The following is a 144179-nucleotide window of genomic DNA, read 5'->3' on the forward strand; positions in this document are numbered from 1 at the left end:
GTTTGTGTTTAAATTTGTATCTTATTTATACCCAGATTGATTTATTAGCTTTGGTACAAAAAATTGTTAAAATTTGATAAATTATTTGTATTGTTAAAAAATTAATATTATTTATTTTGTTTGTTGTTCATATTTGTATTTTATGTTAGTTGTTTTTATATATAATAGTGACCTTTTAGCGTAGTAAAATAAATAGTCTTTTAACGTAGTAAAATATAGAGCCTTTTACTGTAGTAAAATATAGAGCCTGTTAGTGTTGTAAAATATAGAGCCTTTTAGCGTAGTAAAATGTAGAGCCTTTTAACGCAGAGTCTATGTAGTTTAAGTATGTAGTAACTGCAAACTCTATCCAATTACACTTTATAAAATTAATTATTTAATTATAACAATAAACTTACAAAAGTAACAAATTCCTATATGTTGTAAAATTAACTCAAATATCGAGCCTGGAACCCATACATAATTATTCTGTCCAATTGTAAACATAATTAATTATTTAATTTATTAAGCTAGCACACACAATTCTAAAAATGTTAAAATTGACACGCATAATAATTAAGGATAACTCGGTGCTACCGAGCCTCAAAAAATGAGCCTGGAACCCATACATAATTATTAAGTCCAATTGTAAACATAATTAATTATTTAATTTATTAAGCTAACAGACACAATTCTAAAAATGTTGAAATTGACACGCATAATAATTAAGGATAACTCGGTGCTACCGGGCCTCAAAAAATGAGCCTGGAACCCATACATAATTATTCAGTCCAATTGTAAACATAATTAATTATTTAATTTATTAAGCTAACAGACACAATTCTAAAAATGTTGAAATTGACACGCATAATAATTAAGGATAACTCGGTGCTACCGGGCCTCAAAAAATGAGCCTGGAACCCATACATAATTAATCAGTTCAATTTTAAACATAATTAATTATTTAATTTATTAAGCTAACACACACAATTAATTTTGTTTAAATTATAGTAGACGACATGGACTTTCCTCCGCCTGCGCATCCCGGACCTGCCGAGGATCAGCTACTAGTGTTGCAGGGCGACCATAGGTCCTCATTTGTATGGGAGGGACAGCTATCGATGCAGCCTCTCCGCCCCAGGAGACCTGACGATTTATGAGAGTTCATCGGGGAGCATCCTTTCCATGCCCGCGTAGTCGCGCGCCTACAGGCTACGGGCTTCTATATGATTTTTGAGCTTGGATGGATGCAGCTTGATTGGTCTCTCATCACGGCCTTGGCAGAGCGGTGGCGACCGGAGACACACACTTTTCACTTGCCCACTGGAGAGGCCGCCATCATGCTGGAGGATGTTCAGGTTTTGTACGGGTTGCGCGTAGATGGACGGGCCGTAGCACTGCCCCAATACATTAGATCCATGATGCGTGCACAATTTTTGGATATGATGATGCATTTTACTGGTTATAGACCTCAGGGTGACACTGGGGGTAGTCGCGTTGCTTTGTCAGCCATCAGAGATCATATGGCGTTTTTGCACCCAGACATTACCGGCGAGACGGAGGATCTCCATATTGAGAGGTACACGCGGTTGGCGCTGCTCCTACTTTTCGGGTGTATCTTGTTCCCGAACACTTCGGGGAGTAAAGTGAGTATGCGCTTTCTCCATCATCTTCAGGAGTTGGATGGTTTACCCCAGTACAGTTGGGGTGCTGTTGTTCTCGCATACCTGTATAAGAGCATGTGTCGGGCGAGCATGGGTCCAGCGGTGGACATATGTGGTTTTCTGCCCCGCCTACAGGTGACAACATTTTCGAATACTCTGTTCATTTCTCCGAATTCTATATGGTCGAATTTTACATCAACCTTTTATCTTGGGTTTGGGCCTGGCAGCGGATCATGCCGTTGCAGCCACCTCTACCAGCACTTGCGCCTGGTGAGGCTTATCCGTTGCTCCTTCTAGCTTCTAGGTGGATTCTCCTGCGTGGGAACTGTGAGCACGTGATTTTTGTCTTACGCGACAATCGCTCCAAAAGAAATAAAAAATAATAACAAATGGTCCTGCTGTACAATCTTTGGATTTTATGTGACACTTTGTTAATTGTTTATGATGTTTGCCCATTGCTATTCTATTAAAATAAAATACAAAAAATGTGTGTGTCAGGCATAATTTGAACCGTAATTCGGTTGTTAAATAGAAAATCATAAAATACGCATTTTTATCCTGAATTTGTTGTTTTGTTTAATCTTACCTACTTTTAACATTTTTTATATGTGTGTGATAAAAACATTAAACGTTAATTAATGGTTTTAATTTTATTTAATTAGGTTGTGTGTTTTTAGAAAATTAGAAATAAAGAAAAAAGGCTAAAATTTGTTGAAGTTGGGCTGATCCCCATTTCAAATTTAGGGGCCAAATGAGCAGCCCAAGTTACCAGTCCGAACAGCCCACCCCCAGGCCACAAAACGACGTAGTTTGACACCAAAACTACGTCGTTTCAATACCAATCCATCTCAACCATTCAAACCAAACTGATCCAACGGCCAAGATCCCACACCCCGTACCCACTAATAGACCCGACCCGTCTCACCCGGACCGACCCAACCCCTTTTAGTCTAAAACGACACCGTTCCCCTTTAACTGAAGGATCCTGGCCCTCCATATCGCCTCATCCAACGGTTGAAATCCGTTCATCCATTCCATATATAAGTTCCCACTCGTACCCTGCCCCCTATCCAATACCCCAGCCTTCATCGTCTTCACAAGAACCCCAAACCCTAGAGCAGCCTCTGTACACCTTCACCATGAAAGCCGGCGGCATGAATGCCGGTGGCCTTCACCTTAACACCATAGGACCATCTCACCCCCCTAAACATGGACCTGTTGACCGTTTAGTTCGAATCATCCTCCAGGTCCTCGAATCTTCATTTGAAGATTTGAGCAAAACTCGATCTACGCCGATCTGCCCTAGATTCATACCAGACAATCCCCGGACCCCCTCGTGACCAAACCATGCTTGGTTTGGTCCGAATCTAACCATGGAAGCCCAAGTTCCAAATCTACCTTCCACAAAACCTAAAAACCCCAAGCCCGGTCCGTGCCTGTTAAGCCAAGAGGTTAGGGTCTAATGAACCTTAATCGAAGTGTTTCTCATCTGAGAAACCCTTCGATTAAAGTCCATTCAACCTTAAAAAGGGTCTGTTCAAACACAAGCTGATTTTCTGTTCCTTCTTTCAAAGTTTTTAAGGTAAGTTTGTTTTCTCTTTGTTATTCAGTACGTGTGTGGTTTAGAGGTCTGTGCATATTTTGTGTAATTTGTCTCTGAATTTCTTTTATCAACTGTCAATTGCCCCCTTTTGCCCGGACTCCTGTATTCAGTCAAGTCTTTCTTCATAATGTGTGTGTAAACTGTATGTTCAATTGAATTCGTAATTGGTCATTCAATTAGCTTCCAAGGTCATTTCTGTATTAACATTGCAATCTGAACCCCTTGTGTGATACTATTTAAATGTCTGATTTTGGCTACGATTGTACATGTTATGATTAATATAGTCGGTTCGACATATGTCGTCAATTAGTTTTAACTGCCTGAACAATAACAAATCGATTTGCTTCTGGACACATTTGCTTGAATCAATAAGGAACTGAGTTTGTTCACTTATAGTTGTTATTTTGAATCAGAAATGTAAAAGGATTGTTTTGTTTAATTACAGCTCTGAATTGGAGGACATGTGCACTTGTGCACAGCATGTGCACTTATGCACCACATGTGCATTGCGCACAACCTGTGTCCTGCATAAAGGCTTTTATTAAGTTTAAAGTAATTTGACAGCACATGCTGTCAGATTACATTCTGCTGCCCATATTCTGCTTTAAGTTTCAGAAATAATAAACCTTACTCAAAAGTAAGTTTGCCAGGGAATGTCATGGGGTTTGTTTTTATTTAAATGGTAAGTGGAAACTGAAAAGAAAGATAGCACATGGGAGGGGTGTTCTGATTGTCTAACAGGCTGTTAAAGGGCTGATTTTAGGTTGATAAAAGGGAACTGCCATCAGTTTAAAAAGGGAACAGATTTTGGATATATAGACACACACAGACAGACAGAGGGGGGGAATATAGAAAACTTAGGTTGAACATTGAGAATTGAGTTCTGAAAACAGAAATCTGGAAAAGATTTCTTTTGATAACTCAAGTATAATTTCAAAAACTGAAGATTGACATTGGATTTTGAAAGGAGATAGGGAGAGGGATATCATAAAAATCAGAAACTGCTTTCTTCTTGCTGTTTGTTTGATTCTTAGTTTGTTCAAACTGTTCAAATCAGTTCTGTCTTCTTTCAAGTATCGGCTAAGTCTATGGTTTGGATTTGTATTGTTTGTTTCTCCTGGAATTGAGTTGCCTGGATCCCTGATTCCATACTACTGGTAATTTGCTTCATTCTGCCATTTCTCCATCGGCTCTAGTTGCCTCTTGCACTGGGATTTTGTTCTATTTGTACCTGCTGTTACTGCTGCTGTTTGGTATTGCTTCTATTGCTCTACTGACCCCTTGCTTCTTCTGTTGTATCCAACATCCAGGTACATACTAAGACTTTCCATCTGATGTAACAATGAAGGCATGAAAAATAAAAGGTATTGAAGAAGTTTAAGTATATGTTGTAATACTCCTAGAATAAGTAATGGGTTTTGTATAATTGATTAGTTTACAACGCAATAGCATGAAAGGATATGTTAACTAACGCCTGAATGAATTCTTGTCCTCTTTTTTTTTTTTTTTTTGTTTTTATGTTTTGTGGTTGTTTGTTAATACATGGTATGTATACCCCAACCTTATGAAATTTTTTTCTGTTTTATTTTTCCTTTTACCAGGTCCCGTTAGGCAGTACATAGGGTCACTTTTGAATCCCATTAGTAACAATGTCTAGTAGCTCATTCCTCTGATCTAGTCTAATTAAGTTTAGTTAAATTCAGCTCAAGAAATGTTAAGAATAAGCGTAGCATTTCGTCAATTTCATATGCATTTTTATCAGAGTAAAAGTATGTTCCATGAGATACAATGTTCTTCGCCTCGTAATTAGATAATCAATAAAAGGATAGGATTAGCTAAACATGCCATTTAATCAGCATACATTGTTCTTTCTTTCATTTTAGGGACAAACATAATAGAAATGTAGTCACTTTAGGATATCCCTTCTAAAATAGAGACGAGCCTCGCCAAATAAAAATGTAATTGCGAGGCCCTCAATAACTAACCATAATAAACATTTAGAATTCAGGACAGGCCGTTTAGTGAATCTCATGGCCTTCTCCAAAAAATAATAACGCGTTAGACTCTTTAGGCGCGGCTTAATTAAATTATATTCTTAAATTCGGGTGCACATTGATGTGACCCAAATCCAAATCTCAACGGAGTCAAAATGTGTTGACGATCACAGGTGCATTGATTGTGACGTGGTTCGAGATGCATTTTCACGACGTTGCAATTCTATAAAAAAAATAAATGACAATAATAAAAGCGGTTTAAACTTAATAAAAGCACATAAGTCATAACATGTATTTAAATCAGATATTCAGCCATTATAACAATTTAAGCGACCGTGCTAGAACCACGGGATTCGAGGGTGCCTAACACCTTCCCTCGGGTCAACAGAATTCCTTACTTAGAATTTCTGGTTCGCAGACTTCATTTGGAAAAGTCGAAAATTTCCTCGATTTGGGATTCAAGATAAACCGGTGACTTGGGACACCTAAAGCCATGATTTTTACTTCACGGACAATCACTCCAAAAGAAAACAAAAATAGTGACCAGTGACCTCGCTGTACAAATTCCATATTTTCTCATGACATGTTCTGCTAGTCATTTGTGGTTCGGCCCGTGTTGCAATTAATCTTACAAAAAATACAAATAATAAGAACGCCGTGTGTAATCAGGCCGTAGTCCGGTTTTAAGAGAAAATTCACAAAAAAATATGCAGCTTTTACTCTAGGCTGTGATTTAACCATTTTTAAAAATTCTAATATGTGTGTTTATTGTTGTAGGTGTTGCTCAATATGTGTGTAAGTTTATTTTAATTATTTGCATTGTTTTTAGGAATTTTTGGTTAATTTGTTGAAATTAAAAAGGGAAAGGAAAATCGGTTTGGACCCCAAATGAGGCCCAAAGCCAATGCAAGACCAAGCCCAACCCAGGCTGCCCCAGCAGGACCCCAAACGACATCGTATCAATACCCCTGTTAGAACCGTTGATCTGATTCAAACGGACGGTCTTGATCAGACTGCTCGTTTACCCAAACGACGCCGTTTCAGGCAAGATGATCTAAGCTGTCCAACCCCATTGATCCAACGGATCCAGGCCCTCCTTTAAACCCGTCAACATGACCCGATCCATGCCCTATACCCGGTCTCACCCACCATCACACCCAAACGACACCGTCTTTCCTAAGTGAATAGATCCTGGCCATAGATCTCACTTGATCCAACGGCCAGGATCTAAACCCTCAATACATATATAAACTCTCCATTACACCCCACGCCCCTAAACCAAACCCCCCTTCAGCCACTGTTCACCATCTTCCCTAGGACCCCTTCCTCTCAAACCCTAGCAGCCTAGGTTTTCCCCCCGTGAGCCCGGTAACCACAGTTCCGATGACCACCAAAATAACATCCCCGATGCACCCAACCACCCTGAACATGAATCCGTTAACCGTTCACCTCGAATCAACCCGTAGCTTCTCGAATCTTCAAACGAAGATTCGAGCAAAAACTAGATCTACACCGATTGACCCCAAACTCACACCACAGCCCCTCCTGACCTCCCTCACCCCCTGAGTGGCTTTGGTTCCGTTCGAATCTGACTGGAATTGAACGGTTCCCAAATCGAACCTCAAGAGCCCTAGGATTCGGATCTATGGGTTTTGTCCGAATAAGTGACAGGATCAGGGCCCAGCAGACTTTTACCAAAGTGTTCTCAGTTGAGAACGCTTCGGTTAAAGTCCATTAGACCCCAAAATCACCTGGCCCGAGTTCGAGCTTGAGTCAGTCTTAGTTTCAGGTCCCGGAGGTATTTTCCCTTTTTTCTTTTGTCATCCTAAACTCTATCTGTCGTACATGTTCTGGTTTGTTTTGGTTTCTGACTCGTCTATCCATATGTGTACATTTTGAGTTTAAAGTTGATTTGTTTGTTATTTTTTTGGTTGTTTGCTGTATATTATAGTTCGCGTAGTCGTTTAAATAAGCGTCGTCAACTAAATTCACTTGAAAGATTAGAAAATCAGGAGTTGAATTTCAGTATTGATTACTATGCCTGTTTCTTGTTGGTGTTACTTGTATCGGCATGACCAACTTGTACCCTTTAATTGGCACCCCTGTTTGATTAAATTGGAATCATTGGCTTGAATTTAGGCTGAAAATTGATTGTTAACTGTGGAAAGCTAACAGATTCACCTGAAGGCAGCATTGAGTTTAAGTTAAGTAGTCAGTAGTTAGCTGAAATCAGAGAGGTTTATATACTAATTATTAAGAGTTATGGTAATACAGCAACGTGCAAGGTTAAGGGTAGATTTGGCATAAGACAAAGTCTGATTAGGGGTTTAATTTCAGAATATGTCAAGTGGTAATTAAAATATGATTAACCTAATGACAATGGGGAACAAAACATGAGGGCATGGGTTCAAAATGAATACTTTAAATACACCCATAATCCTTGATTAGAGCAATAGGACAAAGCATGGGGGCTGATTAAGTTTACCGAGAAAGATGCCTTTAGGCATGGGGAGTTAAGGGGTATGGGCAGATTGCAACTGGCAGGATCCAGGCAGCTTGACTGCACTGGGTTGTTGGCTTATAAATAAGTTGTTGCAGAACTAAAAAGGGGGTTGGACTTTTAGTCTTCAGAAAAAAAAAAACAGAAAGAAATTTCAGAATACTGTGAATGAGTATCATTTGAAAACTGTGTAAGAGTTCAAGTTGTTCAAGCTGTCTTTGCTGATTGTTGTTGGTTGTTTGCTCAGCTTTTGTGGTTATTGATTTTCTGTTGTTACTGCATTGAACATTCTGGTTTTTCTTGGCTGCATCTTATTACTCTTTTCTGGGATTACTTGTTTGGTGCTCGACCATCTGCTGGTTCTCTTTGTTCTGGAAATTGTTGCTGGTTGTCTGTGGACTGTGGAAAACACTTGTGGTTGTTGGTTTGTTGCTGTGTTGTTGCTGTGTATCTGCTGTTGCTGTGTTTATTGCATACTGCCCAGCTGATCATTCCTTTCTTCTTTGTCCTCTATACCAGGTACACAACCAATGCACTGTCAAATGTAATTGGAAAAATTGAGCATGAATACAAATGAAAAGACCTGAAGAATGTCTTTTATACATAGATTGTTACATTAAATATTCATGTAATGTAGAATAATTTTATTTTTGTTTGGATGCTGGAAGTAGCTTGCCTGTCTAATAGACGTCAATGTAGGACAATTGAATGTAAGTCTATATATGCATGCGGTTAGGTAAAACATTCCCAATACGATAGGTTGCATCCCAGATTCGGTTTAATCATGCAACATGTCGTTTAATACATGCTAAGCATAAAATTATCCATTCCTAGCTAAGTTCGTCTCCTTTGGATGAATTGTTTCGCTATAATTAGTAATCAGCCACACCTACAGGATAAAGACACAAGTTTACGGTCTCAACCTCATGGAGGTTGAGCCTAGGTAGAAACGGACCAGGCAGATCCGCATCGGATGAACAGTGGCCAGGTCTGGCCCATCACGTATGAGCTGGATTTGGGCCCATAATGTTCGATTAGCTGCCCACGTGCATGGCCATGTTTTCTTATTCTACAAAGGCACTCGGAATTCCGTTATAAATAACCTGCAAGCATGTAATTGAGTTGGATCATTTTTACTTTGATTGTGACGTGGTCTGAGATGTATTTCCATGACATTGCAAATTCTTTTTAATAATGAATGAGACGAGCCTCGACAAACAAAAAATGCACAAGCTGCGGGGCCCTCTAAATGTATATATTAAAATACTTAGAATTCGAGGACAGGCCGTTTAGCGAATTTTACGGCCTTCCCCAAAATAACAAGACGCTAGTTGCTTTAGGCGCGCCTTTAATAATTTATTTTCCTTAACTCGGGTGCACATTTATGTGACCCAAATCCAAATCTCAACCGAGTCGAGATATGCCAAACAACTACGGGTGCATTGATGTAACGTGGTTCGAGATATGTTTCCACGACGTTGCAATTCTCGTAAAATAATAACAATAAGTAAGAAAGCGGTAAAAAGATAAAATTTTGCACATAAGTTCATATTTGTATAAAATCAGATAATCAAGCCGAATATAACAGTTGAGCGACCGTGCTAGAACCACGGAACTCGGGAATGCCTAACACCTTCTCCCGGGTTAACAGAATTCCTTATCCGGATTTCTGGTACGCAGACTGTAATATGGAGTCATTCTTTTCCTCGATTCGGGATCAAAATTGGTGACTTGGGACACCCTAAACCTCCCAAGTGGCGACTCTGAAATAAATAAACCAATCCCGTTTCGATTGTCCTTTAATTGGAAAAAATTCCCCTGCCCCCTCGAGTGCGGAAAAAGGAGGTGTGACAGCTCTGGCGACTCTGCTGGGGACATGGCCCAGAACCACTGGTTCAGGGTTAAGAATTCGAGTTTAGAATAATTGTTATTATTTGGCTTTATTTATTATCTGATTATTACATGTTTCGAGCCTAATGTGCTAAATGCTGCTTTTATCGCTTTGATATTATTTGAACTGTAAATATAAAATTGTGTTGAAACCCCTCTCTTCTCTCTCTTGAGGAGCGTACGCTGGTCGTGGCTTCTTTCTGTTAGTGTCATATGCCAAAATAGAACGAGGATTCGGAGGAGTTGCAAAATCGGATGGCCTTTTGGTTACCGGTACATAGCTCCCATCCTTGGCTCGAGTTGTCCGCTCGGGTAAGCCAGGTCTAGAACAAACACCTAGGTTTTACAGCTTAGTATAACATAACTCCATGCCGGATCCCTAGTAGGAACGCTTATTTGCATCGTGTGCATTTGACTTAGGGGACTCAGCACAGGGGCTAGGTCCGTCTAAGACAAGCAACCTAAGAATAAAGACCATCCTGCTACATCCTGTTTGCTTTATGCATTTACTTGTTTCAAGGCTTGCGTGCTGACCGGTTTCTGAATATTGGGAATGTTTGAAAAAAAAAAAGAAAAAAAAAGAAAAAAAAAGAATAACGGATAGGGAGATAATTATTTATTCTTGAAAAAACAATACCCAGAAAATGGTTAAAGCTCTGCCAGAATTTTGAAAAAAAAAAGAAAAAATGTGTGTCTTATTAATTTGTTTTAAAAAGTAAGAGTCTTTGATTCATTTCTAAGAGAAAAATAGTGTGTCTCCAAAATTCGGCTGATGCCTGAACTACGTCAGTTTGATTCTCGCAGGGTGCGAGATACGTAGGCAACCCCCATCGGGCTCAACTTGTTTTTCAAAATATAGGTACAATCCAAAGAACGAAAGTTTTTAAGGTGACATCATACTTTTCAGAAACAACCAAATTTCGTTTTTCTAGGAAAAAAGGGGTGTGTCAATTTGGTATTTGAGTCCAATGAGTCTGGATCTTTGCTTAATCACCCCAATAAACATGCAGAATGAGCATAAGTCCAAGTTTGCCGGTAACAGTTAGAAGCAAAATCCCTCTGGAAGTGCGATTATGGTGGGAGGATTTGGAAAAGTCAGAGCAAGACAAGATCAAACTGCACCTGGGAGGTTTGGTTAATTTGTTGAACGTCAGGCCTCGGTGCGACATCATAAAGGCTTTGGTTACATTTTGGGATCCGGCCCACAACGTGTTCCGTTTCTCGGATTTTGAACTCACCCCAACCTTAGAAGAAATGGCGGGTTACATGGACGTCACTGAAGGTTTGAGACACAAATACCTGATCGCTCCAAGAGCTGTGAATTCACACAAATTCATGGATCTGTTGAAGATAAGCAAGGGAGTCCCATACGCTGAACTGGATAGAGGTTTTTCTACCCTACAATTCATATACCAGAGGTACGGGAGCATAGGAGGATTTAATGATCCAGAAAGTGGTGTTTGCAGTAAGGGAAATCTGGTAAAATGGAATGAGCATAGGCGGTTCGCTTTTATGGTGGCATTTTTGGGCCTTGTGGTGTTTCCCCGAAAAGATAGAAATATCGATCTGAAAGTGGCTGGAATCGTTAAAGTCCTGATTACCAATGATAAAAACATCCTTGCTCCTATGATAGTGTCAGAAATGTACCGAGCCCTCACGGCTTGTAAGGCCGGGACAGACTTCTTCGAGGGGTGCAACTTGTTATTACAGATGTGGATGATCGAACACTTGTGTCACCATCCTCAGTATATGCGCTACATGTCTACAAATGGGGGCTGCATCGAGGGTTATAACCTAAGGGTTTCAGGTTTCCGATCACCGGGAGGGTTTGAAGAATGGATATCCTATCTCCGGGTCATCACCGCAGATCAAATAAACTGGACTTTGGGTTGGCTTTCTGTGGAAGAAATCATATACATGCCCGCCACTGGTCCTCACTTCCTCTTGATGGGACTCAGAGGTATTCAACCTTATGCCCCTTACAGGGTGATGAGGCAGTTAGGAAGATGTCAAGTACTACACCCGGATGAAGATCTCAGCACTTATGCAGTCGAGGTCAGCAGTGACGACCAATTTCCTGAAAAGACAATTCGTTGCATATGGAGTGAATGCCAGTACCTAACGGCAAATACTCGGGTAGGTGATGTGTCTAGGGGTGAAGTCTCGCCGGCCTATCTCGCTTGGCATAACAAGAAGAACATTGTGGAACGGCCAACCAAACGGCCTCACCTCCAAGATTTTGTTGAGTCATCACAAGAACAATGGGACTGGATCGCAAAAGAGGAAGGTTACCTGGTTGAAATCAGGAAGCTAAAGCGACAAGTTGAAAGGATTGTATTCGAAAACAACGTGCAAGTCGCCCAGGAGCAGGCTGAAAAAGACAAGCTAGCCCAAGAGAACCAAACCCTGAAGGCCCGCCTTCGCCAAGCCAGTAAGAATAACATCGACCGACAGAAGCGTTGCTCCGACGAAAGATTGATAGCCAGTTTGAGAAATCAGGTCATCCAGAGCCAAGAAGAATTAGACCAATCAGAGGCTTGCATAGCAAGGATGAAGGTCAAATGGGCAAAAGGTACAATGGCCCGGAGGAAGCGCCTACAGCAGGTCATGAGGGATTGTGAACTGAGCGTCAAAGCGGTAAAGGAAACGAATTCCGCTCTGCAAGAGCGGATCTTCAAGCAAACACAAGATGCCCAAGCCAACAGAAAACGCTATTACAATGGAATGACCAGGATGGAAAGGCAAATGGAGATGTTCCAGGATCAGCTCGCCACCAATGCACAAACGCTAGGATTAAAAAGCCGACAGATAAGGCAGTTGTTCGCAGAAAGGGACAACATTCGAGCAAGAATTGACGAGATCGGGCATTACATCTACCTGAAATGCTTGGCATGCGAGCAAACACCTCGGGAAACCCTCATTATCTCCATCATGGGCTGCGTCCACCGGATTATGAATGAGCTGAAGAGCTTGCAAAGAGACCTTACACCTAGGGCCGCGAAAGGGCCGAAAGATGCCTCGTGGGTCCCTAAGTTGGAAAATTAGTCTTTGATCGAGTCCTGTTCGTTTTGTTTGTTGTTTCCCCATATGTTGTTTTCTTTTCCTCAAACCAAGTTTAAAACCGTGGAGTCTGTACTGTTGCTATTTTGTTTAAAGTAATGTGTAATAGCAATTTTTGATAATGAAATTAAGTGATTCCAGAAGAATTTCTATGTGTCTTTACTTTGAGGCAGAACTACGCCTGGTCTGATTCACGCGGGGGCGTGATACGTAGGCAATCCCCATAAGATTCGACCGCTTTTAATAAAGAAAGAAAAGAAAATACATAATAAAATAAAACACAGGGTTTCCCAAAATACTTTAAAAAAGGACAAATGAGCAAGCCGGGATGACGCATGTTGTTCGAAGCAAAGCATGTAGAAACGGTTAACTGCCTAGGAGCATGGCATCCTTTATGTGTTATGATCAAATCTGTTAAACTCTAACGCTAACAAAGTTTGTTGTTGTCTGATCCAGACAAGTTAGTTGTTAAAGAACTCTGGCAACACACTCCTATCAAACCAGATCCAAAGGACCGATAGCAACAAGCATGACTACTTCAGAGAATAGTAATGAGGAAGAGAGGCCGATGAGCCAGTTGTTAAAAGAAGCGATGGAAAAGATTGAAAGGATGGGACTAGAGATGAATGCAATGCAGCTAGCCATAGCCAAAACACAAAAGAGCCCTGAAACACTGGGACACATGCCAGAATACCCTCACTCCGGCCCTTCCACAAGCCGCCCAAATCCCCTTTATCATCAAGAAAGAAGCCCTCATGATTCCCAAGCTCCACCACCCCATCAACCTCTCCCAACACCCAATATTCCCATTTTGTGGGACCAACATCAGCCCCTTTGCAAAGAACGACCAGTGAGCCATTGTTTCAGGCTCACGATACACAATACTATCCCCCGAGCCTACGTTTCATGCCCCCGAACCACAGGCTTACAATCTACATTTGGAAGTGCCGGCAGAGATTGAGAAGCCGGCTAAGGCCCCTGAACAGGATGAAGTATTGAGAAAGTTCAAAAGCCTGGAGCAGTCCTTCAGGAACTTGCACGGGCTGGGCAATCAAGTCAGCGTAGCATACAAAGATCTGTGCCCTTTCCCAGACGTCCAACTCCCGGCTGGGTTCAAGATGCCTAAGTTTGATTTATATGAAGGGCACGGTGATCCCATGGCACATTTGCGGGGATTCTGTAGCAAAATGAGAGGGGCAGGCGGCAAGGATGAGCTGCTGATAGCTTATTTCGGCCAAAGTCTGAGCGGATCTGCACTAGAATGGTATACCAGGCAGGATTCCAGCAGGTGGTACACGTGGGATGATCTGGCGCAGGCTTTTGCAGGTCATTTCCAGTACAATCTCGAGATAGTCCCTGACCGTCTCACATTATTGAGAACTGGGAAGAAACCCGGGGAAAGTTTTCGCGAGTTCGGGTTCCGCTGGAGAGAACAAGCAGCTAGAGTCGATCCTCCCATGAGAGAGGGAGAGATGGTGGACTATTTCTTGCAGACATTGGATCCAACCTACTTTGGTCACTTGGTGACAACAGTTGGAAAATCTTTCAACGAGGTGGTCAAGATAGGGGTCATGATAGAAGAGGGTCTGAGGTCTGACAAAATCTTGAACTATTCGGCACTCAAAGCCACAACCCAGGCTATTCAAAGCGGCACGGGAGGTGCGCTGAGAAGAAAGAAAGAAGAGGTTGCCACGATCGAGGCAGGCAGTTGGTCCAGGGCTGGCAGGCCGCACTACAACCAACCCAGACCTCACAGGTCAAACTACCCATACAACCCACCACAAAATTTCTATCCACCTCTAGAACCACATTGTTCCGTACACCAGGCTCAAGCATACACCCAGCCTCCGGTTCGCCCGCAATGGCGCGCGCCGGCTCTCCAGAACATATATGCACCACCACAAAACACCTATCCTCCACCAAGGGCCTATAGAAACCCTCCAGGGGCAGGTTTTCGGGGAAATCCAGATGCTAGGAATGACAGGTTGCGGAAACAGAGAACTTTCACGGAGTTGGGAGAAACCTACACCGCTTTGTTCCACAAGCTGAGGCAATTGGGTTTGGTTAGTCCTGTCCAGACTCGAGAACCAAATCCCCCACCTCAGAATTTGGATCGATCAATAAGTTGTGAATACTGCTCAGGGATGCTCGGGCATGACACCGAGAAGTGTTGGAAGTTAAGGCATGCCATACAGGATCTTATCGACACCAATAAGATCGAGGTCCAGACACCAGAAGCTCCTAACATCAACCAAAACCCACTGCCAGCGCACCACGAAACTCACATGATTGAGTTGGTGTGTGAGGGAGGAGAGTTGAGAAAACCCTCACAAACAGTGATGATGATCCAAGCCGCCCCGAAAGAAGTCTCGACCAGTGGAGGGACGAGTGTACAGTCGCAGGGAGAAGACGTCAAGCCGGTAGTGATATTGGGAAAGAGCCCGTCCGCCATAACAAGCAAACCCGAGCCAAGCAAGTTGGTAATATCAGGAATCCCGCCCACACCGGCAGTCGTGTTAAAAGGGGTATGTAGAGAACTGGTGACCATAAAGCCTGTGGTCCAGCTGCCGATGATTGACAGCAGGGCTGTGCCTTGGAAATATGAAAAGGCGGTGGTGATGTACAAAGGAAAACAGGTGGAAGAAGTCAGTTGTGAAGCGCAAGGGCTGACTCGATCAGGTCGATGTTTTGCTCCGGTGGAGCTAAGAAGAACCAACCCAGTTGCAACCAAGAAACCTGTGTCCGAAGAAGAGGCTGAAGAGTTCCTGAGGAAGATGAAAGTACAAGACTATTCTGTGGTCGAACAGCTGAGAAAAACACCGGCCCAGATCTCACTGTTGTCATTACTGATCCATTCTGAGGAGCATCGTCGGGCCCTGTTGAAGATATTGAACGAAGCTCATGTACCCAGTGAGATTTCTGTAAACCACCTGGAAACCATTGCCAGCAAGATTTTCGAGGTGAACAGGGTAACATTCTCAGATGATGACCTGCCGGTGGAAGGTACGGAGCATAATAAAGCTCTATACCTAGCTGTCAAATGTGAAGACTCTGTGGTAACTCGAGTATTGGTGGATAACGGCTCAAGCGCCAATATTTGCCCACTATCTACCTTGAACCAGTTAAAGATCGACCACGGAAGGATCCACAAGAACAATATCTGTGTCCGAGGGTTTGACGGAAACGGAACAACCACTGTGGGGGATGTTGTACTTGAACTGACCATCGGTCCAGTCTTGTTTACCATGGAATTCCAGGTATTAGACGCCACGGTATCTTACAACCTGCTGTTAGGTCGACCATGGATTCATGCAGCCAAGGCGGTGCCCTCCACACTACATCAGATGGTGAAGTTCGAGTGGGAAAGACAAGAGGTCGTGTTACACGGCGAGGATACAACGTGCACCATGGGCGGAGCCATTGTACCTTTCATAGAGACCGCTGATGACAAAGGTCCTTGGGTCTACCAGATTTTCGATACAGGGTCGGCCAACAAAATTTCTGAAGGAGAAATCATCCCGCACCCTAGGGTAGCTGCCGCAACAGTCATGATGGTCTCAGAAATGCTGGGTAATGGATTTGTGCCGGGAAAAGGCCTGGGAGTCGAGCTTCAAGGGATTGTCCAACCTGTCTCCCTTCCTAAAAATCTGGAAACTTTCGGATTGGGGTTCAAACCAACCGCAGCAGATAGGAAGCAAGCGCGAAAAATGAAGAAGAGGGTCTGGTTTCTGCCTAAACCAGTGCCACGCCTCTCAAGGTCTTTTGTCAAAGCAAGTGCCAAGGGGTCACCGGTCCCAAAGATTCTAGGACCTTTGATCGGTATAAATGAAGACCTGAATCAGAGTTTTGAGAAGCTATTCGCGGATGTCAGTATGGTGGAAGCTGGAGAAGGTTCCAGCAGAGCAGAGATACAGTTTGTGGGGCCTGAGGCCAAGACCAACAATTGGACAGTTACTCCTCTTCCTGTCCGAGGGGAGTCTTGGTAGTAGGCTTTGATTTATGTTTTGTGTGTTTTGTTTTGTCCGGATTATTCAAGGGTGTAATCCAAATTTTACTTTCGTTTTTGTAAAAGTGTGAACCCTTTTATCCCGCAAGTTTAATAAAGTTCTTTTCTTTTGTCCCATTTTAATTTTGTTTTGTTCTTTTTCTTTCTGAACAGTTCTCTTTTTACTGGTTCTAATGACATGGCATGCACAGCGGATCTTCGACCTAGTCTAATAAATCAATCTGAATCCGACTCAATGATGCAAGAGGTCGTTTGTGATGATGAATCTGAATGTGACGAAGGTGAAGCCTTCGAAGAGATAAACCGAGAACTGTGCCAATTTGAAGAGAAACCCAAGCCTAACCTAAATGACACTGAGGCTGTGAATCTAGGAGACGCTGATAACGTCCAAGAGACCAAAATTAGCATCCACATTGAGCCGAATGTCAGAGAAGAATTGATCAAAACCCTCATGGAATTCAAAGATGTTTTCGCATGGTCATATGACGATATGCCTGGATTAAGCACCAATTTAGTGGTTCACAAATTGCCCACTGACCCGGCATACCCTCCCGTCAAGCAAAAACTAAGGAAATTTAAAACAGAAATGAGTGTAAAGATCAAAGAAGAAGTGATTAAGCAGTTGCAAGCGAAGGTCATTCGGGTCACTCGATATCCCGAGTGGTTGGCCAATGTGGTACCAGTCCCAAAGAAGGATGGAAAAATCAGGGTGTGCGTCGACTACCGCAACCTCAACAAAGCAAGTCCCAAGGACAATTTTCCATTGCCCAACATCCATATCTTGATCGATAATTGCGCGGGGCGCGAGATCGGATCCTTTGTAGATTGCTATGCGGGTTATCATCAGATCCTAATGGACGAGGAAGATGCGGAAAAGATAGCGTTTATTATGCCATGGGGAACTTACTGCTATCGGGTAATGCCGTTCGGATTGAAGAACGCCGGGGCAACATACATGCGAGCAATGACTGTTGTGTTTCATGACATGATACACAAAGAAATCGAGGTGTACGTCGATGATGTGATCATCAAATCTTGGCGTCAGGAAGACCATGTAGCAGACCTAAGGAGATTTTTCCAAAGACTCCGAAGGTATGATATCAAGCTCAACCCGGCCAAATGCGCATTCGGGGTTCCATCAGGAAAGCTGCTAGGATTCATCGTCAGTCGACGGGGGATTGAGTTAGACCCATCCAAAATTGAGTCCATCCGAGATTTGCCACCGCCAAGGAACAAAACAGAGGTAATGAGTTTGCTGGGTAGACTCAATTACATCAGCAGGTTCATCGCCCAACTCACAGTAACTTGTGAGCCCATATTTCGGTTGCTGAGAAAGGATGCTGCGGTAGGTTGGACGGCAGAGTGTCAGGAGGCCTTCGACCAAATCAAAGGGTATCTGTCTAATCCACCCGTATTGGTCCCGCCGAAGCCTGGGAAGCCCTTAATTCTTTACCTAACGGTCTTGGAAAATTCATTTGGTTGTGTATTGGGGCAACATGATGACACAGGAAGGAAGGAGCAGGCCATCTACTATCTTAGCAAGAAATTCACAGTACATGAGGTCAAGTACACTCAACTCGAGAAAACATGTTGCGCCCTAACTTGGGTAGCTCAGAAGTTGAAGCACTACCTGTCTTCATATACTACTTATCTCATATCCCGTTTGGACCCATTGAAGTATATCTTTCAGAAACCTATGCCCACGGGAAGGTTAGCAAAATGGCAAATTCTGCTCACAGAGTTTGATATCGTCTATGTGACGAGGACGGCCATGAAAGCCCAGGCACTGGCAGACCATTTGGCAGAGAATCCCGTTGATGAAAAATACGAGCCCTTAAGAACGTATTTTCCTGACGAAGAGGTGATGCATACGAATGAGTTGGAATTACCTGAGGAACCGGGTTGGAAGCTTTTCTTCGATGGAGCTGCAAACGCGAAAGGGGTTGGAATAGGAGCAGTACTCATTTCTGAAACAGGACGGCATTATCCTGTTACGGCTCAACTACGCTTCTATTGCACCAACAATATGGCCGAGTATGAGGCTTGCATTCTGGGTCTGCGCTTGGCTGCTGACATGGATGTCCAAGACGTCTTGGTCTTGGGAGACTCGGACCTCTTGGTACACCAGATTCAGGGTGAATGGGAAACGCGAGATCTAAAACTCATACCATACCGACAATGCTTGCATGATCTGAGCAAGCAATTTCGATCGGTGAAATTCAAACACATCCCGAGAGTTCACAATGAGGTTGCGGATGCCTTGGCCACCTTAGCATCAATGCTGCACCACCCTGACAAAATGTATGTTGATCCTCTGCACATCCAGGTCCGTGATCAGGCACGCCTACTGCAATGCCATAGAAGAAGAAGCAGATGGCGAACCCTGGTTTCATGATATCAAGGAATACCTCAGAATGGGGATATATCCAGAACATGCCTCTGGAGACCAAAAAAGAGCCCTTCGGCATTTGTCGAATGGTTTCTTCCTCAGCGGAGGAGTATTGTACAAAAGAACCCCGGATTTGGGATTGTTGAGATGCATAGATGCCAGTCAAGCAACGACGGCTATTTCAGAGGTACATGCTGGAGTTTGTGGGCCACACATGAGCGGATATGTATTGGCAAGAAAGATACTTCGAACAGGGTGTTATTGGCTCACCATGGAACACGATTGTATCACTTTCGTGAGGAAATTCCATCAGTGCCAGATACATGGAGATTTGATTCATTCTCCGCCAACAGAGTTACATACGATGTCAGCACCCTGGCCGTTTGTGGCATGGGTCATGGATGTCATTGGGCCCATCGAGCCGGCAGCATCCAACGGTCATAGGTTCATTCTAGTGACCATTGATTACTTCACCAAATGGGTTGAGGCTAAAACCTTCAAATCGGTAACCAAAAAGGCAGTGGTGGACTTTGTTCATTCCCATATCATCTGCAGATTTGGGATCCCAAAAGTGATCATCACGGATAACGGTGCGAATCTTAATAGCAGCCTGATGAGAGAGGTATGCCAACAATTCAAGATTACACACCGCAATTCCACCCCATATCGTCCCAAGGCGAATGGAGCAGTCGAAGCAGCCAATAAGAATATCAAGAAGATACTGCGAAAGATGGTGAAAGGGTCCAGACAATGGCACGAGAGATTACCCTTTGCTTTGTTGGGTTACTGCACTACCGTCCGGACTTCCATAGGTACAACTCCTTATTTGTTGGTGTACGGAACTGAAGCCGTAATACCGGCGGAGGTCGAAATTCCGTCCCTCCGAATTGTCGCTGAAGCCGGGATTAATGATGATGAATGGGTCAAAGCTCGATTGGAACAGTTGAGCCTGATAGATGAGAAAAGATTGGCAGCAGTGTGCCATGGTCAGCTGTACCAGAAGAGAATGGCAAGAACATATAATAAGAAGGTGCGCCCCAGGAAGTTTGAAGTAGGGCAGCAGGTATTGAAGAAGATCCTCCCACATCAGGTCGAGGCAAAAGGCAAATTCGCCCCAAATTGGCAAGGGCCTTATATCGTGACCAGAGTATTGTCCAACGGTGCTTTGTGTTTGACAGATGTCGAAGGTAGATGTGTCGACATGGCTATCAATTCAGATGCAGTCAAGAGATATTATGCGTAATTTCTTTAATTATGGCAATTTTTGGTTTATTTGTTTGTATTTGGCATTTATTGGATAATGAGATGACGGAGGCAATTCTTTCTTCTATCCAAACACTTTTAACCCTTGCTTCCCCCTTTGAGCCTTAAGTTATTCTTTCATACCCCTCTTTTGGAATCACTAATGGAAAAGACATGAAAAAAAGAAAAAGAAAAGAAAAAGAAAATGAAAAGAAGGAAAAGAAAAAAAGAAGATAAAATCATAAGAAATACAAAACCGTTGGGAACTATGTTTGACCTGATTCCTCAAAGAGGATACGTAGGCGCCTCACGGCTCGGTCATAGTATGCATCATAGCGAATATAGGATGCATAATGTACATAGTATACATAATAGGCACAGTGTGCGTAACGCACATAGTGCAACATAAGTGTAAAAAAAAAAAAAAAATTCCCCAAGCAAGAAAACTGGGGCAGAGATTATGTTTTAAGTTCCAACAAAGGTTTGATTCCAAAGTTGTAGCACATCACCCATCAAATTATTTTCATTTTATAGCCTTTCGTTAGCCCCACACCAAAACCAACATCGACGTCCAAAAGACCTCCCGATCAATATCCAAGAGATGCCAAGTCAGGCAAATAAAGCCGAGAATAATACACCAATCCCCAGCAAAAAAGAGATCATAAGACTGGGATTGAATTGATGGTCAAAGGGATCTCCAGAAGAGAGGGTCGTATCGATAACACCCCGATTCTTCAATGAAGAAATAAAATGAGAGAGTCTTATCGGTGAAAACCTTCACAGGCACCGAAAGGCGACGTAAGATGAGAGATATGAAACGAGAGAGTCTTATCGGTGAAAACCTTCACAAGCACCATAAGGCGCCGGGAGATGAGAGAAAAGAGAGTGTCTCATTGGTGAAAACCCCTCGAAGGGCACTATGAGGCGACAAGACAGATCAACAAAAAGCGACCACATTCGCAACGAAATGGACAGTCATTTATCATCCCCAGCAAGTCAGACCATCGGGCAAATCGATTGATAAAATAGACTGGGTCGGGAATCTATGGTGCACGTCATGATCACGGGGACCAGTCATGTACTCTAGATAAGTTCTTCTGAGTTTCTTCTCCCACCAAATATTGGTTCAGAAAGATTTTCTCCTTTCCTAGCTTTTATTTCTCTTCCTAAAAAATTTGTCTTGAAAAGGATTTTTCAAAGCTTACTACCAGAGACCGAAGGGGAATTCATCCAATGCAGGATAACACAAACAGTCTTAAAAGCCGGTCCTAGGCAATACAATAATCGTGCCTCGCAGTTTTGGAGGAAGTAAGCTCCAAAGGGAATGGTTTCGAGAGTAAAAGCAGATTCCCACAGCATGTGCTTAAAGAGAAAGCAGAAAAGGGAACAAATTGAAAACCAGCCCCAGCAGGCTAGAGACCCCCAGCAGACAATTTTGTCCACTAACCAATTATGGGGACATAGAGCAGGAAAAAGGGAAGAGAGGAAAAATCATCCGCCGGAAAGGCACCCTCTACCACCACGATTAAAACTAACTAAATCCTTTTGTCTGCTGCAGGAAGACAAAGGATTGATAATGGCAGCAAGACACAACGCCAGGGAAATCACCAAAAACCGGGGCAGAAAATTTTCTGCCAATTGTCAAAAAATTTCTCGGAGGAACGGGGAAACAATTTCTATACATTTAAGTTCTAGGTCGCCCACCAGTATAATGCGGGAATACTTTTAAGTTCTAGGTCGCCCACCAGTATAATGCGGGAATACATTTAAGTTCTAGGTCGCCCACCAGTATAATGCGGGAATACTTTTAAGTTCTAGGTCGCCCACCAGTATAATGCGGGAATACATTTAAGTTCTAGGTCACCCACCAGTATAATGCGGGAATACATTTAAGTTCTAGGTCGCCCACCAGTATAATGCGGGAATACTTTTAAGTTCTAGGTCGCCCACCAGTATAATGCGGGAATACATTTAAGTTCTAGGTCGCCCACCAGTATAATGCGGGAATACATTTAAGTTCTAGGTCGCCCACCAGTATAATGCGGGAATACTTTTAAGTTCTAGGTCGCCCACCAGTATAATGCGGGAATACATTTAAGTTCTAGGTCGCCCACCAGTATAATGCGGGAATACTTTTAAGTTCTAGGTCGCCCACCAGTATAATGCGGGAATACTTTTAAGTTCTAGGTCGCCCACCAGTATAATGCGGGAATACATTTAAGTTCTAGGTCGCCCACCAGTATAATGCGGGAATACATTTAAGTTCTAGGTCGCCCACCAGTATAATGCGGGAATACTTTTAAGTTCTAGGTCGCCCACCAGTATAATGCGGGAATACATTTAAGTTCTAGGTCGCCCACCAGTATAATGCGGGAATACTTTTAAGTTCTAGGTCGCCCACCAGTATAATGCGGGAATACTTTTAAGTTCTAGGTCGCCCACCAGTATAATGCGGGAATACATTTAAGTTCTAGGTCGCCCACCAGTATAATGCGGGAATACTTTTAAGTTCTAGGTCGCCCACCAGTATAATGCGGGAATACATTTAAGTTCTAGGTCGCCCACCAGTATAATGCGGGAATACATTTAAGTTCTAGGTCGCCCACCAGTATAATGCGGGAATACTTTTAAGTTCTAGGTCGCCCACCAGTATAATGCAGGAATACTTTTAAGTTCTAGGTCGCCCACCAGTATAATGCGGGAATACATTTAAGTTCTAGGTCGCCCACCAGTATAATGCGGGAATACTTTTAAGTTCTAGGTCGCCCACCAGTATAATGCGGGAATACATTTAAGTTCTAGGTCGCCCACCAGTATAATGCGGGAATACATTTAAGTTCTAGGTCGCCCACCAGTATAATGCGGGAATACTTTTAAGTTTTAGGTCGCCCACCAGTATAATGCGGGAATACATTTAAGTTCTAGGTCGCCCACCAGTATAATGCGGGAATACTTTTAAGTTCTAGGTCGCCCACCAGTATAATGCGGGAATACATTTAAGTTCTAGGTCACCCACCAGTATAATGCGGGAATACATTTAAGTTCTAGGTCGCCCACCAGTATAATGCGGGAATACTTTTAAGTTCTAGGTCGCCCACCAGTATAATGCGGGAATACATTTAAGTTCTAGGTCGCCCACCAGTATAATGCGGGAATACATTTAAGTTCTAGGTCGCCCACCAGTATAATGCGGGAATACTTTTAAGTTCTAGGTCGCCCACCAGTATAATGCGGGAATACATTTAAGTTCTAGGTCGCCCACCAGTATAATGCGGGAATACATTTAAGTTCTAGGTCGCCCACCAGTATAATGCGGGAATACATTTAAGTTCTAGGTTGCCCACCAGTAAAATGCGGGAATACTTTTTAGCTCTAGATTTTGGAATCAGTAGCCCCACCTGAAGACGGAAGGTTACAACAGAGATCCCCCAAGCAGGAAACAATAAAATCCCCCAGCGCCAAGAAGCAGAAGGCTGCAAAAGCAAGCGCGCGATTCAAAAGGAAGAAGGAACGCGTCTCAGAAGAAGCAGTTTAGGAACGTTGTAGCATGCCCAATATAACAATTTTGATGAAGAAAGACATACCACTGAAGAAACCATTGAAAGATTTACAGAAGAAAGCCATGTTCCCAGCAAATCAAGCAAAGTGATGAAAACTGGCATTCAGAAAAGGCGAAGGACCAGCGTCATCTCCCAAGTTCACAAAATAAGGGCATCAGAGGAAAACGTTAGCCGACAAGAAAGCAAGGCAACAAGAACAAGTTGAAGATAGATGAGATCTCATACTCTAACTTAGCTTCTTGTTTTTCCTTTCAAGAACAATGTAACAAGGAGATCGGTTGAGCGGTAGCATCCTACAGCGGCAGGCAACAGCGCACAACAACAGCAAGCACTACAGTGACACGGTAGTCCCAGCTACCAAAGTTTCTTGAACTACATTGACCTGATTCCTGTTCAGCCCAGGATATGTAGGAAACCTCTGAAGCAAAGGTTCGGTCAAATCTTTTTCAAAAATGCTTCACACGGAGTACTCGGACGGGCAAAAATCGCTCGCTTTATCTTTGCGCGAAAACCCTTCGTGTCTTCGTGCAAAGAGGGGCAGCTGTAAGCACGTGATTTTTGCTTCACGGACAATCACTCCAAAAGAAAACAAAAATAGTGACCAGTGACCTCGCTGTACAAATTTACAATTTTCACGGGACATGTGCTGCTAGTCATTTGTGGTTCGGCCCGTGTTGCAATTAATCTTACAAAAAACACAAAAAATAAGAACGCCGTGTGTAATCAGGCCGTAGTCCGGTTTTAAGAGAAAATTCACAAAAAAATATGCAGCTTTTACTCTAGGCTGTGATTTAACCATTTTTAAAAATTCTAATATGTGTGTTTATTGTTGTAGGTGTTGCTCAATATGTGTGTAAGTTTATTTTAATTATTTGCATTGTTTTTAGGAATTTTTGGTTAATTTGTTGAAATTAAAAAGGGAAAGTAAAATCTGATTTGGGCCCCGAAACAAGGCCCAAAACCAAAGTACTGATCCAGTCCAAGACGAGCCTGCCCAAACACGGACTCAAACGACGCCGTATCGGCGTCCCTACCAAAGCCGTTGATCTGATTCAAACGAACGGTCCAGATCAGGCTGTTCAACTCGCCTCAACGACGTCGTTTCAGGCAAGATGATCTAAGCCGTCCAACCCCATTGATCCAACGGATCCAGGCCCTCCTCTAAACCCGTCAACATGACCCGATCCATGCCCTTTACCCGGTCTCACCCACCATCACGCCCAAACGACACCGTCTTTCCTAAGTGGATGGATCCTGGCCATAGATCTCACTTGATCCAACGGCCAGGATCTAAACCCTCAATACATATATAAACTCTCCATTACACCCCACGCCCCCAAACAAACCCCCCTTCAGCCACTGTTCACCATCTTCCCCAGGACCCCTTCCTCTCAAACCCTAGCAGCCTAGGTTTTCCCCCCGTGAGCCCGGTAACCACAGTTCCGATGACCACCAAAATAACATCCCCGATGCACCCAACCACCCTGAACATGAATCCGTTAACCGTTCACCTCGAATCAACCCGTAGCTTCTCGAATCTTCAAACGAAGATTCGAGCAAAAACTAGATCTATACCGATTGACCCCAAACTCACACCACAGCCCCTCCTGACCTCACTCACCCCCTGAATGGCTTTGGTTCCGTTCGAATCTGACTGGAATTGAACGGTTCCCAAATCGAACCTCAAGAGCCCTAGGATTCGGATCTATGGGTTTTGTCCGAATAAGTGACAGGATCAGGGCCTAGCAGACTTTTACCGAAGTGTTCTCAGTTGAGAACGCTTCGGTTAAAGTCCATTAGACCCCAAAATCACCTGGCCCGAGTTTGAGCTTGAGTCAGTCGTAGTTTCAGGTCCCGGAGGTATTTTCCCTTTTTTCTTTTGTCATCCTAAACTCTATCTGTCGTACATGTTCTGGTTTGTTTTGGTTTCTGACTCGTCTATCCATGTCTGTACATTTTGAGTTTAAAGTTGATTTGTTTGTTGATTTTGTTGGTTGTTTGCTGTATATTATAGTTCGCGTAGTCGTTTAAATAAGCGTCGTCAACTAAATTCACTTGAAAGATTAGAAAATCAGGAGTTGAATTTCGGTATTGATTACTATGCTTGTTTCTTGTTGGTGTTACTTGTATCGGCATGACCAACTTGTACCCTTTAATTGGCACCCCTGTTTGATTAAATTGGAATCATTGGCTTGAATTTAGGCTGAAAATTGATTGTTAACTGTGGAAAGCTAACAGATTCACCTGAAGGCAGCATTGAGTTTAAGTTAAGTAGTCAGTAGTTAGCTGAAATCAGAGAGGTTTATATACTAATTATTAAGAGTTATGGTAATACAGCAACGTGCAAGGTTAAGGGTAGATTTGGCATAAGACAAAGTCTGATTAGGGGTTTAATTTCAGAATATGTCAAGTGGTAATTAAAATATGATTAACCTAATGACAATGGGGAACAAAACATGAGGGCATGGGTTCAAAATGAATACTTTAAATACACCCATAATCCTTGATTAGAGCAATAGGACAAAGCATGGGGGCTGATTAAGTTTACCGAGAAAGATGCCTTTAGGCATGGGGAGTTAAGGAGTATGGGGAGATTGCAACTGGCAGGATCCAGGCAGCTTGACTGCACTGGGTTGTTGGCTTATAAATAAGTTGTTGCAGAACTAAAAAGGGGGCTGGACTTTTAGTCTTCAGAAAAGAAAAAAAAAACAGAAAGAGATTTCAGAATACTGTGAATGAGTATCATTTGAAAACTGTGTAAGAGTTCAAGTTGTTCAAGCTGTCTTTGCTGATTGTTGTTGGCTGTTTGCTCAGCTTTTGTGGTTATTGATTTTCTGCTGTTACTGTATTGAACATTCTGGTTTTTCTTGGCTGCATCTTATTACTCTTTTCTGGGATTACTTGTTTGGTGCTCGACCATCTGCTGGTTCTCTTTGTTCTGGAAATTGTTGCTGGTTGTCTGTGGACTGTGGAAAACACTTGTGGTTGTTGGTTTGTTGTTGTGTTGGTTTGTTGCTGTGTTGTTGCTGTGTATCTGCTGTTGCTGTGTTTATTGCATACTGCCCAGCTGATCATTCCTTTCTTCTTTGTCCTCTATACCAGGTACACAACCAATGCACTGTCAAATGTAATTGGAAAAATTGAGCATGAATACAAATGAAAAGACCTGAAGAATGTCTTTTATACATAGATTGTTACATTAAATATTCATGTAATGTAGAATAATTTTATTTTTGTTTGGATGCTGGAAGTAACTTGCCTGTCTAATAGACGTCAATGTAGGACAATTGAATGTAAGTCTATATATGCATGCGGTTAGGTAAAACATTCCCAATACGATAGGTTGCATCCCAGATTCGGTTTAATATAAAGATGTAGTTGAATGATTAATGAATAATGAGGTTGCATATGTATACTTTCTTCATCTAATAATGTTAGTTTAAATTAATCGGAGAATAATTAATCTGTTTTGATATTATGGTCAATCTCATGTTCTAGTATTATTGAATAACAGAATATAAAATGAAAGCAGTTTTTCTTTGTACAAACTCGATCGCAATTTTCCATTCGCATTAGCCGTAAACTAATAACTAATAAGTTACGTTTTTCAGCATGTAAATAATTAAGAGATTTTCTTTTATTTTAGAGACGAACTTAATAGAAAATATAGTCATTGTAGGTTTATCCTTTAAAAATAAAAATGAGACGAGCCTCGCCAAATAAAACGTATAGATTGCGGGGCCCTCACAAAATGTATGGTTTAATTAGAATTCGGAAGGACCGTTTAGCGAATTTCACGGTCTTCCCCAAAATAATAACGCGATAGTCTCTTTAGGCGCGTGTTTAATATTTTACTTTCTTAAGCCTGGGTGTGCATTTCATGTGACCCGAATCCAAATCCCAAAACATCAAATAAAACGTGTTCCGGATTGTGGGTGCATTTCATGTAACGCAGTCCAAAGACGTGTTTTAAGCGATGTTCATATTTCTTTTAAAAACAATAATAATAAAGCGGTTAAAAGATAAAATTTGCACATAAGTTCATATTTGTATAAAATCAGATAATCAAGCCGAATATAACAGTTGAGCGACCGTGCTAGAACCACGGAACTCGGGAATGCCTAACACCTTCTCCCGGGTTAACAGAATTCCTTATCCGGATTTCTGGTACGCAGACTGTAATATGGAGTCATTCTTTTCCTCGATTCGGGATCAAAATTGGTGACTTGGGACACCCTAAACCTCCCAAGTGGCGACTCTGAAATAAATAAACCAATCCCGTTTCGATTGTCCTTTAATTGGAAAAACTCCCTTGCCCCCCTCGGGTGCGGAAAAAGGAGGTGTGACAACACCAAAAGCCAAACCTTTCCCAAGTGGCGACTCTGAATTAAATAAATAATCTCATTTCGAATATTGTCACTTAAATTGGAAAAACTCTACCCGCGCATTTTAGCCTTCGGGACGGGCGCGCAAAAAGGAGGTGTGACAGCTCTGGCGACTCTGCTGGGGACTTAACCCAGAACCATTGGTTCAGGGTTCAAGAATTCGAGCTTATAATAATTGTTATATTTGGCTTTATTATCTGATCTTTATTACATGTTTTTGCATAACGTGCTAAATGTTGTTTTTACCGCTTTGATATTATCTGAACTGTATATAAACTGTGCCGAAACCCTTCTCTTCTTACCTCCGGGGAGAAGCTCGCTGGTCGAGACTCCCTATTCTGTTAGTGTCAATACCTGAAATAAGAAAGAGGTCGGACAAGTTACAAAGCCGGACGATCTCGCGGGTCCCCGGTACGTAGCCCCCTCCTCGACTCGAGTTGTCCGCTCGGGTACACAGTCTAGAACAAATACCCAGGTTGTGAACCTAGTATAACGAAACTTCATGCCGGATCCCTAGTAGGAACGCTTATTTGCATCATGTTGCATTTGACTTAGGGGACTCAACACAGGGGTTGGGTCCGTCTAGGACTAGCAACCTGAAATGAAAAGACCATCCTGCTGCATCCTATTTGTTTTGCGCATTTATTTGCTTCAGTTCCGCATGCCGACCGGTTTCTAAAAATAAAAGAAAAAAAAAGAAGCGTAGGGAGATATTTACTTCTTTTGGAAAAACCAATGTCCGAGTAGTGTCGAAACCTCGCCGGAATTTCTTCTAAAAAAAAAAGAAGATTTGTCTTCTAGTTTGATTTTTTTTTAAAAAAAAAATATAATATAAAATTTTTCTGTTTATTCATTTTCAAAATCAAAAAAAAAGAAGGTATTTATTTAAAAGTAAAAAGAAAAAAAAAAGACGGAAAATTCATAATTCAAAAAAAAATGTTGTTTCTTTCGTAGTATCCCTTGTATAAATTCAGGCTAATAGTCCAAATATTTCCTAAAAAAAAATATTTTTTCTTTAGCTTTATCTCTTTTCAAAAGAAAAAAAAAATAATAAAAATATATATTCTTGTTTTCTAGGTTTATTTTTCTATTCATGATGTCCCGAACTACGCCGGTTTGATTCTCACCGGATGTGAGATACGTAGGCAACCCTCGTCGGGTTCAACCCCATTTTTGCTAAAATAGCCAAAATCAATAAATAAATAAAAAAAAGAAAAAAAAGGGAAAAAGATGTGTCAAATTTTAAATGAGTCATAAATAAATTAGGTGATGCTGTTTTGTCATAAATAGCCGAATGTTCCCGAAAAGGGACGCCGGAAGGCTGACTTTGCATAAACAGCCACCTTTGGGTCTTGTTTAGCATTTTTGTCCAGTTGACCCACACAGCCTTAAAATCTTCGTCCCCGAAGTGTTTAAAGGCCGTGTTCAAAACTTGATCCCCTCTGTAAAATATTTTGAGTCAGTCATTTTTGTTAAAATCACCTTAATAAATGTGCAGGATGAGCACGATGCAAAATGAACATTTTTCAATAATGACCAAAATCCCTATCAAGTTACGGCTATGGTGGAATGATCTAGGTGTTGAAGGACAAAATGAGGTCAAGAAATATCTGAAAGGTCTCGTGGGTTTGTTGGAAATCCAGCCTCGGGGAGATATCATAAGAGCTTTGGTTACCTACTGGGACCCGGCGCACAATGTTTTCCATTTCTCTGATTTTGAACTCACCCCGACTTTGGAAGAAATGGCCGGGTACATCGGGAATGCTGAACTTCCGTTGAGGCAAAAATACTTGGTCGCCCCAAGAGTTGTCACGGTACATCGGTTCCTAGATTCATTGAAGATACCCAGAACGGTCCACAACCCGGATCTGGCAGCCGGATTTTGTACTCCATGCTTCATATATGATAGGTACGGTCATGAGGGGGATTCAATAATCCAATCAACAAACTGTGCAGCAAAGGTGTTCGTCAGAAGTGGGACAAACACAGACGGGTAGCTTTCATGATGATGTTCCTGGGCCTTCTAGTATTTCCAAGGAAAGACGGAAACATTGATTTGAAGATATCCGGGGTCGTCAGCACTTTACTCACACAAAATGACAGTACTCTCGCACCTATGGTGGTATCTGACATCTTTCGAGCTCTTACAGCTTGTAAAGCTGGGGGAAATTTCTTCGAAGGTTGTAACTTGCTCCTACAAATATGGATGACCGAGCACCTCTGCCATCATTCCGAGATTTTGAGCCATGGTTCCCCGGAAAAGACTTGCATAGAAGAATTTTACACGAGAACCAAAGAGATCAGTTTGCCCAAAGGAGTCCTGGAATGGACCTCGTTCTTTCAAGCTCTTACTGCCAGCCAAATACAATGGACGCTAGGATGGTTGCCTGTTGATGAGATCCTATATATGTCGGCAGCTAAAACTCATCTCTTACTGATGGGGCTTAAGAGCATTCAACCTTACGCACCCTGCCGAGTTTTGAGACAGTTCGGAAGATGCCAGACAGTACCTCATGAGGAAGATCTTAGCACTCAAGCAGTTGAGATAAGTCCTAACGGACAATTCCCAGAAGCAAAGATTCGCCAAATCTGGAGTGAGTGTCAATATTTGAAATCAGATACTTGCGTGCGGGATCGAGCCAAAGGAGAGACGGCGCCAGGTTACCTTGCATGGTATAGAAGGGAACTTGAGCATGAAAGGCCGGCTAAGAGACCCCACCTCCGAAATTTCACCGAATCATCGCAAAGGCAGTGGGATTGGTTAGAGAAGGAAAGAGGCTATTGCGCCGAAATCAGCAGGTTAAAGCAACAAGTGGAAAGCTTGAAATATGAGCACAACGTGCAAGTTTCTACCGATCTGGGAGAGCGGAACAGGTTAATTCAGGAAAACGAAATGCTTAGAGCCCAGATCAAACGGATAAGGGTGGATGCGGGTAAACAACCAAGGCGTCGATCAGACGAGCAGCTGATAAAAAGGCTAAAAAGTGAAATCAGGGAATGGCAAGATGGTTTGGAGAAATCTGAAAATGTCATAGCCGAGCTCAGGGCACAGTGGGATACAAGAGCAGGTAAGCATCGCCGATACTTGAATCAATTGGAAGGCGACCACGAGAAAACTGTTGCTAAAATGAAGAGAGAGATGGCTACACTTGAGATCAAAGCAGCTAATCAGGCCAAGGATCTCCAAATTAAGAGCAGATACTGGTACGACTTGTTGGCCCGAATGAAGTTAGAAGTACGGCAACTGAAGAATCAGCATATTCAGGATGCTCAGGTATTCAAGATGTGCAGCGATCAGATAAAATGCCTACTTATAGAGAAGAAGCAAATCAGAAATAGGATCAAGGCCATTGCCCATGCCATTACCAGACGATGTCTACGATGTGAGAACATGACCAGCGTTACCGTCCTCTCGGCAGTGATGAGTTATGTCAAGCAGACCATGCATGAGCTGGAACAACTCGAGAGGGATCTCACACCTAGGACCGCGGCGAGGCCGAACGATGCCCCGCGGACACCAATTCTCAAAACCATAATGTACTCATAAGTCAAGTCTATATCTTAGCATCTTCTACCTGTTTTTCCGTAAGAGTGATTTTAGTCTGTTTTGAGTCTAGGTTTATTTTCAAAGTTTGTTTTTCCTTTTGCAAAATATAGCTTGTAATAGACCATTTTAAAAATAAAGGTGTGCTGCTTTCTACGCTCATTTGTGTGTTTCGAACTACGTATTGATCTGATTCACGTAGGCAATCCTCATCGGATCCGGTCGCATTTTTACCGCAAAATAAAAACATAAAAGAAAAAAAAGAAAAAAATAAGAAAAGGGAAGCCTAAAAAAGGAATGCCGGAATGACGCATGCTTTCGTCGCAACCATGTAGAATTCACTTAACTGTATAGGTGCATCATGCTCAACGTGAGGTTGCCTATCTGTTATCTTGTTTCAAATTAACCGTGCGTTTGTCGTTGAGTACTCCAGGGTTTTTGAAAAGACGGTTGGTTTGGTGAAAGTCTGGCCTCGCACTCATACTTCACGAGGTCAAGAAGAAGTGTTCAACTACCTGTTGTTAGGACCAGAAGCAGTACTCACACTTACTTCACCAGGTCAAAAGGAAGTGTGGAAATGTCTTCAGAAATTCCATTGCAAACAATCCCTGTTTCCGAGGAGAGCTCGATCTCAGCCGTCCTCACACCTGAATCCGCAACTGCGGAGGAAAATAGAATCCTACGGCTCCGCATGTTGGAAATGCTGGACGACTGGAATAATGGGAAAGAGCCGCCAAGTGTCGTCCCCGGGTTCCCTGAATTATTCTCCAGGTCAAGTGGGACTTCTAATGTCCCCATAAATTATCCTGCTACCCCATTCGGGTACCCAGCCACCTCAGCCTTCTCTGCTGGATCGCCTTCTGAGCCTCATCCCCGAATGTCAGCCACCGATGCAAGCATGAACATCTTTACTGCATCACCTTGCCCGATTACGGCACAGCCTGCCACGTACAAGCCAAGCTTTGACTCATCCTCTTTTACATTCCAAGCACCATCGTTCTCAATAGAACCAACTAGGGTCGCTACCAGCACTAATCCTCTACCGCCTCAGTGCGAGCTTGCACCCGGGCAGGATCAGAACCCCAGAATTGCAGAACAAAATGAGATTGCCAAGAGAATGAGAATCCTTGAACAAAGTTTGAAGAATATGCAAGGATTGAGCGGACATAAGAGCGTCTCTTACGCCGACCTATGCATGTTCCCTCACGTGCACCTACCAGCGGGTTTCAAGACCCCAAAGTTCGAGAAATACGATGGGCACATTGACCCCATTGCACATCTTAAGAAATACTGCAACCAATTGCGGGGAGCCGGCGGAAAAAAAGAACTGCTAATGGCATATTTTGGGGAAAGTCTAGTAGGGATAGCCTCGGAATGGTATATGGACCAGGAAATGTCCCGATGTCATATATGGGATGATCTCGCCATAGATTTTGTGAAACAATTCCAGTATAACATCGACATTGCGCCAGACCGAAATTCTTTGTCGAATTTGTAGAAGAAACCGTCAGAAAGCTTCAGAGAATATGCTATTAAGTGGCGTGAACAGGCGTCAAGAGTGAAGCCTTCCATGGATGAAGTGGAAATGGTCACTACCTTTCTCCAGGCTCAAGAGTCTGACTATTTCCAAAACATGATGTTAGCCATGGGTAAGCCATTCGCGGAAGCAATCAAGATTGGAGAGATGGTGGAAAATGGTCTGAAAACAGGTAGGATTCTGAGTCAAGCAGCCATAAGGGCGACCTCCCAGGCTATCCAAAGCGGGTCCGGAGGAATGACAAGAGGGAAGAAGAAAGAAGAAATGACTATGGCAGCCTCGGAAGCAAGGGAGTATCGTCATCCCAGGCCCCGTTTTCCGGAAAGAACCCCACAACACTACTACCCCCACTCAAATTTGGCATATGCTCATCAACCTTATATGGTCATGAATGCCCAGCCTTATGCCCATCCACCACAACAAGCCAACCGAGGCCCAGCTCCACCTCCCAGAAATCAGCCTCCTTACCGCAACCACTATAACCCACAACCCCCGCAGAATAACTTCCGCCCTCAAGAGACACCCCGAAGGCGGACTTTCACGCCCATCGGTGAACTATACTCAACTTTGTTCCCGAAGCTAGTCCAGTTGGGTTTCTTGCAACCAATCCCTCAAACAAGGCAAAACCCGACGTCACCTTCTTACAAAGCTGGAGTCAGATGCGCCTATCATTCAGGGGCCGAGGGACATGATACAAATGACTGCTGGTCGTTGAAAAGAGTGGTCGAAAATTTGATAGAGCAAGGGAAAATAGTGCTAAGGGACGAGGAGATCCCGAATGTAACTAACAATCCATTACCTGCTCACAATAATGGGCCGCTGATCGGAATGATTTGTGAAGACAAAGAGTTCGACCCTGCTCTGAAAGCCATAATTGCCATTGTCGACACGGGGAAGAGGCCCGAAACAGACCAGAAACCAGAAAAGGGGGAGGAGGCCAAAGCTATAAAGAAAGAGCCTGAAAAGAAGGTGGAGAAGAAAGTGGTACCGGTAAAGGATGGAGTTCTTTACATACCACGAGGTCGAGCTGAGAAGACGCAGAACTTCGGAATCAAAAAGACAAAACCTATGTACGTGCCGAAAGGGGCCTATGTGGTCCGGGGGACGATTCAACCACCTCGGCTGAATGAGCCAGTGGTTATCGGACGCGTGCCACAAAAGCCAATGACCAACCCGTCCACAGTGCCGTGGAATTATCAAAAGACTTTGGTAATGTACAAAGGTAAAGAGGTCATGGGAGAACTTCCAGAAAATACTTTCATTGGAAGGTATTCAAATACCCAAGAACTGAACAACGCCACACAAAGGCGCTTCCCGCCAAAGAAGCCCGTAAGTGTTGAAGAAGCGGAAGTGTTCTTCCAACAAATGAAAATGCCGGATTACGAAGTGATAGATCAACTGCGCAAGTACCCCGAGCAAGTGTCCATGCTGTCATTGTTAATGAGGTCGACCGAGCATCAAAAGATCTTACTAAAGACCCTGAATGAAGCATATGTGCCAATTGAAACCTCGGTAGAACAATTAGAGCGGATGACAGAAAGATTCTTCGCCGTCAACCAAATCTCTTTCAGCAAGAACAATCTACCCCCGGAAGGAGCGGCACACAACAAGGCTTTGCATCTAACAGTTAAATGCGAAGACTATTATGTCAAGCGGGTAATGTTGGATGGGGGCTCAGGCGTTGACATTTGCCCGCTCTCCACGCTACAAAGAATGGAAATTGGGACCGGAAGAATCCGACCCAACAATGTCTGCGTAAGGGCTTTCGACGGCATCAAGAGAGATACCATGGGAGAAATAGACCTGTTGTTGGTCATAGGACCAGTCGAATTTCAAGTAACCTTCCAGGTGCTCGACATGGATACATCCTACAATTTTCTCCTTGGCAGACCTTGGATCCATGCGGCAGGAGCCGTGCCTTCCACTCTTCACCAGATGGTGAAGTTCGAGTACGAAGACCGAGAGATCGTGGTCCATGGGGAAGATGAGCATGCTCTTTATCGGGACCCATCCATCCCATATCTGGAACCGAGAGAAGGGAGCGAACATACGGTCTATCAAGCTTTTGAGATTGTACTGGCAGAGTAGCACGAGGAGGGAATACCCTGCCCCCAGCCTTTTTTGTCTAACGCCTCGGTTATGGTGGCCAAAGAGATGATCCGGCACGGATTTAGGCCAGGGAAGGGGCTTGGACGAACCCTTCAGGGAATAACAGAACCCATTACCTTGCCAGTCACCAAGAAACCTTTTGGACTAGGTTTCAAACCTACTCCAGCAGACGAAGAGTGGGCAAAGAAAAGGAAAAATGAGGGTTGGAAGTTACCTCGACCACTGCCGGATTTATATGCAACTTTCATCAGGCCAAGGTACGCCGAAGAAGAAGATGATGAGGTCTTCACAGCTGAGGAAATCGAGGAGATATGTGGGGCGATAAGAGAGATGCTCTACGAGATCCACATGGTTCAACCAGGTGAAGGCACAAACACTGCTGAGATGATGTACGTGGGGCTGAATGCCAAACTTCAAAACTGGGAGGCCACGCCATTCCCGACTAGACGGAAGTCCGGGTAGACCTGTCCTGCCACCTTTCCTGTGTCACAAGTTATCTCCAGGACATAACTTGAACGTTTTCTTCCTTTCCATTGTTGTTTTGAATTCCTAAGTTGTAAACATTGTTGTCTTCCAACTTTCCAAAGAAAATAAAAAAATCATCATTGCTTTCCCATTCTTTCTTTTGTTCTGATTTTTGTCATTTTTCCTTTTATCTTTCTTTTCAGTTATAATAATGCGGCTTTAAATATGACATGCTTGCGGACTTCACGCCCAGATCACAACGAGCTATTTAACTGCGAATTAATGAACCCAGAACCAGAATATGATGCGAAAGAAGCTTTTAGGGAAATAAACCGAGAGTTGGAATATTTTGAGAATAAACCTAAGCCAAATCTGAATGACACCGAACCGGTCAATTTAGGAACTCCTGAAGAAATCCAGGAGACCAAAATAAGCATTCACACGGACAAGAAAATGTGAGAGGCGATAATTCAACTTCTTTTTGAATTTAAAGACGTGTTTGCTTGGTCATATGATGACATGCCGGGTCTAGGTGTTGATCTAGTGGTTCATAAATTGCCGATTCATCCCAATTGTCCTCCAGTTCAACAAAAGCAACGAAAGTTCAAAACTGAGGTCAACGACAAGATTAAAGAAGAGATCACTAAACAACTGAAAACGAGAGTGATTCGGGTAGTCCAATATACAACATGGTTGGCGAATGTGGTTCCGGTACCGAAAAAGGACGGGAAGACTCGGGTATGCGTAGATTACCGAGATTTGAATAGAGCAAGTCCCAAAGATAATTTCCCACTGCCCAACATCCACATCCTTGTTGATAATTGCGCCAAACACGAGATACAGTCTTTCGTAGATTGTTACGTTGGGTATCATCAGGTACTGATGGATGAAGAGGATGCCGAGAAAACTGCCTTCACCACGCCTTGGGGCACCTACTGTTATCGGGTCATGCCATTTGGTTTGAAGAATGCTGGGGCTACTTACATGAGGGCCATGACTGCCATTTTTCATGACATGATGCATCAGGAAATAGAGGTGTACGTGGACGACGTGATAGTCAAGTCCAGGACGCAGGATAATCACATCCAAGACTTGAGGAAATTCTTCGAGAGACTAAGGAAGTATGACTTGAAGCTAAACCCAGCCAAGTGTGCTTTCGGAGTTCCGTCGGGCAAACTTTTGGGCTTCATCGTAAGCAGGAGAGGTATCGAGCTAGATCCAACTAAGATAAAATCCATCAGAGATCTGCCTCCCCTGAGAACAAAGAAAGACGTGATGAGTCTGTTGGGCAGGTTGAACTACATCAGTCGGTTTATTGCCCAGCTGACAAGCACGTGTGAGCCCATATTCAAGCTGTTAAGGAAAGATGCGGCGATTAAATGGACAACTGAGTGTCAAGAAGCCTTTGATAAAGTCAAAGAATACCTTTCGAATCCCCCAGTCTTGGTCCCTCCAGAACCAGGGAGGCCACTTTTCTTGTATCTAACAGTCTTGGAGAACTCTTTCGGTTGCGTCCTCGGGCAACACGACATAACCGGAAAGAAGGAGCAAGCAATCTACTACTTGAGCAAGAAATTCACCGGCTACGAGGCCAAATACACTCTGCTGGAAAGGACATGTTGCGCTCTGACGTGGGTTGCTCAAAAGCTGAGACATTATCTCCAAGCCCACACTACTTTCCTCATAAGCAGGCTGGATCCTTTGAAGTATATATTTCAGAAACCGATGCCTACTGGGAGACTGGCCAAGTGGCAAATCCTGCTTACCGAATTCGACATAGTCTATGTCACTCGCACGGCAATGAAAGCCCAGGCGCTAGCAGATCATTTGGCCGAAAATCCGGTCGATGAGGAATACCAGCCATTGAGTACCTACTTTCCAGATGAAGAAGTAAACGCCGTAGAGGTGCTCTCGGAGGACGCTCATGTTTGGAAGATGTTCTTTGATGGGGCCGTGAATGCCAAAGGTGTAGGGATTGGGGCAATTTTGATCTCGCCTTCTGGTCAGCATTATCCCGCCACAGCTAGACTTTGTTTCTTTTGCACGAATAATACGACTGAGTATGAAGCCTGCATCATGGGCATGCATATGGCAATCGATCAGGATGTCGAAGACTTACTGATTATGGGAGATTCTGACTTGATTATCCGGCAAGCCCAAGGCGAATGGGAAACTCGGGATGTCAAACTTATCCCTTACCGACAGCATGTGGAGGACCTCAGCAAGCTCTTTACATCAATAGAGTTCAGGTATATCCCGAGGTGTCACAATGAACTGGCAGACGCACTCGCTACTCTAGCTTCAATGCTACCCTACTCGGGCAACGCCCACGTCGATCCTTTGGAAATCCAAATCAGGGAAAGACACGGTTACTGCAATGTAATCGAGGCGGGATCAAATACGCAGCCTTGGTACCATGACATCAAGAGGTTCTTGAAAACGCAAGAATACCCCGAGCATGCTACTGGAGATCAAAAGAGGACCGTTAGGCAACATGCAAGTGGTTTCTTTCTGAGCGGTGAATTGTTGTACAAGAGAACCCCGGACCTCAACCTATTAAGATGTGTCGACGCCGAGGAGGCGAGGAAGATCATGCACAAAGTACACGCAGGTGTGTGTGGACCTCACATGAACGGGTATGTCTTAGCGAAGAAAATCCTTCGAGCAGGTTATTACTGGATAACCATGGAAAAGGATTGCTTTAGCTTCGTTCGGAAGTGTCATCAGTGTCAGGTGCACGGTGATCTGATTCATGCTCCTCCCACAGAACTGCATCCCATGTCTGCGCCTTGGCCATTTGTCGCCTGGGGCATGGACGTCATTGGACCAATCGAACCAAAGGCTTCGAATGGACACAGGTTTATACTGGTTGCCATAGACTACTTCACAAAATGGGTAGAGGCTGTCACTCTCAAGTCGGTCACTAAAAAAGCTGTAGTGGATTTTGTACACTCAAATCTTATCTGTCGTTTCGGTATTCCTGCGACTATCATTACAGATAACGCAGCAAACTTGAACAGTCACTTGATGGGAGATGTATGCGAGCAATTCAAAATAACGCATAGGAATTCTACTCCTTATCGGCCGAAGGCCAATGGCGCTGTAGAAGCGGCGAACAAAAACATCAAGAAGATTTTGAGGAAAACGATCCAGAATTCCCGACAGTGGCATGAGCAGTTACCATTTGCATTATTGGGGTATCGCACTACGGTACGCACGTCAGTAGGAGCAACTTCTTATCTTTTGGTATATGGGACCGAGGTTGTGATACCAGCGGAAGTAGAAATCCCTTCGCTTCGAACCATTGTTGAAGCAGAAATCGAGGACAGCGAATGGGTTAAGACTCGATTGGAGCAGTTGACTTTGATTGATGAGAAACGAATGGCCGCGGTTTGTCACGGACAGTTGTACCAACGAAGAATGGCCCGTGCTTACAACAAGAAAGTCAGACCTAGGAACTTCGAAGTAGGTCAACTGGTACTGAGGCGCATTCTGCCCCATCACCAGGAAGCATAAGGGAAATTTGCTCCAAACTGGAAGGGCCCATACATCATCAGGAAGATATTTCCAAGAATAGCATTGTACCTAGGTGACATTGAAGGAAATGATCCCGAAACAGCAGTGAATGCGGACGCAGTAAAAAGATACTATGTCTGAGTGACGCCCCAGCGATCCCGACACATTTGAAATGCTGAAAGTTTTATTCCCACTATCAACTCTCTCTACAAGCCTTTGAGCCTGTTACAAAAAAAAAAAAAGCAAAACAAAACAAAAACAAACAAAATAACAATTGATTGAGCCTGAACTACGCTTGACTTGATTCCGAAAGGATACGTAGGCAGCCTCTCCCTGAGGTTCAGTCACACCAACAATAAAATCCCATTCGCCTTGAAATTGAAACCGGGGCACGTCGAGCAGTTTAGAAGTTAGTATCATCCACCTCTCTTTACCAAGCACAAGCCTTCAAATCAATTACCAAAGATAGTGGGGAACCAATAAGCGTCACAAATGGAGACCGGCACACTCTGAATTGAGAGAGATAAAATGAGAGAGTCTCGTCGGTGAAAACCTTCGGGCACCACGAGGCGACGGGAGTAGAGAAACAAAAATGAGAGAGCTTGTTTAGTAAAAACTCACAAAGAGTGCTATCAAGCGATGACAGGAAGAGAAATGAGAGAGGTCAGCCAGCGAAAACCCGAAAAGGGCGCTGTTGGCCGAAAAGAATGACTCCACCCCAAAGAGGTCTCGGCAAAGTTCCACCGGTTTGGAATCACAGATCCGTTCTGGTTCAGGGAAATGCAAGTTCATGGAAGGTCAGGCGTCCAGTCCAAAGAGCATGTCATGTCATTTAAAGCCAGCGTTATCTTCCTCAGATAAGTCTTTCTCGTCCCGAAAGGGACACTCCCTTCCTGAAATTTGTTTTCTCCTTTCTTTGTTTCTCTTCGAATCCCTTTTTATGTTTTAACCCCAAGTTCAGGATACACCAGAGAGGGCAGGTGGCAGGTTTGTTTTCACGGAATTCCGTTTCATGAAGGAAAACACCCCGTTTCGTTGGTACGTCTGTCCAAACTTGATAAATCATGATGTTTGATGGCGTTCGCAGTAAAGAGGAAAAAGAGAAATTTCCCCCAGCAAGTCCGCCTTCGGATGAATCCCCACAGAGTCTCTCCTTGTACAATCCACCACAAAGTCTCCCCAATATATATTAAAAAAAAAAAAATCCCCGTTGGAATTTCCCCAACACATCCCCAGCGAGTCCCTTTGTAAAAATTCCCCAACAAGCTTACCCCAACCAAGCCTAGAAAGCCCACTTCGAAACAATTACCCAGCATGCCCCATTGTACAAAAATCCACACAAAGAATCCACTTTGTAAATATTCCCCCACAGAGCTTCCTTTTGTACAAATCCCCACAGAATACCTCCAATAAAATCCCCGTTGAGAACCTCCAAGCAAAACGGGACACAAAAAAAGAGAGAAGAAAAAAAGCCTTACGAGGCAAATCATCACAGAATCTGGAAATACAAGCCTGAGCAGTCTAAAAGGTTCCGACATATGAATCAAATCAATGGCGGGACTTCACAACAGAAATGAAGACGCAATAAAGCAACCAGGAACGATCAAGGTCACCAAACCGACCGTCATTTCCGAACTAACAATTGTTCTTTGTCTGAAAAGTTGAAACAGGTTTAATCCAAGAAAACCGTGCAAGAAGCAGGTGTCGCCCAAAAAGGAAGGTACATGGGTACAAGAAATATCTTGGCAATAAGGAATTCACTTGAAAGGTAAGTTCCCACGAAACTCCCTTTTGTCTTTTACTAGAATTAGGGTTTTAAACCCTAAACTGAGCTTTTCCATGCAATCAACATTAGGGTTTTAAACCCTAAACTGAATTTTTCCTTTAGTCAGCATTAGGGTTTTAAACCCTAAACTGAACTTTTTCCATTCAGCCAGCATTAGGGTTTTAAACCCTAAACTGAGCTTTTCCATGCAATCAGCATTAGGGTTTTAAACCCTAAACTGAATTTTTCCTTTAGTCAGCATTAGGGTTTTAAACCCTAAACTGAACTTTTTCCATTCAGCCAGCATTAGGGTTTTAAACCCTAAACTGAGCTTTTCCATGCAATCAGCATTAGGGTTTTAAACCCTAAACTGAATTTTTCCTTTAGTCAGCATTAGGGTTTTAAACCCTAAACTGAACTTTTTCCATTCAGCCAGCATTAGGGTTTTAAACCCTAAACTGAGCTTTTCTATGCAATCAGCATTAGGGTTTTAAACCCTAAACTGAATTTTTCCTTTAGTCAGCATTAGGGTTTTAAACCCTAAACTGAACTTTTTCCATTCAGCCAGCATTAGGGTTTTAAACCTTAAACTGAGCTTTTTTCATGTATGTCAGCATTAGGGTTTTAAACCCTAAACTGAACTCTTTCATTTAGTCAGCATTAGGGTTTTAAACCCTGAACTGAACTTTTTCCTTTAATCAGCATTAGGGTTTTAAACCCTAAACTGAATTTTTCCTTTTAATCAGCATTAGGGTTTTAAACCCTAAACTGAATTTTTCCTTTCAGTCAGCATTAGGGTTTTAAACCCTGAACTGAACTTTTTCCTTTGATCAGCATCAGGGTTTTAAACCCTGAACTGAACTTTTCCATTTAGTCAGCATTAGGGTTTTAAACCCTAAACTGAACTCTTTCCATTCAGCCAGCATTAGGGTTTTAAACCCTAAACTGAGCTTTTCCATGCAGTCAGCATTAGGGTTTTAAACCCTGAACTGAATTTTCCCTTTAGTCAGCATTAGGGTTTTAAACCCTAAACTGAACTTTTTCCATTCAACCAACATTAGGGTTTTAAACCCTAAACTGAGCTTTTTCCATTTAGTCAGCATTAGGGTTTTAAACCCTGAACTGAACTTTTCCATTTAGTCAGCATTAGGGTTTTAAACCCTAAACTGAACTCTTTCCATTCAGCCAGCATTAGGGTTTTAAACCCTAAACTGAGCTTTTTCCATGCATGTCAGCATTAGGGTTTTAAACCCTAAACTGAACTCTTTCCTTTAGTCAGCATTAGGGTTTTAAACCCTGAACTGAACCTTTTCCTTTAATCAGCATTAGAGTTTTAAACCCTAAACTGAATTTTTCCTTTTAATCAGCATTAGGGTTTTAAACCCTAAACTGAACTTTCTCATTTCAGTCAGCATTAGGGTTTTAAAACCCTGAACTGAACTTTTTCCTTTGATCAGCATTGGGGTTTTAAACCCTGAACTGAACTTTTTCCTTTGATCAGCATTAGGGTTTTAAACCTTAAACTGAACTCTTTCCTTTCAGTCAGCATTAGGGTTTTAAACCCTAAACTGAGCTTTTTCCATGCATGTCAACATTAGTGTTTTAAACCCAAAACTGAACTCTTTCCTTTAGTCAGCATTAGGGTTTTAAACCCTGAACTGAACTTTTTCCTTTAATCAGCATTAGGGTTTTAAACCCTAAACTGAATTTTTCCTTTTAATCAGCATTAGGGTTTTAAACCCTAAACTGAACTTTCTCATTTCAGCCAGCATTAGGGTTTTAAACCCTAAACTGACCTTTTCCATGCAGTCAACATTAGGGTTTTAAACCCTAAACTGAATTTTTCCATTAGTCAGCATTAGGGTTTTAAAACCCTAAACTGAACTTTTTCCATTCAGCCAGCATTTGGGTTTTAAACCCTAAACTGAGCTTTTCCTTTTAGTCAGCATTAGGGTTTTAAACCCTAAACTGAATTTTCCCTTTAGTCAGCATTAGGGTTTTAAACCCTAAACTGAATTTTTTCCATTCAGCCAACATTAGGGTTTTAAACCCTAAACTGAGCTTTTTCCATTTGGTCAGCATTAGGGTTTTAAACCCTAAACTGACCTTTTTCCTTTAATCAGCCTTAGGGTTTTAAACCCTAAACTGAACTTTTTCCATTCAGCCAGCATTAGGGTTTTAAACCCTAAACTGAGCTTTTCCTTCCAGTCAGCATTAGGGTTTTAAACCCTAAACTGAATTTTTCCTTTCAGTCAGCATTGGGGTTTTAAACCCTGAACTGAACTTTTTCCTTTGATCAGCATCAGGGTTTTAAACCCTAAACTGAACTTTTTCCATTCAGTCAGCATTAGGGTTTTAAACCCTAAACTAAGCTTTTCCTTCCAGTCAGCATTAGGGTTTTAAACCCTAAACTGAATTTTTCCTTTCAGCCAGCATTGGGGTTTTAAACCCTGAACTGAACTTTTTCCTTTGATCAGCATCAAGGTTTTAAACCTTAAACTGAACTCTTTCCTTTCAGTCAGCATTAGGGTTTTAAGCCCTAAACTGAACTCTTTTCTTTTAGTCAGCATTAGGGTTTTAAACCCTAAACTGAACTCTTTCCATTCAGTCAGCATTAGGGTTTTAAAACCTAAACTGAACTTTTCCCCAGATGGTCAGTATTAGAGTTTCAACTCTAAAACGGAACTTCTCCCCAGCTAGTCGGTATTAGGGCTCCAACCCTGAACTGAGCATTCACATCTTCTTTCATCAATTTTATGAACTTCCTGGCGAATAATTCACGAAATTTCCTAGTGAAACTGGGGCAGAAAATTTCGTTCGTTTGTTTTTTCCGCAGGTCTAACCCCGAGCCACACGGATCGAAACGACCCACAAGATGAGTTTCAACTCAGAATCTAAGAAGAAAAAGACAAAAGAAGATGTCCCAAGATACCAGAGAAAATGAAAGGCGGATCGCTCCAGGATTTGATTAAGGTCCAGAACTCTGCCAGTCGCGTCTCACTGAGTATCCCGGAGGTTAAACAAGCACCTACAACTCGCAAGCATCAAGATGCGGATCGAAGTCTCCAAGCAAAATCAGCTAAGACCCATGATCAAGTCGCAAAAGAATCATAGATAGGGATCTTGTAACTAGCAGTTGACATGCATATAAGTATTTAGTTCAGTTTCAATTTTTCTTTGGTTGTAATAAGGCGGTCAGTAAAGCAGGTGACAACAGCAACAGCAGTAACAGCAAGCATCGCAGTCCCACGGTAGTCCCAGCTACCAAAACTTCCCGAACTACATTGACCTGATTCCTGTTTAGCCCAGGATATGTAGGAAACCTTTGGAGCAAAGGTTCGGTCAAATCTTTCAAAAATGCTTCACACGGAGTAGTCCATAGGCAAAAATCGCTCATATCCGCTCACTTTATCTTTGCACGAAAACCCTTCGTGTTTCCGAACAAAGAGGGGCAGCTGTGAGCACGTGATTTTTGTCTTACGCGACAATCGCTCCAAAAGAAATAAAAAATAATAACAAATGGTCCTGCTGTACAATTTTTGGATTTTATGTGACAATTTGTTAATTGTTTATGATGTTTGCCCATTGCTATTCTATTAAAATAAAATACAAAAAATGTGTGTGTCAGGCATAATTTGAACCATAATTCGGTTGTTAAATAGAAAATCATAAAATACGCATTTTTATCCTGATTTGTTGTTTTGTTTAATCTTACCTACTTTTAACAATTTTTATATGTGTGTGATAAAAACATTAAACGTTAATTAATGGTTTTAATTTTATTTAATTAGGTTGTGTGTTTTTAGAAAATTAGAAATAAAGAAAAAAGGCTAAAATTTGTTGAAGTTGGGCTGATCCCCATTTCAAATTTAGGGCCCAAATGAGCAGCCCAAGTTACCAGTCCGAACAGCCCACCCCCAGGCCACAAAACGACGTAGTTTGACACCAAAACTACGTCGTTTCAATACCAATCCATCTCAACCATTCAAACCAAACTGATCCAACGGCCAAGATCCCACACCCCGTACCCACTAATAGACCCGACCCGTCTCACCCGGACCGACCCAACCCCTTTTAGTCTAAAACGACACCGTTCCACTTTAACTGAAGGATCCTGGCCCTCCATATCGCCTCATCCAACGGTTGAAATCCGTTCATCCATTCCATATATAAGTTCCCACTCGTACCCTGCCCCCTATCCAATACCCCAGCCTTCATCGTCTTCACAAGAACCCCAAACCCTAGAGCAACCTCTGTACACCATCACCATGAAAGCCGGCGGCATGAATGCCGGTGGCCTTCACCTTAACACCATAGGACCATCTCACCCCCCTAAACATGGACCTGTTGACCGTTTAGTTCGAATCATCCTCCAGGTCCTCGAATCTTCATTTGAAGATTCGAGCAAAACTCGATCTACGCCGATCTGCCCTAGATTCATACCAGACAATCCCCGGACCCCCCTTTTGACCAAACCATGCTTGGTTTGGTCCGAATCTAACCATGGAAGCCCAAGTTCCAAATCTACCTTCCACAAAACCTAAAAACCCCAAGCCCGGTCCGTGCCTGTTAAGCCAAGAGGTTAGGGTCTAATGGCCCTTAATCGAAGTGTTTCTCATCTGAGAAACCCTTCGATTAAAGTCCGTTCAACCTTAAAAAGGGTCTGTTCAAACACAAGCTGATTTTCTGTTCCTTCTTTCAAAGTTTTTAAGGTAAGTTTGTTTTCTCTTTGTTATTCAGTACGTGTGTGGTTTAGAGGTCTGTGCATATTTTGTGTAATTTGTCTCTGAATTTCTTTTATCAAATGTCAATTGCCCCCTTTTGCCCGGACTCCTGTATTCAGTCAAGTCTTTCTTCATAATGTGTGTGTGTAAAATGTATGTTCAATTGAATTCGTAATTGGTCATTCAATTAGCTCCCAAGGTCATTTCTGTATTAATATTGCAATCTGAACCCCTTGTGTGATACTATTTAAATGTCTGATTTTGGCTACAATTGTACATGTTATGATTAATATAGTCGGTTCGACATGTGTCGTCAATTAGTTTTAACTGCCTGAACAATAACAAATCGATTTGCTTCTGGACACATTTGCTTGAATCAATAAGGAACTGAGTTTGTTCACTTATAGTTGTTATTTTGAATCAGAAATGTAAAAGGATTGTTTTGTTTAATTACAGCTCTGAATTGGAGGACATGTGCACTTATGCACCACATGTGCATTGCGCACAACCTGTGTCCTGCATAAAGGCTTTTATTAAGTTTAAAGTAATTTGACAGCACATGCTGTCAGATTACATTCTGCTGCCCATATTCTGCTTTAAGTTTCAGAAATAATAAACCTTACTCAAAAGTAAGTTTGCCAGGGAATGTCATGGGGTTTGTTTTTATTTAAATGGTAAGTGGAAACTGAAAAGAAAGATAGCACATGGGAGGGGTGTTCTGATTGTCTAACAGGCTGTTAAAGGGCTGATTTTAGGTTGATAAAAGGGAATATAGAAAACTTAGGTTGAACATTGAGAATTGAGTTCTGAAAACAGAAAACTGGAAAAGATTTCTTTTGATAACTCAAGTATAATTTCAAAAACTGAAGATTGACATTGGATTTTGAAAGGAGATAGGGAGAGGGATATCATAAAAATCAGAAACTGCTTTCTTCTTGCTGTTTGTTTGATTCTTAGTTTGTTCAAACTGTTCAAATCAGTTCTGTCTTCTTTCAAGTATCGGCTAAGTCTATGGTTTGGATTTGTATTGTTTGTTTCTCCTGGAATTGAGTTGCCTGGATCCCCGATTCCATACTACTGGGAATTTGCTTCATTCTGCCATTTCTCCATCGGCTCTAGTTGCCTCTTGCACTGGGATTTTGTTCTATTTGTACCTGCTGTTACTGCTGCTGTTTGGTATTGCTTCTATTGCTCTACTGACCCCTTGCTTCTTCTGTTGTATCCAACATCCAGGTACATACTAAGACTTTCCATCTGATGTAACAATGAAGGCATGAAAAATAAAAGATATTGAAGAAGTTTAAGTATATGTTGTAATACTCCTAGAATAAGTAATGGGTTTTGTATAATTGATTAGTTTACAACGCAATAACATGAAAGGATATGTTAACTAACGCCTGATTGAATTCTAGTCCTCATTTTTTTTTTTTTTTTTGTTTTGTGGTTGTTTGTTAATACATGGTATGTATACCCCAACCTTATGAAATTTTTTTCTGTTTTATTTTTCCTTTTACCAGGTCCCGTTAGGCAGTACATAGGGTCACTTTCGAATCCCATTAGTAACAATGTCTAGTAGCTGATTCCTCTGATCTAGTCTAATTAAGTTTAGTTAAATTCAGCTCAAGAAATGTTAAGAATAAGCGTAGCATTTCGTCAATTTCATATGCATTTTTATCAGAGTAAAAGTATGTTCCATGAGATACAATGTTCTTCGCCTCGTAATTAGATAATCAATAAAAGGATAGGATTAGCTAAACATGCCATTTAATCAGCATACATTGTTCTTTCTTTCATTTTAGGGACAAACATAATAGAAATGTAGTCACTTTAGGATATCCCTTCTAAAATAGAGACGAGCCTCGCCAAATAAAAATGTAATTGCGAGGCCCTCAATAACTAACCATAATAAACATTTAGAATTCAGGACAGGCCGTTTAGTGAATCTCATGGCCTTCTCCAAAAAATAATAACGCGTTAGACTCTTTAGGCGCGGCTTAATTAAATTATATTCTTAAATTCGGGTGCACATTGATGTGACCCAAATCCAAATCTCAACGGAGTCAAAATGTGTTGACGATCACGGGTGCATTGATTGTGACGTGGTTCGAGATGCATTTTCACGACGTTGCAATTCTATAAAAAAATGACAATAATAAAAGCGGTTTAAACTTAATAAAAGCACATAAGTCATAACATGTATTTAAATCAGATATTCAGCCATTATAACAATTTAAGCGACCGTGCTAGAACCACGGGATTCGAGGGTGCCTAACACCTTCCCTCGGGTCAACAAAATTCCTTACTTAGAATTTCTGGTTCGCAGACTTCATTTGGAAAAGTCGAAAATTTCCTCGATTTGGGATTCAAGATAAACCGGTGACTTGGGACACCAAAAGCCAAACCTTTCCCAAGTGGCGACTCTGAATTAAATAAATAATCCCATTTCGAATATTTTCACTTAAATTGGAAAAACTCCACCCGCGCATTTTAGCCTTCGGGACGGGCGCGCAAAAAGGAGGTGTGACAGGAACTACCGAGGGACCGATGCTCATCATAATCTCCCCCTTATCAGGGATGTGCTAGATATGCTGGTGGACGGACAGGTAGATATGTACCTACACTTACTTGTTTAAATTGAGTTGTGTTGCGTATACTCACTTTTATGTTATTATTTGACAGTTCATCTGGACGCCATATAGCGACGAGTTGGTAGCTCAGCTGCCCTTTTATTGCTCAGTCGATCGAATGCTTTGGAGCACCTCCGTCCCGATGATCTTCTTCGATATGGTTGAGTATCATGCCACAGAGCGTGTGCTTCGCCAGTTTCACCGTCCCCAGCCTATACCTAGGGATCCTAGATGGGTGGCTATACACTATCAGCGGGATGACCGTGCCAGGCTGGACGATATATATATGGGATGGTTGGAGCAGCAGGTCCTTATTTGGGAGGAGCACCGAGCTGACCGTATTCCGCCAGCACCTACATTTACCCAGGAGGCCACTATTCATATGTATGCATCATGGTACCGCCGTCACACCCGACTGATTATCGGGAACCCCATTCATGTACTTGGCGAGTGCTACAGACCATACGCCGGGAGACACGAAGCACTGGTATGTTTTTGGGCTTATTAATATCGTATAATTGTTATATTGCGTTATTTAATTAATATTTTAAATATTTCACAGGCTATTGGGCATCATCACTTCTACCAGTTGGGACAGGAGGTGCAGCAGCATACTGACATCCCTACAGTCGTTGACTATGGCCGGCGGGTGACACAGTTGGCTCGTCGGACCCTGTTTCAGGCGAGAGATGCCGTGAGGTTGGACCACGAGGATCAGTATGCAGCACCAGAGGACTACCATCGGGGTAGGGGTGTCCCACGAGGCAGGGGTAGGGCACGAGGGAGGGGTGCCCCATGAGGTAGGGGTGCTCCACGGGGTCGCGGGGGACGCCGAGGAGGTGGTCCCCAGCAAGGGCGTTGAGGCACCTGTCGACCCACCTATTGAGGGACATGATGAGGACTTTGGAGTTGTGGAGCTTGGAGATGATCAACCGGGTTATATACCTCGGCAAGATGAGCCTTCCACTAGCATGCCTTCGTACAGCCTTCAGCTATCTCTGCCAGCATCGCAGGTCACCCCGTCAGGAGCATTGTCGATCACGGGTACATTCGACGAGGATGTAGACCAGTACTTTGCATGCCCATCTACCGCAGCTAAGGATCGGCCCACCCGGGATGTGGATGACGGGCGCAGGTTGAGTTATGCCTCATCCCCGACGGTTGATGCAGATCTATCACAGGTGCAGGTATGTTTGTATTACTTTAAAATTTCAATTTGTTTTTTTCCCTTAATGAGCTGCCATTAATTAATTTTTAACTTTCTTATGAAGGCATCGTCCCAGCCCATCTTTGAGGCCACTACATGCTTTGATGAGGACACCACTGATGCGTATATTCAAGAGGCCGACGAGACCACGGTGGGAATATATTTTTTGACTTAACAAGTACAATACAAATATACTTTGTCACATGCTAAGTTTAGTACTTGTTTTGTAAGTTGCTGATGGCCCGACGGTCTATTCTTCCGATCCTGCCAGTTGTGGTGTCGATGCTGCTGCACATCCTCACATAAAGAGGCGGCTTGATGATGATGATCCAGATAGTGTACCCGGGCGACAGGGGATGCGACTCAGGCCAGTAGCAGCACTGAAGCACACAGGCTGCGGGACTCACTGATTTACTTAGATTTTTAGTTTGTGTAAATAGTGCATTATGTATATAATGATAACAATTATCGTTTAACAACATTTATATTTTAATTGCATTTGAACAACAGTTTTACTTAAACAGTACACAAGAAACACAAACATTGCAAAACGTAGTACTATACTAGAACTAAAACCATCACTGCACAAAGGATAGCAGTACACAGAAAAACAAACAATAGAACTAAAACCATCACTGCACAAAGGATAACTAAAACCAGCTTTTTTCACATGGTTTTCATCTTTTTCAGAACGACAAGACAACTCCATAAAACGTAGTACTATACTACGCTTTATGTGTTAAATTTTTCTGCGATAAACCAGCTTTTTCATATGGTTTTCATCTTTTTCAGAACGACAAGACAACTCCATAAAACGTAGTACTATACTACGCTTTATGTGTTAAATTTTTCTGCGATAAACCAGCTTTTTCATATGGTTTTCATCTTTTTCAGAACGACAAGACAACTCCATAAAACGTAGTACTATACTACGCTTTATGTATTTTGTCTCGCCTATAAATAACAACATCATTATAGTTATTTTGTGTGCTCAAAAATTAGTAAAAGCAAATATTTCATTAAAAGTAAGGGTTTTTTTTTTACTAAAAGCAAATATTTCATCAAATGGCTCAACCTCTTCGTGCACCAAAGTGCAACTGTGGAAAAGAATGCTCGATGCAAAATTGTTGGGACGATGGTGAAGTTGGACGCCGCTACTGGTGCTGTATGAACCAGTTATACAAGGTTTCCAGCGAACCTATTTGTGATTTTCAGGAATGAGTTGATGAACCATGTTATCAGGAATGCTACAGAGAACAACTGCAATTTCTTCATAATATGTGTTTATGCCAACGGAAAACACAAAGAGAAAGCGATAGAATTATTGTAGAAATGAGGGCGAAACTGAAGGAGGTGAGAGAAGAAAAATGGAAAGCACAATGGAATTGTGAAGCACAAAAGGAACGAAAAGAAAAATATAAACGGGAACTTGCGGAAGTTATTCTCCAACACAACCTCACCCCCCAATATAGTGAAACCCTTATTTTTGTCATTTCGGACATTGTAAAAAAATAATTGATAAGGATAAGAGAGAAGTATGAACGTAAGTTTGAAATAAAGTATGAATGAATTTTTATAAAATTGAAATGCCTTTAAATAAGGCAAGTCCGACGTTGGGGTGTAGAATTTTTCTATGTAAAACGCAGTACAATACTACGTTTTATGTATTGAATTATTGTTATGTCAGTTCATTATTGGTGGGGGCAAAAATCAGAGTACAACACAATTATTTAATGTAAAACGCATTATTATACTGCGTTTTACAAATATATCTTAGTAAAACGCAGTATAGTACTGCGATTTACAATTTTTTTTTAAAAAAACAAAAACGCAGTACTATACTGCGAATTACTTTAACGGCAAAATTTCCGTTAAAGTAATTCGTAGTATAATACTGCATTTTACTCATTTATGTAACTTTTTTTTTAAAGTAGTACAAAAGTGCTTTTTGTCAAAAAAAAAAAAAATGATTAAAAAGGTTTTGGACTACGGACATCCAACACAGATGCTTCCATCCCCAGAAATCCAAAGAAAAACACACACACACACAGTGAACAAAAGAAATGGCAGTTCTAAATTGCTACTACCTCTCAGTAACCTCAACGGCCACACCAAAATCTCAAGAATCTGCAAACAATTCATCCCCAACACAATCCCAACAACCACATCCAAGGCAAACAAAAGTGATTCTTCCTAAAAAGAAGCCTATGAAATGGTCTACTGGGGATGCTCCAGGTGATTATGGGGGCCCACCTACTACAACTAAGCTTAGAAAATACTGGGGTCAGGATGTAGACCCTCTCACTTCTGATGATTTTATTTGGAACAAAGATTTTATGGGTCGTATGAAAAAGTATGTTCAGGATTCTCAAGAAAATGATACTGCCTCTCGCTCTGCTCCTAAAAAGGTCCAATCTTTCCGTACTAATCTTGGCCTTTTGAGCTATTCTAATAGCCCGTTTGGCGAAAAGCAATTCTGCTGCAAGTTTTAAAAAACTGATTTGTAAATGTATTTTTTTCAAAATTGCTTCTCAAAAAAGTGCTTTAGGATAGAAACAAAAAAGTGTTTAGGAGAGAAGCTGTTAAGATTAAGGTGAGAAGTTTAAAGCTAAATGGTTTAAAGAAAAGTATATCTTTTTTGACAGACTGAAGGACAAAAAAAAGCATGAGGAAGTACTTTCTTAATTCTGTTAATTGTTTGGTTTCTTGAGAATTTGAAATGTTGATACAAAATATGAAAGCCCTTTGTTCTTGAAACAACGACTCTTTTCTCTTCTCGAGTTTTTTTTTTTTTTTTTGGTTATTGAAGTTGAACTGCCTTACAACTTAGCTTTTTTTTTGCTAGACTGCATATGTAGGGATAAGTAATTTTTTTTTTTTTAAGTGATAAAGAAACTAGCATTTCATTGATATCACACCAAGCTGGTCTTAAAATTGTTTAACCTGAAATTGTGTTCCTAGGTCAAGCAATTGAGTTTATGATTTTAGGCCACAAAGTAATCTGATTAAACTAAGATAATTGAACCTTTGTTGATACGAATATAATGAAAATAGTGTAATAAAAACAACAAGCTAAATAATTGAACGAAGTAGACAAAGATCAAGATAAAGAGATTCTTATTGATTGGTCCAAGCCTTGAAACGCGAGAGCAATGAGCACAGAGAGTCTGCTATAGATTCAGTATAGTATTTGTACATTAGAATGAATCAATTACAATGTCGGGGAGAGGGGATATTTATAGGATAATATAATTGCAACCGTTCCCGATACTTCTCTCACACGTTTCATCTGTTACCAGCAGTAAAGGCGAATCCCGACCGTTACGCTAGCTGAATTGTAACTGTCTGACGTGCTTAATGGTGAATCCTGAATATCTCGGAGTTTATTGGTGCGTAAGTACTAACTGCCCTGATGTTTATAATCATTCGGATGGGTTACTCCGGAGCTGCATTGTTCGGTATTGAGGAAGTGGACCAGGGCTAACTTCCCGGATGGTTCCTTGGTCTTCGTCTAGGATGACTTTAGCTGAACAGGAGTTGACTAGGAAAATCTTAATGCGCTTGCCATGTGTTGACTCTTGTGCATGCCATGTGTCGAGTATGTTTTTCCAGTACAAAAATACCATTTACATAGAGGACCACTGATTTGTCTTAAAAGATCAATTATTTAGTATTGGAATGAAATGTGCCCGAATAGAGAAGAATGGTAGGATTCATGTAGCTGACCCCAAGGATTGAGGCATGGTTAATTGATTGATTGATTGATTGAACTTCTTTACGGATTCACTGTTGTGTTGTTCTGCGATTAATTTTAATATTTTCTGAGGAATCTTTCTTAGTCGGCCAGGCTCAAATTATTGGTATATTTCTTGTCTTTCTGCATGTCAAGGAATAAAGTAATGTTAGTTATTGAATGGTTGCATTTCCATTTTTTTAAGTGAATTGCATGAAACTACAGTTTGTTTCTTTACTTTTCTGTAGTCTAAAAATGTTGTTTTGCTTCTAGAGGGTAGAATCACGAGCATTTGGTTTATATACCATTTCTGTTTAAATGGTTGCTTTATTTTCTTTGTGATTTAATATCAACTTGATCTCTGAACAGGAAGAGTCATCTGGATTTCTTAGTTTAAACAGAGTCATGAGTCTTGACAGGTGAGACTCCTATTCTTCCTTTCTTTTGAAATCAGATATATGAGTTCCTTCATCCTCTAAAGTAATTGCTTTTTGATAGTGTAGTTTGGATGTTGACTTGACTGAGAAGCTAATAGCCCGTTCAAAACCTATTCTAGACACCGCAATCGAGGAAACTCAGGTATGCCTATTAAAAGTCACTTGGCTTTAGCTATTTGAGCATTTGTCTTCTTATGCTCGTCGTGATTTCAGGCTAGTGTAAGGGCATCTCAAAGATGGAGACCAGCACCAACACGACGCGAGCAGGAGAAGTGGGATAGGGCTGCAAAAGCTGCAACTGGGGGCAGCGTATGTCATCAGAACTGCCTAAAGAGTTCATTTCTTGAAATTTGATTTGTTGTTTTTTGGCTCAAAACATGTCTCCCTCCTGAGATATAGAAAATATGCTACTTAACCTTCTAATTCTGGGTTTTCAATTCCTCAGGAAGTGTTACTCCGGGAAACAAGACGTACAAAAGGGGATCCAAAAGTTTTAGCTGCTCAGTCAGAGGAGCAATATCTTAAGGTACTTGTTTAGTGTTTACTCCACATGAATCATACTCTTGATTGAGATCTGTCGACGCTGTACAAATTCACACAACAACAACAACGACCCAGTAAAATCCCATTAGTGGGGTCTGGGGAGGATAGTGTGTACGCAGACCTTACCCCTACCCCGATGGAGTAGAGAGACTGTTTCTGAAAGACCCTCGGCTCGAGAAGACAAAAGACAAAAAGAGACAATATTAGTACCACCCCAGAAATCATAGGAAAAGTACAACAACATGGAAACCAGAAGATAGAGAAGATAGATACAAAGCAAAAGCTGTAAACAATAAATAGACCCGGCACTATAAGAAGCGAAAGAGTAGTAAGACACCACATTGCCACTAGCCTCATGAAGGTACGAGATAAGGAAAGACTCAACTGCCTCCTAACCTACAACCCTAATCCTCGACCTCCATAACTTCCTATCAACAGCCATGTCCTCGAAAATCTGAAGCTTCGCCATGTCCTGCCTGATCACCTTTCCCCAATACTTCTTAGGCCGCCCTCTATCTCTTCTCGTGCCCTCCACAGCCAACCGTTCACACCTTTTACCGGAGCATATGTGCTTCTCCTCTATACATGTCCGAACCATCTAAGCCTCGCTTCCCCCATCTTGTCATCAATGGGAGCCACGCGCACCTTCTCTTGAGTAACATCATTCCTAATCTTATCCATCCTAATGTGCCCGCACATCCACCTCAACATCCTCATTTTTGCTACTTTCATCTTCTTGATATGTGAGTTCTTAACAGGCCAACATCCAGACCCATACATCATGGCCGGTTTTATAAAACTTACCTTTGAGTATCGGTGACACTCTCTTGTCACACAGGACTCTAGATGCTAACCTCCAATTCATCCACCCCACCCCAATATGGTGTTTGACATCCTCGTCGATCTCCCCTCCCCTGGATAACTGACCCAAGGTACTTGAAACTGACTCAAACCTCACATCTACGCCCACTTCCCTCGGCTCAGTGCTAAACTTACACTCCAGGTATTCCGTCTTCGTCCTGCTCAGCTTGAAACCTTAGACTCAAGAGGATTTGTCCAAACCTCCAGCCTCTCGTTAACACTGGCTCACGACTCATCAATCAGAACTATGTCATCAGCGAATAGCATACACCATGGCACCTCCCGTTGAATATGGTGTGTTAACGCGTCCATCACCAGGGCAAATAAGAACGGACTGAGCGCAGAACCTTGATGTAACTTTTAAAATATTTGATTTTCTTTCCTTTGCAGTTGAAGGACAAATTACAGTTTGTCACCCTCGGGATTGGTGGTGTTGGCATACTTTCAGCTTATGTATCTTATTCTCCTGAAATTGCAGCAAGGTAAACTAGTTGACTTTCTATAGGTTCTGGTTCTTCACTATCTCTTTCGAATTAGTGTATGGTCCGACTCAAATGATGTTGTAGTTTGGCCTAACCCCTTAACCATTAAGCTAGCTTTCCTTAAGTTAGTATTTGCGAACGAAGGAAATCGTGATGTTGTTACTGAACAAATAGCAATTTCATTCAATGAAATGACCAAATCTTCTAGTATTCTTTCCATATCCTTTGTCAAGCCAGGGCTGTTTTATTTCAGTTTTGCTTAGATGAATTTATGTTTCCCAACTTGTTGTAAGGAATAAATTGCCTTTTGAATAAAGCTGGTAATCTGCACATATGCCGTGAAGCTTTTAAAACTGGTGTTGATAAATATTACTCCTATGTATTTCAGCTGACCAGTTATGGTGCTGGGTTACTTGGTTCTTTCATTTTCATGTACATGTATATGTTTGGTGTTGATAAAATGTTATGTGTTTCGTCTGTCCAGTTATGGAGCTGGGCTACTTGGTTCATTGATGTACATACGTATGTTGGGGAACAGCGTTGATTCTATAAGGACAGATGGACCCAAAGCGCTTATCAAGTATGCTTTTCATGATTCAATCTTTAGCTGATGACTCCTCCTTTATATGTTTATCTTGAATATATTAGTGTTGTCTTTTATCTTCCTTCTTAATCATAGCCAGAATGTAGTTCCATAATCTTTTGCTCACGAAACTGAATATGATTTCCATATTACAATTTTGTTGTCTTATGCAGGAGAAACATTGTTCTGTTTAATGAGTAGATACCTTTAGAATGAAGTATCATTACATCTGTTTGTCTTTTAAGCTTCTGGTTCCTATCTTTCCCTTTTTCCCTTGTCTCCTTCTCCAAAACCCCAGGGGAATTGGGGGGGGGTACCTTTAGAATGAAGTATCATTCCATCTGTTTGTCTTTTAAGCTTCTGGTTCCTATCTTTCCCTTTTTCCCTTGTCTCCTTCTCCAAAACCCCAGGGGAATGCGGGGGGGGGGGGGGGGCTGGGTTTACTCTTTTTCAAACCAAAGGGGTTGCATCCACTAGTAAGTTAGGATACTAAGAGGGAAAGTTAATTCAGGCTAGCTTTTTATCATTCTTGTATGATCTGCATGGTATATGTGTGCTACATCGTGGAAGTGCTATAATTATCATATCATTTATGAAGCTATTTGACCATATGGGCTCCAGTAATTTAAGATACATGGGTTAGTATGAGTTTCTCCAAGTTAAAGTTGTTAATTTAACAGCAAATACAAGCTCAGGAAAGATCCATGACGTAAACTAACGAAGTTTCTCATAACAATGAGTTTACACCAAGGGTTTGCCTTGAGCCCGATCTTACTTATCCTAGTTATGAATGAGGTAACAATAGTATTTTTTTCCACCAATAGAAGTATTGGGGGGAGGTGATTAGGCAGGATATGGCGAGGCTTCAGATTTCCGAGGACATGACACTTGATAGGAACACGTGGAGGTCGAGTATTAGGGTTGTAGGGTAGGAGGTAGTTGAGTCTTGGCTTATGTCATGAGTTTGTGAGTCTAGTCTGGTAGGTATACTATTTCGCTTTTGCTTTGTATCTTTCTTCTTGATTGCATGTTGTTCCTATTTTTCATATTATTTCTGTGCTGTTACTGATATTGTCCCCTTTTGTCTTTTTGTTTTCTTGAGCCGAGGGTCTTTCGGAAACAGTCTCTCTACTCCTTCGGGGTAGGGGTAAGGTCTGCGTACACATTACCTTCCCCAGACCTCACTAGTGGGATTTCACCGGGTCGTTGTTGTTGTTGTTGTTGTTGTAGTTGTTAGCATACAAGATAACTTTTCATGTTATATGCTATTTGCAAATGGCATTGTATTAATCAACGAAATAACAAAGGAGTCGACCAAAACGTTGAACTATGAAGTAATATAGAGAAGGGTTTTAAGATAAGTAGAAGTAAGACAGAATATGTGCACTTCAACTTTGGTCGTCATAGAAGAATGAAGTTGAAGTGAGATTAGAGGATTCTTGTGGGAGGTTATAGGCAGTTAAGATATCTAGGCTCTGTGATTCAAGGGAATAGAATAATAAATGAATATGTAACACATAGAACTTTAATAGGATGACTGAAGTGGAGGATTGCTACGAGAGTGCTATGCAATAAAGATATCTATGAGAGTGAAAGGCAAGTTTTATAAAACGATGCTGACACCGATAATGTCATGTCAGAGAATATGGGACTCAAAAACCCAATATATCCACGAAATGAATGTTGTAGAGATGTGAATGTGAATTTGGATGCGTGATCATATAAGATTACACAGAAGAAAATAGAAGATAAAACAAGAGAAGGTAACATGAGATGGTTCAACCGTCCTCTGCATAAACCTTTGAATACAGGTAACTAAAGGAGACAAGTTATATATGAAATCACATGGAAGGAAGTAGACACCTACACTCCCCCAGAATATATGGAATTTAGTGAATAACAGAACACAATGGAAGCAAAAGATCCATATAGGCAATGCCGGCTTGTTAGGATTAAGGTTCAGTCGTATTGGTACACTTGAATTAGGTCTGGTGCTAGCTAGGGGCCTGTTTAATTTGTTTAGAGATCTTTATGTTGGTATAAAATGTAGATAACTCTAGTATCTGAGAACCCTAATCTCTTTTAGAGGATAGATTATGAAGTATTGGCATGTAACATGTTTAACTGCAATAAATGGGTATTGAGAATTTATATAGCTAAGCCGAACTATTTTGGGCTGAGGTATAGTAGTTGTTCGTCATTTGTAATATTTGTTTGTTCAGACCTAATTCTAACAATCATATCAAAGAAGGGTTTAGATTAGAAGTTTTCTTTCCATTTTCTTAGTGGAATTGGACCATGATCCTCCACTCTGCATAAGATACACATTGCCTGGTTCTGGAAAAATCTCTGGTAGGGGACGTGGTCAATTTTTCTTTTTATCGTCGTGTTTGTGGATTTTCTTTTTGGTGGCAAGTCATGTACATTGTGCTGAGACTCTACATAAAGATGACCCTTGTTTATGGTTTCTGCTGGTGAATAGCTGACCGTATGATCTTTCGCACATGCTAATAAGATATTTTATTTGCACAAATGAAAATTCAAAAAGAAGAATGTTTGAGTAAACCATTATTGGCAAATAGGCTTAAATATGTATGATGGTCATCGTCAATGTGTTGATGGGAACTTTAACATCCTCCTCCTCTTTGTACCTTGTCCCTGGATTAAAAATAGGTAAATATATGTTTTTAGGTTTACTTTTTTAACATCCTCATCCTCTTCATACTTTGTCAGACTTGCAATTACCATTTTCAGTGTACATGATCAGCTAGGTAAATAGAAATCCAAGACATGATATCATTATTGAATCCCTAACTGACATAGGAATAGTAATCATATCACTAATATACCATAAATGACTAGCTTGAGTTTTGATTAATTAACTTACAAGAAAGCTTTACTTGCAGGGGAGCAGCTGGGCAGCCAAGGCTATTGGTTCCTGTTGTTTTAGTCATGATTTATAACCGGTGGAATGGGTAAGGATCTTCCACTATCATCATAATGCGTCAAAACACGTGTGGATAGAGTAGTAATTGTTTCAAAGAAACTTCTCTTATAATTTTTCTTGATGGGTAAAGAAATTGGAGGTAGCTTCAGTTTCTTCTATTCACATTTTACTTTCAAGATTTAGTAGAGACCTTTTCTTATATAAAAAGAAGATTTGGATCAGATCTTTGGTTTACTAAATACAGAAGTTAACCACTTATCTGCCAAAGACCAAAAAAGGAACTTAGTAAGCTGCAGAAAGTTATTTACACTTGAGTTTAAATTTAATGTAATGGCATTAAAATCATTACTGTGTTGTGTTTCTTGTCTAAGATGTCCCAAGAATTTAGTCCATGACCAAAAGTAGAAGTGCAATTTTCACTCAGTTCCATATGAGCACCTTGAGACTTGTCCAGTAATAGCTGTAACACCACTAAAAAGGACATTACCAACAATTCTGAAATAGCTTGAACCTGTTACTGATTATGTGGAACTAATCATTTTGGACTTTATTCTATCCTATGACCGTTTGGAGCAAGCTTTGTCGCTTTATATTGCATAAAAGTGGCTTAAGTTTGTGTCATTTGCTTGCTTAATTTGGTTTCTTTTCAGGATCCTTGAGCCGGAGTATGGATTCATGCACCTTGACTTGATACCCATGTTAGTTGGATTCTTCACTTACAAGACTGCAACTTTTGCCCAAGCTATCGAAGATGCATTGACGACAGTTGTAGAAAAGAAGACAGAAACATAATTTTAATAGGTATGGCTCCAAACTCCCGCTTAGCAATGATAATTTCTACCTCAATGTTAACTTACTAAGGTGTATATGCTCACAACAATCTCCTCGTTTTAACCTTAGGTATGTAGTTCAAGCAATGATAAATTTTCGTGTAGTAAAGTTGAGCCTTGGCGTAAATGTGACCAGGAGGTCACGGATTCAAGCCGTGGAAACAGCCTCTTGCAGAAATGCAGGGTAAAGCGGCGTACAATAGACCCTTGTGGTCTGACCCTTCCCCGGACCCTGCACATAGCGGGAGCTTAGTGCACCGGGCTACCCTTTTTATCCAGTTTTAACTAGGAGCAAGAAATACTGTTTTGTCCCTCTATTTTGAGTTTGCTTTCGTTTTCTTACCTTTTGCCTCCAATAATTGCAGAGACGAATTTCAGGAACTGCAAAAAGGGATTCAAAACATGGTTGACTAGTAGAATTCAAGAACATATTTCTGCTCTCACGTCTGTACTGTCGTGGGAAATAACAAAGAATTCAAGTGGAAGAGTGTTGGGAATTTAAGGTTCTGAATTCTTGGAATGGATAAGGTTAGGGGAAATGTATCTATTGTTATGTAGCTGGTCCAGACACCATTGTCATAATAAATTTATTAATTTATGAATGCAGTCATGCAATAAATCATATTAATTTACAGTAAGACTATAAATGGGCATGGACAAACAAAAAATGCTTCCAAATTATTGCAAAAGAAAACAAATTGGAAGGGGTAACATCAATAATAATTGGGCAAAATATAAAATTGGCCGGTCAATTGAATCAAATGGATGATTTCATCTTCCTAGAAGTCGGAGCTTGTGCTCAGACTATCACTATATAATTGGGTAAAATATAAAGGTCAACCGAAACTAGTTCGCATTATGTGGTCAAAAGTGTGTATATAATACACACAAAACAATAACAACAAACCTAGCGTAATCCGACAATACAATGTTAGTTGACCAAAATAATCTTAATTACATCAAACATATATATATATATATATATATATTTGGGAGTGACTAAAAATATACATTTATCCATACGATTTGCATAATGTTTTTACGTTCCTCATCTCTTCTTTGTTGGGAACAGCTATGAGAAGCCGAAAAGGGGCAATTCTAGAGGCCTTTGATAGTTGGAAAGTGCAAAAAAGGTGAGAGGAAATGATGTTCGTAATTTTTCTCTGGTAAAGAATAGTTGATTTTACACTCTAATTATTCATTCAATTTGATCTAAGTTGAATAAGAGGTCAATAGGCAAATGTTTGTACAAGAAATTAAGTGATATCATTGCTACATGAATGAGTTTACAAAATCGTATACAAAAATTACTCTATCTTTTTTTTTTTTTAGGTTAATAAATCTTGTGCTCTAGGTTATGAATTTATAGTTTGATGTAGAAGTACTTTATGCTATCAAAATTCCAGAAGTGATATGTCCTTTTATGAAAAGCAATACTGCTTACTGAGAAAATAGATCAAAATATTTCTGATGCTCGTTACCACCAACAGCTCTCGTAGCTCAGTTGGTTAGAGCACCCGTTTAGTAAGCGGGAGGTCTTGAGTTCGACTCTCAACGAGAGCAGAAGTACGAATTACGACGTTTGTTTTTTTAAAAAAAAAAAAAAAATCTTTGCTTCACATCCCCAATGAGATCGCCAGGACATTGAAAACTACAAGAATTTTTTATTTGCATGGGTAGTATTCGTTTCACAAGTTTCAGAAGGATGCTAAGGGTTTTGGCTTTCATCAGTAGATATCTTCCTATTTCCATCACATATGCATTTATTTTATCATTTTCTGCAACCCTAAAAAGACCAAGTTCAAACACTGCTTGAAAGTCTGATTAACTGCCAACAGGAGGGTACTGACAAGCCCGAAAATACAAAAATAGCTGGTCAAGCAGACACCAAGAGCCAGCAAGTTTTTTGTCATCTTTTCCCTCCCCAAACCCTACTTGTAACTTGTAAGATTCCACTGAATTTGTTGTGGTTGAAATCCCTCCCCAAACCCTACTTGTAACTTGTAAGATTCCACTAAATTTGTTGTTGTTTCACTAAATTTCAACCGGGGTTGCTTTCAGGTGTCAAGGACCATAAACTATTACAAGGAACGAGATCGCGTAATAGTGAAACGGAATTTCATTTCAATCCTCAATCACAGCCATCCTTCAATTTAGAAAAAGCTAGAAACACAAAATTAAGAATCGAATGTTGAGCTCTAAATGAGAATCCATTTGGTTGAAATACATGACCAAGTGAGTCAAAACAAGGAACCTCATTATTCCATTCACATTTGCATAGACAGTCACCACCATATGCCTAAAGCTCAAAAGATACTTTTCTTTACTCCATCGGAAGAAATAAAAAAGAACACCTATAAATTCAAAAAATATAATCAGGACGACAACGAGGGTCTGGTTCCGGCCAATACTTTCACCAAGCAAAAGAATAAAATGGTTAATTTACAGAGAAATAAGTTTAAGTTACAAGCTCTTATCAAGATTCTGAAAAAGTCTAAGCAAAAGTAGACCAAATCGAAGCCTGAAGTACATCTATCGCTCGTCTTCATGATAGCAAACTTGTATACTCTTGGCGAGGTTAACCAAAATATATGTATCACCTCCAAAAGATTTGTTGAAAAATGCACTGTTCTAGTCAACATTCCTTCTACAAGTAACCATCTGCTCATAAAAATAGAAATTTGTAAACTTTTCATTTGTTTCAAAGCAATTTCAAGCTAATCTCCCAAGAATAGCAACAAAATATTGTAAGAGAGGGAGGGGAGGCAACAAAAAGGAAACGATTCTCTTCTTTTCTTAAACTTCTATTTAGGAGCCGGAGTGCACCAACAAAACTTCTGACCCTATCAATTGCTAATTTCATAAATAAAGCTCAACAATTGTAAACTATTCCTTCAAAACATTGCCACCCAACCCCAAGGAGAAACAAGATCTGGATATAGCGGGACAAGTTAGCTAAACAGAATAGGTTATCAAAAAAGAAAAAAAAAGTTAGCTAAACAGAGTAGTATTTGTTGTAAATTTACAACATAGAATAAGGAGAAAGTCAACTATAAATTGAAGCTATTTATTACAGTGCCAGACCAGTCATGGTGGGGGGAAAGAATTAAAGAATGACGACTTGAACACAGTACAAGAATATTCAGTGGACATTCTAAGATTATTATGGGACGAAATAGCAAATTAATTTGTTAAAATAAGATGCTTTATCCTTACAACTACCAACCTATGCTGACATAGTGATAAAGGAGAGAAATGGATTAAATGCAGTTACAAAAGCAATAAACATATAAGACTCATCTTGTCAAAAGAACAGATATAATGCAAACAATAGGCATACATATGCAAGCAGATGCACATTTATAACTCTGAGTAAATATATTTTCTTAATAAATAAAAATTTTCGCACAAATCCACGTGCATTGGATCTTCACTGCTCTTATTAGCCGTCTTTGTGAAGCTTAAACTGAATGTTATCTCAGCTCCCTAGTGGCATCATGTAAACAATTTTTGCAGCCATTACATCAACCATTCCCCAGGTAGAAGTACATAGTCTCAAGACCATAACTATTACTGTGTTTTGAAACTACTGAAATTTAATGCTAATAACAAACTTTATCAATGTGTTTCAGAACACAGGGAAAAGTACGTATCTGCTTCTTTTTAATCACAGTCTGTTTAACAAACATGATTAGAAAATGCCTCCATAATAATGTGCCGTATATATTTGCGTGTGGCAGTTATAAGAGAAAGTGTAAGTAAAAATGCATTCTTGAAAATGAAATTGAATCGAACAAATCGAAATTACTCTAAAGGGAAAATGAAGTACTTGACGGAAAAGTACAGTTTTGATCATTATTAACCATTTAGTTCAACACCAGATTGCTTGAGGGATGAATAGTGTGGGGCTAGTGAGGGTAATGGGAAAGAAAAAGCTTAACAAAAAAGCATAACGCTATGCCAAATTAGCCCGAAACTCCCCATAGCCCCTCTTGCGGGAACATCTTTGCCACCAATATCCAAGAAAAGAAAGAAAAAGTTAAGAGCCAAAACCAACAGTTGGTCAAAGCGTCATGAAACCTCAAGAAACATCCACAGATCCAATCATCCAAGCCTTAAAAAAAAAAAGAATAAACGGTTGGTTCAAAGATCATTTTATTTCTTTAATGACCAATAAGATTTCAAAAGAATTTATCTAGTAAGATACATAAGCTAATTAATTTTGGTAAAACAAGAGACGCATACATAAATGAAGAGGTCGTTATCTAAACAGTTTACTTACAAGGCTAACGAATGTAGAATAGGGCCTGTTGTGCAAACTTATATAAGCCCTCAAAAGCAGATTCCTGACACATAAAAGACCCCACTTCCCAAGAAAGTTTTTTCCACTAGTTTTTGAGACTGGAAAGTTGAAGTCAAACAATAAAGGAGGCACTGCACAGCTAGGCCTAAGGAAGAAGGAAACGAAGTCGTAGAGCATGGGATGTCGCTCCACCAGCACTTATATGGGTTCTAAGGAAGGGGAGGAGAAAAGGAGAGTTTTTGCTGGTGTAGGTCTGACTTTGTGCATTTGAGAAATAGCCTCTTTTTGGTTCACCCATGAGGTTCCAGTCTGGCAGTCTAAAAACATTGGGTGTACTTTGTAATGAACCATATTCTTGCAAGGCTATCCAACTTTCCATTCATTAATAAAATTATTTCATGTTATCAAAAAAGAAAAAGTTACTAACAATCAAGAGGTTAACTGGTTTAGAGATACAATGGGCGCTCTTGAACCTGCATCTACTATATGGACTTTGCTCTAAATAGAACATCATTTACTAATTTTCATGTCAAATAAAATACTGTTTTTTCCCAAAACCTATGGAATAGTCAAGACATGTGAGATCAATGACAAATGTTCTTGACAACTAACCCATTTAAGATGTGTTCTACATTAGTTCTATCACTGAAACATGATTCAATGAGTAACTCAGGAAAAACTGAATGAATGCCAAATTCCGTCCTTCGCTAGACCTGGTCCCTTAATCTGTTCTCTATAATTGTCAACTTCATTCTGGCGTTTCTCGCACACATACAGGTAGAACCGAAGGACTGTTACACCACTAATTCTCACTTATCAGGCCTCCTAAATTTCTCAAGACCTTGAGATTATTTCAGGTTTAATTTCTTCAGTCATATTCAAAAGAATAATACTAGTGCATGCTACAAGAGGTAACTACAAAGGAGAAGTCAGGATAACCCAAACTGGCTACACAAATCCTAGTTTTTCTTTCCTCTGGAAGAACCAAATTAAGGAAAAAAGAGAAATTAAGAAACAAAGCCAAAAGCAGATACAATAAATAAACTGCTCCTAAGACAACATACCATCAGTATTAATAGAGGTGGATCCAAGATTTGAAGTTTATGCATTTCTACAAAGAACTAAAACTAATATATAATAAAATTGGGTTCATAGTCAATATTTAAAAATATTTAGTGGATTTCTTAATACATATAAAGGGTTTGGGCAAAAATTATTGCGTTCCCGTTAACCTATAGGTAATTGTAGATCTGCCTCTGATTAATCCGTTGGGAATTTCCCAAACATTAAATGTCAACAAACTTCTTGAATAAGAAACAAATTCATATATCTTGGTAACTAACATTCAAATTCAAAGCCTCTTTTTACAATACATACATAAATACGTACATACACACACTAGTATCAATTGGGTTGCTATTTAAAATGAAACAGAAGAAAGAAACAGCAAAATCTCCCACAAGGAATCATACATAGTCACTCACCAGCTTGTGAATTGCTCTTAGCGCGTTTAAGCTTTTCAAGCTGGACTTGTGACTCCATAATGAGTTTCATTCTTTGAATCTCCAAATCCTTTGCGAATTGCATTCTCTGCTTCTCCAATTCCACCATTTGTCTCTGCTTAGCATCTTCAACCCGTTCATAAATCTCTGCAAACCTTCCTATTGCCTCAGCTAACCTACTACAACCCTCTGCCAATGCTCCACTCTCCTCCTTCCGAGCACCGGTCAGAGATATGGCCGCTGGACTTGAAGTTTCCGACTCCTCCTCTTCGTCCGATTCCTCAGAGACAGCTGCCGCAGCGGCTGCCGCAGCCATGGCGGAGAAATTTCTCCGGGAAACGGCATCCTCCATGGCTGCCGCCGGCCGCTTTGACCGAGGACCAACCGGTACTGCAGAAGGCGGGGGAAGAAGCATCGGAGGTGTCTTCCGGCGAGAAGCGACTGTTACCGGCGCCGGCGACGGTTTGAAATTATCGCCGATTAGAGCGTCGAGACCGTTGAAAAACGGCCACGGGGAGGCGTACCGGCCGTGGGATTGAGAAACCCTAGCTTTTTCGATCTTATACTTCTTCTTCAATGTATCGATGCGATTTTTGCACTGTATATCGGTGCGATATTGCTTCTTTGTGTGGCCGTGAAGGGCATTAACGGCGTTAGCCACCTCCTGCCAGTGCTTCTGCCGGAGATTGCCGCGTTTTAGCTCCAGGTAGTGGGACCCCCACGCTTCGATAAGAGTATGAGTCGCCGCCTCCGACCAGCAGTCCTCGCGAGCGGGAAAAGCCGCCGGTCGAGTTGACGCCGGCGGGATCGTCGACGGTGGAAGAGAATTAACTAGTTCGTTGTTGGTTGAGGGCGGTGGAGATGACGGAGAGGGAGGGGGAGACGGAGAATTATTATTCGAGGAGGGACTGGCGACGAGATCGTCGTCGGACATCGGAGTCGACGGTGAGACGGCGACAACGGAATTGAATTTGGTGAACGGTGGTGGAGGAATTAGGTTTAGCAGAAGAAGAAGAGAGGGGAGGGTGAGAAGTATACTGGTTGGTCGACGGCACATCGACAAAAATATGCCGACGAGGGATTTTGAGCAGCAAATTGTAGTGCTCGAGGTGGGGAAGTAGTAAAAATTATATGGGCTAGCCACTTTTGGAACAAATTTTTGAAAAATAGTCTTTATTTGAAAGTTCGTTGGAAAAATAGATAATTTTAAGAAGTCTTTTTTTTTTCAAAAGTATTTTTGATGAGAAGTATTTTGTGTTTGACTAATTAATTTTAAAAAATAATTTTGAGCAGCAAATTGTAGTGCTCGAGGTGGGGAAGTAGTAAAAATTATATGGGCTAGCCACTTTTCGAACAAATTTTTGAAAAATAGTCCTTATTTGAAAGTTCGTTGGAAAAATAGATAATTTTAAGAAGTCTTTTTTTTTTCAAAAGTATTTTTGATGAGAAGTATTTTGTGTTTGACTAATTAATTTTAAAAAATAATTTTGAGCAGCAAATTGTATTTGATCAAGATTTTAAAAAGTAATTTTACGTATATTTTTCTCAAAAGTGCTTTTGGGGAAGCTATTTTTTTCTATTTCTCCATAAATGCTTCTGCTTCTATTCAAAATTATTTTTTTTCTTCTAAAAGTTTCGCCAAACACTTCAGCTTTGGAGAAACTTAGCCAAATAGACTATTAGTGTCAAAAGATTTCGAACATAATATATTAGGACTTTGAAAATAAAGTTTATAATATTGTCATTTAATTATTCTCCTAATATATTACGACTTTAAAAACAATAAAAAATTTACTTATTCCTTATTAGAAGATTCTAATATTTAGAATTTTAATATGGAAGAGCTTTATTTCCTTATAGGTAATTTCAATTTGTTGAATGTATTGTAGTGAGATTATTGCTTCTTCCCAAGTTTGTCTTTTTCCTTTTCTTATTTTGTTATGTTAATTTAATTATTTTAAACTAAGTTAATTAGATTACCAATAAATTCATTAGCTAAAACTTAATATTATCATAACCAACAAATATTTGAAATTTACCATATACTAATTATCCTTTAGTTTTAAGCTATCTATACAGCTAAATTTATGTATCCTATTCCTAATCATGCAAAAATTAATAATTAAGTTAGAAAGGACATCTATAAGGATTTAATATATTGGTGATCGTGATATGGATTTAAGTTGTATAGTATTCGTATTCTTTTTTAATATTAGTAAATTATAACTCTGAGAGTATCCTAATCCTAATCATGAAAAAATTAACAATTATAATTAAGTTAAAAAGTACGTCTATATGAATTAAATATATTGGTGATCATGACATGGATTTAAGTTGTATAATATTCGTATTCTTTTTATAATATTAGTAAATTGTAACCCATAATAGTTATTAGATACTATTTTTAATATAATTACTATGTTTATAAAGAGATTGCGTATAATTATCTTATAAGGTATATGATTGTACAAGCTTTCTACACAAATGCATGAAACTTAAACTCAATATGATAGTGATGCAAACGGCACAATGAGATCTGTTGATAGTATTTTTGTAACAAAACATATAGTAAAGTATTCACTTTAAATTTTATTAAGTCAAACTTACTATGAATTCATCTATATTCAAGGAAATTACTAAGATTCAAAATCAATATATTTATCTTATTTCACTTTAAACATCTCTTTCGAAATAGTTCTTTATGAAGCCACAATAGAGAGTTGTTTTATTTATAAAAAAAAAAAACTTAAATTGTAATGGTACATAAGTTTCTCGGATGGCAAATATTTATTTTATACTTTTTTCTTTTTGTTTTGATAATGTCAGACTCTTAAATCTTTAAGGATTGTGTATTCTTATTGAAACTGAAAAGGAATCACAATAGTTTGTGAAATTAAAGTGATAAAGTTATGAAACCAAAATAAATTCTAAGTTGAACATATCAATGGATGATTAAGGACTTCTATATAATAATTTTCTTTATTGAGTTAGCTATGTAAGATCAATATTTATCTTTTTCATGGAAATACACTTTTCTTTTATTACTCAAACACAAGTTTTCATATAATATTTATGTAATTAAAATTACTCACTGAGTTATGATACACGCGCAATGCGCGTATCTATAGACTAGTTTCTTTAATAGCCAACGCTTATCTGTCCACCTAAATTCTCAAAATACCTATTTTACCTTTAATTAGTTGAATTTTTTCATAGTTGATTAACTTTATTTTTATTTTAAAATTAACATCATGATCAAGACGAGTTCGGAGTTTCCATTGGCCTGAATAGTTGACTAATGATGTTTTCAAAAATGTTAATGTTGCATTAGTTTTGTTGGTCCAACGAACCTCTATTTTTCCCGGTTAATTGAAATTTATTTCAAATAGGGACACATGATATGCAAATTTGCTTCGTCCTGACCTACTTAACAATCTTGCACGGATTATTTTTCCTCGAATGATAATTAATTTACTACAAATATTTGCTTTTTTGGTTAGTTTATACATTACGTGATGGATTAAAATAGGGAGAAATTCAAAAATAGCCAGATTTACAACTGGTCGTTCAAAAATAGCTCAGTTTCAAAAGTAATCGAAATTTAGCCACTTTTCATGTAAAGATAAATTTGAGCGAAAATACTTTTCAAAACCCGAAAAATACGCCAGTATATTATACTGGAGTTCCAGCATAAGTATGCTTGAACTCCAGGATAAGTATGCTGGAGTTCCAGGATAAGTATGCTGGAACTCCAGCATAATATGATGGAGTTCCAGCATAAGTACACTAGAACTCCAGCATAATATACTGGAGTTCCAGCAAGTATAATTGTCCAGTATAATATACTGGAGTTTGGAGCACCGGTGCTCCAGTCTCCAGTATATTATACTGGAGTCAGCAGAGTATACCGGTCCAACATAATATGCTGGAGTTCATACACAGGTGCACCGAACTCCAATATATTATGCTGGACCGGTCTCTATTGCAACAAAATAATGGCTTTTCTTTTTATTGACTTCGTAAACGCTGGCTATTTTTGAACGACCAGTCCGAAAACTGGCTATACCGTGCTATTTTTACATTAAAATATGATCATAAAATCTAAATAGTGGCCTAAAGAGGGATATTTTTGTAAATCGACCAAAAATGCTGGTAGGGAGCATTTTCCTCCTTTATCGGCCCTTACCCATCACGAATTCGTACTAGTTGGGGGCTCTAATGGGGATATCGAATATCGAGGGGCGATGTGCACAAATAGCCGCTAAGAGCACCTGTCTTTATTTTAAAGTCAGTGTTTTAAATGTCTTTAGTCTTTAGCTAATAGTTTAATAAACTTATACCTGATTGGACGAAAATACCTTTCTGCTATAACTTATACCTATGCTTTTATTAACGATCAACAGCAGCAGCAGCAACACACGTAACTAACTTCACTGTGATCGTCGAATTTCAAAGTATAGAATTGCAGAAGCTTCTCTTCCGTTTTCATACTATAGAATTCAACTTTTCGTCCAAAAATCTACATAAATTTACTATAAGTTATACTTTTGTGTGTTTCTATTGATTTTTATTTCGTTACTGGGAATTTGATGCTAGAATTGATTTACTTTGAATTTCTGGATTGATAAGGTTAAGGACATCACATCCTGTGATAATTCTATAAAAATTGAGCACATAATATTAAGGACATAGTGTCCTAATTTTGCAAATTGAATTGAAAAAGTTAAGGACACAATGTCCTTAACTTTTTTGCTATTCTTCTGTATATTAAGGACATACTGTCATAGTTTTGCAAATTGTTTTGAAAAAGTTAAGGACACTTGGTCCTGAAGTTTGAGTTTCAAGTTGAAAAGTTAAGGACACTTGGTCCTGAACTTTGACTTACATGTTCAATAGTTAAGGATACTTGGTCCTTAACTTAGAGTTATAAGTTAAAAAGTTAAGGACAAATAGTCCTTAACTTCAAGTTTCAAGTTCAAAAGTTAAGGACACTTGTTCAAAAGTTAAGGACAGACAGTCCCTTCAAGTTTCAAGTTCAATAGTTAAGGACACTTCGTCCTGAAATTTGACTTGCATGTTCAATAGTTAAGGACGCTTGGTCCTTAACTTAGAGTTCCAAGTTAAAAAGTTAAGGACAGACAGTCCTTAACTTCAAGTTTCAAGTTCAAAAGTTAAGGACACTTGGTCCTTAACTTTGAATTCCTAGTTCAAAAGTTAAGGACACTTGGTCCTGAACTTTTATTTCCATGTTCAAAAGTTAAGGACACTTGTTTCTTTACTTACAGTTTCAAGTTCATAAGTTAATTGTCCTTAACTTGGTCTTGAACTTACAATACCTGTTTTTAATTATACAAGGATTGCTCTATAAAATATGTCCTGAGTTTCCCATTCTCTTGACTTGCAGCATGGAAACAATATGCATTATAGTTACTTTTAATGGTAGATGGACTGAAGACTATAAGTATCTTGATCATCAAACAAAGCTTGTTCTAGTACTTGAGGCAATTCTGTTTGAAGATTTCATTAAACATATCTTTGAAGTTATTGAATTGGATAGAGACAAGTTTGAAGCAGTGATATGGTTTGATATCAACCTTGGAACAAGCAATGGAATGCTTGTATCCAAAGATTTAGATCTTCACACATGTATAGAGTTACTAAAAGCTCATTCACTCTTCAAGGGCTGTCGTTTCATTGTTGATATTTCGGAAAGAGTTTTTGGATCTACAAGCACCTTTGAACATGTCAACAGAGAAACTCAACATGACAATCAAAATAAATACCAACAGATAATGTAATAAATATGGTTGAAGCTCAACCAATAACTGGAGAGGTGCTTCAAACATTTGATTCTATTCAAGTAGAATGACAAAGCATTATAGAGATTGACAACGAACAAGCTTTGGATATTCAAGTCTTAGAGAGTGCACCGGTAATCGAAGAAGTTGCTGAAAAAACCTCTACTCAACTAACTAGACGAAGGTCAAATCTGAAACAAAAAAAATCCCCAACTACGATATTAAGAGAAAATGCTTCGTTGGATGAAATAAAAGTGGGATCAATATTTGACAAAAAGAAGAGTATAATTAACTATTTTTCGAATATTGCAATTAAAGGGCATTTTGAATTCAAGGTTGTTAGATCAAGCTCAACAAGATATTCGTTGAAATACAATGATGATAGGTATGGGTGGTGTGTGTGTGCTTTCAGAATTAAAGATTCAATACTGTTCAAGATAGTAAAGATTGAGAAAAATTATGACTGCTCTGTTAGCACTATGAAAGCTGATCAAAGGCATGCAACTTCAAAGTTGATTAGTGGTTACATTATCAACAATCTTCGAGACCCAAGGTTTGAAGTTACACCAGCTTTTGTCATGGCAAAAATGCAAAAATTGCATGGACTAGACATTGGGTATCACAAGGCGTGGCGTGCTATTCAACGTGCTTCCGCTTTAATAAGAGGAACTCCTGAAGAGAATTATGAATTATTGTCTTCATACTTGTATATGATGAGAAGTAAAAACCCGGAAACATATACTAACACAAAGATAGACGACGACAACAGGTAAACAATAAACAAAAAGTTTATTAGTCCGTTTTATAAACTTTAGGACATGTTGTCTTTAACTAGTTAAAAAGTTAAGGACGTGTTGTCCTTAACTTTCACATGTGCAGTCAAAAAGTTAAGGATACTTGGTCCTTAACTTAGAATTGCAAGTTATAAAATTAAGGACATGGTGTCCTTAACTTTTGAACTTGTAACCTGAAGTTCAGGACTGACTGTCCTTAACTTTTGAACTTGTAACTCTAAGTTAAGGACTGCCTGCCCTTAACTTTTGAACTTTGAACTCAAAGTTAAGGACTGCATGCCCTTAAATTTATAACTTATAACTCTAAGTTAAGGACTGCATGTCCTCAACTTTTGATCTTGTTAGTCTAACTTCAGGACTACTTGTCCTTAACTTTTGCCCTTGTAACCTTAAGTTGAGGACTACCTGTCCTTAACTTCTGTTAACCTCGTTTTATACTGTATTTTCAGGTTTCTTTATATGTTTTATACATATGGATCATCAATATCTGGTTGGAACCATTGTAGAACAGAGATTGTTGTTGATGCAACTTTTTTGAAGTCAAAATTTCGTGATGTTTTAATGATTTCTGTTTCAAAGGATGCAAATAACCAAATTTTCTCACTAGCCTTTGGAATAGCAGAATCTGAAAATAACAATTCCTATGAGTGGTACTTTAGTGAGCTTCGCACTGCAATTGGGAGCCGTGAGAATTTAATTTTTTTATCATACAGGCATCAAGCTATTGCATATGACATTGCAAAGGTATATCCTGAAAGCCATCATGGGATTTGTATCTATCATTTGCAGCAGAACCTAAAGCGAAGGAAAGTGAAAAGTGAGGTCATAAAATTTTCCAAAGTGCTGCAAGAGTATACATGCGCAAAGAATTTGATCTATACATGTCAGATATAGCAAAAGTAGATAAGAAGACTTATGACTACTTGATGGAAGAACCACCAAAAAAGTGGGCACGTTCTTGTAGTCCACGACGAAGATATGACATGCTCACAACAAATATAGTCGAGTCAATGAATTCTGTCCTATTAGATTTAAGGAAGCTGCATATATTAAGAATGATGGATTTCATTCAAGTGAAGCTACAACGTTGGTTTTATGAAAGAACAAATGAAGCAGAAGGAACTTTTTATGATGTTTCTTGTTGGGTAGAGGAGGAATTGAAAAAAAGATAGATTTAGCATTTACTTTAAATGTAAGTATTATGTTCTATGTTTAGGTTATTATTTTAATATAATTTAACATAATGTACTAACTTATACTTTTTCAACATTGAAGGTCTTCCTTGTTGATACATGACGTTCTAGAGTTGAAGAAGAAGGAATAACTTTCTTGGTGGACTTAAACAAAAGAACATGTGATCGTTTTCAGTTTCAATTTGATGAATTACCATGCATACATGCAATTGCAGCTATCGAGAAGAGAAACATCTCCAACTTTTGCTTGCACTGGTACTTAAATTAATCTTGACTGAAAACATATGAAAGATAAATACATCATGTAGGACATACTGATTCTTGGATTATACCAAAGAGTGTTAAGTCACAAATTGTTAAATCTCCAGATTTCAAAGTGCCACGAGGTAGAAGGCAGAAGAAAAGGCACATTCCAACTACCGAGTCATCAAAAATAACATTCAAATATGGTCATTGCAGAAGAATTGGTCATAATAGAACAACTTGTATATATTCTCTGGTAGTCCATCCATTTTCAAGAAAGCATAGAGAATAATAGATATATCCACTTATGTTTATCGACTCTTTTAAGTTTTTGCTATAAATTGGATTCATTTAGATTATTCTTATTTGAGCCGATGTCTGAATTTTCAAAATTTCTTTCTGCTTACGTTATTTTTGTTTCTTTAGAGTTCAAAGTTCAAAAGTTAAGGATAGACTGTCCTTAAGTTTGACTTACAGGTTCAAAAGTTAAGGACAAGTAGTCCTTAAGTTTGACTTACAGGTTCAAAAGTTAAGGACATGCAGTCCTTAAATTTGAGTTTAAAGTTCAAAAGTTAAGGACTGTCTGTCCTTAACTTTGACTTACAAGTTCAAAAGTTAAAGACAGACAGTCCTTAACTTTGAGTTTCAAGTTCAAAAGTTAAGGACAAGCAGTCCTTAACTTTGACTTACAAATTTAAAGGTTAAGGACACTTGGTCCTTAACTTACAGTTCCAAGTACAAAAAATAAGGACACTTAGTCCTGAAGTTTGAGTTCCAAGTTCAAAAGTTAAGGATTCAATTTCAAAAGTTGAGGACACATGGTCCTGAACTTAGACTTTCAAGTTGAAAAGTTAAGGACACTTGGTCCTGAAGTTTGAGTTTCAAGTTCAAAAGTTAAGGACACCTGGTCCTGAAGTTTCAGTTTCAAGTTCAAAAGTTAAGGACACATGCTCCTGAACTTTGACTTACAAGTTTAAAAGTTAAGCGCACTTGGTCCTTAACTTTGAAACTTTGAATTTGAAGTTCAATTACACTTGGTCCTGAACTAATACTAACAAGCTCAATGGACAAATCAATACTTGACAGAAATAAAGAAATTAATAACATGATGCCTTCATATTACTTCTGAAATTGTAATTTTGCATAGCTGTGACAAACAATTATGCTATGCAAACAAAATAAAAGTGCCTTTTGAGGAATTTACAAGATATTTCAGAATTCATATGGATTCTTTACAGTAATTTTATACAAAAAATCAACCACAACTAACTTTTTTTTATAATTAAACTACAGCTCCTTCATATAAGAAGTTTCATTTTCACTATCATAGTCGTCACCAATATTTTCTGGTGGTATATCATAACCATAATTTCTTTTCCACTCTCCATGTGCCCAAAAATTTGCTGCAAGTTCTTTTCTAAAGTCTTTTATGTCTTCAGGTTGGAATTTCTCCACATCCTTTTCCTTCATCACAACGCCACATACTTGATTAGGAATACACCACAATCAGTCCTAAGAAAAATGTAAGATATGGAGTCAATTAAACAATAAATCTAAAGTACATATAAATTATATAACAAATAACAACACGTACGATCCAGTTTGGTGTGGTGAGCTTTGCCACTAAATATCAAATTTGTTGAATGCATTTCCAAAAGACTTGTGATGTTTCTCAAACTGTGAGAACTTTAGCAAGTGGGGGATCATGCAATGCATACATTTCAATGTGATTCATTCCTGCCTCATATGACTCACTATATATGGAATCGTACACATCAATCTTTTTCTCATTCAAGTCCAATATCCCCAAAAGAAAATGTGTCACAACATTATCATCTTCTTAAAGAAGCCGACATGGAAAAAATATTTTGTCAACCTCTGTCCAAGCAATTCCACATCTACGACTGTCACCCCACACATATGGTTTCAAAAACAATTGATTATCACCACATCAAAACTCATCTGCAGCATCTTTATTGAAATCCTTATACACAAGCACCATATAGTTATCAAAAAGTATATCTGTAGTTGTGCAATGAAAAGGATGGTCGCGAGGGTGGTAGCATTCCTTCTTTCTCAGATAATATAGGGCAATGTCAATATGCTTCATAAAAAGGCAAAAAATAAAACAAATCCATCAGTCATAAAATAATTAAAAAAATGATAAATTTAGAATAAAGAAAATAAATGCCTTGCGAATTATCAAACCTTATCATCAAGTACAAAGCTACTATCTGAAAGCTCAAGGAAGAACATTTTGCTACTGATTTTTTGATGATACAATTTGTATGGATTCTTTCTCACACCATTATCATCAGCATATATATCAGTTTGTCCCCTGAAAATTTTTGAAATTATCAAAGTTAGAAGTTAGTCCTGAACTTAGACTTTCAAGTTGAAAAGTTAAGGACACTTGGTCCTGAAGTTTGAGTTTCAAGTTCAAAAATTAAGGACACTTGGTCCTGAAGTTTGAGTTTCAAGTTCAAAAGCTAAGGACACATGGTCCTGAACTTAGACTTACAAGTTCAAAAGTTCAGGATACTTTGTCCTTAACTTAGACTAACAAGTATAAAGGTTAAGGACAGGCAGTCCTTAACTTATAGTTCCAACTTCAAAAGTTGAGGACACTTGGTCCTGAAGTTTGAGTTTCAATTTGAAATGTTAAGGACACTTGGTCCTGAACTTCAAGTTTTAAGTTGAAAAGTTAAGGACACTTGGTCCTGAACTTCAAGTTTCAAGTTCACACATGGTCCTGAACTTAGACTTTCAACTTCAAAAGTTGAGGACACTTGGTCCTAAGCTTAGACTTACAAGTTCAAAAGTTAAGGACACATGGTCCTGAACTTTGACTTACAAGTTCAAATGTTCAGGACACTTGAGGTCCTGAACTTTGAATTCCAAGATGAAAAGTTAAGGACACTTGGTCCTTAACTTTGATTTCCAAATTCAAAAGTTAAGGACACTTAACTTTAGGAATTTCAATATCAATATACTTAGTCCTAAATTTAAAATTACAAGTTAAGGACACGAATTTAAGTAATTAACAAATAATGAAATATATTTAGGGACTTATGCTTTTTTTGCGACCTTTCCTTTTCTCCTTGCCCAACCACACAATGAATTTCTTCAATAATTTTGCATCATCTTTGGCATAATGAAAAATACATGTACGCGTATATTTTGATTTTATCTAGCCCGTTTACTTGGGAGTATTTTCATTGTGTGCCATCGATGTTCCTATTTTTCTTTCCTGTTCAAAAGGAGATTTCAACTGCCAACTAAGCTTCTTATTTCTTTTACCTCGACCAAGCTCAAAATTTCCTTCAACCTCCATATACAAACCCTCATCAATGCTCATTTGTGTATTTGTAGGAGTAGGAGTAAGAATAGAAAATGATGGACCATCATAACCAATACTATCTCTCTTCCTTTTCCTAGTACGCTTTGGTTAAGATCGACCTCCATATATATTAGTTTGCTGCAAGTCGTCAAATGAAGAGACAAAAACTAAGAACATTTTTTTTGAAATGTACTGGCATTTTCAATTATGAATATAATATTTAGGACACAATCAATACCTGTCTTGTTCATACTGCCTTCTTGTATTTTTTCAACAGACAATTGAGCTGACATATTGGTTGTATTTTGTTTATCTTCCAACTGCACATTTTCTTTTTCTTGCAACTGTTCTGCATGTTCTTCAATTGCAAGTTCACAAGATTTTGCAAAATATATACAAGAGCTAACACAATTAGTACTTGTTACTAATCTTTGATTAAAACAAACATGTATAAAATTAAAATAAACACTGTCTAACCATTTGCAACTGTCAAGATCATCGCAGTTAAATCATTATCTTCACTAGCATTTTCTTGGCTTCCAATATTGTCGGTAAGAGAGTGAGGTGTAGAGAGATCACATGTTCCATCTATGCATTTGGAAACAATCTCACTTATGCTTGTTCCTTGGGAATTTTCTAAGTCTTGAGATTGTACTCCACTTTTCTCTTGATACTCCACTCCATCTTCTTCCCTTGTAACTTCAAAAGATTCTGTAACATTTACAATTAATACCCATTCTAATAGTTCACTAAAACTAACATTCAACATATCATGAAAATTTCATCTAACCTTGATTGGCATAATTTTGAACTCCAAATTTCTCTTTATATGAGAGAGGTGTAGACATATCATATGTTCCTTCTAAACATTTGCATACAATCTCACTGACACTTGTTCCCAATGGACTTTCTAAATCCTAAGATTGCACTCCACATTTAATTTTTTTTTTCTGTTACTCCTGTCTCTTTTGGATTTTCCTGGTCTTGACATTCTACTACATCTTGAACTTCCACTCCATCAACAGATTCTACATATATTTGTAATCACAAAAAAGTTTATATGTATTACACTATTGAATATAAATTTCAATGACAAAAAATTCAAAATCTATATCTAACCTTTCCCAATTTCAGTGCCAATATCAGTTTCATCATCTAGATGTGCATCTCTATAATCGCTTTCATACAGAACTTCTGCATGCATATTCGTATCATCACATTCATCACCACCTGCATCTTTGTTAATTGTAACAGTAGGTTATGTACCATCACAATGATCATCAACTCCTTCTTTAGTAATTAGAACACTAGATTCACTCTATATGTTCCTTTCATCAGGTTTCACAAAAATCTTCAACAAAGTATCAATCTTTGATCCTAGACTTTTCTTTAAATCCTGTGAAAGAAACTAAGTTAGAAAGTTAAGGACAAGTAGTCCTAAACTTCATGTTACATTTAAGAAAGTTAAGGACAGGCAGTCCTTAACTTAGAGTAACAAGTTCAAAAGTTAAGGACACTTGGTCCTAAACTTCAAGTTTCAATTTCAAAAGTTAAGGACATTCAGTCCTTAACTTATAGTTACAATATAAAAAGTTAAGGACAATATGTCCTTAACTTCAAGTTTCAAGTTCAAAAGTTAAGGACAGACAGTCCTTAACTTTGAATTCCAAGTTCAAAAGTTCAGGATAGATGATCCTTAACTTAGACTTACAAGTAAAAAAATCTAGGACACTAGGTCCTGAACTTAGACTAACTGAAATTAATGATATTACCTTGATATCATTTTGATTCTTTTTTTTCTAATACAACTAATTTTATGATTTATTCGAGTAACTTCAGCATGCAGATCCTTTTTAAACTTCTCTGATTATTTCTGAATCAAAAACCATAAAAACAAAAGAGTCTCTTAAGCAAAAAACAATCAAATAAAAAACTAATGCTATTCAAACACAGAAAACCTACTTTAACAATTTCATTAAGCATGACTTCATCAAATTGTGTGGAAGAAGGCCTTGAGCTTTGATCTTGAGAAATTGGCTCATGCATACTAACAGGCTTTGTATCTTCTTCAATAGGAATAAATGGTGCCACCTCGATCAACTTATACACCTATTATATACCAAAAAAATATAAGTTTTCAGAACTAAAACAAATAAACAAACAAAATAGCTAGTAATTAGATTAACTTACATTTTCATTATGTAAGTATTTTTTACACGGAGAATCATATTATGGAGATTTCATTTTCGAATAACATAACATCCGAGGAAAATCACATTCTCGGAAGTTCACAAATTGTTTTTCCTGGAAAATAGACAATAATTCCATAATCCAAACACAAAAAGCAAAAGGAAAACCAATTATAGTGTAGCTATTCTTGTCTTTATCTTTGTCTTTCTCATTCTCATTCTCATTCTCATTGGGCTTCAAACAACTCTTCAATGATTTTAATAATGTTTCATAACAAAGAGAGCCCCAGTTGAAAGATGAGCAGAGTTCATCATCATCTACAATTTTCATTATCTGCTCGGATACATTCCTATTCTTCCGCTTCCCCATCAAAACATATTCAACAAAATAAATTATTGCCAACTTCACAACATCATCATCACTGCCTACAAATGATGCAGCTGTATCATTTGGATGACTAGTAATAAAATTAAACAAATCAACCAACTATACTCTATCCTTTCCGGGTAAATAGATTTTCGAAAGCCTATTCTTTTTTTCATGCAAACCTTTGATGTCCAGTGAAGAATAATACTTCAAACCAGTTATTATATGAAATGCTTCACGTGTAAACTTAATTTCATGGTCAAAAACCTTGAATGCCATCGAATCAGGGTCATTATCTACAATTTCTGAAAGCAATACACAGTAAATACGTTTACCACAGAACTTCACACTTTGTAATCGCAAAAAGTTTCCGGAAATACCATCCCTCAACTTCTTCTACTTCCTGTTCGACAAAAAACTTTTGATTATTTCCTTATATTATAAATCTCCTTTCTAATAGATCATTAAATTACGCCAAACATCAAAGTCAAACACACGATCTCTTTCCATTAGTACACTACAAAGAAGGAAAAAGATCATAAAAGATTAGGACTAAAAGATTAGGACTTACAGTTACAAGTTGAAAAGTTCAGGGCACTTGGTCCTGAACTTCAAGTTTCAAGTTAAAAAGTTAAGGACAGGAAGTCCTTAAATTAAAGTTTCAAGCTCAAACGTTAAGGACAATAGGTCCTGAACTTCAACTTTCAAGTTCAAAAGTTAAGGACACTTGGCCCTTAACTTGTCACGACCCGGATTTTTGACCCTCGAAAGTCGTGATGGAGCCTACTAGTGAAAGCTAGGCAAGCTAATCAACTGAATTATCGGCCTTGTTTCCATTTTTTTCGTTAACAGTTATAGGCTAACAGTTAGTAATCAACCAAATTTAACAAGCGGAAGATTTAATTTCAAGTTATAATAATCCTGCTAATACCATTCCATAACAAATCTACCCAAGATTGGTGTTACAACTCCACAGACTGTCTAAGAGTACTACAAGTAAAGGTCTGGAAGAAATAACAAAATATTGTCTCTAGGATTACATAAAAGAAACAGGAAAATAGATAGAGTGATACGCCAAGGCTACGGATGCCTGCAGGACTACCTCGGATCGCCTGATGAACAAGGAGCAAAAGTCTCACTGCGGTCCGAAATCTAAAGCATTGGGATCTGCACAAAAGAGTGCAGAGTGTAGTATCAGCACAACCGACCCCATGTGCTGGTAAGTGCCTAGCCTAACCTCGGCAAAGTATTGACGAGGCTAGGACCAGACTACCAAATAAACCTGTGCAGTTATAACATATAAAGCTGAAATAGAAGCAGATAATTACAACTAAAATTGGGCAAGGTAAACATGCTTCGGGGAATAACAGATAACAATAGAATATCAAGAGAATATAAAGAAATCAAAATCCAATTACTAACGCGGGTAGGGAAAACATATGCAGTGTTCACTTTCATTTCACATCTTGTTGTAGGCGTGCAACCTGATCCCATTTCATGTATTTCGTTGCAGGTGTGCAACCCGATCCCATTTCACATATCTCGTTGTAGGCATGCAACCCGCTTCCATTTCACATATCTCGTTGCAGGCGTGCAACCCGCTCCCATTTCATATATTTCCGTGGCGGCGTGCCATTCGATCCCATTTACAAATCAACAACAATCACAAAAGAATCCCGGCAAGGGAACAATTATATTTCAACAACATCCCGGCAAGGGAACAATAATATCAAGACAACATCCCGACAAGGGAACAATAATGATAATAACATCCCGGCAAGGGAACAATAATGATAATAACATGTGAAGCGCAATAAACCACAATGAAGTCATAACAACTACAACACAAGACTCACGGGCATGCTTGACTTCGATGTATAGATACCCGTCACCATGCCTATACGTCATACTCCACAATTAACACGCAGCAAGTAAGACACGACTTCTAATCCCTCAAGCTAAGGTTAGACCAAACACTTACCTCGATTTGCAACCAATTCAAAATTCCAACAAGCCTTTTGCCTCGCGAATTCTTGCCCGAAATTCTCAAATCTAATCATAAATAATTCAAAATACTCAACACGAATCGTAGGAACTAATTCTATATGAATTTACAAATTTTTCAGATTAAAATCCGAAATTTAGCTCAAAAATTGCCCGTAGGGCCCACATCTTGGAATCCGATGAAACTCATAAAATCTGACAACCCATTCCGATACGAGTTCAACCATACAAAAATTATCGAATTGTGACATTGGATTGGCTTTCAAAACTTAAATTTTCGTTTTTGGAAGGTTTGGTAAAAATCTGATTTTTCTTCCATAAATTCATGGATTCATGACGTAAATGAGTATGGAATCATGATCTATAAAGGATTTATGTAAAGAACACTTACCTCATTCAAATTTGTAAAAACCCCTCTGAAAATCACTCAAACCGAGCTCCCCCAACTCTATTTTTGTCAAAATGGCCAAAACCCCCGTTTTATAGCATTTTACGATTCGGGCGCCACAGGTGGCGCCGGGCGCTACCTGTGGAGCTGGTTCTAGTAGCCAAAAATGATCTCAGCGCCATGGATGGTGCCCCGCGCTACCCTGGGCGCTGGCGATGGGAAATTAATTTTTTCCCGACTCGAAAATGAGCATAACTCTCTCATACGATGTCCGAATTGGACGATTCTTTTTGCTATGGATCCGAAATTTTAATACGGATCTAATGCTTTAATAAAAACTGAATTTGGATTTTATTTACTTAATATTATACCACTTATTCTTGGAAGAAACGCCATCGAAACTTTCTTGAAATGCCCAAGTTAAACTCCATCAACCATCCAAAATCCACTTGAGGCCCTCGGGACTTCAACCAAATATATCAACAAGTCTTAAAATATCATATGGACTTACCTAGGGTTTCAAATCATTCCAAACAATGTTGAAACGTCAATTTACACCTCGATTCGGACTTATGAGTTTCAAACTTTTCAATTTACAAAACTTGTGCCGAAACATATCAAATGAATCCGGAATGACTTCAAATTTGGCACAAAGGTCATAAATGACATAATGGAGCTATTTCAATTTTCGGAATATCAATCCGAGCCCCGTATCAATAAAGTCAAATCCGTAGTCAAACTTTGGAAACATTTAGCCTTTAGATTTCTAGTTTTTTTGTTAAATGGCTATAACTTGAGCTAGGGACCTCCAAATTTGATTCCGGGCATACGCCCAAGTCCTAAATCATGATACGGACCTACCTGAACTATCAAAACACTTATACAGGTCCGTTTGCTCAAAATGTTGACCAAAGTCAACTCACTTGAGTTTTAAAGCTCTATTTCACATTTTAATCCATTTTTTTCACATAAAAATGTTCTGAAAAATTCTACGGACTGCACATGCAAGTCGAGGTGAGGTAAAAAAGGAGGTTCTTAGGCCTCCACCTCTAAAACAAATGTTCATCTTCGAACGGAATTAGAAAATTACCTGAGCTGGTGAAAAGATATGGATATTTACTCCGCATGTCCGATTCGGACTCCCAGTTTGATGCCTCAGCAGGCTGACCTCTCAACTGAACACGAACAGAAGGGAAACTCTTCGACCTCAACTGGCGAACCTGCCGGTCCAGAATAGCTACCGGCTCCTCCTCGTATTATAAGTCCTTGTCCAACTGGACAGTGCTGAAGTCTAACACGTGGGATGGATCGTCATGATACTTAGGAAGCATGGACATATGAAATACGGATGTGCAGCTGATAAACTCGGTGGCAACGCAAGTCTGTAAGCCACCTCTCCTACTCGATCAAGAATTTCAAACGGGCCAATAAACCTAGGGCTAAGCTTGCCCCTCTGCTCAAATCTCATCACGCCTTTCATAGGCGACACCCGAAGCAATACCCTCTCTCCGACCATGAATGCCAAATCATGAACCTTACGGTCGGCACAACTCTTTTGCCTGGACTGAGCTATATGAAGCCTATCCTGAATAATCTTGATCTTGTCTAAGACATCCTGCACCAGATCCGTACCCAACAACTGAGACTCCCCTGGCTCAAACCATCCAACCGGCGATCGACACCACCTACCATACAAAGCCTCGTAATGAGCCATCTGGATATTCGACTGGTAGTTGTTGTTGCAGGCAAACTCTGCTAAAGGCAAACACTGATCCACGAGCCTCCAAAGTCAATGACACAAGCTTGGAGCATGTCCTCCAAAATCTGAATAGACCGCTCGGACTGCCCGTCTGTCCGAGGATGAAATGCTATGCTCAACTCAACCCGTATGCCCAACTCTCGCTGAACTGCTCTCTAGAAATGCGAGGTAAACTGCGCACCTCAGTCCGAAATGATAGACACGGGCACACCATGAAGACGAACAATCTCCCGGATATAGATCTCAGTTAACCTCTCGGAAGAATAGGAGACTGCCACAAGAATGAAATGTGCTGACTTGGTCAGCCTATCAACAATAACACACACTGCATCAAACTTCCTCTGAGTCCATGGGAGTCCAACAACGAAGTCCATAGTGATACACTCCCACTTCCACTCAGGAATCTTAATCTTCTAGAACAAACCACCAGGCCTCTTATGGTCGTACATAACCTGCTGACAATTCAAACACCGAGCCACATACGCAATAATGTCCTTCTTCATTTTCATCTACCAATAATGCTGCCACAAATACTGATACATCTTGGCGGCGCCCAGATGAATAGAGTACGGGGAGCTTTGGCCTCCTCTAAAATCAAATCTCGGAGACCATCCACATTAGGCACACAAACTCGACCCTGCAATCTCAAAACTCCATCATCACCCAAGGTAACCTGATTGGCACCTCCATGTTGCACCGTGTCTCTAAGGACACACAAATGGGGATCATCATACTGCCGATCACGGATACGCTCCAACAAAGAAGAACGAGCGACCGTGCAAGCTAACACGCGACTGGGCTCAGAAACGTCCAACCTCACTAACTGATTGGCCAAAGCCTGAACATCCAAAGCAAGCGGTCTCTCACCGACCGGAATATAAGCAAGACTGGCCATACTGACTGACTTCCTACTCAAAGCATCGACTACCACATTAGCCTTTCCCGAATGATATAAGATAGTGATATCATAGTCCTTTAGTAGCTCCAACCACCTTCTCTGCCTCAAATTCAACTCCTTCTGCTTGAACAAATACTGCAGACTCTTGTGATCCGTGAACACCTCACATGCCACGCCATACAGATAATGCCTTCAAATCTTCAGCGCATGAACAATGGCTGCCAACTCCAAATCATGAACCGGATAGTTATTCTCATGAATCTTCAGCTGTCGCAAAGCATAATCAACGACCTTGCCATCTTACATCAACACCGCACCAAGCCCAATACGAGATACATCACAATAAACTGTATATGGCCCTAAACCTATGGGCAAAACTAACACCGGTGCCTTAGTCAGCGCTGTCTTGAGCTTCTGAAAGCTCGCTTCACACTCATCCGACCATCTGATCTGGGAACCCTTCTGGGTCAACCTGGTCATCGGGGCTGCGATAGATGAAAACCCTTCCACAAACTGACGATAGTAGCCTGCCAATCCCAAGAAACTCCGGATCTCTGTAGCTGATGCTGGTCTAGGCCAGTTCTTGACTGCCTCAATCTTCTTCGGATCCACCTGAATACCCTCTGCTGATACAACATGACCTAGGAATGCAACTGAACTCAACCAAAACTCACACTTCGAAAACTTGGCATACAACTGACTCGTCCTCAAAGTATGAAGAACCACTCTAAGATGCTGCTCGTGCTCCTCCCGGCTGCGGGGAATAGATCAAAATATCGGCAATGAAGACTATCACAAACGAATCCAAATAGGGCTTAAACACTCGGTTCATCAAATTCATAAATGTTGTTGAGGCATTTGTCAACCCGAATGATATCACCAAGAACTCATAATGCCCGTACCGAGTGTGGAAAGCTATCTTAGGGATATCGGATGACCTAATCCTCAACTGATGGTAGCCAGATCTCAATTCAATCTTCGAAAATATCTTGGCACCCTGAAGCTGATCAAACAAATCATCAATCATCGACAATGGATACTTATTCTTGATTGTAACCTTGTTCAACTGCCGGTAATCAATACACATTCTCATCGATTCATCCTTCTTCTTAACAAACAACACCAGCGCACCCCAAGGCGAAACACTAAGTCTAATGAAACCTTTTTCAAGCAAGTCTTGCAACTGCTCCTTCAACTCATTCAACTTAGGTGGGGCCATATGATATGGCGGGATAGAAATGGGCTGAGTGCCCGGAGCCAAATCAATGCAAAAGTCAATATCCCTGTCGGGCGGCATACCCGGAAGGTCCGAAAGAAATACCTCAGGAAACTCACGAACAACGAGTACAAAATCAATAGAAGGAACCTCAACACTAAAATCACAAACATAGGCCAAATAGGCCAAACACCCCTTCTCGACCATACACCGAGCCTTCATATAAGAGATAACACTACGGGTAGAATGACCAGGGGTCCCTCTCCACTCTAAATGAGGTAAACTCGGCAAGGCTAAGGTCACAGTCTTGGCATGACAGTCCAAGATAGCATGATAAGTTGATAACCAGTCCATCCCTAATATGACATCGAAATCAACTATGTCTAGAAGAAGCAAATCTACACGAGTCTCAAGACCTCCAATCACAACTACACACGAACGATGGACTCAATCTACCATAATAGAATCACCCATCGGTGTATACAGATAAACAGGAGCACTCAAAGAACCACTAGGCATGACCAGATACGGTGCAAAATAAGATGACACATAGGAGTACGTAGATCCCATATCAAATAAAATCGAAGCATCCCTGCTACAAACCAGAACAATACCTATGATAACTATATCGGAAGCCTTAGCCTCGGGCCTAGTTGGAAGAGCATAACATCGGGGTTGGGCCCTACCACCGTGGACTATATCTCTGGGACGGCCTGCAGCTGGCTGGCCTCCACCTCTAGCGGTCTGAGCTCCACCACTAACACCTCTACTTTCACCGCTAGCACCTCTACCCCCACCTCTAGTTGGCTGGGCGGGCTGTAGAACACCTGGTGCCTGAACCATAGCACGGGAAACCTGATGCTGAGAACTGCCTAGTGCTCGAGGGCAATATCTAGCAATGTGCCACGTGTTGCCACAAGTAAAACAAGCCTTCGGCTACTAGGGTTGACGACCCTGGAAACTCTGAAGCGGCGACGCACTGATAGGAGCTGGTGGTGCACTATACGTGTGCTGATCAGAATACTACATATGAGAACCACGGCCACCTGAAGCACCGTGAGAAACCTGAAGTGCTGACTGAAAAGGCCTAGGAGGATGGCCTCTACCATATAAATCTCTGCCTCTAGACGAGGTGCCACTGAATTGGCCTGAATGATGAGACCTCTTGTCAGACCCATGACCACCTCCCTGCGACAGAACCATCTCCACTCTCCTGGCCACATTAGCCGCCTCCTGAAAAGAAATCTCACTTCCTGTCTCCTTAGCCATCTGAAGTCGAATCGGCTGAATAAGTCCCTCAATGAACCTCCTCACCCTCTCTATCTCGGTGGGAAGTATGATAAGAGCATGACGAGCCAAGTCGATAAATCTGGTCTCACACTGAGTAACGATCATAGAACTCTGTTGGAGACGCTCAAACTGCCTCTGATAGGCCTCTCTCTGAGTGATGGGGAGAAACTTCTGCAGAAATAGCTGAGTAAACTGCTCCAAGTCAAAGCTGGCGATCCGGCTGGTCTAGACAAGCAATAATCCCTCCACCAAGTATTGACGGACCTAGACAAGCAAAACGTACCAAAATTGACCCCATTGGTCTCCACTATCCCTATGTTCCTGAGAACCTCATGACAACTGTCTAAATAATCATGGGGATCCTTAGAAGATGCACCGCTGAAAGTAGTAGTGAAGAACTTGGTGAACCTGTCCAACCTCCACAAGGCATCGGCAGACATAGGTGCTCCATCACCGGTCTGAGCTACCATACCCGGCTGAACTGCTGTAGCCTGGAACTGGGGAGCTACCTGCTCCAGAGTGCGGGTAGTAGGAGTCTGGGCTCCTCCCCCAGCCTGAGAGATGACTGGTGCTGCATGAAGTAAACCCGCCTGGGTGACGCTCTCCATGAGGCCTACTAGATGGACCAGAGCTTCCTGAAGTACTAGGGTAGAAATGAACCCCTCTGGGACCTGAGTTGGGCCTACTGGAGCTGTCTGGCCGGAACCTCATCATTAAAGTCAACCTGAGGCTCCGTCGCTGGTGCTACTGCTCTGGGTTGAGCTTTGCCCCTACCTCGGCCTCTAGCATGGCCTCGGCCTCGCCCTCTGCCCCTCGTGGGAACTGCTGCTGGGGGCTCAGGATGCTGGTCAGTGGATGAGGAAGCGCGTGTTCTCGCCATCTGCGAAAGAACATAGTAGAAATTCAATTAACATTGAGAAACCAAACCGCACGACAGGAAGGAATAGATGTGATGTTTTTCCTAACTCTATAGCCTCTAAGGGATAAATACAGACGTCTCTGTACCGATCCCTCAGACTCTACTAAGCTTGTATGTGAATTGTGAGATCTATGTAACCTAGAGCTTTGATACCAACTTGTCGCAACCCGGATTTCCCACCCTCGGAAGTCGCGATGACGCCTACTAGTGAAAGCTAGGCAAGCCAATCAACTGAATTATCTGCCTTGTTTCCATTTTTTTCGTTAAAAGTTATAGGCCAATAGTTAGTAATTAACCAAATTTAACAAGTGGAAGATTCAATTTCAAGTTATAATAATCCTGCTAATACCATTCCATAACAAATCTACTAAAGATTGGTGTCACAACTCCATAGACTGTCTAAGAGTACTACAAATAAAGGTTTGGAAGAAATAACAAAATACTGTCTCTGGGATTACATAAAATAAACAGTAAAATAGATAGATGGAGACGCCAAGGTCTACGGGCGCCTGCTGGACTACCTCGGGTCGCCTGCAGGACTACCTCGGGTCGCCTTATAAACAAGGAGCAGAAATCTCACTGCGGTCCGAAATCTACAACACTGGGATCTGCACAAAAGAATGCAGAGTGTAGTATCATCACAACTGACCCCATGTGCTGGTAAGTTCCTAGCCTAACCTCGGCGAAGTAGTGACGAGTCTAGGACCAGACTACCAAATAAACCTATGTAGTTATAACATAAACAGCGGAAATAGAAGCAGATAATTACAACTAAAATTGGCAGAGGAAACATGCTTCGGGGAATAATAGATAACAACAAAATATCAAGAGAATATAAAGAAACCAAAATCTAATTACTAACATGGGTAGGGAAAACAAATGCGTAGTTCACTTTCATTTCACATCTCGTTGCAGGCGTGCAACCCGATCCCATTTAATGTATCTCAATGCAGGCGTACAACTCGATCCCATTTCACATATCCTGTTGCAGGCGTGCAACCTGCTCCCATTTCACATATCTCGTTGCAGGCGTGCAACCCGCTTCCATTTCATATATTTCCGTGGCGGCGTGCCACCCGATCCCATTTACAAATCAACAACAATCACAAAAAATCCTGGCAAGGGAACAATTATATTTCAACAACATCCCGACAAGGGAACAATAATATCAAAACAACATCTTGGCAAGGGAATAATAATGATAATACCTTGTGAAGCGCAATAAACCACAACGGAGTCATAACAACTACAATACAAGACTCACGAGCATGCTTGACTTCGACGTATAGAAACTCGTCACCATGCCTATACGTTGTAATCCACAATTAACACGTAGCAAGTAAGACACGACTCCTAATCCCTCAAGCTAAGGTTAGACCAAACACTTACCTCGATTTGCAACCAATTCAAAATTCCAACAAGCCTTTTGCCTCGCGAATTTGTGCCTGAAATTCTCAAATCTAGTCATAAACAATTAAAAATACTCAACACAAATCATAGGAACTAATTCTATATGAATTTACAAATTTTCCGGATTAAAATACGAAATTTAGCCAAAAAATTGCCCGTAGAGACCACGTCTCGGAATCTGACGAAACTCATAAAATCCGATAACTCATTCCGATACGAGTTTAACCATACAAAAATTATCGAATTCTGACATCGAATTGGCTTTCAAATCTTAAATTTTCATTTTTGGAAGATTTGGTAAAAATATGATTTTTCTTCCATAAATTCATGGATTCATGATGTAAATGAGTATGGAATCATGATCTATAAAGGATTTATGATAAAGAACACTTACCTTATTCAAATTTGTGAAAACCCCTATGAAAATCACCCAAACCGAGGTCCCCCAACTCTATTTTTGTCAAAAATGGCCAAAACCCCCGTTTTATAGCATTTTACGATTCGGGCGCTGCCTGTGGTGATAGTTCCAGTAGCCAAAAATGATCCCGGCACCATAGATGGTGCCCCACGCTATGCTGGGCGCTGGTATGGGAAATTAATTTTTTCGCTACACGAAAATGAGCATAACTCTCATACGATGTCCGAATTGGACGATTCTTATTGCTATGGGTCCGAAATTTCGATACGGATCTAATGCTTTAATCAAAACCGAATTTTGATCTCATTTGCTTAATATTTTACCACTTATTCTTGAAGAAACGCCATCGAAACATTCTTGAAATGCCCAAGTTAAACTCCATCAACCATCCAAAATCCACTTGAGGCCCTCGGGACTTCAACCAAATATATCAACAAGTTTTAAAATATCGTATGGACTTACCTAGGGTTTCAAATCATTCCAAGAAATGTTGAAACGTCAATTCACACCTCGATTCGGGCTTATGAGTTTCAAACTTTTCAATTTACAAAACTTGTGCCGAAACATATCAAATGAATCCGGAATGACTTCAAATTTGGCACAAAGGTCATAAATGACATAATGGAGCTATTCCAATTTTTGGAACATCAATTCGAGCCCGGTATCAATAAAGTCAAATCCGTAGTCAAACTTTGAAACATTTAACCTTTAGATTTCTAGTTTTTTTGTTAAATGGCTATAACTTGAACTAGGGACCTCCAAATTTGATTCTGGGCATACGCCCAAGTCTTAAATCACGATACAGACCTACCTGAACTATCAAAATACTTATACAGGTCCATTTGCTCAAATTGTTGAGCAAAGTCAACTCACTTGAGTTTTAATGCTCTATTTCACATTTTAATCCATTTTTTTCACATAAAAATGCTCTAAAAAATTATACGGACTGCACATGCAAGTCGAGGTGACGTAATGTGACAACCCAAAGGGGTCATCACCTATTTTCTTACCCATTCTGTGCTTCCGAGGCCTTGAAAACCTCATTTTTAGTTGTCTCGATTTGCGTGCATAGTCCGGGCGTGTAGCTGGAAAGCTTAAATATGAAATTCTGTGAAAAATACTAAAATTTGATATTAAAATGAGTAAATTTGACTTCGGTGAAAATTTTGGGTAAACTGACCCGGACCCCTAATTTGACGGTCCCGGAGGGGTCCGTAGGAAAATATGGGACTTGAGCGTATGCCCGAAATCGAATTTCGAGGTCCCAAGCCCGAGAAATGAATTTTTGAGTAAAATTATTTTTCTGAAATTTATAAAGAAAATTGAAATGAAAATTGGTTAGAACGTGTTGGTATCGGGCCCGTATTTTGGTTCTGGTACCCGGTACAAATCTTATATGTGGTTTAAGATATTTCTGTGAAGATTGGTTGAAATTGGATGTCATTTGACGTGTTTCGAACTTAAAACTCTAAATTTGAAAGTTTATGAAGTTTGAAGAAAAACTAGTGATTTTGAGGTTTGATTCGTTGTTTTTGATGTTATTTTGGCGATTTGATCGCACTGTTAAGTTCGTAGAATGTTGTTGAGTTGGTGCATGTGTTTGGCTAGGATCCCCGAGGGATCGGGAGTGTTTCGGAGTGGTTTCAAACTTAGAAAAATTGCAGATTTGCTTCAGCTGTTGCAGACCCAGTTTCTTCTACGCGTTCACATTGTTCCTCTCACATTCGCGATGCTCTAATTTTTCCTCCTTCGCGTTCGCGTCCCTGCCCTCGCGTTCACGTATGGTTATTTGACTATGAGGGTTGAGTCTCCTTTTCTTCATCGCGTTCGCGTAAGCCTACTCGCGTTCGCGTAGTTTTGCAGGATTTCCTCTTCGCGTCTGCGTGCCTCGTTCTGCTAACGCGATGGTCTGTTAAGCCCTACCCTTCGCGAACGTGACCAGCCTGTCGCGAATGCGAAGGGCAATTTTGCCCAGTTATATTTTTAATTTCAGAAACAGTAGCTACGAGATTTCATTAAGTTTTCACGAATTCCTTCTTCTCCAAGGTCCTTAGGCGTCCATTGAAGCTATCCTTCACCAAAGACTTCGTGGGTTAGTAATCCTTGCTTGTTTCCTTCCATTTTCTTCAATATTTCATGAATTCCTAAGCCTAAAACATGTAATTTAGGGTAGAAAATTGGGGTTTTGGGTAGAGTTAGGGCCTTTTGATTTTTCTTGATTTAGACCTCATTTTGGGGTCGAATTTAAAAACAAATTATATATTCGGGCTCGTGGGTGAATGGGAGATATGAATTTGGTCCGAACCTCGCATTTTGACCAATTGGGCCCGGGGTCAATTTTTGGGATTTTGGGAAGAAAGCTTGGAAATCTATAATTAGGCATTGGGTTTGATTTGTTTAGTATATATTGATATTATGAAGTCATTATTGTATAGACTTGATTGAGTTGGAGCCGAATTCGAGAGGGAAAGCGGTTGTTGTGGATTGATTTGGCCGTGGAAGTTGAGTTAAGTGTTTGGTCTAACCTTAGCTCGAGGGAATAGAAGTTGAGTCTTATTTGCTACTTGCTAATTGTCAAGTACGATGTATAGGCATGGTGACGAGTATCTATACATTGGTGTCTAGCATGACCGTGAGTCCTTATATTGCGAATATCCTGGTTTTATTATAACTTCCATGCTTGATTGATGATTTCTATATGTTGTAAATGTGAAAGGAAATTGTGATCTTTAAACTTCGTGGAGCGTTGGCTCGAGTTGAAATACAAATTGTGAAGGTATATGAGATATTTAAATCTTTGGAGCATTGGCTCAAGTGATAATGTGAACTATGAGATGAAAGTGAAAAAAAGAGAAAGAGTTATTGGTTTATCCCCTTGCCGGGACGTTTTGTTGTTTTGTTGATTTTCTCCATTGCCGGGATATGTAAATTTATTGATATTGTTCCCTTGCCGGGATTTAACTGTTTAATTGCATTCCCTTGCCGGGATTTCTATCATTATTAGTTTATTTCCTTGCCCCTTATTTGTGATTGTTATTTGGGTGAGGAAAAAGTGTAAAGCACGAAGGGTGATGCCGGGCACTGCTTGATATTGTGAGGAAAGAGTGTAAAGCACGAAGGGTGATTTCGTGCCGTATGATGTACCATTCCGTGCTGATATTAATTGATTATACTATAAGGAATGAGAGTAAAAGCACGAAGGGTGATGTCGTGCCGTACGATGTACCATTCCGTACTGATATTCATTGATTATACTGTGAGGAAAGAGAGTAAAAACACGAAGGGTGATGCCGCGCACATGATTATTGATACGATTGATTTGGTGAGGACGAGAGTAAATCACGAAGTGTGATGCCGTGCAAGTTTGTGATTTCTGATTCATATTGATATTCTGGCCTTGTTGTTTCTTTCTTTATTTGAGATTATTTATTTGAAACTGTTATCTCCCTATAACATGCTCCCCTTCCTTTATTAATTGATTACTTCCTGTATTTCTTTTCCGTTGTATATATATATTCGAACTGCACATGTTTACTTGGTAGTCTGGTCCTAGCCTCGTCACTACTTCGCCGAGGTTAGGCTGGGTACTTACCAACACATGGGGTCGATTGTGCTGATACTACACTCTGTGCTATTTTGCATAGATCCAGGTTTTGGACAACAACAGCAGTAGCGTGGGAGCAGGACTTTAGTCCAGTGAGACACCGAGGTATCCTTGCAGGCGTCCGCGGGCCCGGTGTCTCCTTTATCTTTCGTTTCAGTCTGTTGTCTTTTGAATTCGGGACAAACAGTTACATTTTCTTTCAGACATTGTATTCAGTAAATCTTAGTAGTTCGTGAGTATTGTGACACCAGTCTTGGGTAGAGGCTTATGTTGAATTTTCCGCATTGCTATTCAGTTTTCTATAATTTACGATTTCCGCTTAATATTCCATTGCTTCTATATTATTGCCGAAAATTGTTAAAAGGGATTATGTTACTAATGAAAAAGTAATTAAGTTCGGCTTGCCTAGCTCCTATTAGTAGGCGCCATCACGACCTCCGAGGGTGGAAAATGGGTCGTGACAAGTAAAAAGGAGGTTCTTAGGCCTCAGAACACTGAATTTGTTTCTAAAACAAGTGATGACTTTTTGGGTCATCACATTTCAATTTACAAGTTAAAAGTTAAGGACAGACGGTCCTTAACTTATAGTTTCAAGTTAAAAGTTAAGGACACTTGGTCCTGAACTTCAAGTTTCAAGTTCAAAAATAAAGGACACTTGGTCCTTAACTTTTGAATTTTTTGGGTCATCACATTTCAATTTACAAGTTAAAAGTTAAGGACAGACAGTCCTTAACTTATAGTTTCAAGTTAAAAGTTAAGGACACTTGGTCCTGAACTTCAAGTTTCAAGTTCAAAAGTTAAGGACACTTAGTCCTGAACTTTGACTTACAAGTTCAAAAGTTAAGGAAACTTGGTCCTTAACTTAGACTTACAAGTTCAAAAGTTAAGGACACTTGGTCCTTAACTTAGAGTTACAAGTTAAAAAGTTAAGAACATGCAATCCTTAACTTATAGTTTCAAGTTGAAAAGTTAAGGACACTTAGTCCTGAACTTCAAGTTTCAAGTTCAAAAGTTAAGGGCACTCAGTCCTTAACTTTGAGTTCCAAGTTCGAAAGTTAATGACACTTGGTCCTTAACTTTTATGAGCACAGTTAACTAAAAATTCATAAACACAACTAGCTTATGAATTCATACGACTATTTTTATGAGATGTCCTTACATAATCAAATATATTGATTGAACCACAAACACATTTCAATACCAAAAATTTCTGAATAACTTCCTCACAAAATTTCGCTACTTATTCAACACTGAGTCAACTTATAATCATTATTTTTGAAATTTCACACATACTTGACACAGAATTGATCGCGATTAAACATATACAAAAACAAAAATGCATAAAAGCAAAAAATAAATAAATACCAGTTCGATCGTTCAATGCAGAGAAGATGACAGAGTATATGACGAAGGAGAAAGATTAAGTGCAGTTGGTTTGCATGCGAGGACGATATAGATACTGAGGAGCACGCGAAACTTGCCTTTGAAATTTTCGCTCTCAAATTATCCCTCTGAAGGTCTGAACGAATAAAACAAGAGTTTGAGAATATAAGAATTGAAGAAAGGGTAAAACTATCTTTTCAAAACAATTTTAATGGAGTAGTGACTAGTTTTGCTCAGCATTAAAATTAGTGGATAAAAAATAAAGGCCACCTCCCTTAATGGCTACCACACGCCATTTTTACAATATCGAGCGAAAATAAAATTAAAAAACGAATCATGAGATCTCCATCAAATAGTTGGAAAACGTTGACCGCTAGATCTAACGGGATTTATAAGCAAAAAGGGTATTTTATTGACTCAATTACTTTCATTCAACATAGTGTGTCTTTAGTTGTTTCTTTTGTTTAAATTGCAAATATAATACCTAGTTTATAAGAACATTTATCGAGGAATGAAAATTCTAACGCATATATATACTAAATATAAACTAAAATACCTTCTATTGCTTCTGCTTGGCTGCATAAATAAAACATTAATTTTTCAAAAAACAATTCTTGTAAAAAAATATATGTCTCTCAAATATAAATACAATTGCATAAGACGTATATATTTACCTAACTATCCATCGTTGATACATATTTAATGATATATTTAAACCGTCATGTAATGATTAAGTAATTACATAAAATATCTACTATTATTACTTAACTATATTTATATTGATAAAAAAATTAATATTTTTGTGATTTTTTATACTTTAATTAAATAAAATTAAAAGTTTAATTATTGTCCTTGGTAGTAAATATTTGAGTAATTTTGTGTATTTTTTTTTACCTAAATCCTACTCCTAGCATGTTAGGGAGAGGAAACGTGGGGGGTAAAAGCTAGAAAAGAAAATAAAAATTACTAGGAAACAAAAACTTTACGAATCCTACTGTATTGGAAAAAATTATTTATAAATGTGACGTGTCAAGACACATGGACTGGTCAAATGATCAAAGAATTACAATTAGTCAAGAGGCACGAGCAGCAACGGAAACGAGCAAAGGCAAAGGAAGATGCACTGACGGTTATTCGAAGGATTCAGTGCCCGTACCTATTTAAGTCATTTATATCCAAGAATCAAAAGGAATGGATCTAACAATAGAAAAGAGTGCAGATACAATATTTAATAGACATTAAACGCTGAATACATTAGAGAATTTGTATTGAATATAATGATTATATAACGTAGCATTCAATATATTTAATTATTCATAATAGCCTTATTATGATTTGGCAAAACACATATCTCCAAGATATCTATAAAAGGAAGATATCTGATCAATTGTAAGGACATGAAACACTACTGGAATAAACTTTGATTTTTTGTTTTTCTCCTGATTATATTCTTGCTACCCAAATTACTCTCTTTTACATATTCTTTCGATTATTAGTAACCCGTGTTCTTCTAAATTCTAGCTTTGACTAAAATTCTATTTTTTTGGTTAAACAAATTGGTTCCATTACCGGGAATCTGATAATCTATTTTCTTTTCGCTTAACTTTCCTTGTTGCATCAACTATGTCGAATAACAATGACAACATTCAAGGAAACTAAGAAAACCAAATAAACCAACAACTTCAGAGAGACCCTGAGCATAATAACGCACTAATTATTTCTCCACAAGGCTCTCCTCGGCGATCTCGTGAAGGCATTCCTGAGGGATCTCATACAGATGGACAGGCTCAATTCGAAAATGTTGAAGCTATGGATGAGGCTTTGCAAAAACTTATTACCGCACAGGTCAATAAAGCCGTTCAGGCCTTGGTTAGCTAGTTACCTGCTGCACCACCCACACCTACTCCAAATAATAACACTCTGGAGAACCCTCGTTCTGGTCTTGTTAATTCAGGCAGCGGTGGAACCCCTAGTGAATCGCAAGATGGAGAAACAGGTAATTTAGTTAATTCAGATTTATAAAATTTAGTACTAACCTTGCAGAAACAGCTCAAGGAGCAAAGTGAGCGCATAGAGCAGATACCCGGGGTGCCGCCCATAATCAAAGGGGTATATATGGATAGATATTCGCAACAACCCTGGAAGCCAAGTGTTGCTCCACTCCCAATTCCAAAAAAGTTCAAAATGCCTGATATTCCAAAATATGATGGAACAACAGACCCACGAGATCATGTGACTGCATTCACAACAGGTGTAAAAGGCAACCATTTGACTAAGCAGGAGATTGAATCAGTATTAGTCAAAAATATTTGGTGAAACGCTCACCAAAGGAGCGTTAACATGGTATTCTCTTTTACCCAAAAATTCTATAAATTCTTTTGCTGAGCTTGCAGATTCTTTCATCAAAGCACACTCGGGAGCTCAAAAAGTAGAGAAAAGAATGGAGAATATTTTCAAAATCAAGCAAGGGGACTCAGAACTGCTTAGAGAATTCATGGACAGATTTCAATGTGAAAGAATGACATTGCCACGTGTACCTGACAACTGGGCAGCTATAGCTTTCACAAGTAATTTGAATGAAAAAAGCTCGGAAGCTACAAGGAGGCTCAAGCAAAGCCTTCGAGAATTCCCAGCTATAACATGTAATGATGTTTATAACAGGTATATCACGAAGCTAAGGATTGAGGAAGATACTATTCCACGATTTCAAAAAGAAGAAAAGGTAAGTTCGAGATGTGCGGAGACCGAAAAAAGATCCGGTAAAAATAGGTACGAGCCTTACATGGGACCTGCGGGAAAGGACTCACGGTCAAAGCAGGATAATCAAAGGTATGATCACAGATCAAGAAACAGAGAATCAGGTTCTTTATCAAGATTCAAGAACGAGCGAAATAACTATGAGTCACGAGATGATAATAGAAATTTAAAAGCGAGATTCGGTGGTTATAACTTCAACGTCAGCACCTCCGAGCTCGTGGCTGTTTTGAGAAGCATGGGAGATAAGGTTCGTTGGCCAAAGGAAATGAGATCGAATCCAAACAGGCACAACCCTGACCATTGGTGCGAGTTTCATAATGACCACGGACATAAAACAGCAGATTGCAGATTTTTACAAAGTGAAGTTGATCATTTATTAAAACAAGGGTATCTTACTGAGTTGTTCAGTGAGAAAGGCAAGCAAGCTTACATGAAGAACAGGCAGGAGCCTCCAAAACAACCTTCGCCCAAAAGAACTGTCAACGTTATAAGTGGGGGTGAAGACGTCAATGGTATATCATATACTTCAGCTAACAAAATTTCCAAAGTAACAATTACCCAAGGGAAATGGGTGCGACATGTTTTAGAGGAAGACAACATTACATTCAATGGCGCAGATGCAGATGGTGTATTAACCCCTCATAACGACGCACTGGTAATATCTTTAATTGTACATGATACTAATGTGAAACGAGTTTTGATTGATCCAGGTAGTTACGTGAACATTATTTTACTAAGAGTATTACGTGAGATGCAAGCTGAAGATAAAGTGATACAAAGGCGCATACTCTATCTGGATTTGATAATTCTAGTGTCCTCACGAAATGAGAGGTAACACTCACCACATTCACTGAAGAAGTCGTTAAAGATACAAAGTTCCAGGTGGTAGATATGGAGATGGCTTACAACATGATTTTTGGGAGACCATGCATCCACGAAATGGATGTTGTTCCTTCAACCTTGCATCAAGTTATTAAATTTCCATCGCCATGAGGAATCTGTCAAATTCGTGGAGATCAACATACAACCAGGGCTATCAACTTTGTTGCAGATACAAGCACGAGAAATGAAGGTAAATAGCAATCACAGAAGGCAGTTGAGGACACCACAACACAAACCTCAACTGAACAAGGGCAAACAGATGTAGATTCAAGGCCTGATACCATTCAAGAACCAGAAGAAAATGAAAATATCAAAACAAAAATAGAGGAATTAGAGCCTGTCATGTTATTTGCTCAATGGCCTGATAAAAAAGTCTATGTTGGAGCCAATCTTAGCCAAGGTATGAGAGGTAAGTTAATTGAATTTTTGAAAACTAACGTGGACTGCTTTGCTTGGTCCCATACTGATATGATAGGAATACCACCGGAGGTGATGACTCATAAACTAAATGAAGATCCATCATACCCTCCTGTCAAGCAAAAGAAAAGAAAGCAAGGAACTTTCAAGAATCAGGTGATTCAAGAAGAAGTCCAAAAATTGCTAAAAATTGGTTCCATTCGTGAGGTAAAGTATCCTAACTGGTTAGCTAACACTGTTGTAGTTCCAAAGAAGAACGGTAAGTGGTGTGTTTGTGTAAATTACACAGATCTTAATAAAGCCTGCCCTAAAGATTCTTTTCCATTACCACACATAGATCAATTGATTGATGCAACTGCAGGTCACAAACTATTAAGTTTTTTAGATGCATATTCAGGTTATAATCAGATTAAAATGGATCCGAGAGATGAAGAAAAAACTTTATTAATAACAGATAGGGGGACTTACTGTTATAAAGTAATGCCCTTTGGTCTAAAGAATGCGGGTGCAACGTATCAGAGGTTAGTTACCAAAATGTTTAAGAACATTTAGGAAAGACTATGGAGGTATATATAGATGATATGCTTGTTAAAACTCAGTATTCAGAAGATCACATATCACACTTATCTGACACATTTTCAATTTTGTGCTAATTTAATATGAAGTTAAATCCCGAAAAATGTGCATTTGGCATTGCATCAGGTAAGTTTTTGGGTTTTTTTGTTTCCAACCGTGGTATTGAAGTGAATCCTACACAGATTAAGGCCATTAAGGAAATCCCTAATATACTTTCAAACAAGAAAAAAGTTCAAAGATTAACAGGGAGAATTGCAGCCTTGGGAAGATTCATTTCTAAATCATCAGAGAAGTGTTTTAAATTCTTCTCAGCCCTTAAGAAGCAGGATCATTTTGAATGGAATGAGTAATGTCAACAGGCACTTAGGAATTTGAAAACGTACTTATCAAATCCACCTTTGCTGGAAAAATCAAAGGTTGGGGAAAGACTACTCATTTACCTTGCTGTTTCGAAAGTTGCGGTAAGCGCTGTTTTGGTCCGAGAAGAACAAGGTAAACAATCCCCTATCTACTATGTTAGTAAATATTTGTTAGATGCGGAGACGCGGTATCCTCAGTTAAAAAAACTTGCACTTGCATTAATCATGACATCTAGAAAGTTGAGACCTTACTTTCAGTGTCATCCTATTGCTATAGTAACTGCCTACCCTTTACGTAATATATTACATAAGCATGAGTTATTGGGTAGGTTAGCTAAGTGGGCAATAGAGTTAAGTGAATACGAAATCACATACCAACCTAGAACTGCTATAAAATCACAAGTGTTAGCTGATTTCATGGCTGATTTTAGCCAAGGGATGCAATTAGAAGCAGAAAAAGAATTACAGGTATTCAATGGAGCTAACCCTGGAACTTGGACTTTATTCACTGACGGCTCATCTAAGGTAAAAGGTGCAGGTTTAGAGATTGTCTTGGTACCACCTACGGGTGAGACCATTCGACAAGCTATTAAATGTCACTCCATAACTAACAATGAAGCGGAGTATGAGGCTATGATTGCAGGTCTAGAATTGGCACGAGAGCTTGGCATAAATCAGATTATAATTAAGAGTGATTCGCAACTCATGGTTAATCAAATGTTGGGGACTTATACAGCTAGGGAAGCAAGAATGCAACAATACTTAGAAAAGATACGGGAATTGATAAAGCAATTTCAAACCTAGAAAGTTATACAAATACCAAGGGATAAAAATGTTGAAGCGGATGCCCTAGCCAATCTCGCATCTGCAACTGATGTGGCAAGTGATGCAAATACCTCAGTTATACATTTATTTCATTCAGTTCTCGATCTTGATAAGAATGAGGTAAATTTTAATAATTTAACTTGGGATTGGAGGAACGAGATTGTTGATTTTTTGCAGTATGGTACCGTCCCTGATGATAAGAAAAAAACTCATGCGCTTCGAAAGAAGGCTGCTCGGTACTGCTTAAAGCAAGACAATTTATATCGTAAAATGTTCGGCGGTCCCTTAGCAAGATGCCTCGGACCTTCGCAAATGGAGTATGTAATGAAAAAAATACACGAAGGACATTGCGGGAATCACGCAGGAGGAAGGTCATTGGTAAGAACCTTAATTAGGGCAGGTTATTACTGGCCTAAGATGGAAGAAGAAGCAGAAAGTTTCGTGGCCAAATGTGATAAATGTCAAAGGTACGGTAATAATATGCATAGACCTACGGAGTTATTACATCCAGTCATTGACCCATGGCCATTTATGAAATGGGGAATGGATATCGTGGGTCCATTACCAAAAGCAAAAGGACATGTAAAGTTTCTGCTCGTACTCACTGATTATTTTACTAAATGGGGGGAGGTAGGAGCATTTAAACAAGTGCGAGAAAAGGAAGTCAAAGATTTTATTTGGCGGAATATCATATGTCGATTCGATGTACCAAAGGAGATCGTGTGTGATAATGACCCTCAATTTATTGGAGATCAAATCACGGAATTCTTTCAAAGTTGGCAAATTAAAAGGATTACATCAACACCTTATCATCCGGTGGGTAATGGGAAAGCAGAATCAACGAACAAGGTTATTATCAATAATTTTAAAAAACGATTAGAGGAGTAAAAAGGTAACTGGCCTGAAGTGTTATCTGGAGTTTTATGGGCATATCGCACAACTGCAAAAATAAGTACAAGAGAAACACCGTTTTCATTGGTTTATGGAGCTGAGGCTTTAATTCCAGTTGAGATACAAGTACACGGTTCACACAAGCGACACAAGAATCTAATGATGAGGAGATGCGGGTTAATCTAGATTTACTCGAGGGGAGGAGAGAAGCTACATTAATAAGAATGGCAGCACAAAAGCAAGTCATAGAACGATATTACAACCGAAAAGCACGCCTTAGATTCTTCAAAGTGGGGGACTTCGTGCTTAAAATGATTTTTCAATCTACAAAGGTAGCTAACGCGGGTAAATTAAGTCCAACATAGGAAGGACCCTATAGAGTTCGTGATATTGCAGGAAAGAGAGCATATGAGCTGGAGACAATGGATGGCAAGATACTACCTTCACATTGGAATGCTGATCATTTGAAGAGATACTATTTCTAAGGAATACCCACGGTCAGGTATCACCATTTTAAATTTAATTTTGAATTGTTAAAATTTTACTAACGATTTTAGATGATAGGCAAAAAGCTAACCCGTACTAAATGATAAGTCACGACCTGTAAGGCACACAGAATAACCTAAAATTCCTGGCCTAGGGTTACAATTATTCTGATATAAATTCAAATGGGTTAAGCAGTCTTCATCTATAATTGCACCTCCGAGTCCCGTATGTTTTTCCTTTTCAGGAAAAGGACCAAATGAGAGAAACTATCAAGTGCTCGAGGTTTCATACTTCAACACTCAAACACTTGGGGGACTACATAATATACACAGACATGTGTATAAAGAAGGCAAATAAGATTAAGGAAAAATCAAGCCTAAAAGAGTCAAGTGCAGAGTAAAAGTCACAAAGTCATGAGATGGAGCCACGAGCTAAGGCCAAAGAAAAACCTCACTATAGTTAGGGTAAATGCTATGTACTAAAACGGGTTATAAGAAAAAACTCCGTGTCTATTATTCTTCTTTTAAAAAAATCTGTTACAAGAAAAACAGTTACGAGAAAGTTATAGATGTAATTCAAATACATGTAAAGTATTATTCAAAACTTGTCAAAGTTATTTCAAAGAAACATGTGTGTTCCTATTTCTTTTATCGTATGACAACACCATTATGAAATTCAGACGTCTTCTTCATTAAGTGTCGAAATATAAAAGGGCCCTCTTTTATAAAACTCATGTTTAAATTAATTAGTCATGAGGTTAACAGAAGCATTTTCGAAAAATAAAAAGACAAATTATTCTGTAAGTCCTTAAAAATAAAGGCAAGAATAAAACAAAAAGAAGTTTAAGATAATAACATGAAAAACTTCTTAATATGTAAAAAATCTAAGACTATGTTCGAACTTAGTCATAAAACTATGAAATTTTTTATACAGATTGCCCCATAAAAGACTTGGGGACTTGCGTTTCCAAAATCAACCCTCAAATGAAGCTAAGGGTTTGATTACAATTTTCCAAAATAAAAACAAAAACAAAATCATTCAAATGATTAAAACTGGTCACTGAGAAGTTTGTGGAACTGAAGCAGGAACATCAATAGCAGCGGGCTCAATTTGGGCAGGTGCATCAACAGATGCGGTTTCAACTTGGCTTGCAGCAACAAACTCGATTGGGCTTGAAAGAGTTGGGATACCCGTATCAACTTCAACATTCACGGGAGCTTCAACCATGGGAGAAAGGAAGTCTTGAGTTTGCTGAGCTTTTTCAATGGTTTCATTGATCTTAGCTAACTCCGACTCCAGGTTGAAGTTTTGTTGGCCAGCTTCAATTAGGGTATCACGACGTGAACTCAAAAATGCCCAACTTACCTCAACAACAGATATTTCTTCAAGGGTCTCATAATCCTTTACCTAATCAGCAATCTCATTCTTTAGCTCTTCATTTTCAGCTAAGGCGGAGTTGTAAGAAGCTTGAAGAGAGGCATGGGAGCTCTCTAAAGCACGTACCTTCTCAGCAGAGACTCAAAGGTCTTCTTATGCTCGAGTTAAGCTTTGCACGAGCTCCCTAGCATAAACTTCTTTTTGACTCAAAAGAGCCTTCAACTCTCTGTTCTCTTCGCTGGCCTTAGATAGTTGCTCTGAGAAGGAGGATTCGAGATGTTCTTTTTCTTTTTCTGCTTGGCTTGAGGAAGCTTTTACAACCGCCAACTCTAAAGTTAAAGCCCGCACCTGTTGCTCTAAGGTACTCTTGCTCTCTTGTAAATCTTCCATATCAATTTGTGCACTCTCAAATTGTTCCTTCCAATTGATCGCCTCCAACTGAGAATCACGTACTACCTTCTCTAAGAGGGGGATTCTGTTCATCATTTCTGTGCCGATAAGATTGGCCTAAAAAAAAGAAGGGAAATAAGAATCCCAAAGATAAAAAATTTTACAAAAAAGAAGGGAGAGAAGGAAAATACCTTCAAAGTGGCATGAACGATATCATTCATTAGAGTCAGGAAACTATGGCTATCCAGCTTTGCTTTTTCAATTGGGCCAATTAAAGGCTCCAGCCATACATCTGCCTGATCTGACTTCCTCAAAAGGCTGCTATCAGCAGGAACTTCAATAGTTACCCTCCTCATAGCAACACTTCTACTTGAAGAGCCCACTTCCGTATGGTGAACGATAGGAGGGGGAATTGTCGAAGGAGGAGCGGTACAGGAAGTGAAAATAGTAGAAGAAGGAACAGAAATAGCTGGGGCTGGTAAAGAAGGAATCACAGGCACGGGAGTTAAAAAAGAAGATAAGGGTATTTCATCTAAAACAAGCCCTAAACTTCCACTACCAAAACCACTGATGAAAAGTTAATCAATAGACTCATGAATATCATGGGGAGTGACGTCATCGTCAGGAATTATTACTGGGGTTTCAACAGGTTCGGTAAGAGAAACAGAAAGATGAAGAGAAACTTCAGCTTCGTCATCAGAGATGATGCATTTCCTAGCTCGTGGCCTCGTCACCAGGGAACCCCCATCTTCCTCTTCTTCAGAGTCTTCTTCTTCAACAGTTTTCTTTTTCGCAGAAGAAGAACCCAAGACTATTTCTCGGGCTCCTTATAAAGAGATACGGGTTCCTGAAGGAGTACGGGTTCCCAAAGAGACACGAGAGGCTGCAACTACTTCAGCAGTAACTCCTCGAATAGCAAATCCTGATAAAAAGAAGGATGGAAGTTAGAACAATAAAGGAAAATATAGGTATGAAAGAACAAAATATAAAATCTTACCATGAATCTTTACTTTCCAACCGAAATGGTTAGAAAGTGTTTTCCAAGACCTACCATCTATTGATGCGGTCTTCAACAATTTATCTACCCAATCACGGAAATTAGGAACATCCTCCACAACTCCCATGGTTGCTAAAAAAAACAAAATTAGAGAAGTTGATAAACTTGAAGGAAAAAAGCACGAGATGGATAAAAGACTTACGTGCAAAATTCCACTTCTCAGGGAAGGGAACGTTATTCTTACCCACTAAATCAACAGTGAAGGCAGAAACAAACCGGGCGTACTAGCCACAGTCCTTGTCATCTTCAGGGCTCACCAAAACCCTCTTGCTACTGGTGTAAAAACACCATTACGAAAAAGCCTAGGAGAGTAAAGATGAATCAGGTGAGGGAAAGTAAAAGGAACTTCATCTTTAGTGGTTAAATGCCTTAAACAGGCAACAACCCTCCATATGATTGGGCCAATTTGACCCAAACAGACATTGAAGAAACGGCAAAATTCAAGAATGACTGGGTCAATAGCTGGTATGAACCCTAAAGTGAAAGGGTATGTGTAAACAAAAGAGAACTCAGTCAAATAAGAAGTAATTCTCTGATTTGGATTAAGGATAATAACGAGAAAATCATTACTCCAATGGCAGTCTTTACGAACTACAGGAGTCAAAACTTCTGTAATTTGAGTGGGGTAAGCGTCAACACGATCTAAGGCGGAAACCTGGTTTCTAAGAGATTCCCTATCATGGTAAAAAGATAGTTCTGTAGGGACTATCTCCTCTACTAAAGGCTCACGTAATGATCAGAAGGTTCTTTACCTCTAGAAGAAGATTTGTGAGAAAGGGAAGCTCTGGTTCTAGAAGAAGGACCAGAACTAGGAGAAGGCATAGACGGACCACCACGAATAGATCCTAAGCTACGAAGCCTACCTCTCCTTCTATGCCTAATGGGGGCATTGGGAAAGGTATCAAAAATGGGAACTCTCCTAGGATTAGGGTTTGGTGAAGACATAGCGAAGAAGAATGATGTGAGGAAGAAGTAAACAAAGATTTGGAGAATTAAGTGTTCAATAAGCTTTATGAGATAAAAGACAAGGAAAGAAGATATTTATATCGATAAACAACTGCCAAAGGTAAAAGTGCAGTGATGGAAGGACCATAATAATGATAACTGACACTTCGTGAATAGTGGAGCCGTAAAAAGCCTAGAAAAGGACTGCAAAACTGCAGAACCAATGGAAAAATGACACGTGTACAGAGCATTAAATGGAAGCGACAATTGAAGCGTCAGTTTTGTCATAGCATTAATGGTGACAAAAATTCTCTTTTAATGAAATCCACTTCCCAAATATTTAATTGATGAATAAATGGAAAGTGGGGGAACTATCTGTATTGGAAAAAATTGTATATAAAGGTGACGTGTCAAGACACGTGGACTGGTCAAATGGTCAAAGAATTACAATTAGCCAAGAGGCACGAGCAGCAACGGAAACGAGCAAAGGCAAAGGAAGAGGCACGTGCGGTTATTCGAAGGATTCAGTGCCCGTACCTATTTAAGTCATTTATATCCAAGAATCAAAAAGAATGGATTTGACAATAGAAAAAAGTGCAGATACAATATTTAATAGGTATTAAATGCTGAATACGTTAGAGAATTTGTATTGAATATAATGATTACGTAACGTAGCATTCAATATCTTTAATTATTCATAATAGCCTTATTATGATTTGAGCAAAACACATATCTTTAAGATATCTATAAAAGGGAGATATCTGATCAATTGTAAGGACACGAAACACTATTGGAATAAACTTTGATTTTTTTGTTTTTCTCCTGATTATATTCTTGCTACTCAAATTACTCTCTTTTATATATTCTTTCGATTATCAGTAACCCGTGTTCTTGTAAATTCTAGCTTTGACTAAAATTCCATTTTTTTGGTTAAACACCTGCTCCCCACCGAATTTAATAATACTTCCTTTGTCCTATAAATACGATAGATTAACCAAACTCCCAACTTCCTAAAATTCCTTTGTATTCTTTTTCTCAAAACCTAATTTTTTTTCCCCAAGAATATGTCTCAAGATTACCAAAGTCCCTACTTTGCTACTCGTACGTTACCACCTGATGTTTTTTACTTGCACAGAATGAACCAACAACAGCCTCGTATTGCTCGAAAGACACAACTTATTCTTGATCATGATATCAATTATAGTGATGAAATAGATGAACTGGTGGATCATGACATGTTTCATTATTTGGAACCACCAACTTATTACTATGCTCGTGCTATGGATATAGTGTTAAGATTTTGATAAGAGAAGAAATAGCAGGACTGAAAACTTCACGTTTCATATGTTTATTCATGGTATTAATAGATACAGAGTATAAGATCAGTTACAAATCTTATCCAGAGCAGTTAACAACTGCTACATGATCTTATCAAGACCTATAAATATGGTAATACAAAATTCAAACATTTACTGTTAAAAAAATACAGCAGATATTATTGAATTACTATCCTTGATGACGTGGAGTATCAGTAGCCTTAACATATAGATGATGGTGAGGAACAAACATATTGTTTCATATGTTGTCTTGAAATTCAGAACGAAGAGATATTAATAGTGATATGGAGACGCGTTTCATCTAGATTGCGTCAAGGATCAGCTGAGAAGGAGGAATGCTGTAGTTTTGCCTGCACACGAAGAAATAGTAGAAGAAGAGGAGGAGGAGGAAGAAGACGAGTTCGAGGATGAAGAAATTGTAGAAGAAGAAGAAGAGGAGAAATTTGAGGTTGAAATAAGTAGTTATAATGCTTTCGCATTGGATATAGATGAGGAGGAGGAACAAGAAGTATGCGCCATATGTTTACTTGAGTATAAAGATGAAAATATCGTTCGCACACTTCAATGTGGCCATGAATTTCATGCAGGCTGCGTCAACAATAACAACCGCCTCTCACACCGATAACAAGTATCAAGACTTGGATAGATGCGAAGAAATTGTCTATTATTTTTTGTCTCCACTGGGATTTGAATTTGAGACCCATGATTCTCACCTACTTCATTAACCACTAAGCTACACCCTTGGACGCAACTGTGATTAATTTTTTGCTGTGTCGTTTGTCTATATTGTCAACTATAACACAAATGGGGTGTTCGTTGTGGGTACAGACCACCTAACCTTTTTATGTCATATACACAACTTCATGGTTCAAACTGGTATTTATGATTTTCTTGAGCAAGCCCAAATTAACGAAACACCAGCTAGTATGTTCGCTACATCGAACGCAAACTTTTAAGATCTACCAAAATTATAAGACTGAAAAAACGTCCTCAGCACACTAATTAACACATCACAATATTAGTACTGAGTATAAACCAAATTGTTCACATCACAGTACTAAATATAAACCAAAAATGTAATTCGAAAAGAAGCTCAATAATAACACAAGCAGTCAATACCTTTGTATTATAAACTCTGAAATCACGTTTACAAAATTTACATGAGAAAATGAAAATTATATACGGTCGAAATCGGGCTCATCTATTGCATGACAGATCGAGGCCAAAACGTGATGGGTTAAAGATCGACCCTGGATTATATCGAACCAAGTGTAACAACTAAATTTCACTCGTGAAAAATAATAATCAAAAACAAGAAATATAACGACAAATATTTTATTCGATTTCAAGTAATGGGGTTACAATCTCTAAAATATCTCCAAATCTAAAGAGATGTAGTCCTCTGATTCTTCTACGGACGATGGTTCAAGAGCTTGAGAGCTTGATCTTAAAATTGATAGATTTCAGATTTGTAGTACATCACGAACAATTTGAAGGTCGACACGAACCAGGATTTGATGTTGGGTTATCACGAACGGAAAGATTTGAAGCTGCCCGTCTCTGATTTGAGTTCGCCTTTCGAATTTGACCACAGACGACGATTGCAGATATGGATGGAGAATTTGACCACAGACGACGATTGCAGATATGGATGGAGACCTTGATGCTATTCTTCAGAGCTTCTTTAGCCTTTCCTTCTGCTTACTTACTTGTCCCTCTAGCCTTCTCCTTTAACCCCTTTATATAAGTATGGGATGGAGTAGGCTCCAAGAAAACCCTAGTAGCTCATTGGGCTTGAGGCTTATGGGCCGACCCATTTGATAGAAGACCAATTGATGGGCTAGCCCAATAATATATTGGACTTTTATTTAAATTAATTTATATTAGATTTAAATAGTCTACCCCATTATACTAGCCCATAATATTATTTGTACTAATATGTATTTAAAAAAATGATAAAAATCCAAATTACTTGTGGATTTAAATTTAATAAAATTTTAATTATCTACAAATACCCCCTACTTCAAGGTTGTCGGGGTGTAGACTTGACAAAACTTGAAGTAAAGAAGAAGTTATTTTTTCCTTTATTTTAGCCCACTTAAGATCTAATTGTAGTTAACTAGTACAACACAGTCCGAAATTTTAATGTTTTGAACTAGCCATATATGCCTTCAATTTGAGGTCTTCGAAACTGTTGATTTACTTCTACCTTGAATATCATCTTTGACATTAGAGCTTTCCTTATTTAATATGATCAATTACGAGAATTAAAGGTTTCACCAACACTCTTTCCCTTTTAAAGGATTCTTTCTTGGAGTGTAAACGGTATGATTCCAGAATTCCATATTAGGCATGGCAATTTCATTTTCTTATAAGGAAATTTCTTTGTGCCAAGGGAAAAGCACCACCAGCTTAATTGTCTATATAAGAACGTAACCTCGTTGTGTGGCTTTGTTTTCACCCTCAAAACTGAGCAAATCATCTCCACGATTTTTGCTTCTTCTTTTTCCTTTTTTTTTTCAATGTCAATGAGTCGCATTTCTTTTCCTTGGTTACAGAAGCTGCATGGAGTTATTATATTTGTGCATCTGCGAGAAAACATTCATATCTTACCACAGGAGCATCGAAAACGCGAGTCACTCAATTCTCCTAAAACATGACACAAAGAACTGAAACATATCCAAGAATGGGAGCAAAAATCATTATGTACCATCTCAGGTAATATTTTGAGTTTTCTTTTTTAGGTGATGCCGCGTTTGGCCTTTCAGATTGGCACATAGAAAACGTTCTTGGTGGAAAAAATGTGAATGAAGGATCCCACTGAATTGAATTGGGTCCCTTCATAAAAAGTTCATAACCTGGTGTACGAGCGTACGAATTGCAGTCCGCTTGATTTACTTTACACTAAACACGGAGCACCACAACATATCAAAAATTTGAAGCCAAATTCATTCTGAACTTTCTCAGGAGTATTTCTAAACTTCGCTTTAGATTCTGTCGTGCTCGACTTTTCAGCTTTGCGCGCCTTCACTGAAAGGTTCATATATTGGCGCAGGAATATCAGAATCACGAGCGGTTTACAGCTATGAAAACTAGACTTCCCAAACTTCGACTTCAATAAATATCACAATCAGATTGCTCCTAAATCCTTCCAGATACTATTCAGAAGTTACACGATGATTTCGACGTGCCGGCTCTTTCAGCTTTGTGCACTCTCGCCGAAAAATTCACATCTCGAGGTAGAAGGGTCAAAATCATGAGCCATTTGCACCGTTGAAAAGAAGAATAAGAGAGCTATAACATATATATAACTTGAAGCTCTACCCCTTTTGATCCAGCCACAATAAGGTTTTTTTAATCAAGCTCTGAAATCAGGAAGATTATTTTTTTGGGCAGCATACTTTTTTTTGTAGGTTTGGTGAGGGAAAGCTTGGAGCATCCTCATCTTCGTGGAATTGGAGGACAAAAATTTGGCGCATCCACCTTTTCGGCCGAGGCTTTAGCGGACAACAGTTTGGTGCATCCACCTTTCCAGTCGAGCTTTGGCAAACACACAATCACTCAAGTAGGTCCGTCTTTCACCGCCAATATTACCGCTCACATTCCTTCCCTGCCTTAGAAGGAGTTTCATGGCATCCTCTTCTTGCAATTTGGCGAATAAGTCCATGGCAAGTCCTCCATCCATATTGAAGTGTCATGTCGTTGACACTGGTACTTGTTACTAAGCTAAAGCTCCATGTCGTTGGCATCGATCAACTAGGCAAAACCAAAATCTTCATGCCATTGGCACCGGGGTGCTCCAAAATCTTTCTCTTTTGTAGATTTTCAAGAGCAGTCTTGATATCCTTAAGAAGATTCACTAGAGGTCCACATGGTTGGGGTTGAACTGTTCGTCTCTTTATTGCGGCTGGGCGAGATTGACACTTAGAGTATCCTTTTCCAACCAGGCGAATAAGTACATGTGGAATATCTCCTCTTTTGTAGCTTGGCGAGACACTAGGAGTAGTACTCTTGCATCTTTTGCGAGCACGTATGTGAAGTAGCCATCCTGCAATCTTTGGGCTGAAACCACATCTTCTTTTCAACTTGTCGAAGAAGTGCATAAGGTGTCCTAAACTTCAAGCTTTGGAGTAGAACAACCTCTTCTTGCAATTTGGAAAAGAATTGCATAAAACGTCCTTCTCATGACTTGACGAAAAGATACATGTAGTGCTCCATATTTTGAGCTATGGAGGAGAGCATCTCCTCCTTCAACCTTTATTGAAAGAAGCACATGACGCATTTTTTTCATGCGGCTGGATGAAAGAAAATATGGCGCATTATCCTTTAAGCTTTGATGTGGAATAACTACTTCTTTTAACTTACCAAAGAAGCACATGTCGCATACAAAGAGCTAGCATCCTCTTTTGGCTATCGTGAAAAGGAATTGGCTCCTTTTGTTTTGCTTAAATGACTGAACTTAGAATGAAATCTAAGTTGCCTACGTACCCCATCAAAGAGGATCACGTCATTACATAGTTCAAAAAAACTATAAGCTCTTTTTTTGTATGCAGTTTATACTCGTGCGGACAAGGAGTATAGCAACTTGAAAATTTTGCTCAAATTTGAAGAGCTTTACATCTTGAAGACTTACTCAAATTTGAAGAGCTTGCATCTTGAAGTTTTTGCTCGAATTTGAAGAACTTGACATCTTAAAGACTTTGCTCGAATTTGAAGATTTTACTCAAACTTGAAGAGCTTTGTGACTTAAACACTTTGCTCAAATTTTGAAGAGCTTTGCAAGTTGAAGATTTGGCTCAAATTTGGGGAGCTTTACAACTTGAAGATTTGGCTCAAATTTGAGGAGTTTTGTGACATATAATTTAGGCTCGTATATCAAGGAGCATTACAACATACAGTTTAGACTCATGTGTCGAGGAGCATTGCGACTTGCAGTTTAGGCTCATGCATCAAGGAGCATTGCGACATGCAGTTTAGGCTCTTCAATTTCAATTTCAGATGAATACTTTCCCCCATTCTCGGCATTGTCTACTTCTTTTTTGTCGTGAGTCTCAAAGACAGACAACCTTTGATCTCCACATATAGCCATACTCAATTCTATATCATGTGCACGGGTGGCCAACTCTTCAAAAGTGTTAGGCTTTATTCCTTGCAAGATGTAGCGAAGGCCCCAATGTATACCTTGGATGCACATTTTGACGCCAGAAGTTTCGCTAAGACGGTCTTTACAGTTGAGGCTTAAACTCCTCCAACGATTGATGAATTCGATAACTGGATCCTCCTCCCATTGGTAGGCATTTGTAAGTTCAGTCATGCTGACAATGCGTCTCGTGCTATAGAAGCGATTGAAGAATTTTTGCTCGATTTGCTCCCAACTATCAATGGAACCTGGTTCAAGATATGTATACCAATCGAAAGCATTTCCTTTAATAGATCGAACAAATTGCTTGACATGGTGATCATCATAAGTTCCAGCATCATTGCACGTCTCGACGAAGTATGCAACATGTTGCTTGGGATTCCCTTTATTTTCAAACTGTTGAAGCTTAAGGGGTTGATATCCTCTTGGCATCTTCAAGTTATCAAGTCCTTTGTATGTACAACTTTGCGTATGTAAGGAAAGATTTAGGCAAAGGCTCAATTTTATCTTTGATGACCCCTATGATGAAGTCCTTCAATTGCTCAACATGAATCTGTCCATCAGAAGAGACGTGAAGCTCTTTGGTCATTGTTGCTAGATTTGGAGAGGACTCTCCTTTCTCATGAATTTATGGAAGCTTCCTAGGTGCTTGGATTGATTCTTCGTCCATCATACTCTCCACCTTATTCATCAACTTGGAAAGTTTATCATCTTGATAATTCATGTACTTTGTCAGGCCTTCAACTGCTTTTGTCAAATTTGTAAGTTGTTCTTCTATGGCAGAAGCTTCAATCATCATCGTTTGCATAACCAACGCATAGGACGCAGAATGGTATGGAACATCACTTGGATACAAAGCAAATTTTGGAGTCACATGAGGAGATATTGGAGAAAATTCATTGCTCAAGACGTCGTCATCTTTCTGCATGAAGGGATTGTAGGACTGGTGGTGGCATTCTTTTGATAGGCTGAATCGCACCAAAGTTTGTTCAACCACCTTAGTGATGTTGTTCCCTTCTTCTAGCATGTATGAAGAGGATCTTACTTCTTTTGGAAAAGATGGACCAAAAACATGAGTTGTGGACAACACTTCAAGCATTTGTTGTCTTAGCGTCTCAACTTTGCTTCTTTTGATTTGGCTAACAATCTCCATGGCAACTTCCAATCCACTTTTGGGGTCATATCTAGAGTTGATTTTTATTGAGGTTATCTTGGTGTTCTTGAACTTCGAAGAGAAGAGATGAGAGGTAGAGATGGTCCCACCGGACGTGCCAAAATTTGTAACAACTAAATTTTGCTCCTAAAAAATAATAATTAAGACAAGAAATATAGCGACAAATATTATATTCGAGTTCAAGTAATGGGGTTACAGTCTCTAAAATATCTCCAAATCTAAAGAGATGTAGTCCTCTGATTCTTCTCCTCACGGACGATGGTTCAAGGGCTTGAGAACTTGATCTTAAACTTGACAGATTTCAGATTTGTAGTACATCACGAACCAGGATTTGATTTTGGGTTATCACGAACGGAAGATTTGAAGCCTCCCGCCTATGATTTGAGTTCGCCTTTGGAATTTGATCACAGACGACGATTGCAGATATGGATGGAGACCTTGATGCTATTCTTCAGAGCTTCTTTAGCCTTTCCTTCTGCTTACTTACTTGTCCCTCTAGCCTTCTCCTTTAACCCCTTTATATAGGTATGGGATGGAGTAGGCTCCAAAAAAACCCTAGTTGGTCATTGGGCTTGAGGCTTATGGGCCGACCCATTTGATAGAAGACCAATTGACGGGCTAGCCCAATAGTATATTATAGTTTTATTTAAATTAATTTATATTAGATTTAAATAATCGACCCGATTATACTAGCCCATAATATTATTTGTACTAATATGTATTTAATATATGATAAAAATCCAAATTACTTGTGAATTTAAATTTAATAAAATTTTAATTGTCTACACCAAGGTACGAGGTTAGAGCATGCATCTTCAAGATCATCGAGCACATAGCTCCGGAACTGACCCCGACTTCGATCAAGCTCAAAGAAATATTGTCGAACCGAATAATGAAAGGCCAAAATATCCGTAACCGGTCGGATATCACGGCGGGAATTCTTACCTTTGGTAGAATTGTATCTAAAGTAGGACTCCCTTACTATATAAATGGAGTCTGATTATTTGTTATACACATTGTAACACGTATCCAAAAGCAATATACTGTTATTTTTAGTTTTTATTATCTTGTTATTCTGTTCTGACATCGATTGAGGCACTTTTTGATTCATGGGTGATCAACCTTCAAGGCCAACACTGTTCAACTTATGTAGTTTGCATTCACTTTTCTGTCATTGATTTCTATATTAATCTGTTTTCTCAATTTGTGTCAAATTATATCACACATCCTTAAAACCACGTATAAATTCAATTGTTATCCGATTTTGAGGGTAAACAGTTTGGCGCCCACCGTGAGGCTAACAATAATAGTGGTTATTTGATAAGAATTGCCATAATACATACTATTTTTCACTTGTTCTTTGTAGTGTCTTTGATTTCAGGCTTAAGCTCAAAATGTCAAACTCACAATTAGCACCTCTACCTACTGACGGTAAGTCTGGTAACCACGGAGAAAATAATAACATAGTGCCCGGTAACGAGGTATCGCCAGTTGATCCTGTCGGAATTCCAATTGCGGACCCTTTGGACGCTAATTCGCATGTGGCTATCGACATAAGCCTCCCTATTAACCTGAGAATAGCATCCGTGGTGGATTTTGGTCAACGACAAAAAATACTCAAAACAATGAAGGAGACGGGTCAATAGACGGATGATCTTTGAAATGTTGCAGGCTCAACAGGCAGCGATAGCTCAGTTACAAAACTAGAGCCGCGTACCGAAAAAGATCGTGCCCGACCCATCTCGTGAGATCACTCGTAGGGAGGAACCGGTTGCAAAAAGGTCGAATGGGAACGAGTCGGGTAACAACCCCGAAATCATAAAAATGCTCGATGTGTTGACAAAGCGAATAGAATCAAGGGAAAAGAAACTCGAGGCAAACGACAAAACGGTGGAAACTTACAATTCTAGGGTCGACCAGATCCCGGGAGCAATCCCGGAAGCGCCTTCAATATTGCAAGGCTTAGATTCCAAGAAGTTTGTGCAAAAACCTTTCCCTCCAAGCACGGCTCCAAAGCCGATCCCTAAAAAATTTCGCATGCTCGAGATTCCTAAGTACAACGGAACGACTGACCCAAACGAGCACGTCACTTCATGCACATGCGCCATCAAAGGAAACGACTTGGAGGACGATGCGATCGAGTCTGTCTTACTGAAGAAATTTGGAGAAACCTTGTTAAAAGGAGCCATTATATGGTATCACAACTTACCTCCTAATTCTATTGACTTATTTGCTATGCTTGTAGAACCTTTCGTGAAAGCACATGCTGGGGCTATCAAAGTCGAAACCAGGAAATCATACCTATTCAAAGTGAGGCAAAAAGACAATGAAATGCTCATAAAGTTCGTATCTCGATTTCAAATGGAATGGATGGACCTGCCACCAGTCGCTAATGATTGGGTCTTTGTCACGCCCCAAACCTGGGGAGGCGTGGTTGGCACTCGGTGCCGCACTGGCCCGAGCGAACAACTTTGTAACTCACTTTTTTTTCTTGATAACTATCATGGGCCAACATGGCCATAACTCGTAATGTATACCTATAAGTGGGAAAATATTATATTAATGAACCATCGTTCTTAAAACATGAATACATATGAGCCGTCAAGGCCTCTGACATACTGTACAAACTGAATATTTGTCTACAAAGCCTCTAAGATTATTTGACATCAAATGGGACAGGATACCGACCTACCCATAAATCTATAGAAAACTTCTGACACGATGACTCATAGACTTGGCTACACTCTGGATGAGGTGGAGTCTTACCGATCCTTCGCTGAAGCCAATCTCGTCTACTATGAGGGCTCGTCAAACTGATTATCTATACTTATAAGTCTGGATAGCTCTGTAAATCATGAAATATTTATAATGTCATGCATATGTGTATAAATGTCATGTAATGCATAGGTGTGTACGTACATAACATCATCAAGCCTCTAGGGCATCCCATCATATCATTTCAGCCACCGTGGGCAATATCATCATCGTATACCAGCTGATCAGGTGGTGGTGCGTATATAACTCCATAACCTTTCCCATATCTCATATACATATATATACGCATATATAACGCCATCTGGTCATGGGTCAATGTGCATGTATAAATGCATGAAATGCATATGAGATACGTTAATAAAATCTCTCGGTACGTCATAAGACTATTATGCCTCTGATTAATACCATGAAATAAACTTTACCAACTTACATAATTTTGAGACCATGAACAAATGATAGAATAATATGACACATGGGGAATCAAGAACATAAGCATCTCTATGAATAGAGTCATTTATAGAAGTTGTGCATTCGCTCGTTTCGTTCGTATCGTATAGATCATGCCAAAAAGAAAGAAGGGATAGCCTTAACATATCTGAGCTGATTTGCACGTATACCACAGTTTATTCGAGTAATAGCTTTGATGAGACCGACCAAGATTAGAACTCATTAATTTATAGGCTACTTTAGGCCTAAAAAGGTTTCTAATTTGTCAAATATGCTAACACTGTAACAAATACATATAAGTGAGAAACTGTAAATGGCCTTAATGTTCAATAAGGCTGGTCATAGGAGTGTGTATTTTCCACACGCCATAGCCCATCACAGTTCAAAACGAATCTCAGAACTCCCTGGTTTATGTATCTAATATAGAAAATTGTCTTTTCCAAACAGCATCACATTTTTCCTGTTTCCAGGAGAAACAGCTAGTGCCTTTGAGAAGCAGCTTCATAATTGTATAACCAGGTGACTTTGACAACAAAAACAAATTTTTTTTACATCTCTAAACAGAATTATAACTTAGGAGTATACATTTAACATGAAAATAGCAAAATAGGAACCTGCATTTAGTAATTGTTGTGATTTGGAGTGCTTATGCATTCAGAAGCATAGGAAATTAGAGAATAAATTGTTGGATTCAAAACTTCCAGAGTAGCTTAATATATAAGTAAACTTTAAATTGGTGAGAAAACAAGAAACTTCGCATTATACAAGATAACCACTAAAAATCAGTAAAGTCCAAGAGACTCAGCAAACGTGGGGATTTACAACAAATAATACATCTATGAATCTAACGAGCCCTTAAATTACTACAAATGAAAAAAATGGTTGAGCCTCTAATGTGACACCTTATCATACAAATTTAAGAGTCACTAATTTTGGGGTTAATTTGCTGCCACGTTAGGAGGGGATTAGTCTTATCCAAAATATACTAATTAATTAGTTAATCTCCCACTAAAAATCAATAATTACCCGCATAATTAAGAATTATCTCAAATTACTTAAAATATTACACACTTTATATAACATATTATCATGGTCATGTGGTACCATGTATAAAATAAATACATACATTATTATTTTATTAAAACATCCATGTAAAAATACATATATTTTCTCAACTTATAATTTTCCTAATCTCATATAAAGAGTAGAAATTCTCGTACGCATAATTCTTAAAATGGTAAAAAGAAAACTTTATTTTCTTGTGAGAAAATAATTTCTATCCTAACAACAAAGAAAATTTAAACTTTCTCATATTAGGTGTATAATTTATCATATCCAAAAATAGTAATAATGGTAACTATCCAAAATTATACTTATAAAACTTTTATTAAAATACTTCACTTAAAAGAAAATACTACACTAACATAATATCCAACGATATCAAGATTGTAAACTTACAGGGTCTCATAATAGTAATGTCTTAAACCCTCTATAACCTCCTAATAGACATAATACCTTTGAACTCATGTGGATTTACTACGACACATCCTAATGCTAAGGTACGGGATGTAACATTTGTTTAGGCTTTTGCCCAAGGACTCAATGTTCAAAGTTCGGTGGCTTCACAAAAAATGAAGCAAAATCTGATAGAATATCGAGCTGTCATTTGGGCTGATGTGCATAACCGATATTAATCGAAGATCATAGTCGAAGATGATCAATTAGGGGCTCCTCCCGGGTCCGTTTATCCAGTTAGACCCGTCAACAGAGTCAAGAGAGATATCGATCGTGAACCAAGGTCGAACAAGGATCGGTATTAGCCGTATAACGAGGATTGAAGAAGCAATGGATCCATACAGAGTTCTATACAAAATGAAAGAAGAAATGACCGAGGCCAGAGCAATCGAGGACTCATGAGCAAGAATGGTTTCGACGGGCCTATCAGACCTAAAGAAGCACCAAGGTTGTCAGAATATAACTTTAACATTGATGTTGTTGCTATCATATTGGCTATCGGATGCATCAAAGATACCAAATAGCCTCGACCTCTACAATCCGACCCAGCCCAAAGGGATCCAAACTAGATGTGCACATATCATGGCACTCACGACAACCGAACAGAGGATTACTGAAAGTTGAGGGAAGAGGTAGCCCGATTATTCAACAACGAGCATATTCGAGAATTCCTAAGTGACCGATCCAAGAATCATTTCAGAAATAGGGACTCTAATAAACAAACTGAGCAAGAAGAACCTTAACACGTCATTCATATAATCATCGGAGGGGTTAATGTTCCTCAAGGTCCGATGTTAAAACGCACCAAAGTATCCATCACAAGGGAGAAACAGACTCGAGATTACATACCAGAAGGAACTTTGTCTTTCAACGACGAGGACGCAGAGGGAATCATACAGCCCCATAATGATGCACGGATAATATCTGTACTCATGAATAAATCTCGAGTTAAACGTGTGCTGATTCATCCAGGTAGCTCAGCCAACATCACTCGATCGAGGGTTGTAGAACAACTCGGCCTACATGAACAAATCGTGCCTGCAGCCCGAGTGCTAAACGGATTCAACATGGCTTGTGAAACTACTAAGGGATAAATAACATTACCAGTAAATGCAGCCAGGACCGTCTAGGAAACCAAGTTTTATGTGATCGAAGGGGACATGAGGTATAACGCCCTGTTCAAGAGACCATGGATTCACAACATGAGGGCAGTACCCTCGACCCTTCACCAGGTGCTAAAATTCCCAACGCCATGAGGGATTAGAACGATCTACAGGGAGAAACCAACCACAAAGGAAATGTTTGCAGTCGAAGATATGATTCCGGTGTCAACACTAACAATATCGAAGGAACCAAGTTCGAACACAAAACAGGAAACTAAATAGAAATTATCGACACCAGTCATGACCCAATCAGATAAACAGGGGACCGATGGAAATGATGATTACGGGGTTCCCAAATCTTTTATAGTACCAAATAATATCGACGTTACAAAATCAGCAGTAGAGAGCTAGATCAAATCACATTGATCGAGCGTCTACCCGATCGGAAGGTATACCTGGGCACGGGGTTAACCCCTAAGCTCAGGAAAAAACTCATTCAATTTCTCATAGCTAACATAGATTGTTTTGCTTGGTCCTATCTCGACATGACAGGTATTCCACCAAAGATCACCACTTACAAGCTGAGCCTGGACCCGAAATTCCATCTAGTCAAGCAGAAAAGGAGACCCCAGTCCGAAATCAAACATGTTTTCATCAAGGACGGGGTAACTAAATTCCTTAAAATAGGGTCTATTCGGGAAGTCAAATACCCGAAATGGTTAGCAAACGTAGTAGTAGTCCCTAAAAGAGGGGAAAAACTTAGAATATGTGTAGATTATAAAGTTTTAAATAATCCATGTCCCAAGGACTCTTTCCCTTTGCCTAACATCCATCGCATAATCGATGCCATGACCGGCCACGAAATCCTCATTTTTCTCGATGCCTACTCCGAATACAACCAAATACGAATGAACCCGGATGATCAGGAAAAGACCTCCTCCATCACTAAGTATGGCACATACTGCTATAACATAATGCCATTTGGATTAAAAATGCCAGTGACACTTACCAATGCTTAGTAAATAGGATGTTCGAAGAACAAATAGGGAAATCCATGGAAGTTTACCTTGACGATATGTTAGTTAAGTCCCTGCGAGCAGAGGACCATTTAAAGAATTTGCAGGAAACTTTCAGTATATTGAAGAAGTACAACATGAAGCTGAATCCAGAAAAATGTGCGTTTAGAGTCGGATCAGGTAAATTTCTTGGGTTCATGGTATCTAACCGAGGAATCGAGATCAACCCCGACAAGATAAAAAATATCGAGGATATCATGGTAGTGGAAAACGTAAAGGCCGTGCAAAGGCTAACTGGGCGTATTGCCACGCTGGGCGATTAATCTCGAGGTCCTCCGATAAGAGCCACCGATTTTTCTCGTTACTAAAGAAGAAAAACAACTTCATATGGACCCCGGAATGCCAACGGGCCTTGGAAGAACTTAAGCGATATCTATCGAGCATGCCACTACTTCACACGCTGAGGGCAGACGAATAACTATACTTGTATTTGGAAGTATCAGAAATAGCGGTAAGTGAAGTCCTAGTTCGGGAAGAACAAGATATGCAATTTCCAATTTATTATGTTAGCAGGACCTTAGGTGAGGCCGAAACTAGATATCCTCACCTAGAAAAATTGGCGCTCGCTTTGCTAAGTGCCTCTAGGAAACTAAAATCGTATATTTAGTGCCATTCTATATGTGTTGTAACAACTTAACCATTGTGAAATATAATGCATAAACCCAAACTCTCGGGACGATTGGCCAAATGGGCCGTAGAAATCAGCGGGTATGATATTGAGTTTCGACACCGGACAACTATTAAGTCTCAAATTATAGCAGATTTCGTGGCCGACTTTACACTAGCCCTAATACCCGAGGTCAAAAGAGAGTTGTTGGTAAACTCAGGGGCATTTTCGGGAATATGGACCCTCTTTACGAACGGTGCCTCGAACGCAATGGGGTCCGGATGTGGCATCGTATTGAAGCCATCCACAGGCAATGTAGTTAGACAATCCATTAAAATTGTGAAATTGACTAACAACGAGGCTGAATATGAGACCATGATTGTAGGTCTCGAATTGGCCAAAAGCTTGGAGGCGGAGGTGATCAAAGCTAAGTGTGACTCCTCCTTGTGGTAAACCAAGTTAATGGAACGTTCGAAGTCAAAGAAGAACGAATGCAAAGGTACCTAGATAAGTTGCAGGTAATATTACATCAACTCAAATAGTGGACTTTGCAGCACGTACCTCTAGATCAAAATAGCGAGGCTAATGCTCTTGCAAACTTAGGGTCGTTGCTCGATGACGACGAGCTCAACTCGGGGGAAGTTGTACAGCTCATGAGATCGGTAGTAGAAGAAGGTCATACCGAAATAAACTCCACAAGCCTAACTTGGGATTGGAGAAATAAATATGTAGAGTATTTGAAGACCGGGAAACTACCCTCAAATCCAAAAGAATCGCGGGCCCTGCGCACAAAGGTAGTCTGATTTAGCTCATCAGAGGATGGAACCTTGTTTAGAAGAATGTTTGATGGCCCGCTAGCAATATGTTTGGGACCGGGAGATACCGAGTACCTTCTGAGGAATGTCCAGGAGGGCACCTGCGGAAATCATTCAAGCACTGAATCATTGGTTCAAAAGGTAATCAGAGCCGGCTATTACTAGATCGACATGGAAAAAGATGCGAAGGTGTTTGTATGAAAATGTGATGAATACCAAAGACATGCTCCGATGATTCACCAACCCGGGGAGCTGCTACATTCGGTCTTGTCACCATTGCCATTCATGAAGTGGAGAATGGACATCGTTGGCCCTCTTCCATGGGCACTGGGTAAGGCTCAACTTATCTTATTTATGATTGACTATTTTTCTAAGTAGGTTGAAGCACATGTGTATGAGAAGGTCAGGGAGAAGAAAGTCATCGACTTCATTTGGGACCACATCATATGTCGGTTCGGAATTCCATTCGAAATTGTATGTGACAACGGGAAACAATTTATCGACAACAAAGTGACCAAGTTTCACGAAGATCATAAGATCAAAAGAATCTTATTGATACCTTATCACCCTAGTGGGAACGGACAAGCCGAATCAACAAACAAAACCATACTCCAAAACCTTAAGAAAAGGTTAACCAACGCCAAAGTAAAATGGAAGGAAATACTGCACGAAGTCTTATGGGCATATCGTACGACCTCGAAGTCCAGTATTGGGGCCACCCCATTCTCACTGGTTTACAGCGCCGAAGTTCTGATACCAGTCAAAGTTGGTGAGCCAAGTGTTAGATTTCAATACGCAACAAAGGAATCGAATGACAAGGCCATGAGTACAAGCCTGGAGTTATTAGACAAAAGGTGCGAAGCCACACTGGTCTAGTTGGCCACCCAAAAATAGCGGATCGAGAGGTATTACAATCGAAGGGCCAACCTTCGATACTTCTATATTGGGGACTTAGTACTTAGGAAGGTCACACTGAACACCCGAAATCAGAACGAAGGGAAGTTGGGTCCGAACTGGGAAGGACCATACCAAATTCTCGAGGTCACCGGGAAAGGATCCTATAAGCTCAGAATGACGAACAGTGAACAATTACCGAGCAATTGGAATGTAACTCACCTAAAATGATACTACTGCTAAGGTACAACCCTATTTGTTTTCTTTTATATTTCAAACTAACACTTGCAGGTGACCAACAAGGAGCCGTACAAAGTTTTAGGTCTGAAAGCACGCGTTGCACTCTTTTTTTCCTTGAATCGGTTTTGTCCCAATTGGGTTTTTCGGAAAGGTTTTTAACAAGGCAACAGTTCTAACTTAAAATAGAATTCCAGTCATGAATCGATGTTAAGGATCGCATCAACAGTATCTGAGGCGTCTCTCTATAATCAACCTCGAATATTGGGGGACATTACCCTCGAATATCGACTTTAGCAAGGAAATTACTTCATGATGGAAGGGTATCTATAGGTAGGATTTATTGTAAAGGCCAAACAGTTAAACGAACCATGCCCACATAGATTGCTCAAGCCCTAACATAAAGCATGTATAACTGTTTTGTATAAGAATAAAGAGAAGTATCTTCCTTGCAATCATCTTGTCTTTTAAAAATCTCTTATTTACATTTCATAAGGAATTCCCTGCTTCCAATTCCCTAAAGGTAATGAGCCCAAGGGCTGCTTTAACCTAAGATCAAACAATCATCTCTCACTCGGGTCTGCCATTCGAAAACAAACTCGAACGGTTCAAGCTATTGAACATTGGAGGCATAAGACCTATTAGGCAACCCCCGAATTTTAAAGGCAACGACCATCCCCACTCGGGGACTATTATCTTAGGCAAGCCTGATAACTCGGGAAAGCAAGCCTACTGGGCAACACCCGAACTAAAAGGCTACGACCATATTAACACGGCTCGAAAACGTCCGAGACCCGTAATAAAAATAAGGCCTTCAAAAAGAAAATTTTTATAACTGGTTCTAAAGGCTACCCTCGGTATACTCTAAGCTACTTACTTAGGGAGGAAGTTTTTGGTAACACTGAACCCCCAAAATGCCTTAAAACAGATTAATGTAAAGGCAAGGTTTGTTTGAACCTTCAAACATAACTTGATTATTTCGTGCTAAGGCAATTTTGATCTTTGTGAATATAAATAATAAAGCAAAGGGAAAAATTCGAAAGCCGTGGAATGGAAAGAAAACCTTATATTCATACAAAACTCTTTTTACAAGGTCCAAACAGGCCAATGAAAATTTTTACAAAGGCCAAACAGCCTCAACAAAAATACAAATAAAAACAAAAAATAAAAACATCTAAAGGCCTAAGTGGCCTGGTCCTCATGAGGTGCAGCATTTTCACTCTCAGGTTCTTCCCCGCCTTCAAACTCGATTAAACCCTCGGAGTCATTATTACCCCCATGATAAGCCAACCTTTTAGCCTCGGTTCGATCTCCTTGGCTTTCTTGATCTCAACTCATAGGTCGAAACCCCGAGCGTGGATTTCCTTAGGGCCTCCCTTTGAGATTACCATTTAGCATGCTTGGTTATGTCTTTTGCTCGAACCTGAGTCGCCTCGGCATCGGCCTTATAAATGGCCACCATTCTTCCGACTTGGCTGCTTCAAGCTCCGTGGCCAGACTTTCTCGATTAGAGATGGCTGAATGTAGCTGGGACTGGAGCTCCTCAATCTTCTTGGCCTGCGCCGAGGACTTCTACTTTATACCTCGAAGTTGGACTTTGGCCTAAGACAATTCGGCCCGGGAGGTCTCCTTTTCTGAGGCTAGGCTGTCCATGTTCTTTTTCCATTCTTCGGGCTCAGCCTTTATAGCATCTACTTCTTCTCGGAGCTGGCCGATATTTCGATCTTCTATTGGACATACAGGTTTGGACCATTAGTCACCATACTCGATTCGTCATCACTAACTTCAAAAATTCTACTTACCTGCTCAGCCAGGTCGGCATGCTTTTTCCGAGCCACCTCTAACTTAGCTCGAAGACCCTTAGCCTCCCCTTCTCTTTGCTCACTCAGAAGTTTGTAAGCATTTTTTTTCTCAGTGATCCTCCGATCTCGGCCTTGTACTGGTTCAGCTCTTCCCGGTATTAGAGGAACGTTTCATGGTGGAGTACCGAAGCCTAGAAACACAGGGAGAGGAGTTACAATCAACTACAAAATAATCTAAGTACACACTAGAAATTATTAAGAGACATCTAAGGTTACCCGATTTAATGCTTGTTGGGCTTCGTTGAACAAACAAAGCACTTCCACCTCGTTCATTTTGGCCTGATCCTCCTCGGTCACCAAGCACCAAAGATAACTGGCCACCCCCACGGGGGCAAAAAAGAACTCGAGCATCTTCTGGAATGGACATGACGATTGACCATTTCCGTTCAGGATTCGAACTCGAGGTTGGGAATCGGTTGACTAATTTTGGCTCAAGGCAAGTCTACTCGATGGACTCTTCTTCGGTACTGGTATATTACCCAACCTGGTGATGTCCTCTGTAGCAGTAGAGTCCACTACGTCAAAGAAGTAGTTAAGGAGTCTACCGCCCCTTGTGGCTCTTCGTTGGATCATTCTTTCAGCATTTGAGCATCGGCAATCATAGACTCAATAAATAATGGCGAACCAGAGAGGTCTATTACTCTGGGTATACCCTTCGGAGCACTATTTGTTGTCCGGGAAGAACTGGCTACGATCTCATTATCGGCCTCCCTACGTTGAGGCAGAGTGGCCTCGCGCCCTTCTGGTTTAGGAGATTCAGCTAAAGCTCTCTTATCGACCTCCCCAATTCGAGATAATTTAGTTTCAGCTCCCCGACGGTTCGTAGGCCTCTCTTATCACGACATCTGACTGCACACGGGCCACTAGCTTAGAATTCTCTTCTTCTTCTTCGGGCTTATTACTCAACCGATAGACTGAGTCCGAGGGTAGAGCGCTGGTGCTTTCCTTGGGTTTGCCCTCCAGCCTCCTTTTTTCTTTTTTCTTTTTTGAGCTCGGAGAACCTGGGGCCCTCTTCATTTTCATCTCATCACTCTGCCTCGGAGCGGGGGACTCAAGAGTTACATCCTCATCATCGGATGGAGGCCTTATAGCAACATCCTTGGGGAGACCTACAAAAGAAAACGGAACTAATGAGAACTCAAGGGCACGAGGAAAAAATCAAATATTATTAAATCGAAAAAGAAAACTTACCATGGGAACGAGCCTCCTACCGGCCATTCAATAGTTTGCGCTACACGCGCTCGGAATAGGGTTTTTGCGACACGAGGTCCTCGAGCCACTCCTTGAGTCGAGGAACTGCATTTGGCATTCTAACAACAGCTGCACTATAAAGCGTCGATTAAGTGAGTAAAAAGGAAACAGTAAACAAAATCTTTAAGGAAAATTTATACTTACGTTTCATGTTCCATTTCTCGGGAAATGGCATATCTTCGACCGGGATTAAATCCAAGGTCTTCACTCGAACGAATCGGCCCATCCAGCCTCGGTTTTGATCCTCGTCTATGCTCGAGAATGGGGCCTTACTGGACCGGCGGGCAAGTTTCATTAATCCACCTCGATATAGTTGGGGACTGTATAGGCGCATGAGATGATCGAGGGTGAAGGGACACCCTCGATTTTGTTTACAAAAAAGCGGAGGAGAATTACTATGCTCCAGAAAGAGGGATGCATTTGACCGAGGGTCACCTCGTACCTCTTGCAGAAGGCAATGATGACCGGGTCTAAGGGACCCAACGTGAAGGGATAAGTGTAAACACTTAAAAAAACCCTCCACGTGGGCAGCAATTGCTTTCTCACGCAAAGGCACCACCACATGTTTATCAGCCCAGTTGCAATCCCCTTTGACCTTGGAGAGGAGATCATCGGTGATCAAGCATATATATGTCGAGACCGGCTCGCATGACCCAGTACCGAAGAAATTTTCTCGACCTTGAAATCAACACCGGTTGAGCACCTACCAGGAACAAACTCTTTAGGGTAAGGTTCCGCTATTGGTCCCTCGCCGACATGTCGTGATGAAGAAGCAGTCTCTTTTTATGGAATTGTCTTAGAAGTTTTCGCCATTTTTCTTTTGAATAGAGATGAAGAATAGGAAGTTAAAAGGTCACGCTTAATGTTTTGGAATGAAGATAAGCGAATTTTTTTACAAAAGCCTCAAGAAATCTGGTACAAGTGTTAGAGAATGCAAATATTTTTTAAGAACAAGAGTAGAAGAGGTTTAAATGTAAAATTTGAATGAATGAAAGTTTGAGTATTTATAGTTTGCAAACGACGGTTCAAAATCCATAATGGCCGACCAGCATCTAACGAACATTAAATGCCATTAAAGACGTGACTGACGAGACGTTTCGTCAGTTTTGTTATTTTCGGCGCAAAGAATCAAGACGTAGATCGGGGGTTCATATCATTTCTCATCGTTTATTCTCCGAAAAATTGAGGGGACTATCTATATACGGTTGAAACCGGGCTCATCTATTGCATGACAGATCGGGGCCGAAACGTGATGGGATAAAGATCGATCCCAGATTATATCGAACCAAGGTACGAGGTTAGAGCATGTGTCTTCAAGATCATCGAGCCCGTAGCTCCAGAACCGACCCCGACTCCGATCAAGCTCAAAGAAATATTATCGGACCGAGTAACTGAAGGCCAAAATATCTGTAATCGGTCGGATATTACGGCGGGAATCTCGACATGTATCAATGCGAGAGACCGACTAATTAGCAAATCATGATATTTCTTACCTTTAGTAGAATTGTATCTAAAGTAGGACTCCCCTACTATATAAAGAGGGTTTGGTTATTTGTAATACACATTGTAACACGCATTCAAAAGTAATATACTGTTATTTCTAGTTTTTCTTATCTTGTTATTCTATTCTGACATCGATTGAGGCACTTTGGATTCGGGGGTGATCAACCTTCAAAGCCAACACTGTTCAACTTGTGTGGTTTGTATTCACTTTTCTGTCATTGATTTCAATATTAATCTGTTTTCTCAATTTGTGTCAAATTATATCACATATCCTTAAAATTGCGTATAAATTCAATTGTTATCTGATTTTGAAGGTAAACTAAAATATTCCTAGCTCAGTCCACAACTAATCAAACAATCAAGTACAAGGCAGGATAACATATGTTTATACACTGTCTCAATTCAAATACTATAATCATTGACCAAGGGAAACATAATATTAAAACAAGAATTAAAAATGCTAAGAAATCACTTACATGCTCAATCTTGGGGCTGCACAGCTCAATTTGATCAACATTAATGCAAAGTGGTCCATTGAACTAAAACACGGCCATATATCCACAATAAACAATAAGCATGGCTTACAGACAGCTATATAGTCACAAGAATTACCCCTTTAGCATTCTTTACCAGTTTCCTTGCCCACGTGTCCTTTACTCCTGTTCAATTATCGTTATTTTTTCAGTAACAGTCCTCCTGATTCTATGCAGATAAAGTAGAATAAACACTGTCCATTTCATTTACACCAGAGACAAGGATGAAGAAGTTCAAAAACTGCTTGCCTTCTTCTTTTATGGATGGAACATCCAAATAATTCAACACAGCCACAAGAGGATCAAATTCCACTTGTGTAGAACTAGGTAAAACTAAAACGTACGTGTTTGACTCAAAAGATATTAAAACCTTTTTGAACAAATTAATCAAAGATGAAGGGGTAAATCTTAGCTGAGAATAATAATCTCTAGAAAAATCGATAAATTAGGAGAAGATAGGTCACAAGGTTTCTTTTCATTCATAAAATAGTAATGTCTCCAGAGTGTTGAATACCAGTTACAAGGTTATTGTCGCCATTTTATACTAAGAGAGAAATTCTTCTAAACTGTAAAAGACAAAATACAAGGAATATTCGAATGACCCTGGATGGCCATACATTATTACAAGGGTCGTCACGTCTCTGGTTTGTCTCAGGGTCATGTCCCTCAGGGCGTCAATTCGAGGAGACCCCGTCAATCGTCGTACTCGTCATCGGTCGTGGTCGGTCAAATTTGGACCCATATAGTTAGTACCTCCGCTTGTCGGGGTCGCAAACGGGTGCGTCCTCGATGAGCGGACACCATGCATTCCTATGGAGAAATTTGAGCCGTTGTAACGTTATGAAATGGCCAATGGGGGGCAGGTTGGCATGCATGGCAAGACACCAGGTAATATACTTTACCGGAAAATGATGTCATCTTCACGTGCGTCATCATCAAGCATGCTTTCGAGGCAGGAGTTGATGGTTTGATGCTTCGGTTTTAGCGCTACTTTGTGGCTTTCCGCTTTGATTATGGCGCCACCCAACCCTATAAATAGGTGAAGGATTTGTTTTTTTGAAATTTTTTGGCCATTCCACTCTCGATAACCTCCTTCATTCTTCCGAGCTTACCCTTATTCCCTTCCACTTCTTCTTACGTTCTTCATTCGAAACTCCTCTTTGTGTTGATACCCCTTATAACGATATTATGCCAAGGTCTCGTCATTCTCGTGAAGAGATTCCTGAGGCCACCCCATTGTCCACGGCATCCCCTTCTGGAGGTGGAGATACGGTGGTAGAAGAGGGTGACAACATTTCTACGGTGGAGGAACTACTGCCGAGGCATCCCTTATCTCGAAGTGAATTCCTCAAAGATCTTCCTCCTACTCCGAACCCCATATTCTATGAGACGGAGCAAGTTCATATTGATGCTCTTCGTGTAAAGTATGGCATTCCCGCTCATGTAGATATGGTTCCGGCGGGGAGAGATTACATAGATGTTCACAGACCTAGGTATTGCACTTTCTATGAGTACACTTTCATGATTGGCTATAATCTTCCTCTCGTCCCCTTAGCAGAAGAATTCTGTAGGTTCTACCAAGTTTGTCCGGCGCAACTTTTGCCATATACGCTCAAGATACTTCTGCTGCTAACCAAGTATGCAGAGTTGGCGGAATGTAACATTTTTATCCACCACCTTTTGCACCTGTTCACACCTGGCTTCCATAGAGGTACCATGGTGCACTTGAGGCTCTGTGGTACGAAGGGGCTAGTTGTCGGGACAGATGACCGGGCAAGTCGCAAGTCTTGGCATAAGTATTTCTTTGTCAAAACCAAACATGTCGTTTTTGACTTCGCCAGGTTCCCGGAGCCATGGAATGAGACTTGTAAGAGTAGCCACTCGTTTTACTCTTCTTTCATCTGTATTAATTATAAAATTTGTTTGCTTCCCGTTTGCAGCTATGGGACGTCCGCCTCGCCCTATTGTGGATATCAGGGATTGGGTAGCTCGTCTGTTGCATCATGCAGCAAAAACTCGAGATTGGCTCACCTTCGCGAAGCGTTACGGCCCTAGAGTCTCTTTTGGTAAATATTTTCCTTACCACTTCGTTGGATGTTTGCCCTTGTTTATTAATACGACCCTTCGTGATGACAGGTCGAGGAGCTTCCAGGCGGAGGGCGCCAGTCCCTACATTTTGACAAGTTGTTGCTGCCATAAAAACGCAGCTTGTTTTGAGTAAGTCTATTCGAGAGGATCGTCCTCAACCCATTCAATTAGAAGGTTCCTCTCGAGTCGTGGTCGTGAGGGAGGAGGCTTCTTCGGTACCAATTCCATATCCTTTGGATGAATCCTCTAATGGGGACGAGCCGTTATCGAGAAAAAGGAGGAGGCTAGAACTTGGGAAGGGCGTGGCTATGAATGCTGATAGAAGCAGGGCGTCGCAGACGGCTCTTGTGCCCATATTTATGGCTGGCGCCATTTTATCGGGGAGATCTCCCCAAGTGGAATGAGTTTACTCAGGAGCTGGCTCAGTACGCTCTGCTGAGGGTGGTGCGTTGTCCAATGTCGGAGGACATCGTGTTGATGATGACGACTCAGGTTCAGATGTCATCCTAGAGGATGTCAATGAGTTTGCAGGTCGCCATACTCATGTGGAGGTTAGAACGGAAAGGTCTACTCGTCACATAGTCGTCCCGGGGGATTATAACTTGCTGCTGAAGTGCGAGCAAGTGGCGTCTGCTCTGGCTCTTCTATATGCTGCCCCTGAGAACGAGGTGCTTAGGGCTATGAGTGACGCAGAGTTATCTCAGAAGGTCGTCGGTATGGCCTTGCAGGTAGGTGTCTTTCCTTCCCTTTTTGTCGTTGGGTTTGTGTGGTGATCGCCGTTCTATACTTTGTTTCTAACTTCTCCCTTTCTTTTTGTCAGACCCTTGTCATGGAGATTAAGCGAGAGCATAGGGAGAGGAGAAGGACGGGCCTTTATGAGAATATATCGTCCAAGTATCATCAATATCATGCTAAGCATCATGCAATGGCCAACATTTACCATTAGGACCCTGAGTTTCAGTTGTTTCGTGAGGGGCTCCAACAGCGGGAGGACTAACTGGAGCATAAGATCGAAGAGTTGAGGGAGTGGGATGAGGGGCTCATGAAGACTGTTGCTCATAATAGTGAACTCGAGGCTTCCCTTAAGGTGAAGGATGATGAACTTGAGTTGAGTAGGGGGTGATGGATAAAAATGTCGACTTGCAGGCAAAGGTGGCCGGTTAGATCGCTAAATTGAATGCAAAGGCGGTGGAGGTCGAGGGGCTTAAGGGAGAGCTGAGCATTGGTACTGAAAAGTTGGCGGCATCTATTTCTAGAACCGCATCTTTGGAGAATGCCATCCGCGTTTGAAGTCGGAGCTGGCTGAAGAGAAGGAGTCCTCTGGTCGTAAGGTTGCAGGGCTTAAAGGGCGTGTCTAACAACTGGAGGCGGAGCTGGCTGCGTTAAATAGACAAGTGACCTTGCTAAGGGAGGAGTATGCAAATCGATGTGCTCAACCTTCTATGTCTCGTGCCTCAGCCGATTCGGTCGTGCCTCGTCATTTGTATGAGTTGTGGGTCCTTACTGAGGCTCGGCTTGACGTGTATAAGGCTTTCCATGCCGAGGGGAGGGCTACTGAGGCAGATCTTCAATCCGTACACCCCGAAGCTCGTGCAGCTCGTAAGGCATGCGGGTACGACCCCCTCACACCTGACGGGGATGACATCAACTCTGATGATACGAACCGTCTTGCTTCGGACTCGTGGTACGAAGATGCTTACCCTACCTGCGATGATGTGTAGTCTTTGTTTGTACTTGCTTTTGTTTTGGGGTTTTTGCGGGGGGCATACTTGAGCCCGTTTGTAAAGACAAATGTAAATAATATTTTGATGCAATGTAAAATATATTTTGTCGATTTGCTCTTCTTTGCAATTTTTATGATAATCGGGATCACTGTCGAGCCATTAAGTCGATGGCCTTGGCCGTTGGGATGTTGCTTCGAACTGTCGTCGAAGTAGGATCTTGTCATAGTTCGAATAAGGTCGAACTCATGTTATTGTCGATGGCCTTAGCCATGGGGATGTTGCTTCGAACTATCGTCGAAGTAGGATCCCGTCATAGTTCGAATGAGGTCGAACTCATGTTTTTGTCAATGGCCTTGGCCATGGAGATGTTGCTTCGAACTATCGTCGAAGTAGGATGCCATCGTAGTTCGAATGAGGTCAAACTCATGTTTTTGTCGATGGCCTTGGCCATTGAGATGTTTCTTCGAATTGTCGTCAAAGTAGGATCCCGTCGTAGTTCGAATGAGGTCGAACTCATGTTTTTGTCGATGGCCTTGGCCATTTCTTGTTGGAGATTTGATTGTATTCTAGTAGGAAGACGTGTCGTCTTTATTCATGCAATGGATGTTTGATTTTATACTTGTAAGGATCACATGTCGACTCTGCACATACAATGGAGATTTGATTAAATTCTTGTGAGAATCACATGACCCTGTTCATACAATGGAGATGATTATCTATGTCCAGTCCCTTTATTACTTCGCTCCGGAGATCATGTTGACAGGTCGAGGTAATGAACAACACTTAGATCATTGAGGCGTCTCCCTTTCCACATCATTAAAAACCTCCCCGGTAAAACCTGATTGGGACAAAACACGGGTGAGGGAAAAAGAGTACGACTTAGGTGACGCCTTCTTTTTAGAAGTAGAAGTACTTGAGATGGGCGATATTCCAATTGTTTTGGAGTAGTTTTTCCTCCATTGTTTCTAACTGGAATGCTCATATGTTTGTTGCGGCCGTGATTTTATATGGTTCGTCCCAGTTTTCCCTTATTAGGGTCTTTCACTGCTTGTGTTTTAGCCTTGAGGACGTAATCTCCAACTTTGAGCGGTCGCACCTTGGCCCTCTTGTTTTAGTACCTTTCTACTTGCTACTTTTGGGCTACCATTCTTATGTGGGCCATGTCTCTTCGTTCTTCGACTTCATCCAGATCTTGTATCCTACTTTCGTCGTTGCTTGGTCCGCTCTCGTTGAAGTATCTCAAACTGGGTTCTCCGACCTCGACGGGTATAACTGCGTCAATCCCGTGAACTAGTGAATATGGCGTCTCGCCTGTGCTGGTTTTTGGCGTAGTGTGATATGCCCATAGTACTTCCGGTAGTAGTTCAGGCCATAGCCCTTTAGCATCCTCAATCTTCTTTTTCAATATATTCAGTATTACTTTATTGGAGGATTCGGCTTAACCATTGGCGGCAGGGTGATATGGCGTGGAGATTATTCGTTTGATGTGCCATTTTTTGAAGAACTCAGTCGTTCTCTTTCCGACGAACTGAGGTTCGTTGTCGCAGCTGATTTCTTTAGGGATGCCAAAGAGTCATATTATGTTTTTCCATATGAACGCGATGACCTCTTGTTCACGTATCTGAGTGTATGCACCTGCTTCCACCCATTTAGAAAAGTAATCAGTTAAAACCAAAAAAAAGCGTACCTTACCTCGTTCTGTTGGGAGGGGGCCGACTATATCCATTCCCCACTTTATGAATGGCCATGGTGAAGTGACAGAATGAAGGAGTTCCCCTGCTTGAAGTATCATAGGGGCGCACTTCTGACATTGTTCACATCTCCTGACATAGTTCGCAACTTCTTTTTCATGGTGGGCCAGTAGTATCCGGCACAGATTAGGCATCAGATGAGGGCGCAGTTTCCCATGTGGGCACCGCAGTGCCCTTCGTGTACTTCTTCCAGCACTTGCCTCGTTTGATTTGGCCCAAGGCATTTGGCTAGGGGGCCGTCGAATGTTCTTTTGTAGAGATCACCATTTATGAGGCTGTATCAGGCTGCCTGTACCCGGAGTTTTTGGATTCTTTTTTATCTTGCGGGAGCATTCCATCCTGCAAATATGCTACGAGGCGGTTACGGCAGTCCCAAGTTAAGTTTACAGAATGTACCTCGACGTGGTCTATTGCAGAACGGAGGAGGGTGACCACGTTTTCCCTGTTGATATTTTTGGTGGCCGTAACTAGTTTGGCGACGCTATCTGCTTCGACATTTTGTGCCCTGGGTATCTGGTCGAGGCAATATTCATCGAATTCCTACAGCAGTTTGTGAATTTTCGACTGGTACTTCTGTAGTCTCTGTTCTTTGATTTGGAAAGTCCCAGTGACCTGGTTCACCACGAGTTGGGAGTCGCAATGGAGGATGAGTCGTCGGGCGCCGTATTTGAGGGCTAACTTCAAACCTCCAATCACGGCTTCATACTTGGCCTCGTTGTTAGCCATCTCAGGGCATCGTATGGACTGGCGAATTACTTCGCCTATAAGGACTTTGAGGATGAGTCCCAGTCCCGATCCCAAGGAGGTAGAGGCGCCATCGGTGTAGAGGACCCAGAGGTCGGTATGCGTGGAAGCGCAGAGCGCTTCCTGTTCTATTTCAGGCAATATTTCTGCGCTAAAATCAGCTACAAAATCGGCGAGCACCTGCGACTTAATAGTAGTTTGGGGTTGGTATGTTATGTCGTACTCGCATAATTCTATGGCCCATTTGGCCAGTCTACCTGATAGTTCGGGTTTGTGTAGGATACCTCTGAGGGGGAAGGTTGTCACCACCTTTTTAGGGTGACATTGAAAATATGGTCTAAGCTTTCGTGAAGCTACGACTAATCCCAAAGCTAGTTTTTCAAGGTGAGGGTACCTTATTTCGGGATCGATTAAGGTCTTGCTAATATAGTAAACCGTAGATTGCGTACCTTTGTTTTCACGGACCAAGACGGTGCTTACCGCGACTTCGGAAACTGCTAGATACACAAGTAGACATTCTCCTGGGTCCACTTTGATGAGTAGTGGTGGAGAAGATAGATACACTTTCAGTTTTCTTAGGGCGTCGACACATTCTTCATTCCATTGCAGTCCGTGGTCTTTCCTTAGCACGTTGAAGAATTTGTGACATTTATACGAGGACCGTAAAATGAACCTCGATAAGGTGGCTACTCGTCCTGTCAATTTTTGCACCTGTTTTTTGCTGGTCAGTATCTTCGGTATTGCGTCGATGGCCCTGATTCTGATCCAAATTGACCTCGATACTGTGACACTAGGAAACAAGGGAACATTCCCGAAGTTACGCCGAAGGCACATTTTTCGGGATTCGGCTTCATTCCGTATTGCCTTAATATCTCGAAGGCCTCTTTTAGATGGCCGATATGGTCCTCTTTCTTTGTTGACTTTACTAGAATGTCGTCGATGTAAACCTCCATGGTCTTGTCGAGTTGTTCTTTGAACATCTTGGTAACTAGTCTTTGATATGTGGCCCCTGCGTTCTTGAGTCCGAACGACATTACCTTATAGCAATATGTCCCTCGATGAGTGATGAAGGTTGTCTTTTCTTGATCTTCTTCGGCCATTAGAATTTCATTATAACCGGAATAGGCGTCCAAGAAGCTCAACAGTTCGTGCCCCGCTGTCGCATCAATGAGCTGGTCGATGTGGGGCAACGGAAAGGAGTCCTTTGGGCACACTTTGTTTAGATTCGTGAAGTCGACACACATCCGCCATTTTCCGTTCTTCTTTTTGACCATGACAACATTGGCGACCTATTGGGGGTATTTTGACTCTCTGATGGAACCATTAGCGAGTAATTTATCAACCTCCTCGCCGACCGCCTCATTGATGGCGGCATTGAACTTTCTCCTTATTTGTCGTACCGGCAGATGAAGTGGATCGATATTCAGCTTGTGTGTGGCGATCTCCCTTGGGATTCATGGCATATCTGAGTGGGAAAAGGTAAACAAATCGGCGTTGTTAGTTAAAATCTTACGATATTTACCTGGTTCCGAGAGGTTGTGTCCAACATAAGCCTTTTTTGTATTGTCGATATTATCCAACGGGACGAGATCGAGATCTTCTACAGTTGCCTTGCAAGCTTTTACTGTGTCCGGGTTTTTGATGGCTTCTACTTGTACGTCGGGTCAGGTTCCCGACATGGCTGATTGCTATGCCTCCGCACTTGCTCCTTTTAGTTGTTTGGTCTGTGTGCAATCTTGGACGATCCGATAGCATTCTTGGGCAATGCGTGGCTCGCCTTGGATGCTGAATATCCCCCATGGGATGGGAAATTTGATTACTTGGTAAAACCTTAACGGGACGGCTCGCATGGCGTGTATCCATGGACGTCCTATGATGGCGTTGTAGGTTGTTTCCTGATTCATGACGTGGAATGTCGTTTCCAGTGTGACCCCTCTGGCCAGGACGGGTAGCACTATTTCTCCAGATGTTTGCTCCACTGCATTATTAAAACCCGTTAATGTTATGCAACGCGGTATTATTTTATCCTCGAGTCTCATTTGCATGAGAACTCGTGGGTGAACAATACAAGTGCCGCTTCCGTCATCCACCATTATTCTTTTTACATCAGTATCCGCGATGCGTAAAGTTATAACCAAAGCATCATAGTGAGGGAAAGACAAACCATTGGTATCCGACTTATCGAAGATGATACTGTCTTCGAGGTCGTCATACCGTTCGTGGGAAACTGTCCGCTTGAGTTTATGTGTGGTGGTGAATTTTACCTGGTTGATTACCGTATCATCACCGCCTCCAATGATCATTTGTATGGTACGAGCTGGTGATGGTGGCTTTGGAGGTCTTTGAGGTTGGTCGTGCCCACGAGCGAAGTTGGCTCATCCTTTATCGCTCAACAGTTCTTTCAGGTATCCCTGGTTTAACATCCTCACTACTTCTTGTCGTAGACCTATGCAGTCTTCGGTTTTGTGTCCTCTCTCCTGGTGGAATTCGCACAGGACATTCGACCTTCAGGTGCTCGAATCCAATTTCATCTTTTGCGGCCACTGCACCTTCGTGCCAAGCTTTTCCAGTGCATACACTATCTCTGAAGGGGAAACACAAAAATTATGAGCAGATAGCAATGAAGGCATACCTTTTTCATTTCGGAGGGGTGCGATGTGTCGGGGTGCGACATCCGTGTGTCATGGAGGAAGCGGATTGGGTGTTCGGATATAGGGCTGATGCCTTTCTCGATTAAAACGTGGCAGTTGATCCCTTCACCCGTCGTTACGTCGATCCCTCCTTGTCTCGGTATGGACCAATGTTAATCGCTGAAGCGGGCCGTTCAAGTCATCCTCGTTTTCCCTCACTTCGGCGCAATAGGCGTTGTGGATCTCTTCCCACGTGGTGGGAGGGGGGTACTTCATGAGTCTACTGAGTAGTTTTTTGGTAGCTTTTGATCCGATTCTATTTAACCAATTTTGAAAGGCTGCTACTGTCATCCCTTCTGACGCGTTCTGTAGGCTCATCCTTACTCTGTTGAATCGGTCTAGGAAATCCCGAAGTCTCTCGCCCATCATTTGCCTAACGGCGAAGATATCATTGATCCTAGCCTCGACCTTTTTCGCTCCTGCATGAGCGGTGACGAACTTATTTGCCATCTCTTCAAACGTCGATATCGATCGTGCTGGTAGTTGGGAATACCATGTCAATGCTCCCCCCATCAGAGTTTCGCCGAACTTTTTCAGCAGCACGGATGGCACCTGTTCTTTTGATATATAATTACCTTTTACTGCGGTGACGTAATGGATTAAGTGATCCTCCGGGTCCGTGGTCCCATCGTATATTTTCAAATATGGCGGCATTTTGAAGGTCTTTGGAACAGAATGGGGAGCTGCCCCTTTGTTGTATGGTTGTTCGACGAATCAGCCCACATCGCGTTTTGGTAACAACTTCGAAGCGCCTGGTATTTTATCAACTCTCTCCTGATGTTCCTTCATCTAGTCGTGGAGCATTTTGTTCTCATTTTCTATCTCTTCCATTTTCTTTAAGATGGTCGTGAGTGCGTCGTTGCCTGTACCAGTAACAGTACGGGTGTTACCTGTTCGTGTAGCATTGGGCTCATCGGCAGCAACTACGGTTTCTGTGGGTAGCGTGTCTTCGACACCTCCTTGAATGAGTTTCTCGAGTATGTTGCTCAAGGTACTCGTTAACCATTCTTCTAGTAGCCTTTTGACAGCCGGTGGCGCTTCTCCTGCTGCAGATGTTGAGGTTTCCCTCTCGCGCAAGATCGTTAGATCCCCGTGCGGAGGAGGTGAGATCTCTCCTTCAGGTGTAACACTTGGTGTTGCATTCTCCTGTCTTCTCCTCCAGCTTCGTTGAGGGAATTCCGGAGGTTGTTTGTGACATCCTCTATTGCCTTTAGCCTTTCTCTCCCTTTCCCGCCATCGTTGGCTTTTATGGAGCTGAAGAAAGGCGATTATTTATTTCAAGAATCAAGATGAAAACTACGATTTCAGCTATAGAAATCCTCACAGACGGCGCCAAATTGTTTGACTCAAAAGATATTAAAATATTTTTAAACAAATCAATCAAAGATGAAGGGGTAAATCTTAGCTGAGAATAATAATCTCTAGAAAGATCGATAAATTAGGAGAAGATAGGTCACAAGGTTTCTTTTCATTCATAAAATAGTAATGTCTCTAGAGTGTTGAATACCGGTTACAAGGTTATTATCTCCATTTTATACTAAGAGAGAAATTCTTCTAAACTGTAAAAGACAAAATACAAGGAATATTCCCAATGACCCTAGATGGCCATACATTATTACAAGGGTCGTCCCGTCTTTGGTTTGTCTCAGAGTCGTCTCCCTCAGGGCGTCAATTCGAGAATACCCCATCAATCGTCGTACTCGTCATCGGTCGTGGTCGGTCAAATTTGGACCCATACAGTACGTAGGCATGAAATTGATAAAGAATTTGTTAAAACATGATATTCGTAAAGTTATGGCTTAAATAAAAGGGTTCATATTTTTCTATATATTAGAAGAAAAAGATTTTCGATATGTCCACTTAGTGTCTTTTTAAAAGCTTGAGGGCATTTCAATCATTTCTCATCAGCTCTATTCGTGTGCTTTTGTGCTCTCTGCAGGTATACAGGTGTCATCTAAGGATGAGATATTACCCTTGTCCTTTGTTTCTCAGTATGTTTCAGAGAGCGATCTTTTAATTTCTACTGGTATTCTTCCTATTTGCGTTCTCTCTCTCAAGGGTGTCTCTGCTCAAGCTATAGGTATTTTTTCTTTCGAGTTCTCTACTTCCTTCTTAATTTCGCTATTCAATGGCTGTAGAATCTCTCTTTGCCTCTGCTATTATCCATTTTCGATAAGCTTCAGCCGCATGCAATAATTTTCCATTGCTGATTTGCTCTTTTCCAAGGCCTAAATGCTTCTCTATCTCAGCCCGATTGTGATAATGATCTAGGTGTTAAGCTTAATTAAGAAGAAGAAAAAAGTGGGTATTGCTTCATAGCTCTTAATAAAGTTTTGGAGTTGTTCACTTCATCTTCTTCAATTCCCTTCCACTGTTGTTCTCCGGATTTTTTCCCCAAATATTATTCTGTTTTCTCCTAATCATTTTTGCCTTTTTCGTAGTCTTTTGGGTTCTTTCATACTCCCTGATTTTGCTGGCTTTCTTTGTTTCTTAATACTTTGTGATTTTGTAATTTTATGGCTGTTGTGTGCTAAATTGGAGAATGTTATGGTAGTAATTTCATTTGCTTTAGGCTTCTTGCTAAAGATTTGAATTTCAGAAAGAAAAAAAAAGTTTTTTTTTCAAATGCTAAAGAAACAATTGTTTCATCTTTTTCAGCATAAAGATAACAATGATCAAGTTGATAGTTATTTAGTCGTCGCATGCGTCACTGCCACAAGCGTTTAAATTGGTGTGAATTTTCATTTTTTTTCCATTTTGATTGGAGTTGTCTTATACTTTGTTGTTTTATAGTGTTTTATTTTCATTATTACTGCAGCTTTTGCTTTCCACTGTGAAATTGTCTATTATTTGTGAAGCATTTTAGGGTGTGGTAAGTACTTCTCTTCTAATCAATTAATATTTTCTGACTTTGATTAACAACAAACCTAAGTTAATCCCACATGTGCCGTCAAAGGAGGATAGTATGTATACAGACCTTATCCTTTAAATTTTCATTATTATGTATAGATATTATTTATTTGGGTTCTTTAATTTTATGGTATAATATAGAATAAAAATCATAAAACCAGTCAAAACTTTGAAAAAGTACATGCTGTCAAAAATGCTAGGCGGCGCAAATTATATAGAAGGCAGAATACATAGTTTACCCCGGAACTATGGACCAAATCCCTGTGACACACCTTTTGGGAACAAAAATTACCTTACATACTCAACCTTTTCCGAGTGTGTCTAAGACACACTTCTTTAGTGTTTGGCCACTTTTTTCTCAGCAAGTGTAATCACACACTAATAATAATGTGGCACGTGTGATTAACCTTTTGTAAAAAATAAAAAATACTTGAAATTATAATTATATCCTAATTGCCAAAATATTCTTCCATCTTCTTCATCTTCCCCAAGCTATACCACCATGACTGCTAACTCTCCAAAGCGAAACACTGATGCAAAAAGAAAAAAAATACCACTACCTCATCCTACCACATTTAAGACCCACTACCCCAACCGCATAAATTCCCCGCTAATCTTCATTTTCTTTGCCCCATTCAATACCCCGACAGTTTAAATTCACTATTACTCTCTATTTTTTTGTCGTGTTCAACATTCCACCCATTTAATTATAAAACTCAGATTTGTCTGTGCTATAATTTTGAAAACTGGTGATGTCTCTTCCAGTTCATGAGATCATAGACAAGGTCTTCGTCATTGCCATATATAAATAAGACTTCGGAAAAAGGACTGCATATCAAAGTTGTTAGAGAGAAAAAAATAAAACCCGATTGGGATTATTCTGTATCTAGTTTATCAAAACTGGAAAAAGAGCAATCATTCTGGGATTAAATCACCTTCCTTATTATTTCAAGAAGCTAATCAAAATCTAAATCTGAAAAACACCCAATCTCAAAAACAATTGTCAATTTGGAGATTTGAATCGCAAGTCATAACCAAAATATATTGGTGTTCAAATACGGAAACTCTAGTTCTTTGTATTTTCTCGTTCCCCTTTAGATCTTGGGGGGAAAATCTGGTACCTGGAAAAGAATTGATGAAACCTTTTTAGAAAATAAAAAAATGAAAAATGAAAAACCTGCACAAATAGTTTCCAGATGACGATTTAGATACAACATGTTAACTCTTCACTCGCCTCTTATGCGTGTAAATCACGAGTGTAAAAGTAGTGTGTATTAGATACACTTTGGAAATGTTGAGTGTGTAAGGTAATTTTTGTTCCCAAAAGGTGTGTCACAAGGATTTGGTCCATAGTTCTGGGGGTAAACTATGTATTCTGCCTATATAGAAAGATGCAAGCTAATAAAAGGGTTCTCTTAGCGCGAGTAGGAGAAAACAAAGCTGAATCAAGCAGACATCATCTTGTTGCCAGCTCAATTATTACCAACTCCGCTAATGCATCATCCTCGGAGGCGGCTAATGTCTTAAGCGAACTGAGTACTCCTGTCATGAGAGACTCATTGCTTCTATCTGAAACATGTTAGACAATTAGAATATCACTTTTTGATGGTATACAATTATAAATACATATATAAAATTATTACCATCAAAGTAACAACATATACTTTCTATCTTTACGCGACAGGATTAACAATGAATACAACTCATGAGCAGTATACAAGATACTGTTAATGAATACAACTCATGAGCAGTATACACGGCAAGGAGTACAACTCCAATAGGCTCTCTTATGCGTGTTCCTTTTCCAGGAAGAGATCATACCAATTGGCAATATCCAGAAGCAACCTCCGGTAAGAACAATAAAAATTTATATGTAAGAACAATAAAATTTATATGTATTCCTCTGAATTTTTAATTGCTAGAAGCTGAACTCGCACTACCAAATGAGAACTAGCAGTTCTGCTTCTTAGCCTGTTCAGATTGCAAGCAGATCTTTACAAGAACTACTACATGGAGATAATTTTACGGCACTAACTGTCATGGATCCACCCAGCTTATAGTACCCAAGTATAATGCTACAAGATTCTTCGACACAACTGTTTCCAGTTTAATACTATCTATTTTTCACCATCTAACTTAGCATTACAGATAAACAAAATCAGTAATAGTTTACCGTGAGAGAGCCATGAAAGAGCAGAAGAGGGGCGATGAAATTGAAGAAAGGAACATTGGAACAGAACTAAAGAAGATAAAGAACTCCAAACTAAGCAATGTGACGTTTTACCCAAAATTTTCTTCTTCTTAATTAGGCTTATCAACCAGATCAGTGTCAGTATCGGACTGAGATAGAGAAGCATTTAGGCTTTAGAAAAAAGAAGATCAACAATGGGAAATCGTTGCAAGTGGCTGAAGCTTCTAGTGGGGGGGGGAGATAAAGCGAGATACAAAACATGAAGTTTGAGGTTGAAGATGAATGGATTTTACAGTCATTGGATAGCAAAACTAAAAAGGACGGAGAAAACCCAAAAAAAAAAAGAATTAAGGAAAAAGAAGAAGATATGTGCAGAATTAATTGAAGAAGAAACATACTTGCAGCAAGAACACAAACAGATGTGGAGAGCAAGAACAAAAACAGGAAGAAGACGGTGGAAACAAAAGGTGTACTCTTTGAATTGTAAGTACAAAAAAAATATAGGAAAAAGTTAATTTGTCAAACAGCTGTAATGATATCAAATACATGTAAAGGTATTGGAAAAAGTGAAGTTGTCAGACAGCTATAATGAAATCAAATACACGTAGGGTTTGCGGAAATATTTTGCGACACGTATATAAGGAGATATCTTAAATGACGAAAATGCCGTCGAATAAAAGTTAATGACCTTAAGCAGCCATGTCGAAAAACTTAAATGGTTGAACTAGACATGAACTAGTGAATAAAGTTTCTAATTGAAGATAGTTGGAGTTGTCGATTGTTTCCTTTGTTATAAATATATGGTATAAAGGTGGAATCATTAATGAACTAATTCATTATCATGTTAATGATGCTCTTAAGCTAATATAAGAAGTCTATAAAGGGTGATATGGACGGATTCCAATCGAAGCTTGCCGCTCGTCGTGAAGTAGTTGTGACTTGTTGTCGTTATATGGTGTGTTGTCCACTTTTATCACGACCCAAATCGAAGGGGCCGCGACGGGCACCCGGTGCCTTACTCAACCGAGTACCAACATAACATATCTTTATTATCATACTATCATGGGTAAATGAGCCAGAAAATACGTCATGAGATAACAAAGAATAAAACATAAGGGCATACTCAACATATGACAATCCATCATGATATACAAACTTATACATGTGACATACGGGCCTATAAGGAAAACATAACCATTTGTAAACTCAAAACATAGGCCGACAAGGCCATACAAGTATCCATACACCTGACGTCTGTCTACAAGCATCTAAGAGTACATAAAATCATAAAGGTCGGGCCAGGGCAACACCATACCAATCAATACATATCCAAAGCATACTGACCAAATAGGCAACTTTGGAGCAAGTGGAGTGCAACACCTTCCGCTGAGCTGATAGCCTACTAGGAGGAATGTCAACCTGTCTATCGGGACCTGCGGGCATGAAACACAGCGTTCCCAGGCAAAAGGGACGTCAGTACGAATAAAGTACCGAATATGTAAGGCAGGAAAGCATAAACAAGAACTACAACGTAAATGAGAGATTAAGGAGATACAACATGTAACATCTGAGTGCCTCTAGGGGCTACTGACATGAAATACATAATACATATATACACATAAAATTTTAAAAACATACGCCTCTATGACT

The 144179-nt window shown here is 40.1% G+C and overlaps 5 protein-coding genes and 1 non-coding gene across 6 annotated transcripts in view; 4 read left to right on the forward strand and 2 right to left on the reverse strand.

The window, feature by feature from the left end:
* Positions 1–1205: 1205 nt before the first annotated feature.
* LOC138870402 (serine/threonine-protein phosphatase 7 long form homolog) lies at positions 1206–49177 on the forward strand. The gene is made up of 3 exons (XM_070148204.1): positions 1206–1778; positions 1871–1970; positions 49122–49177. Exons 1-3 carry the CDS (start codon positions 1206–1208, stop codon positions 49175–49177), a joined length of 729 nt encoding a protein of 242 aa, XP_070004305.1.
* A 2583-nt stretch (positions 49178–51760) lies between these two features.
* On the forward strand, positions 51761–60820 carry LOC104213155 (protein CONSERVED ONLY IN THE GREEN LINEAGE 160, chloroplastic-like). Its single transcript, XM_009762591.2, has 10 exons — positions 51761–52174; positions 53869–53918; positions 54003–54078; positions 54150–54245; positions 54382–54462; positions 55731–55822; positions 56307–56402; positions 59312–59380; positions 60003–60153; positions 60548–60820. Exons 1-9 carry the CDS (start codon positions 51830–51832, stop codon positions 60142–60144), a joined length of 1047 nt encoding a protein of 348 aa, XP_009760893.1. The 5' UTR covers positions 51761–51829; the 3' UTR covers positions 60145–60153; positions 60548–60820.
* Positions 60821–61671: 851 nt separating this feature from the next.
* On the forward strand, positions 61672–61745 carry TRNAT-AGU (transfer RNA threonine (anticodon AGU)). Its single transcript has one exon. It is a non-coding gene; the product is annotated as a tRNA-Thr (tRNA).
* A 673-nt stretch (positions 61746–62418) lies between these two features.
* On the reverse strand, positions 62419–67061 carry LOC104213156 (trihelix transcription factor ENAP1-like). Its single transcript, XM_009762592.2, has 2 exons — positions 65970–67061; positions 62419–62843 (listed from the first exon to the last, which is right to left on the reverse strand). The coding sequence occupies exons 1-2, from the start codon at positions 67042–67044 to the stop codon at positions 62830–62832; spliced, it is 1089 nt and encodes a 362-aa protein (XP_009760894.1). The 5' UTR covers positions 67045–67061; the 3' UTR covers positions 62419–62829.
* A 4331-nt stretch (positions 67062–71392) lies between these two features.
* Positions 71393–73473, forward strand: LOC138870403 (uncharacterized). The gene is made up of 3 exons (XM_070148205.1): positions 71393–71781; positions 71862–72554; positions 73029–73473. Exons 1-3 carry the CDS (start codon positions 71393–71395, stop codon positions 73471–73473), a joined length of 1527 nt encoding a protein of 508 aa, XP_070004306.1.
* A 70212-nt stretch (positions 73474–143685) lies between these two features.
* The window catches only part of LOC138872035 (uncharacterized), a 10105-nt gene continuing 9611 nt past the window's right edge, over positions 143686–144179 (reverse strand). The window contains exon 2 of the mRNA XM_070149984.1: positions 143686–143962. The gene's annotated coding sequence lies outside the window, so the exon portion shown is untranslated. The remainder of the gene's footprint in view (positions 143963–144179) is intronic.

The sequence above is a fragment of the Nicotiana sylvestris genome, chromosome 6 (genome assembly GCF_000393655.2).
Source record: "Nicotiana sylvestris chromosome 6, ASM39365v2, whole genome shotgun sequence".
NCBI classification, from domain to species: Eukaryota; Viridiplantae; Streptophyta; class Magnoliopsida; order Solanales; family Solanaceae; genus Nicotiana; species Nicotiana sylvestris.

Bases quoted from the DNA above. Each gene is read 5' to 3' on its own strand.
- LOC104213155 (XM_009762591.2), top strand. From the start codon at position 51,830: ATGGCAGTTCTAAATTGCTACTACCTCTCAGTAACCTCAACGGCCACA. The intron at 54,246-54,381 runs GTATGTCATCAG...TCAATTCCTCAG, and splicing joins AAGCTGCAACTGGGGGCAGC to GAAGTGTTACTCCGGGAAAC. The intron at 59,381-60,002 runs GTAAGGATCTTC...GTTTCTTTTCAG, and splicing joins ATTTATAACCGGTGGAATGG to GATCCTTGAGCCGGAGTATG.
- LOC104213156 (XM_009762592.2), bottom strand. From the start codon at position 67,044: ATGTGCCGTCGACCAACCAGTATACTTCTCACCCTCCCCTCTCTTCTT.
- LOC138870403 (XM_070148205.1), top strand. From the start codon at position 71,393: ATGGAAACAATATGCATTATAGTTACTTTTAATGGTAGATGGACTGAA. The intron at 71,782-71,861 runs GTAATAAATATG...AGAATGACAAAG, and splicing joins AATAAATACCAACAGATAAT to CATTATAGAGATTGACAACG. The intron at 72,555-73,028 runs GTAAACAATAAA...CTGTATTTTCAG, and splicing joins AAGATAGACGACGACAACAG to GTTTCTTTATATGTTTTATA.
- LOC138870402 (XM_070148204.1), top strand. From the start codon at position 1,206: ATGATTTTTGAGCTTGGATGGATGCAGCTTGATTGGTCTCTCATCACG. The intron at 1,779-1,870 runs GTGACAACATTT...TGGGCCTGGCAG, and splicing joins GTTTTCTGCCCCGCCTACAG to CGGATCATGCCGTTGCAGCC. The intron at 1,971-49,121 runs GTGAGCACGTGA...AATATTTCACAG, and splicing joins GATTCTCCTGCGTGGGAACT to GCTATTGGGCATCATCACTT.